Raw genomic sequence first — 144,179 nt, forward strand, 5'->3', positions numbered from 1 at the left:
ATAGGTTCTGCCTAGGTTGTCCAAGCTGGAATGCAGTGGCTATTCATAGGCACAATCCCACTACTGGTCAGCAGTGGAGTTTTGACCTGTTCTCTTTCCAACCTGGGCCAGTTCACCGCTCCCTAGGCAATCTGGTAGCTCTGGTCTTCCTGGAGGACCAGATTGATGCCGAACTTGGTGCAGACACCTGATCGGCAGAGCGCGCTACAGTCCAGAACTCCTGGACTCCAGTGATCCACCTGCCTTAGCCTCCCAAGTAGCTGGTACTACAGCTGCATCTGGCTGTTATTAGCACTTTAATGTCATCATTACCACAGGACATTTTCCCTGATAATTTAGCCAGGTCACGGGTCGACCCACTTGGAACTTGATTTCCTATCTATTGTTACTGCTGCTGTTAAGGACAGGTACTATGTTTTACTCGGTCTGTGTATGCCAGATGCTTAACACAACAGGTACTTAATAAATGCTCATTAAGCAGGACAAAATGTCTAAGGAATAATTCTGCCCCATTCTCAATAGTCTCTCAAACCCCATTAGGAGTTATTTTCTTCTTGAAAATATCTGTGCCTATGTTGCTTCTTGTGTGTATTTACTTGTATGTCGGTTCTCAGCCGGGACATATTCCAGAAGTCTGGAGACCAGTGTGTCTTGTTGCCTCTGTATCCTGGCTGACCAGAGCTGTGCCTACGGTAGGCATGAAAGAAACACTATGGGATGAATTGGTTGGCCAGTTAGCTAACCACATGGATTAGATTTCGTGCACTAATGTCTTCCAGGTATACACAAAACAAAATAATGTGGGAGGGTAAAATCAAAGAAAAGAAGGAGTCAGAATTGACAAATAAACATATTACTGCTATCTCCCTTTAGAACTACAAATGCAAACATTTCCCAAAGCCATACTAGTTACACATTTGCTTTCATTTGAATAAAAATTCAGTGAACCAGGTAAGATGGCATGTGCCTGTAGCCCCAGCTACTCAGGAGGCCGAGGCAGGAGAATTGCTTAAGCCCAGAAGGTCCAGGCCAGCCTGGGCAGCATAATGAGAGCTTATCTCAAAAAACAAAAATTCAATGAGAGAACAACCATATTAGGATTCATAAACCAGTCTCATGTGCTCCTATGGTCTGTGAAAGGCAAACAACAACCGTATCCATGTGATCTACCAGCAGCCATTATTTTCGTCCTAAGTCTATAGACTCTTCCCCAGCTGGCACCTCTCCTTGACTACCTGGCCCATCGGGTCAGGACTAACCAACCGAGCCCTCATCTCTTAAAAATTAGCGCTAAAACTTGCTTTTCAAAGGGGATAAATCTGGTGCCAGAAGTTCCAGCATGACTAGCCTTCTATTGAAATATAAGGAAGGAAAGGTTAACACTTCTACAGTGTATACCTCTGTGTGCGTATATGTATATGTATATGTATATGTATATGTATATGGAATCACGCAGCATGTATGCTGTTTCTGGCCGTGCAGCACAGCATAGTGAGCTTGGACTCAGGAGCCACCACCTGGGTTCTGATCCCAGCTCCACCACCTATTGTGTGACATGTGACAAGTTCTTGAACTTTTCTATATATCAATTTCCTCGTCTGTAAAATGAGGATAATAATAGTATTTATGGCCAAGTGCAGTGGCTCATGCCTGTAATCCCAGCACTTTGGGAGGCCAAGGCGGGTGGATCACCTGAGGTCAGGAGTTCGAGACCAGCCTGGCCAACATGGTAAAACCCCATCTCTACTAAAAATACAAAAATTAGCTGGGAGTGGTGGCATGCGCCTGTAATCCCAGCTACTTAGGAGGCTGAGGCAGGAGAATCACTTGAACCCAAAAGGCAGAGGTTGCAGTGAGCTGAGATTGTACCACTGCACTCCAGCCTGGGCAATAGAACAAGATTCTGTCTCAAAAAAAAAAAAAGAAAAAAGAAAAAATACTATTTGCCTCAGGGAGTTTTGCAAAGATTAAACAAATTAATATACCAAAGTACTCAGACGGTTCCTGTCTCAGAGCGCTTCATAGGTGTTGGCTAACACGTCTTCTGTGTGCAGTCTCTCCACTGGGCTGCCACAGGATTTTCTTTTTTTCTCTTCTGCCAGCAGAGTCACATCCTCTTTTCCTTGTCTAGGCATGCTTTGCCACAGACATAGTCCAACAGCCCAGTATCTGTTTGTTCTCTTTTTCCCTCTGCTGCCACCTCCAGCCTCAGTTAATTTGCGGGCTGGCCTGTGGGACCAGGGAAGGTAGAGTCTGTGTCAGGGCCCCTACCACTGCTCTGCCCAGGCCTCCAGTCACATAGGTGTCCCTCATCCCAGGGGTCATGGTGAGTGGGAGGGGAAGGCAGAGCAGTGCTGAGGATGAAGAGACCCTGGGCCGCTGCTCTTTGACTTCTGAAAGCTCACCCCCCATGCATGAACCACCCTTCCACTTCCTCCACACACTGAGGATCTCCGGGGCCGTGAGAGCTCCTGCCTGCACCTTGGGGCTGGGGGGCTTAGATCATCTGCAGCAGGAGAGAGACATCTGAATTTGTGAGATGAAACACCTTTGGCTCAGGGACATGCTGGCACAAGCAGTGGGAAGGGCTACACCCCTGACGCTACTCCACCAGACCGGACACCTAACCTCCTCTTACTTTGTTATATCTATCACAAAATAATAGAATTCCAAATGATTCACTAACATAGAAAGTTTTAAGACACAAAAGGGTACAAAATTAAATAGTCATGGATTTAGAAGCAACATTGACAAAAACCAAACAACTACATTATTAATGTGGAATTTGACAGTCCATGTCACAAACGTACTCTGGGCTTAACTTTTCCTGTTTGATTCTCATCAGCCAAATCGATCAAAGAAATGTAAGGTGGTCAGAAAGTATAGCAATTTTCATCCAAGCAAAAGGCTAATTTATTAAATTGTACATTATAATTTAGTATACAATTGTATGCTATGTAAATTATATATCAATAAAGCTGTTTTTTAAGCTAAATTATATACTGATGTAGCCTCATAAATTTTGTTTAACCACACAATATATGATTCTTACATTCTGGTTGCTGAATATGTTTGACCTTATTATACTTTTGTTAAGAGACTGTTTTAGCAGCACATAGAGAAAGTTCTTAAGTAGGTAAAATCAAATTTTTATTTCATTTTTTAGTTGAAACATTTCAGGCTGGACATGGTGGTTACATCTGTAATATCAGCATTTTTATAGGCTGAGGTGAGAGGATGGCTTGGGCCCAGGAATTCAAGCTTACAGTGAGTTACGATCGTACTACTGCACTCCAGCGTGGGTAAGTGGGTAACAGAACAAGAATAAGACCCTGCTTTAAAAAAAAAAATGCTGGGAGCCGTGGCTCATGCCTGTAATCCCAGCACTTTGGGAGACCAAGGAGGGTAGATCATCTGAGGTCAGCAATTTGAGACCAGCCTGGCCAACATGGCGAAACCCCATCTCTGCTAAAAATACAAAAATTAGCCAGGCGTGGTGGTGGGCACCTGTCGTCCCAGCTACTTGGGAGGCTGAGGCACGAGAATCACTTGAACCCGGGAGGCAGAGGTTGCAGTGAGCCGAGATCGCGCCACTGCACTCCAGCCTGGGCGACAGAGTGAAACTCCATCTAAAAAAAAAAAAAAAAAAAAAAAAAAAAAACCAACCAAACAAACAAACAAACAAAACACCACATATACACAAACAAACAACATGTGGCCAGGTGTGGTGGTTCATGCCTGTAATCCCAGCACTTTGAAGTGGGAGGACTGCTTGAGCCCAGGAGTTTGAGACCAGCCTGGGCAACATGGAGAGACTCCATCTCTATTAAAAAATAATAATAATTTAAAAATTAGCCAGATGTGGTGGCTGAGGCAGGAAGATTGCCTGAGCCCAGGAGGTCAACGCTGCAGTGCATCAGGATCGCACCACCTGACGCCAGGCAACAGATTGAAACCCCCATCCCATCTCAAAAAAACAAAACAGAACATTTCATACATCTGTATCTGTTCTCCTCAACTATAGCCATTCACTATTCATGATTGGAGCTTATGTAGAAATAGTTTTTGGATAAGATACAAGAAAGACAAATCACTTCCAGGTATATATATCTTCAGTTTGAGGCAAATTAGAAATTGGAACTCATTTGTTCTGCTATTACCAGACCCCTTCACTGGCCGGGTGACTGAGCCAAGCAAGATGAAGTACAGGTGGGAGGGGCCCCGAAGGGCTGCCACATCGTGTGACCACCAGGAGCTGGGCAGGCATGGGCTCCAGGTCATGCCCGGCAGGTACTGGCTCCATGTACAAGTGATTTAACCTCCTTAAGCCTTGGTTTCACCATCTGTTAAACTGCTACAGAGCAAGTTCCTACCTCATGATTTGTTAAATGGGACAATCTGTATGAGGCCTTTAGCACAGAGTATGTTATCAATAAAAGAATTCATCAAAGCAAACCTGGAGGACATTATGCCAGGTGAAATAAGCCAGTCACAAAAAGACAAATACTGCATGATTCCACTTACAAGAGGTGCCTAGAGTAGTCAGATTCAGAGAGACAGTGGGTGGCGGTGGTGAGGGGCTCGGGGGAGGAGGAAGTGGGGAGGGGTTTAATGGGCACATAGTTTTAGTTTTCCAAGATGAAAAAGTTCTGGAGCGGGATACTGATGATGGTTGCACAACAACGTGAATGTCCTTAATACCACCGAACTATGCACTGAAAAGTGGTTAAGATGGTGAATTTTATGTTATGTTTATTTTGCCACAAAAAATTCACCAAAGCCTTTTTGTCCCTCATTAAGATAATTTGGAATTTAATACATGTTGGACCCCCTAGGAGCTAAAAAAAAGATATGTATTTTTTAGGTGGTAACTCCTCCCACTTTTTATTTCTGTTGCTGATGGTGACTGTAGCATGGACAGAATCAAATGTAAACAATGATAGATTCTATTTTTTTTTTTTTTTTGGAGATGGAGTCTTGCTCTTGTCACCCAGGCTGGAGTGCAATGGTGTGATCTTGGCTCACTGCAACCTCCGCCTCCCAGGTTCAAGCGATTCTTGTGCCTCAGCCTCCCAAGTAGCTAGGATTACAGGCACGCACCACCACACCCGGCTAAATTGTGTATTTTTAGTAGAGACAGGGTTTCACCATGTTGACCAGACCAAACTTCTGACCTCAAGTGATCCGCCCGCCTCCACTTCCCAATGTGCTGGGATTACAGGAGTGAGCCACCGCATCCAGCCGATCATTTCTTTTTGACAAAAAAATATAAAGGGAGTGGCAGAGGAGTTCAGCTAAGTCTGTTACTGTGGAAGTCTTTCATGAGAAGCTGAAGAGAATGAAAGAAGAGAAAATGAAGGGCCAGGCACAAGTGGCTCATGCCTGTAATCCCAGCACCTTGGGAGGCCGAGGTGGGTGGATCATTTGAGGTCAGGAGTTCAAGACTAGCCTGGCCAACATGGCGAAACCCCGCCTTTACTAAAATTACAAAAATTAGCTGTGCATGGTGGCACGTGCCTGTAATCCCAGCTACTCAGGAGGCTGAGGCAGGAGAATTGCTTGAACCCAGGAGGCAGAGGTTGCAGTGAGCTGAGATGGTGCCACTACACTTCAGCCTGGGAGACAGAGCAAGACTCTGTCTCAAAAAAAAAAAGGGGGGGGGGAGGGTGCTAAGGGTTTGAATAGACATGTCTCAAAAGAAAACATACAGATGACCAACAGATACATGAAAAAATGTTCAACATCACTAATTATAAGAGAAATGCAGTTCAAGCCAGCAACAGCGTATTAAAAAGAGAGAGAGAGAGAGGGAGAAATGCAGGCTGGGCATGGTGGCTCACACCTGTAATCCCAGCACTTTGGGAGGCCAAGGCAGGCAAATTGCTTGAGTCCAGGAGTTCAAGACCAGCCTGGGGAACATGTGAAACCCCATCTCTAATAAAAATACACACACACAAAATTAGCCAGGTATGGTGACACATGCCTGTAGTTCCAGGTACTTGGGAGGCTGAGGTGGGAGAATCACCTGAGCCCAGGAGTTTGAGGCTGCAGTAAGCCAAGATCTCACCACTGTGCTCCAGCCTGGGCAACAGAGTAAGACCCTGTCTCAAAAAAATAAAAATTAAAAAAAAGAGAGATGATGACCAGGTGTGGTGGCTCATGCCTGTAATCCCAGCACTTTGGGAGGCCGAGGTGGATGGATCCCTGAGGTCAGGAGTTTGAGACCAGCCTGGCTAACATGGTGAAACCCTGTTTCTACTAAAAACACAAAAAATTAGCCAGGCGTGGTGGTGCTCGCCTGTAATCCCAGCTACTCAGGGGGCTGAGGCAGGAGAATCGGTTGAACCCGGGAGGCAGAGGTTGCAGTGAGCCGAGATCGTGCCATTGCACTCCAGCTTGGGCAACAAGAGCAAAATTTCGCTTAAAAAAAAAAATAGAAAGAAGACAGAGAGAGACATGCAAATTAAAACCATAATGAAATACCACCTCACTCCTGTTAGATCGGCTATTATAAAAAGATGACAGGAACCGTTATGCACTGTTGATGAGAATGTAAATTAATACAGTCATTTTGGAAGACAGTATGGAGGATCCTCAAAAAACTAATAGACTCACCATATGATCCAGTAATCCACTGCGTATATATCCAAAAGAATTGGAATCAGTATGTGAAAGAGATGTCTGCACAACCATGCTCATTGCAGCACTATTCACAATAGCCAAGATATAAAAACAATCTGTGTCCAGCAACAGATGAATGGATTTTTTAAATATAGTATGTATACACAATAGAAACTACTTAGGCTTTTTTTTTTTTTTTTCTGAGACAGAGTCTCGCTCTTGTTGCACAGGCTAGAGTGCAGTGGCACGATCTCCTCTCACTGCAACCTCCATCTCCCGGATTCAAGTAATCCTCCTGCCTCAGCCTCCAGAGTAGCTGGGATTACTGGCACCCACCACTGTACCCAGCTAATTCTTGTATTTTTAGTAGAGATGGGGTTTCGCCACGTTGGCCTGGCTAGTCTCGAACTCCTGACTTTAGGTGATCCACCCACTTTGGCCTCCCAAAGTGCTGGGATTACAGGCATGAGCCACTAGGCTCGGTCTACTCAGCCTTTCAAAAACAGGAAATTCTGTCCTTTATGATAACATGGGTGAATTTAGAGGACATTGTGTTCATTGGAATAAGGCAGACACAGACAGGCAAATATTGTGTGATCTCACTTAGGTGTGGAATCTGAAACAGTCAAACCACGGAAGCAGAGTCAAATGTTGTTTACCAGAGGCTGGGGAGGGCAAGATGTTGGGGAGAGGTGAGGGGAGAAGTTTGTCAAAGGGTCCAAAGTTTCCGTTAGACAGCAGGCATAAGCTCTGGTGTTCTATTGTACAACACAATGACTATAGTTAATAGGAATGTATTGTATACTCCAAAATGGCGAAAACAGAGGGTTTTAAATGTTCTCACCACAAATAAATAATAAATATTTGAGGCCAGGCGTGGTGGCTCACACCTGTAATCCTAGCCCTTTGGAAGGCTGAGGCAATTGGATCACCTGAGGTCAGGAGTTCAAGGGCAGCCTGGCCAACATGGTGAAACCTCGTCTCTACTAAAAATACAAAAATTAGCTGGGTGTGGTGGCACGCACCTGTGATCCCAGCTACTCGGGAGACTGGGGCCATGAGAATCACTTGAACCCGGGAGGCAGAGGTTGCAGTGAAGAGAGATCACACCACTGCACTCCAGCCTGGGCGAAAGAGCAAGACTCCATCTCAAAAAATGATAATAATCATAAATAAATAAATATTTGAGGCGATGGATATGCTAATTACCCTGACTTCATCATCCAACAATGTTTACATGTATTGAAACATCACATTGTACCCCATAAGTAGATACAATTATTATTTGTCAGTTCAAAATAAAACTTTAAAAACCCAACTGAATACTGAGGAAATGAATTGAAGCTATCCGCATAGAGGGTTGTTTTCCTTTGAATCAGCGGATTGGCTTTTTCTTTCATTCTGCTACTTAAAATCTGCCTTTCCAGGGGCAGGCAGGGCATAGTCCTGAAGTCAGGCCTGGGGGCCTGAGATCAATTTTTTAAAGTAGTGCTAGGGCGCCAGCTGCTGGCAAGATTACTACAAAGGCCTGGTGGAAAGGGCTGCCCTCGTGCAGCAACAGCCTGTGTAGGAATAGCAAGTTGTATTCCTCCTCAGTGTTAAAAATAGGTAGTTATGTCAGGAACAAAACTTGACCCAAACTGAAATAGAATCTGTGGTAAGGATTTGGTTTAATAAGAGTTGATTTTCATTTCTCCTTAAGAGGTTGTACATTTTATGTGGGTTTTTTTTTACCACAATAAAAAAAAAAGACAGATATGAGAAAAAGAGACAAAATGAAAATTACAAAAAGCTAAGAAATAAAAGTAAAGAAATACAGAAAATCACATAATAGTAGAACCCAACAGTCATCTCAAGGTAAGTGTTAACAGGGGATTGGAGACGGCAAGTTATTAGCTCAAGTTTCAATTTCCTCAGAAAAAATTGGTATAAGTTTAGAACCTGCTTCATAAGGTAGTTAGGAAGATTAAATGAGATAACACACATCTAGTTCCCTGCACATAACAAGGGCTTCACAGATATGCATATTGGGCAAATACTGACACATTGTAAAGAATAAAAGGCATGTCTGACAATATAGCCAGTGTGATTTCATTTACATAAAAAACAAAGATGTGTGTGTATGTAACTATGTGTGTGCAGTTATATATATATATTTTTATATACATATAAAATATATATTTATATATATATATAATATACATATATATATATTTTTTTTGAGATGGAGTTTTGCTCTTGTTGCCCAGGCTGGAGTACAATGGCTCCATCTCAGCTCACCACAACCTCCACCTTCCGGATTCAAGTGATTCTCCTGCCTCAGCCTCCCAAGTAGCTGGGATTTACAGGCATGCGCCACCATGCCCGGCTAATTTTGTATTTTTAGTAGAGACGGGGTTTCTCCATGTTGGTCAGGCTGGTCTCCAACTCCCGACCTCAGGTGATCCGCCTGCCTTGGCTTCCCAAAGTGCTGGGATTACAGGTGTGAGCCACCGTGCCCAGCCGTGTAAATATATTTAACAAGAAGATGAGGGAAATATACTTCAAACTTTTTTATTTTTTCAGAGACAGGGTCTCACTCTGTAGCCCAGGCTGGAGTGCAATGGTGTGATCATGGCTCACCACAGCCTTGAACTCCTTTGAGCAATCTTCCCACCATAGCTTCCCAAGTAACTGGGACTAGGGATACACACCACCACTCCCAGCTAGTTTTTACATTTTTTTTATTTTTGTAGAGATGGGGTCTCTCACCACATTGCCCAGGCTGGTCTTGAACTCTTGGCCTCAAGTGATCCTCCCATCTCAGCCTCCTAAAGTGCTGAGATTACAGGCATGAACTACTGCATCCAGCCAATACCTCAAACTTTATCAGTGGTTTTCCTAAAGAAGTATTTTGGGATTTGGGTTGTGCAAATAAAAGGTCCCACTTTTTATTATAGGTAAAAATAAAAAATAGTTTGATTATTATTATTATTTTTTTTTTTTTGAGACAGAGTCTCCCTCTGTCGCTCAGGCTGGAATGCAGTGGCGCGATCTCGGCTCACTGCAACCTCCGTCTCCCAGGTTCAAACAATTCTCCACCTCAGGCTCCCGAGTAGCTGGGATTACAGGCACCCGCCACCATGCCTGGCTAATTTTTGTATTTTTTAGTAGAGAGGGGGTTTCACCATCTTGGCCAGGCTGGTCTTGAACTCCTGACCTCGTGATCCACCTGCCTCGGCCTCCCAAAGTGCTGGGATTACAGGCGTGAGCCACTGTGCCAGGTCAAAATGATTTGATTTTTAACATCAAGCATATTTTATGTTTTTACTTGAGTAGGTAAAAAAGTGATTGACTATGTATACTTATTGTATCTTGACTGTATACCCAAATCAGAGTTAAGCATACAACTTGGCATAAATCATAACTGCTTTCAAACTTCTTAAAATCCTGTTGAGAAGACAGGACATTTACTTAAGAAGATAAATAACAGCATAAGGTAGGCAGGCTCTACATTAAGATACAGACCAGAAGCCCTTACATTTCAGTGCAGGAAGCCATCACTCATGGGCGCGGAAACCGGCGAAGACCTGAAGGAGAAGAAAGAGCTGAAGTCTGGTCAGGAAGCAAGGACGTAACTAGGAAGAGCAGAAGTTGACATTCTAAGGAGAGGAAAACCAGAGGTGGGAATGTTCAAGACACACTCGCTAGAGGGACGACAGGCTAAGCAGCCAGTGCTGAGCAATGCTGAGGCCAGGCTGTGGGCGCATGGAGTGCTAGGAAGAGAGCATGGCTTTTGCTGCTAGACCCTGGGAACTAGCTGCTAGACCCCAGGAAGCCTGCAGGCAGCGACATATGCAAATCAGTACTTTAGGAAGATGAACCTGGCAGTGGCTTAGAGAAAACACTGAATGGTGGCGAGATTGGAGGAAGAGTTAGGTGAGGAAGGAGTCACAGGATCCTTGGGGTGTTGCTTTGCCAGCTGGAAACCTTTGTGGCTCGCGATGCCTTCTGCCTGAGTATTGCTCGCAGCCTCTGGGCTTATTCCACCCACTCAGCCCAGCAGCCTGGCTCAGCTTGCAGTATGGGCCCAGATCCCACACCTGCCAAGGGCAAGCCAGGCGCAGAGCCAGGAGGGGTGCGTGGGTTAGTGACCAAGGGTCCGACCACTGTGTGCAGCCAGGCATGCTGGCTGCTGCAGCAGGGTGGGCAGCTTCAGGCACTGGCACAGGTGCCGGCTCAGGGTGAGGCTACAGCTGGGTTAGATATACCACATGGCGTTTCCGCTGCAGGCACCCATGTCTGGACAAGGGGAACACGGTGGCCTGGCAACTTGGAGATGCCAGGAACCACAGAGCCCCAAAGAGGCTGTCACAGCCCTGGCTTGGGGAGCTCCTAGGTCTGGGCCCTCTGAAGGGCCACATGTCTTCTCCCCTTGTCACCAGGTTGTTACAGTTCTTTCAGTCCCATCATTCAGTGGGTCCGAAGTTCTTGTCCAGTGTCCAGGAAGAATGAGGTACTCACACACGTGGAGGGTGAACAAGGCAGAGAGGAGCTTCACTGAGCAACAGAACAGCTCTCAGGAGACCTGAAGTGGGTAGCTCCTTTCCACAGGCAAGTTGTCCTGAGGTCTCTGCAAGTCTGGCTGAGTTGTGGGGGTTGGGGAGGGGGGTGTGGGGAGCAGGGAGGTTAATGGGCTTCAGAAAGGAGAAAGTGCATGCTGATTGTTCTTGCGTGGGCCAGCGAAAAAGCACCAGAATTTCTCACTCCCTGCTGGGGACCCTGCCCGGAACTGACAGCTTGGCCCCCATGCTTCAGGCAGTCCCTGGCTTGAAGGTGGGGCTTCACTGGGGACCTGACCCCTTCTGCCCAGGAGCCTATCTGCCTCCTGCTACCATCAATTATGTCGTCCATGGTGCCCCGACTGTTCCTGCTGAGGGGCACCTGCAGGCCCACGCCCAGCCACCTTCAGCCCTGGCTTGGCCTCCCTCCTGTGCTGGTCGGTGTCCAAAGTCCAGAGCGGGCCCAGGCAGCAGGGGGCTGGCATGTCAGCGCCACCCTAAGTGCGCACATACCTGGCAGGGTGGCGACAGTGCGGGGCTCAGCCTCAACTTTGCTCCAAAATCTGAGTGCCACCAGGAGTGGGAAGAGGCCAGGCAGCAAGAGCAGACACTTGTGAGCAGTGGGGGCAGGAAGGGCTTCCCCGGCTGGGAGCCCAGGGACGCCTGAGTCTGCAGCCACCGCTAGTCTGGTGGCAGCTGATCCCAGGAGGGTGGGGCTCCCGCCCTGCCATCTCAAAAGGGGGCGGGGCTCCCACTAGCTCCATGGAGCGCACAGCCCCTTTGGCTCCCACACTGCAGCCGGCATCTTTGCAGTGGCCACTCCAGATGGGCCACTGCTGCCATTAAAAGGACTGGTAATCTAAGGGAGTTTATGGTGACCTGGTACTAGGCAAAGGATTAAAACTATAAAGGAAAGCACAAATGATGCTATTAGGTCACACTGAGGTGCCAGTCATTGATTTACATGATATATATGTTTATGTTCTATATTTCTAAGCTACGTATATATTTAATTCATCTAATTATTCCAGCAACTCTATAAAAGAGATGCCATTAGTGGTCCCATTTTTCAGAAAAGGAAACTGAGGCTAGAGAAGTTGAGTTACTTGCCCCTGATGACACAGCTAAGACCAGGTGAAAAGAGAATTCCAACCTGGGCTGACCGGTTCCAGATCCCTTGTCCCTCACCACTACATGCAACAGGAGGTCGAGGAGAAAGAAGAGGCAGAATTTGGTGGCACCTGTCGTGTAAGCGGAGGTGGGCAGGGCGGGGGCACAAACCAAGTTCATAAGCCTACGGGATGGAGGGTGCTAAGCTTCAAAGGACAAAGAGGGCTGGTCGCCATGGCCCACACCTGTAATCCCAGCACTTTAGGAGGCTGAGGCAAGAGGACTGTTTGAGGCCAAGAATTTGTGACCAGCCTGCACAACACAGCAAGACACTATCTCCACAAAAAATTTTAAAAATTAGCTGGGCGCGGTGGCCTGTGCTTGTAGTCCCAGCCACTCAGGAGGCTGAGGTGGGAGGATCGCTTGAGGCCAGGAGTTTCAGGCTGCAGTGAGCTGTGATCTCACCACTCCACTCCAGCCTGGGAGACAGGGTGAGACCCTGTCACTAAAACATTAAACAAACAAACAAATAAATAAAAATAAAACGAAGGGGACTGTGGGGACAAGAGTAACTTTACTGAAAATACTAATCCTCCATGCTACTTCTGACTGGCCCTGAGTCTGGGAAGGCCGCCAAAGTGTCTAGGTGATGTATTACTCTTCATGGTAGAACACCTATTCATTATAAACTTCCCCCAATACAACCCCTGTTGTTGCAGAAATCTTAGGCTGTGACAACCATAGCCGCCTATACATTCCTTATATCTTGGGGTAAAAGCACACGTGCTCTGGAAGGAATGTGTAGGTGGCTATGGGTGCACAATTTCAGGGGGTTCATGAACTCCAGTTAAGACCTGCCCTAATTATACCATGTAAATAATTCAATAACGGGCAATTCTGTAGTAGAAATTTTATTCCCATCCATAAAATATATCACTAAATAGCTGAAAAAGTTACATATTATTTTAAAACATAGACTTAAAAAATCATATTAGCTTCTCCTTAGCAAAATGCTTTTGTTTTATGTATTTACAAGAATATACTGTACTTCAGGTACACAATTCACTCAAGCCAGCCTGAGAAGGCCTTGGATGCAGATCGATACTCCAATAAAGTTCATTATCAGCTCCTCCTGCCTTGTGACAGGATGATTTGATTTTACAAAAGTCCCTTTGAAAACAAGAGTAAACGCAGACAGCTTCTAGAGAAAAGTCTGGCGAAGCAGCAGTTGATAATAGATTTTCTTTTAGTGATGAAATTAATCTTGTTTTGGTAATCTACAGCCTGTTAGGGATAGGTGGAGGGATGAAGTCCTTAAAACTAAATTGTTCCTCTAGGAATCTTCGACCTGAGCCTGCGGAGAGAGTGGCCCCGACTCCATCTCTCTGCTGAAAGGTCGCCTGTTTTGGTAGGTGTGAGGACGTTCCGAAACACGACCATCCACATTCTGATACATCTGAATGTGGGAAAGAGACAGAACACTGATTACCATCTGATGTAGATGTACATGTTATGCGCCCATATTACAAGTTATTTAAATAAAAACAGTTGTCCTATATAGACAATTACTTTTTTATTTGTTTGTTTGTTGTTTGTTTATTTATTTTTTGAGACAGAGTCTCGCTCTGTTGCCCAGACTGGAGTGCAGTGGTACAACCATAGCTCACCGTGGCCTTGATGTTCTGGGTTTGAGCAATCCTCCCACCTTAACCTCCTGAGTAGCTGGGACCACAAGCAGGCTCCACCACACCCCGCTAATTTTTTTATTTTTTGTAAAGACGAGGTCTCACTATGTTGTCCAGGCTGGTCTCAAACTCCTGGGCTCAAGTGATCCCCCACCACCTCGGCCTCCCAAAGTGCTGCGATTACGGGTGTGATCCACTACACCCGGCCTAGACATCACTTTTAAAATGTTTGAACTGATATATAATGGATGTACTTATTTTCAGGAAATGTGTAGACAAGTACTTTTATTATGCATAAGTCTCAGAGGATATTCTATATAACTAAAAAAGCAATTTTGGTCCTTTTATTAATGGAGAAATCAAGTCATAGTCAAATATTTTATTTCATTATTAAGTCTACTCTTAGATATAAAATGTCGCTCTAGAAATCCTAAAACCATGCAGAAAAATCATAAAAGAGAAAGGCCACAAAAGGAAATCTGTTCATTATGGAGTTAAGACAAGGGACTGATTCTTGAGTTTTCCCTTGGGAGTTTCACGATTTTTAAATTTTTTTTCTGAAATGAAGAGATTTACTTTCCTTCCCCAAATATGAAGTTAACATGCATTCATATAGATAATTTGAGAAATACAGAGAGACATAGAAGGTCGGGTGCAGTGGCTCACGCCTGTAATCCCAGCACTTTGGGATGCCGAGGAGGGCGGATCACCTGAGGTCAGGAGTTCAGGACTAGCCTAGCCAACATGGAGAAACTCTGTCTCTACTAAAAATACAAAACTAGCTGGGCATGGTGGCGCGTGCCTGCAGTCCCAGCTACTTGGGAAGCTAAGGCAGGAGAATTGCTTGAACCTGGGAGGTGGAGGCTGCAGTGAGCCTAGATTGTGCCACTGCACTCCAGCCTGGGTGACAGAGCAAGACTCCATTTCAAAAAAAAAAGAAAAAGAAAAAGAAAAAAGGCTACAAGTCATGATAAGTACCCACCATTACAGACAGCTTGCTATGCACACACAATTTTGTGTCTGTGGGCTCAGGCTGTATATTCTATTTTAGAACCTTATTTTTGAATTATCAATATATTGTTATTATACTGCTCATATGTTGCCTGTGTCACATATTTACATTATTCACTAAGGATGGCCACATATTTTTTTTTCATGGCAGCCTAGAGTTCCATAGTACTGATGCATCATAATTAACCTTTTGACCAACTGGTTATACAAAAAAGACTGAAAAGTGCGCACTCGATCTAGTCTGACATTGGGATAAGCAGGAGAAGTGGAATTGCTGGATCAAAAAAGATGCACACTTGAACTGTGATACACAAGGCCAGGCTGCCCTGCAGAAAGGTTGTATTTATTTCTACTCCTATCAACGGTGCCTGGGAACTCTACATTTTCCAGAGCCTTCTGAACAATGGGTATGTCAGCCTCTCACATTTCTTCTCTTTCGCTGAGCAAGAAGTTCTATCTCCTTAACTGTATATGTTTCACTATCTGCAAAGTTGGGCCTTTTTCCTATACTTTATGTCCATTTGATTTTCATTTTGAATAGCCTGCCTATTTCCTTTGCCTTTTATACACGTAAAAGACTATATAGGCTGGGCGTGGCGGCTCACTTCTGTAATCCTAGCACTTTGGGAGGCCAGGGCGGGAGGATCGCTTGAGGCCAAGAGTTCAAGACCAACCTCGCCAACATAGTGAGACCCTGTCTCTAAAAGAAAGAACTTTTTAAAAGGTGATACCTTTTTATTATTATTTGTTTATAAGAACTTTATGATTTAGGAATCATGCATTCTATTTAAATTTTATAGATTTGCTCCGTTCCCACAGCCCTTGTTACTGTCTACTTTTCTTTGTTTTTGACAGTTTTAGTGTGAACTGTCCAGACTGCCTCCTACACTTCACTTTTCTTTCTAGAAAATTGTGTGTGTGTGTGTGTGTGTGTGTGTGTATCCTTTGACCCAAAATATATCCATTGTGAACCAGGTGTTGCACAATGACAGCTTTGCTTGTACCCTGAAGGATGGACGGTAACTACTCATGCATGCCTTTTGTGAAGTAGGCATAGCAGTTAGTTAGCATTTGTTGAACCTGTTGAATCCAAATGTACATCTCTACCACTGAATTTCTAACCATCTCATGAAGCTTGTGTAGCACAAATACCAATAACACTTCCAATCTTCCACCTGAATTAACTAACATATGCTCTTCATCCTGTCTCACTGTCTAGAAGTTTCTAGAACCATCTCTGACACCTCAATCTCTCTCCACTCCCACAGCTAGTTACTGGGTATAGTTGTAATACATCACTCTTTTCCATTTCTTTAAGTGACCTTTCTTTCTTTTTTTTTTTTTTTTTTTTTGTTATTGTTGTTGTTGTTGCTGTTGTGACAGTCTCACTCTGTCACCCAAGCTGGAGTGTTGTGGCATGATCTCAGTTCACAGCAACCTCTGCCTCTCGGGTTCAAGCGATTCTTGTGCTTCAAGTAGCTGGGACTACAGGTGTGTACCACCACACCTGGCTAATTTTTATATTTTTTTAGTAGAGACAGGGTTTCACCATGTTGACCAGGCTGGTCTTGCACTCCTGGCCTCAAGTGATCCACCCACCTAGGCCTCCCAAAGTGCTGGGATTACAGGCCTGAGCCACCACACTCAGCCACTGTTGTTTTTAACAAGCCCACAGATAACATCATAAAAGTGACCTTTAAATGACTTTTTAAATACATTCTCCTTATGAAATTGTGAAACAAATCCTAGGTTTTCAAATGTATCATTATAAAGAAGTACATAAATTTTCTTACACTTTAAAAAATCGTTCTTTTTTCTTAGTTATCTTTTCCTTTTCATCTGAATGTTATTTATTTGTGCTTTTTTCTTTTTCGAGACAGGGTCTTGCTCTGTCACTCAGGCTGGAGTACAGTGGTGCAATCACGGCTCACTGCAGCCTCAACCTCCTAGTCTGAAGTGATTCTCTTGTCTCAGCCTCCTGAGTAACTGAGACTACTGGTGTGCACCACTACACCTGGTTAATTTTTAAATTTTTGGTAGAGATGGGGTCCCATTATGTTGCCCAGTCTGGTCTCAAACCTCTGAGCCCAAGCGATCCTCCCGCCTAGACCTCCCAATGTGCTGGGATTACAGGCGTGAGCCACCATACCCGACTTCTTTTCTTCTTAATTGTTCACTTCAAAGATAGTAGCTTTAGTAGTATATTTGTATACTTTGTGGATATACAATATTAATATACAGTATAGACTACAGTCAGACTGCTGTATTCAAATCCTAAGTCTGACATTTACCATGTTACCTTAGGCAAATTACTTAACCTCTCTGTGCCTCAATTTACTAGTCTGCTAAAGGGGTAATAATAGAACCTACTTCAGGAGATTGAGGTGAGGATTAAGACTTATTAATTTTGTGGCTAATACATTAGTAAACTCTATGATTAAATACTCAAAAAATGTTAGCAATTACATTATTAGTTCAAAAAACAACTTTTGGTTGTCCTGATCATCGCTATTATTTTGCTGTTGCTACTTCCTCTGTTTCATTAAATCTGGCTATATCTCTATTAATTCCTTCTTTCTGCTTTGTTCATTCTCCTCCTCCTCTCTCTCCACCTTCTTCTTTATTGTTGTTTGTTTTTTCCCTAGCTTCTTAAATTGAAAGGCTAGTCAGGCTAGGTGCGGTGGCTCACACCAGTAATCCCAGCACTTTGGGAGGCTGAGGCAGGAGGACTGCTTGAGGCCAGCAGTTTGAGACTAGCCTGCACAATATAGCAAGATCCCCATCTCTGCAAAAGAGAATTTTTTAAAAGCTACTCAGGAAGCTGAGGTGGGAGGATCGCTTGATTCCAGGAGTTTGAGGCTGCAGTGAGCTATATAATCATGTCACTGCCTTCCAGCCAGGGTGACAAAGCAAGAACCTGTCTCAAAAAAAAAAGGAAAAAAAGGTTAGTTATAGATTTTCATTTTTCTTTGTTTTCTAATAAATGAATTTATAATTATGAATTTGGGTAACTCTCACAGGTTTTAATAGGCAATATCCATTTTTACTCCTTTTCCCTCTTTCCCCTTCTTCTTCTTAAGCAAAGACTTCCTTAAGAAGCATGATTTTTATTTTATTTATTTATTTTTTGAGACAGAGTTTCATTCTGTTTGCACTCCCAGGCTGGAGTGCAATGGCGCAGTGTAGGCTCACTGCAAACTCCGCCTCCCGGTTTCAAGCGCTTCTCATACCTCAGCCTCCCAAGTAGCTGGGATTATAGCTATCCGCCACCATGCCTGGCTAATTTTTGTCTTTTTAGTAGAGACGGGGTTTCACCAGGTTGGCCAGGCTGGTGTCGAACTCCTGACCTCAGGTGATCCACCCGCCTCAGCCTCCCAAAGTGCTGGGATTACAGGCGTAAGCTACCATGTCCGGCATATTTTTAATTTTGGTATATAAATTTGGGGGCTTTTTTGGTTGGGTGATTTTGTATTACATTATATTGAGATTAGTGAATGTGGCATTCACTGACAACGTATGTTAACAACTTTATTTATTCTGAGATTCTCTTTCCTAAGTAGGCTTACTGATTGTTGCCATTTTGTCTTTTATTTTTGTATTTTCAATTTTTATTTATTTATTTATTTTATTCTTTAGAGATGGAGTCTCTCTCCTTTGCTCACATTGGAGTGCAGCAGCCCAGTTATAGCTCACTGCAGCCTCGACTTCCTGGGCTCAGGGGATCCTCCCAGCTCAGCCTCCTGAGTAGCTAGAACTACAAGCGTGCACCACCACACCCAGCTAATTTTGTGTTTTCTATTTCCACGAATTCTCTTTATTTTTCTCTTCCCCACTTTGTTGGACTGATTATGTTTTCTATGGTCATTTTTTTCCCGTTTACTGAACCAGAAGTTATATGTTACATTTCTATCTCACCCATATTGTTCTTACATTTTTAACACCCACATGAAATCTTATGTTGATTTCACCATGTGGTTGCTCCCACTTCAGAATTTCTGCAGGGTCCCAGGACTTCTTGCTGCCTTTTGTGTTAGCCTTGTCCTTGTTTTTCCCAGGCATCCTCTGTGGTGGGTTTTCCCTCTGCAGTGCAAGTTTAACTGCTTTCATTGTCTCAGGAATTTTCCACAGTTTCTGGTCCACAAAAAGATCTCTTTCTTACTGTCAAAGCCAATTATGGCCTCAATTTTATTTAAGTTTAGTTTAGTTTTGTTGAGACAGAGTCTTGCTCTGTCACCCAGGTTAGAGTACAGTGGCATGATCATGGCTCACTGCAGCCATGACCACCCCCCAGACTCAAGCGATCCTCCCACCTCAGCCTCCCTAGCAGCTGGGACCACAGGAATGCGCCACCACGCCTGGCTAATTTTTAAATTATTTTGTAGAGATAGGGTTTTACCATGTTGCCCAGACTGGCCTTGAATTCCTGAGCTCAATCTATGTTTGTGCCTCAGCCTCCCAAAGTGCTGGGATTATAAGTGTCAGCCACCAGGCTTGGCCTCCCTTCTCTTTAAAAACAAACAAACAAACAAACAAAAACACATATTTCCTATAATTTATGCGGCCGAGTAGGAGAGGGGAGGTGATGTTAGTTCAGACCCCTTTTCTGAAACAGGGGACAAGCATGTGCCCCCTTTCATCAGCCCACGGCCCCTGCCTAGTGTGCTCCCTCAGCGTGCCCATCCCTGCTGCTGCCACCCTTCTCAACTGATGTCCTGACATCTCATCTTCTGCCTCGCTTTTCCAAACTTCCTTTTACGCTCTCTTTTTCTTTCTCATTCCAGAAATGTTTGTTGAGCACCTTCTACATGCTAAGCATCATGCTAGCAGCGGGGTCTATAATGATGAACCAAACAGACGTGGTCTCCAACTTGCTTTCATGCTGACTTCACTCATTTACTTAATATCACATGGCAAGCACTACCCCATGGGGTGTAAAGATGAACAGGAAACAGTACTCACCCTCACTAATGAAGTCTAGTGATGACAGAGAGAGACCCATAATATAAAGTCATCCTACACTAGGATTTGAGTCTCACATGGAGTTATAGCTGGAAGTGTTATGAGAATTCAGAAGAAGGAGACTGAAATCTGACTAGGGAAATTGGGGGAGGCTTTGCAGAGCACAGAATATTTGATCTGGTTCTTAAAGATTGAAGCATGTTCGTCTATCCTAAAAATCTTCATCGGTTCACCACTGTCTAAATGCCTAGACATGTAATCATGTTATCAGTGACCTTCCTGATCTAATCCCATTGGTGCTGAAGTTAGACATAAAAGCCTTAACCTATGTTTTCTCCATGTATTTCCCACTCTTTCTCTCTGGTTCTCTGAGGGCCCTTTTCCTTCCCTAGTCCTTGATGCAGAAACAAAGATTCTGGCCGGGCATGGTGGTTCATGCCTGTAATCCCAGCACCTTGGGAGGCCGAGGCAGGCGAATCGCTTGACCTCAGGAGTTTGAGACTAGCCTGGCCAACATGGTAAATAAAACCCCGTCTCTACTAAAGATACATTAGCCAGGCGTGGTGGCAGGTGCCTGTAATCCCAGCTACTCAGGAGGCTGAGGCAAGATAATTGCTTGAACCCAGGAGGTGGAGGTTGCAGTGAGCGGAGATCATGCCACTGCACTCCAGCCTGGGTGATGGAGTGAGACTCTGTCTAAAAAAAAATAAATTAAAAAGAAAAGAAAATAGGGCCAGGTGGGGTGGCTCACGCCTGTAATCTCAGCACTTTGGAAGGCCGAGGCGGGCAGATCATGAGGTCAGGAGTTTGAGACCAGCCCGTTCAATATGGTGAAACTCCGTCTCTGCTAAAAACACAAAAATGAGCTGGGCGTGGTGGCGCATGCCTGTAGTCTCAGCTACTCAGGAGGCTGAGGCATAAGAATTGCTTGAACCCAGGAGGCGGAGGTTGCAGTGAGCTGAGATCACGCCACTGCACTCCAGCCTGGGTGACAGAGTGAGACCCTGTCTCAAAAAAAAAGAAAAGAGGAGAGGGGAGGGGAGGGGAGGAGAGAAGATTCTACAAAACCATTCACAGATGTAACAGGGAAGATCACCCTGGAGAAGATGACAAGGCCAGTTTTCCAACCAAAGGACTAGATAGGATTCTGCAGAGTGGTCAGGGCTGCTTGCGCAGCTGTGTGGGTTGTGCCTTGCACCAACAAAAGTGCCCAGCAGAGCGGGCGAGATGGCTGAGACCCACTCCTAGCTCTCCTCCTTCAGACTGGCTTAGACTGGGGCAGGCTGCATGAGCCCTAAGTAAGGGGTTCCTCTGGATTCCTCCCACCCGGGGAAGGGGGCATTTCCTTCCTTCCTTCCTTCCTTCCCTCCTCCTTCCTTCCTTTCTCTTTCTTTCTTTCTTCTTTCTTTCTCTTTCTTTCTCTCTCTTTCTTCTTTCTTTTTTCTTTCTCTCTTTCTTTCCTTCCTTCCTTCTCTCTTTCTTTCTCTTTTTCTTTCTTTTTCTTTTTGAGACAGAGTCTCACTGTGTCACCCAGGCTGGAGTGCAGTGGTGCCATCTCAGCTCACTGCAACATCCACCTCCCAGGTTCAGGCGATTCTCCTGCCTCAGCCTCCCGAGTAGCTGGGACTACAGGCATGTGCCACCACGCCTGGCTAATTTTTTGTTTTTAGTAGAGATGGGGTTTCGCCATGTTGGCCTGTCTGGTCTGGAACTCATGACCTCAAGCGATCCGCCCACCTCAGCCTCCCAAAGTGCTGGGATTACATGTGTGACCCACCGCAATGGGCCATGGGGGCCTGTTTTCTAACCTGCTTAAAGGAGCTACCATTTTCTCTGGATGCTTCTGACACTGGTTACAGAGGGTCAGGGAACAGAGTGGAAGGAATTGGGAGAAAAAGCTTGTGAACCGTCTGTCCCTAAGCATGGATTCCCTCAGCTGATTAATCATGCATGGATATGTTGCCATTCAATGGTCCCTGATACCTGACAGGCCCCCTGAACAGAGGGAAGGGGATCTGGACATCCTGTGAGTATGGGGACACGAAAGGAGAAGCTCAAACCAAGACCCAAGTGGTCCTGAAGACTCCATCCTGGCGACACGAACTTTGCACTTTTTTTTTCCTCTCTACTCCCCCATTCTCCCTGTATATTAGGCACAGCCATCTACTTGTCACTCTACTTTTTCAACTTTGGGCTTTTATTTATATGATTCATTCATCCTGGAATATCCTACTCACCCTCTACTCTCCAGCAGCCAAGATGCTACTCAGTCCTCACATCCAGCTCACGAGTTCCCCACACATCCACACCCAACTATGCAATGAGTAACATCAATCAGTCCTCTCTTAGCCAGGCATGGTGGCTCATGCCTGTAATCCTAGCACTTTGGGAGGCTGAGGCAGGTGGACCACTTGAGCTCAGAAGTTTGAGAACAGCCTGGGCAACATAGTGAGAGCCCGTGTCTACCAAAAATACAAAAAAAAATAGCTGGGCCTGGTGGTGTGTGCCTGTGTTCCCAGCTACTTGGGAGGCTGAGGTGGGAGGGTTGCTTGAGCCCACAGTGCGGAGGCTGCAGTGAGCTGAGATCATGCCACTGCACTCCAGCCTGGATGACAGAGCAAGACCCTGTCTCAAAAAAAAAAAAGTGTATAGCTAGACAGCTATACATGCACATATATATTCTTTCTTTACCAGCTCACTTCCTGTTTCATTCTATAACTCTTCTTTCAGTTTACCTTATGGTGTCATGAACAGTTTATAGGTATCTGTGCAATAGGCTACAAGTCTGCTGGGGGCTTTCCATTTCCTCCGGCCTTTTGACCTAATTCTCTGACAATAACCTAGTTTCTATGTCATTTTCAAAAAAATCACAGCAGTAGGAAAGTACACACTATCTACCCAGGTCTATATAGAGACCTGAAAACTGACTCTTAACAATTTAGAAAGGAGGACAGACAATCCACTTAAAAATCAGATTTATATTTAACTAACATTTTATGGAGTAAATGCCAAGTGCCCAGTATGTGCTAACTCTTTTCACATACATCACCTGATTTACTCCTTCTTACAACTCCATGAGGTGAGATTTGTTAATCACATATTTCAGGTAAAGAAACTGAGACGGAGACTCCCCAAAAGATTAAGTGACTTATCAAGTAAATGATGGAGCCAAGATCTGAACCTCAGTATTAGGAGCCCAAGGTTCTCTCCTTTATTTATTTCATCTAGAGATGGCTCTTTTCACTACACCAGGTGGTGGTGTTGACGGGGGAAGCGTTAGCAAAGAAATTCCAAGTCCCCAAAGCTCAAAAGATAATCTAACTTAACAACCCATTTTACAGGTGAGAAAACTGATGCTTAGAGAAGTAAAGTGATTTGCTATAATGGACACAATTGGGAGACAGAGTGGTAGAGCTGGTGTTCAACCCTCCGAACTCCAGGTCAATGCTCTTTCCGTGCTACCATATAGCATGATTGAGTCATGTGATTTTTCCACACTCATGCTTCATAAGAAAGAGCTAGTGGCTTCTGGAGTCCAGGGATTATTTTTATTTAGTTTTATTTAGTTGTCTACTTCACTGCACTGAACACTTAAGAGCTTTTAATTTATTAATCATTTGGCTGAAATCAGGAAAGGTGTTTTTTTTTTCCCCTAAAAACATTTTTATCAATAAATATGTCTTAGGGCAGGCACAGTAGCTCATGCCCCGTGATCCCAGCACTTTGGGAGGCTGAGGTGGGGGAATCGCTTGAGCCCAGGAGTTCAAGACCAGCCTGGGCAATACAGTGATACCCTATTTCTACAAAAAATAAAAAAATTAGCCTGGTGTGGTGGTGCCCTCCCGTGGTCCTAGCTACTTGGAAGGCTGTGGCTGGAGGATTGCTTGAGCTTGGGAGGTCGAGGCTGCAGTGAGTCATGATCACGCCACACACTGCAGCCTGGGCCACAGAGCGAGACCCTGTCTCAATAAGTAAATAAACAAATAAATAAAGTCTTACCCCACACAACTTTGAAAGGGCAACCCAGAAAAACTGCAATGAGAATGACAACTTGGTACCTTTGGTTCACAGGAAGACAGCAACAAGTGTTTTAATTTACCAATTTCCTTTATAAAGCTTTATAAAGTCCTGGCTGCTACATACCGCTTCTTCTGCATCTGCCAGCTGACATCCTAAAAATGAAGTCAAATTAGGGAAGGATGGCCGCTTCCTTGAGTCAAAAGCCCAGCAGGATTGCATTATAATGTATCTGTAAAAGCAATAGAACAAGGAACAAGATGAAGAAGTCTGAATGAAGCAAAATGGATCATTTTCCATATAATGAAGCACTATTTATTCCTCTGGAGCTGCTTATTTACAGCATGTTTGTTCTGTAGCAAGTCCTCTACCAGATTTTGAATTCATATCCGAAAGGAGAAATCAGATGATGGGCAGAAACGCATTTAAAGAAATGTGACGTAGTGGATAGAATCGAATCACCTTCATGGAGCCCTCAAGCAAAGGAATTAAAACCGGGAAGCAGGTGCGTCTGAGGACAGGAAAGGTTCAGCTTTGTTCAGAAACTCCCAAAACAAAGAGTTTTCTTTTCTTTTTAAAATGGAATCGGACAGCTGGGTGTGGTGGCTTACACCTGTAATCCCAGCACTTTGAGAGGCTGAGCCAGGAGGATTGCTTGAAGCCAGGAGTTTGAGACCAGCCTGGCCAACACAGCAAGACCTCACTTCTATTTTAAAAAAAGAATCCTATACACTTCGCACTAAGGAGTTTGACTTTTTATTGGTCATGCATTTGGAAGCAGACGGACTGTACATTTCTGATTTCAACCAAATTACAGTCTGACTTGAACTTACATTTCTTCTGTAGCATAAAATGGCTGATCCATTTTAAATCCATTTTGAATCAGTTTGTAGAAGTTAGCATCAACCGGAATGCCAGGGTAAGGATTCACACCTGAGGAAAACATTAGACAATTGCAGCCATTCATCCACTTCTTCATTTGTTTATTGATTCATTCAATTAACAAACATGTATTGAGACCTGCCATGTGCCAGACACTGTTGCAGGCACATGGGCTGCAGCTGGGAAAAAGAAGTCATGGTTCACGCTCTCAAGCAGGTTATAGACCAGTGAGGAAGACAGGCTAAAGGACACCAGCAAATAAACATAAAGTCATGGGCTGCAATACAAGTAAGACCCATCAGTGTTGTGGGGAGGGGCGGGGGGCACTGAGAGAGCAGAGCATGCAAAGCCCAGAGCCAAGGGAGGCCAGCAGCTGCCCAACTTACCAAGTGAGAATATTTCCCATAGTAATATTCCGTATGACCAGACATCACTCTTAATGGTGTAGATGCCTTCAAACAGGCTTTCAGGGGCCATCCATTTTACAGGCAGACGGGCCTGTGGAAAACCCAGAGGAGATAAGATGGTGAATTTTCCACATACAGACATGACTTCTTGTCTTTTGTATTAAGATGAAATGCATCATCTTCCTAAGACCACTCTTAATGCCTTATTGAGAAAATCACATTCCTCACGTGAAAGGTTTTCACTTTCAAATTAACATTCTAATAATACTAGCCTAAAACACAAGGCATATTTCTTTACAGCTCCTCTTGAACAAAGGCTTGTGCTTGGAACGGGTAAGTTTAACTTGCCATCTTTCCACTGGAAAGAGGTACTTTCCATTAAGGAATAGCCAGTCAGTTGCCTAGGGGTAAGTGGGTACTAGTGAATTAGTGAGATCTTCTGTTAAAGCATTTCTGGGAAGACCTTTAGTGGAAATGTCATCCACAAGAATGTCGGGAGGGGAGCCCCCATCATTACTCCCAGAAATGATACCAGTCTGGCTTCTGTGGCTTTAATAATTTCCACTAGCATGAAAGGGGGTTTTGACTTAGTATAGTCTCAGATTAGAATCAAGACACAAGATGCATAGGTTACTGCGGCAGAGCTTTGTACTGATTTTCTTTCTCTTTTCTTTTTGAGATGGAGTTTCGCTCTTGTTGCCCAGGCTGGAGTGCAATGGCGCTATCTCAGCTCACTGCAACCTCAGACTCCCTGGTTTAAGCGATTCTCCTGACTCAGCCTCCTGAGTAGCTGGGATTACAGGCACGCACCACCATGCCCAGCTAATTTTTGTATTTTTTGTAGAGACGGGATTTCACCATGTTGGCCAGCTGGTCTTGAACTCCTGACCTCGTGATCCACCCTCCTCAGCCTCCCAAAGTGCTGGGATTACAGGTGTGAGCCACCGCGCCCGGCTGTACTGATTTTCTTTTACATGGGTTGAGGAGTCCTTCACAGCACATGTTTAATCAGCACATGCTTAATCAGCCAAGTAAACCCTCTTTTAAATGTATGCAAACTGATGAGCTATTGATTCATGCAGGCAAGTCTGGTTAATTTGATTAATTAAAGAAACTAATTGTGGTTCCAAATGGAATTCACTTTCCCACATAAGACAAAACCAGCTGGTGGGGTAGAAACTGAATGACTACATATGAGCAGTCTATGATGAGTAGGAGTAGATCGTAAATCAGCTAAGATGATTATTTGTTTCTAGTGGGAATACAGTTTAATTTCACTTTTCACATTTAGTGGATGTTCACCCTGGACAAGGTGCTTTCATGTTGGTTTTATCGGTTTTTTCCCACATCAACGCTATGAGGTCAGTGCGTAACCCTCATGGGAAACACTACAACATAGTGGTTAGCACAGACTCGGGGCTCAGACTATTCCTGTTCAAGTCCACATGCTGTGTAACCATGGGCGAGTTACTTTTCTGTGCCTCAGTTTCCAAGTGGGTACTCTGAGGAATAAATGAATTAATATGCATAAAGCACTTAGATGCTTAGCACATAGTAAGCACTATATCAGCATTTAATATTATTATTATTATTTCACAAGTAGGGAATTCTGTTTTGAGACAGGGTCTCAAAAAAAAGGGTCTCATTCTGTTGCCCAGGCTGGAGTGCAGTGGCATGATCACAGCTCACTGCAGTCTCGACCTCCTGGGCTCAAGTGATCCTCCCACTTCAGCCTCCCAAGTAGCTGAGACCACAGGCGTGGGCCACCACACCCAGCTAGTTTTTTATTTTTTATAGAGACAGTTGAGTGTCTCACCATGTTCCATAGGCTGGTCCTGAACCCGGGCTCAAGCGACTCTCCCACCTTGGCCTCTCAAAGTGCCTTGGATTAAAGGCACGAGCCGCCAGCACCCAGCCAGGTGTTTTAATTCTTTAAAAACACACATTTTCAACTACACAATTTTGTCATCTATTACTTCTAATAGTTCTTTTTGTAAACACATCTGTCCTTAGTTTTTTATCACCAAGTCAATTCACACTTTTTTTTTTTTTTTTTTTGAGACAGAGTTTCGCTCTTGTTGCCCAGGCTGGAGTGCAGTGGCGTGATCTCAGCTCACTGCAACCTTCCACCTCCTGGATTCAAGCAATTCTCCTGCCTCAGCCTCCTGAATAGTTGGGATTACAGGCACACGCCACCACGCCCAGCTAATTTTTTGTATTTTTAGTAGAGACGGAGTTTCACCATATTAGTCAGGCTGGTATCGAACTCCTGACCTCATGATCTGCCCTCCTCGGCCTGCTGGGATTACAGGCGTGAGCCACTGCACCTGGCCAATTCACTCATGTTTTAGGTCTTCCTGTGTTAACAGTAAAAGGATGATAAATATTCATTAATTCATATTAAGTATTTAGCTTTAACATTTTGTATGTATTTATGTGTTATATATGTTTTAAACTGCTTTATTGTGGCTATTAGCTTTTCACATAATTGGAAACATAACTCAATAGTCACTTTATAGCTAGGATAACTGAACTAAGTGCAAGTATTGAGATTCTGGGTTTTTTAAAGTGAGGATTGCACTCAAAGGCCCCTAACTGATCTACTCTGACTAGCTAGCCCAAGGACAGATGTGATGCTATTTTGCTCAGCTTTTATTATAGATGGAAGATTCCCTGAAGCTGCAGAAAAACCTTTTAAGCATAAGTAAGCAGACTGCTGTGAGGGTTTTTTGATGTTACCATAAATCAAAAATGCACCACAGTGAGTGCAGATGTTTACCATGATAACGACACAACACAAAATAGCAGTATAAAAATAAGTAGGAAATAGCAGCCTCACATTGCCCCTGACAACATAGTTGGAATCACTCATGATATCTCGAGCCAATCCAAAGTCACATATCTTCACCACTTTCCCGTGGGTGACGAGCACGTTCCTGGCGGCCAGGTCTCTGTGAACACACTTGTCAAGAATGACACCAGAGTGTTATTTACTGTGATGTATATTATCCTGGAGTGCAATCTTTCTTCTAGACTCAAGTTCAGTAGGAGGTACCGATGATGGAAGGCCTCTTATCTTTACTGGGCCGTGCCGTGAGCAGCCATGATGATGTGTAACAAACAAAGGGAACATAGGAGACCTAATTTCTGCAGCTATGGTGGCTGCAGTTATTTGTGCGGCTTCTGAAGCATCCCCAGAGGCCAAAGAGGAGCGGATCTTTTGCAGATTCTGAGCAAAAGTGAGAGGTTCCCCAACAGGGGCCCTCCCCTGAGTCTCCAGAGGGAGTCTCAGAGCTGTCCTCCAGTACTCTTATTGTGGGTGTGAGAAATAGCATCTCTTTTCTTTTTTTTTTTTTTTGAGATGGAGTTTCACTCTTGTTGCCCAGGCTGGAGTGCAATGGCGTGATCTCGGCTCACTGCAACCTCTGCGTCCCGGGTTCAAGCGATTCTCCTGCCTCAGCCTCCCGAGTAGCTGGGATTATAGGCATGCGCCACCACGCCCAGCTAATTTTGTGTTTGTAGTAGAGACGGGGCTTCGCCATGTTGGTCAGGTTGGTCTTGAACTCCCGACCTCAGGTGATCCACCCACCTTGGCCTCCCAAAATGCTGGGATTGCAGGCGTGAGCCACTGCGCCTGGCCAGCCTCTCTTTTCTGATTGGAAAATAGCTTTAGGAATAAATGGAGTAATATCGAGGGAAATAATCGGAAAAACAAAAAGCTAAAAATGAGTTTGGAGAGGTTTACTGAACTGGAATTAGAAGGAGTCCCTGAGCTGAGAGATGTCGTGATGTTAATCAAAAGGGTCTGACAAGAAAATGAACTTTACAAAGGAAGATCTGAAGGGGAACAGGGCACTAGTAGCAAAGGTCCAATGTACACTCTTTCATCTTTAAAAAATAAAAAGAAGCACCATGAACACTAGCAGCCCTGTGCCACAGCCCCTCTAGAGCTCCCTCCTCCATACCCAGTTTTTTCAGTGCCATCTACCTGCACTTTGCCCACTTTACCCCCAGGTCTGCAACCTGCCTCCTCCTTCTCCTGCCTGTCTGCCCAAGCTGCTCTGGCCAAGGCCCGCACTGACTGGCTTGGCACCCACCCAGTCTCGATCTGACGGGACCTCCCTGTGGTGTCTGCTGCTGGTGGCCAGCCCCTCCCGCTTCTGGTCCTTCCTCTGGGAAGCCTGTGCATGGTTCTCCCCACTGCTCTGCCGGCTCCTGTCTCCCTCAGGGGCTTTGTGTATGAGCCTACTCTCACTCCTGAGGGCTGCATCCTCACATCCCACACCCTCACCCAAGCCATTTCATCCAAACCTAGCGATGCAACCACCATTGCCCACATCCCTATTTCCAACCCAAACATTTCTCTTGAGCTTCAGACAGGAGAAGTGTCCAAGTGTCTTGCTAGACCATGGTCTACTTGGTTGCCCAAGGCACCTCACATTCAGTATGTCCAACTCATTAACTTTATCCAAAAAAAACTCCTCCTGATTCCATGCTCCCTATCCTATCCCACATTCCCTGCTGGTTTTCCTTTTCCTTCAAAAATCTCCATCAGTCCAAGCATGAAGCATGCGCTCCTTCAGAAAGCCTCTTCCACTGCATCTCCCCCTCCCCCAACCAGGTCTGCTGTGCAGATCCCTCCCCTGGGTTCCCAGAACTTACTTCAATCACAACACTTATCACACTACAGTGTTGTCTTTTTTAAACTTTTTTAATTTTTTTTTTTTAATTTTTTGAGACAGTCTCACTCTGTCACCCAGGCTGGAGTGCAGTGGTGCAATCTATGCTCACTGCAACCTCTGCCTCCCATTTCAAGCGATTCTCATGCCTCAGCCTCCTAAGTAGCTGGGATTATAGGTATGCACCACCGTGCCCGGCTATTTTTCTATTCTTAGTAGAAATGGGGTTTCGCCATGTTGGCCAGGCTGGTCTTGAACTCTTGGCCTCAAGCAATCCACGGTCTCAACCTCCCAAAGTGCTGGGACTACAGGCCTGAGCCACCCACCCCCGGCCTCAGTGTCATCTTTGACTTGCATGTCTGCTTGTCTCTGTCTCCCCCATCATTCATAAGATCTTCGAGCCCAGGAGTCATATCATAACTGACTCTGTATCTCCAGCATCTAGTACAGTACTTGGCAGGTAACTGGGGCTCAACAAATGTTTGATGAAGTCAAGGGCCTATAGAGGAAACTGAGGGGTAACCCAGAGGAATATCAGGGAGGGGGTGAGAGACAAGAAGGGGACAGTGACATGCATGATTCAAAGGCGAGGCCTGATGTGAAGATAAAAGGATAGAAGGCCTAAGAAACTGGATGTTCTTCAAAAATTCATATTATTACAAGCCTGGGGTTGAAGAGGAAGCAGTGCCCCTTGACCGCCAGTTGGGAGTAGTTTGAGTATTTACTTAACTATGGGCAGCAAACCAGGCCAGACAATCTAAGTAGGTGCTCTCCCACATCTATAAAGATGTTCGTGGGCCAGGTACAGTGGCTCACGCCTGTAATCCCAGCACTTTGGGAAGCTGAGGTGGGCAAATCACTTGAGGTCAGGAGTTCGAGACCAGTCTGGCCAACACAGCGAAACCTTGTCCCTACAAAAATACAAAAAATTAGCCAGGTGTGGTGGTGCGCACCTGTAACCCCAGCTATTTGGGAGGCCAAGACAGGAGGATCGCTTGAACCTGGGAGGCAGAGGTTGCCGTGAGCTGAGATCGCACCACTGCACTCCAGCCTGGGCAACAGAGCAAGACATTGTCTCAAAAAAAAAAAAAAAAACGCTTGTGAAAGCAGGATTGTAGTTGTATAAGCGAAATAGAGAAAGACTCAGGTGGGCAAGATGCGTGAGAAAGAAGAATCCAAACAGCAGGTGGGGAAAATGAAAAGAAGAATGTGCCTTGCAGTTCAGAGGTGGGGAAATATTACTGTGACAGTAATTTTTTAAAACTTGTATTATTATTGCTTTTAAGCTTATTTCATTATTATTTTGAATAGACAGACTGGAGGGCGGTGGTATAGTCATAGCTCATTGCAGCCTGGAACTCCTGGGCTTCCCTCCAAAAGCACTGGGATTACAGACGTACACCACTGTGCCCAGCCTATTTATTTATTTATTTTTAATTTTTTTTTTTTTTTTTTTGAGACGGAGTCTCACTCTTTCGCCCAGGCTGGAGTGCAGTGGCACCATCTCGGCTCACTGCAAGCTCTGCCTCCCAGGTTCATGCCATTCTCCTGCCTCAGCCTCCCAAGTAGCTGGGACTACAGGCGCCCGCCACCACACCCAGATAATTTTTTTTGTATAGAGACGGGGTTTCACCGTGTTAGCCAGGATGGTCTCGATCTCCTGACCTCGTGATCCGCCCGCCTCGGCCTCCCAAAGTGTTGGGATTACAGGCGTGAGCTACCGTGCCCGGCTGCCTATTTTTTATTTGTTAGAGAAAGAGTCTTGCTCTGTCACCCAGGATGGAGTGCAGTGGTGTGATCCTAGCTCACTGCAGTTTCCAACTTCTGGGCTCAAGCAATCCTCCCACCTTGGCCTCCCAAGTAGCTGGAACTACAGACACGCACCATGAACGTCTGGCTGAGGCAGTAATTTTTTAAAGAAAAAACGCCGGGTGCGGTGGCTCATGCCTGTAATCCCAGCACTCTGGGAGGCTGAGGCAGGTGGATTGCTTGAGCTCAGGATTTCAAGACCAGCCTGGGCAACAGGGTGAATTCCCATCTCTACTAAAATACAAAAAATTAGCCAGGCATGCTGGTATGCACCCATAGTCCCAGCTACACGGAAGGCTGAGGCATGAGAATTGCTTGAACCCAGGAGGCAGAGGTTGTAGTGAGCCGAGATCGCGCCACTGCACTCCAGCCTGGGCAACAGAGCGAGACTCTGTCTCCAAAAAAAAAAAAAAAAAGAAAGAAAAGAAAAAACAAAATACAATTGAAAGTAGTCTTTCCAAATTCAGAGAGAAAAGAGGAGAGAAGAGGCAAGGGGAAGGAAGTGGAGGAGAAGAGGAGGAGGAGATTAGAAGACTGCAAGAAAAATGAGGGGGAAGAATTTTGGGAAATAAAGAGAAGGTAATGAAAGGCAAGCAAATGAGGAAGGAAGGTAGCCAGACAGCGGGCTTTGATCTGCTTATAGGCAGGAGATGTTTGAAATCACAGAGAACAGCTGGTGGAAAGGCAGTTCAAAAAGAATGCAAAATTGGGGTAGAGACCATGGTTCACGGCAGGCTCCAGGGCCTTACCAACGAATGGATCTGGGGTTAGCAACAGAGGAGGCAGTGAGCCTGCAGGGCTGCTGCCAGCCCACAGCACGTAGGGTGAGAATTAGACAAAGACACTCAGGGTGGCTGGCTCAGTTTCAGCCTCCACTCATCCCCTGGGTGAATGCCCACATGCAGGGCACAACCTGAACAGCCATTCAGAAAGGGACTGACAATGCTACGCTTTGTTTTGAGGAAGGATTTCTGAGGACTTCCTATCTCGACTTTCAGCCCTGGAAGTTTCAGGAGACTTTGTGCAGCCTGGGAGGGCTGTGCTAGCCATGACCTCACAAGGGATCCCAAGCCTTTATGCTACTACAATTAGCCAAGAGCCAAAGTAACATGCTAAGTGACTCCAACAGCGAACAGGGGAGAAAAGGCAGACTTTAAGAGATACAAGTTAAAATAAACAGGAAAAAATATATAAGCACATCTTTTCAAATCTTTTTTTGGTTTGTTTTTTCTTTAAAAGGAGCTTACCGACTTAAATTCCAGAAATTCCATTCCTTTGGCAACTTGATATGCAAAGCAAAGAAGATCTTCAAATGTAAGCACATTCAAGTCTTCCTCTTCTTCCAGCCTTTTTTGGTTTTCATAATCAATTTCATCTGTAAAACAGAGCCAGTCTTCACTTTTGCCAAAACTCTAAGAAGTTGCCTTATTAAATCTCTATGGGAAGGTTATTCAAGCCAGAGTTAGGTGAGGTGCTAAGACGTACACATGAAGCTATCGCATTATCTTCCCGGCAGCATTAGAGCTGACCTGTTTATGCTGCCTATGAAGGGTCACTGGAGACTTGTTTTGGTTAGAGATAAACTTTGGAACTGCTTTGATGACCGATGACTTCCTGATTGATTAGTCAGGAGTTTTAGATACTTCTCTTTTGCACTAGGTAGGGCTGTCACAGTGGGAAAGGAATTAATATTAATTGTCTATCCCTTTTTTTTTTTTTTTGAGAAGGAGTCTTGCTCTGTTGCCCAGGCTGGAGTGCAGTGGCACAATCTTGGCATGCTGCAACTGGATTCTCCTGCCTCAGCCTCCCGAGTAGCTGGGACTACAGGCTCACGCTAATTTTTTGTATTTTTAGTAGAGAAGGGTTTCACCGTGTTAGCCAGGATAGTCTTGATCTCCTGACCTCGTGATCCACCCACCTCAGCCTCCCAAAGTGGTGGGATTTACAGGCGTGAGCCGCTGTGCCCGGCCCATCTGTCCCATTTTATAAACTGTACTGTGCATTTTATATTCTTCCATTTACTCCTTCCTTTTTTTTTCTTTTTTCTTTTTTTTTGAGTTGAAGTCTCACTCTGTTGCCCAGGTTGGAATGCAGTGGTACAATCTCAGCTCACTGCAACCTCCGCCTGCTGGGTTCAAGCAATCCTCCTGCCTCAGCCTCCCAAGTAGCTGGGATTGCAGGCGTGCACCACCATACCCAGCTAATTTTTGTATTTTTAGTAGAGACAAGGTTTCTCCACGTTGGCCAGGCTGGTCTTGAACTCCTGACCTCAGGTGACCTGCCTGCCTTGGCCTCCCAAGGCATGATTACAGGCATGGGCCACCACGCCCAGCCCCTCATTTACTCCTACTAACAGTCCTGTGAGGAAGGTAGTATTAGGCCTATTTTATAAACAAGAAAATTGTGAGTCTGGTGGTCACATAACTGGTCCAAAGTCATCCAGTCATAAAGCAAAGTAAGCAGAAGTTAATCCAAATTCTATGTAACTTCGGAACTCATTATCTCTTCCACTTATCAGGTAATAAGATGGCTGTAATTAATATATGACTTTAAATGAATAATCTGACCAAATAAAATAGTCCTCAGTGTTTATTAGTTGAATGTTGACATAAAATCTACAGTATACAAACTGGCTTTTAGCTATCATCTGACAATTAGCAAATTTTAAAATGCTTTTGTGTTTACACACTTTTAAAAAATAGCTAACATAAAACTTTTGCATTCATTTCCATTTTAAAGTGCTACTACTTAGAATAAAATATTACCTTCAGAGTGAAATGAATTCCCATGAAGCCCTGAGATTTGATCCGAGTCCGGGTGTATCTGAACTTCTCTTGAACCAGGCATGCTATTAAAAAATTTTGTTTTTTCATTATTTACATTATTCTTCTCAGCAGACATTTTATTTTAAAAATATAATTCATCAAATAAATGGATTCCAGTTATAAACTGACTTTTAAATTAAAAGCACACCATCCATTTGTCCATTTTTTGTGTACATTAAAAACATCTGTGTAACTGGGCTTGCCAGTCTAAGATAAAAGTAATCCCTGTTTTCCATATAGAATCTTACAGTTCAAAAAGGACCTCACTCAATCCTTGCCACAACCTACAAGATGGGTGGCATTTTATAAAAGAGAAATTAGGCACAGTGAGATAAATATGATTCGAGTGGAACCAGGACTCACATCGATCTCATTCTTTGGTTTCTGAACTCAGCCCACTTTCCCTCACATAATACAGATCTTCCCGAGAGTCCCGTAAGCGTTTCACCATCCTTCTTTTTTCCAGTTTGCCTTTGTAAAGCTCATTTCTTTTACTGTGAAATTAATAAATAGCAATAATACAAATCTCTTTTAAGGTATATAAAAATTCTTCCCTGAGGAGCTCTGTAGGAATTATAAATAGATCGTGATTCAATTTATTCCAATATATGAGTTTAACCCAACTTACAATATACATATCTTTAGGAAATGGCTTCATGCTTTCACAAATATTCCAAAAAGAATAATTTCAGTGTAGTTAATATTCCAGTGAACGGAATGAATCAAAGGGGCTAAATGCTGACCAGTGGATGCTGGTTACACACATCGGACTCAGTAGGATAGCCCCTCTGTTCCAGAATGTGAGTGGCTTTATAGAGTTCTCATTTCTAGATGATGAGCTGGGAAATGAGTGTAAAGGGGAGGACTGGTGTGACAGGCATGCACAGGTTAAGGGCAGCTGCACACGGACGCGCATGGGGATCTCCGTGCGGCCTGGTGGCTTTAAGACACTGGGTCTGTGTCTCAGACCTGGAAGGCCAGAGGCCTGCACTTAAAACTTACATTCTAAGAAAACAAAGCCGGGACTCTCAAATGTATCCCTAAAAAGCCCCTGGTAAAGAAAAAAGTCTCCAATAAACAAATACCCTTCAGAATAAGGGAGAACTTCCATACAGAGAGGGAAATAAGAACGCGCCAAGGCTTGGCCAGGCGTGGTGGCTCATGCCTATAATTCCAGCACTTTGCGGGGCCTAGGTGGGTGGATCAACTGAGGTCAGGAGTTTGACACCAGCCTGACCAACATGGTGAAACCCTGTCTCCACTAAAAATACAAAATTAGCTGGGCGTGGTGGCACATGCCTGTAATCTCAGCTACTCAGGAGGCTGAGGCAAGAGAATCACTTGAACCTGGGATGTGGAGGTTGCAGTGAGCTGAGATCACACCATTGCACTCCAGCCTAGGCAACAGAGTGAAACTCAGGAAAAAAAAAAAAAAAGAATGCTCCAAGGCTCAAGGAATGCCTCCATCAGAATGCCTGGGAATCCATTCAGAGAAAGGTGCTACAAAGCCATGATGCTCAAGTAATTAGCAAGAAAGTTCAAGGATGAGGAGGAGATCCCAACAAACTCCTACAGCCCTCATTTATGCCCGCTAAAGCAATAAATCCCTGCAGGACCAAGCATCTCTCAGGATCCCCACAGATGCGGAGGATAAACGCAGAGCAGAGACAAAGTTACCGCTACTTTACTGTGTCCCCATCATGTGTCAATCGATCCATCCTAATATTTTAGAATCCAATTTGAGTTCAGCGTTCTTTTGAGCAATAGTCCCAGGACCTGAGCTGTTCTCTTTTAATATGTTAAGGACTTTGGAAAAAGTCTTCATTCTTTCTACTAACACCTATGAGGCAACCAGGTGTCCTGAAAGACTGAATAATGCACCTTTCCCCAAACCAAATAGGCGTCTACGGTGTGATGCAGGCATGGGTGGAGAGAGACTAGCTCAGCTATAGTACCTGTACTGAAGGAAAGGGACAGGACTCGTTCCATGTCAACAGGGAAACTATAGCAAAGATTCAGGAAATCTCTAGGTTGCAGGACCCACAGACCTCAGGATGCCTTTGGAAACTGGTCAACGAAGTGTGTTTGAACAGCACACTTTGTCTACGTTCTATGATATGTAATTATGAAACCCTGACCCAGCCTCTTACCTGGAATTTGGATGTGATTGGAAAGTGGGGTAAAAACTGAAATTGTGTTCCTTGAAAATCTCTGTCCAAGTCCTGTGAAATTTTTCTCTTTTACTTCTTAGATAGTTGAGAAGATCACCATAGCAACAGTATTCAAAAATCAAGTAAATTGGTCCTGAAATAGTTACAGTTTCAATTATAGGCATACACAAAGCAAACTGTTATTTCAGAAGTCTATGTAGCAGACAACATACTCTTAGGAGGGCTCAGTTCTCTGCTGACTTGGGGACAGTACAACTTTTTCTGAGCCTATCTCTTCTTATACTTTAAATTCAGTTTCAGCTTTTGCTCAAATTCCTTTGGAAAGCAGCATCTTCTTGACATTCTCTGTAGCCCTTGTTTGTATGTGTGGCCCCACCAATACCACTGGCCTCCTGGATTCTCCAGTTGGCAACTGAAAGTAATGTTCTAGCTGTGTATTATAGGCGAACACTTGGTAACTATATGCTGATTTGCCGTTTGCTTGAGGAGGGAGAAATATATTCCCAGTCCTCTCTCAGATTCACTTTCCTCTTTTTCCTTTCTTTTAGTACCAGCCCCAGGCCTGCTGCTGCAGAAAGAATGAACCTTGGGCACATCATTTGGGTATTTCTAGGCAGAAGAGAGAGGATCAGAGGGCATGCCCCAGAGAATTCTGGGAAAGTAAAGTCTGATATCTTAGCTGGGCTGTGCCGTATTTGAAGGCAGCCCAACTGGGGCAGTGGCCAGGCTCTGTAACCACTCTCACCATGCCTGTGCACCAGCTTCCAAGCTGGGGGAGAAGCACAGACACCACCAAATGTACTTGCAATGTTGTTGTTGTTGTTGTTTTTAAGCAGGTGAGAATTATGCAATATATCCCGAGAAAGCAGATGAATGAGGCATTCTTTATTTTGACCCCTCTGATTTATAGAGTGCTCAGTGTCTAATTCCACTTGGGTTTGAGAGTTCACACTGTGACTGAGAAAAGACAAAGAATTAAAAAGAGAGAGAGAGAGAGAACAAACATCCTCTTTGTCATCAGGCTACAGTCTTTTTGATGAGGTGATTTTCGTGGAAGTGGGTTACCTGACAGCGTGCACGCCCCCAGCAGATTCACAATATTCTCGTGGCTTCCCAGCTGGGTCATCATCTTGAGTTCTGACATGAGTGCCTCTCTTTCAGAGCTGTCTGCTTTTTCTGTCAAAGAAAGGAGCATTAAAAACGTAAAACTCAAGTAAAATATGAATTTTATGTCATTAAATAAATTAAAATTTTTCTCAGCTCAAAGTCAACCTGCATTATTTATTTAAATTCAAAATTATGAGAGAAGCCAGGCATGGTGGGTCATGCCTGTAATCCCAGCACTTTGGGAGGCCAAGGTGGGTGGATCACTTGAGGTCAGGAGTTCAAGATCGGCCTGGCCAATATGGTGAAACCTCGTCTCTACTAAAAATACAAAAATTAGCCAGGCATGATGGCAGGCACCTGTAATCCCAGCTACTTGGGAGGCTGAGGCAGGAGAATCGCTTGAATGTGGGAGGCAGAGGTTGCAATTAGCTGAGATTGCACCATTGCACTCCAGCCTGGGCAACAAGAGTGAAACTCCATCTTAAAATAAATAAATAAATAAACAAACAAACAATATCCTATGTTTTAAGACAGAATTTCTCCTTTTTCTTTTTTTTCCTTTTCGTTCGTTCTTTTTTTTTTTTTCTTTCTTTTTTTTTTTTTTGACACAGTATCTCACTCTGTCACCCAGGCTGGAGTGTAGTGACGTGATCTCAGCTCACTGTAGCCTCTGTCTCCTGGGCTCAAGTGATCCTCCTACCTCAGCCCTCCAAGTTACTGGTACTACAAGCGCAGGCCATCATGCCCAGCTAATTTTTATATTTTTTGTAGAGATGGGGTCTCACCATGTTGCCCAGGCTGGTCTTGAACCCCTAGATTCAAGCAATCCTCCCAACTCCGCCTCCCAAAGTGCTGGGAATACAGGTATGAGCCACCATGCCTAGCCTAAGGCAGAATTCAGACTGTAGTATAGGGCCGGGCGCAGTGGCTCACACCTGTAATCCCAAGACTTTGGGAGGCCAAGGCGGGTGGATCACTTAAGGTCAGGAGTTGAAGACCAACCTGGCCAACATGGTGAAACCCTGTCTCTACTAAACATACACAAAATTAGCCGGGCATGCCAGTGCGCACCTGTAATTCCAGCTACTCAGGAGGATGAGGCAAAAGAATCCCTTGAACTGGGGAGGCGGAGGTTGCAGTGAGCCGAGATCGAGCCCCTGCACAACTCCAGCCTGGGTGACAGAGCGAGACTCTGTCTCAAAAAAAACAAAACAAAACAAAACAAAGACTATAGTATAAACATTGAATCTGGTAATGCACCTTTCAACAGGATTTTCCTCTACCTACCAAAATAAAAATCCTTACAGCTGGCCCTCAAAACAAACAAACAAAATAATAACACACGCTTTTCCTCCTCAGTACAAGTTAACAGAAGGGAGAAACGTCCTTTTTGTTTGTTTGTTTGAACTCTTGGATTTGTTGTAGTCAGAGAGAGATAAGATAGCAGTGTCGTGAGCATGGTTGACTCTAGCCTGTGGCCCTCAGGTCTAGAACATTAGATTTGCCAGCAAGTCCAATGGGAGAAGGTCAAAGAGGACTAATTCCCACTACCAAGTGCTCAAGAGACCCATTAATTGACACTGAGAAATAAAACTGCCAAGCAGGCTAGAACATATTGGTTGGCCAATGCATTCTCTCTCTAGGGAAAATTCTAGATAGCTCAGCAAACTGTACTCATAACCTGACTTAGAAGCACAGCGTGAGGAAAGTCACTATGGAATCCAAGGGCTCCTGTCACTGTGGCTGATGTGCAGTTGGTCAGGGCAGCCCGGGCAGCCAAAGGGGCAAGGGCAGAATCTCTGGATTTCCCTCTCCAGGCTCCAGGCACCACCCCTCTGTGAACAGATTTTTTCTTCCTTATATAGTAACTCCTCTTTACATTCAGTGAAGATTTGGTTCGATTTCCAGGTTCCATTACTTTGTCCAGGAAGAGATCCTAACCTTTGCAGTGGCTTCTCCAGTGCTGACATCCTCTATTTTGGCTTGGGAAAGCTCTCAGGGATATCCTTGTTTCCAAGATTTTGGCTTGGGGTTGGGATTTCCTGTGGGCAGTGGGACCCCCTAATACATCATGTCTTCAGCTTCACGCTGGACAGGGATTCGGGGCTTTACTTGTTCACGTCCTATTCCTCATGGCTAAAATAATGTCATATTTTTCAGCATGCTTTTATTCTTCTAAGTATTTTCATATACCATTACCTCTTTCCTTCAGTCATTCAACAAGTATTTATTGAGTGCCTACTGTGTAAAAGCCAATGTTCTAGACACTGGGGAATGAAGGATAAACAAGACACAACCCTTGTCTTCCTGGAGCTTAGAGTCTCCTGGAGAAGGCAGGGAAGTAAATAAGCCTTTACAATACAGTGCCATACATGCAATATGGCAGGCAAGGCGTGGGTCCTCACGCCGGTAATCCCAACATCTTGGGAGGCTGAGACAAGCGGGAGAATTGCTGGTGCCCAGGACTTCGAGACCAGCCTGGGCAAAATAGTGAGAGCTTGTCTCTACTTAAAAATAAAATAAAATAAAAATTAGCTGGGCATGGTGGTGCATGTGTGTAGTTCCAGCTACTGGAAAGGCTGTGGACAGACCATCACTTGAGCCCAGGACTTCAAGCTTGCAGTGAGCTGTGATGACTTCACTGCACTCCAGCCTGGGTGACAGAGTGAGACCCTATTAAAAAAAAAAAAAAAGAAAGAAAGAAAAAAATGCAATGTTGGGTCGGGCCCGGTGGCTCACACCTGTGATACCAGCACTTTGGGAGGCTGAGACGGGCGGATCAGGAGGTCAGGAGATTGAGACCATCCTGGCTAACACGGTGAAACCCCGTCTCTACTAAAAATACAAAAAAATTAGCCGGGCGTGGTGGTAGGCGCCTGTAGTCCCAGCTGCTCGGGAGGCTGAGGCAGGAGAATGGCGTGAACCCAGGAGGCAGAGCTTGCAGTGAGCTTGAGATGGTGCCACTGCACTCCAGCCTGGGCGACAGAGCGAGACTCCGTCTCAAAAAAAAAAAAAAAAAAGAAAGAAAGAAAAATGCAATGTGGCAAAGGAATGCAGGGGTACTGTAGGGTCAAAAGGGATAGCTACCTTAGCCTTGGAGGTGTGGGGAAAGGAGCATTCAAAGCCTAAACTGAGTCCTGAAGAAAAATAGGAGCTGGCCAGGTGACTCATGGTGGAAGGTGAGGAGAACAGTGCCGAGGGTTGTGAAAGAGTGGGCAAAGGTCGAGAAAGGAGAGAGCACAGCACCACAGACACAGACCCTGCCCTCATGAGGCACACGGGCCACTGGACAGATGGGACAGCAATTGGATGTTAAAAAATGTCATGACAAAGGTGATGGATTCTACGGGGGAAAGCCTGCAGAGAGCTAATGTTGCACATTGCAAGGGCCTCAATATTGTCTGTGGTGTGAGACAGAGGAAGTGGTGTTTAAGCTGAGATCTGAGGGGGCAGTGGGAGATACCTACATGAAAGGGGAAGGGGAAGCAGAAGGATCCACTTGTGCAAAGGCCCCACAGTGGGTGGGAGGACAGTGCTGGGGGAACTGAAAGAAGGCCAGCGCTCTGGGGTGCCGAGAGCAAGAGGTGGGGAGGTGGTGGCAGCCCAGCCATGCGGCTGGTGGAGGAAATGCGAAGTAGGAAAGCCATTTGATCTGCTTAGCCTTTCGTCACTGTCACTTGGACCTCAGCATGGAGAAGCCAAAGGGAGGCAAGAGTGGATACAGGAACCTGCTTTGGAAGCTTTTGTCCAGGAGAGAGCCTTGAACTAGAGTAGTGGTAATAGAGACGGAGGGACGAGGATGGAATCAAGAGACACTAAGTGGAAACCTGATAGGATTAGCTCACAGGGTGTTAGAAAGAGGAAGGTGTCAAGGAAAAGTCATGGGTTTCTAGTGTGCCCAACTATATAGAATGTGGTTATTTATTCACTGGCATTCATTACCAGTCACAGAGAGGACTGCTGGTGCAGGGCCAGGGTTAGGGGAATTCACCTTGCATACACTGTGTTAAAGGGAACTTTGAGACATCCAAACATTTAACATATGAACCTGAAACTCCGAAGGGAGACGCAAGCATGAGGGCCCTTGGTGTATGGGAGGACCTGACGGGCATAGTGGGGATGGACTGTGTTGAGTGGGTGGAGCGAAAACGCAAGGCGGTCCAGGAGCAAGCCTACAGGGATGCCCCATAAAAAGCTGGATGGAGCCTGGGCAACATGGCGAAGCCCCATCTCTACCAAAAATACAAAAATTAGCCAGGCGTGGTGGCGCATGCCTGTAGTCCCCCCTACTCAGGAGCCTGAAGTGGGAGGATGGCTTGAGCCTGGGAAGTGGAGGTTGCAGTGAGCTGAGATCACACCACTGCACTCCAGCCTGGGCAACAGAGCAAGGCTGTGTTTCGAAATCAGCCACAGCAAAAGCTGGATGGAAGAAGATGAGCCCACAAAGGACTGAGAAGGGCAGAGGTGTGGGAGGAAAACCGGAATATGGTGACACAAAACCCAAAGAAAGAAAGCTTCTAGATGGAGAGAAGAATCAACAGCATCAATTCATGCTGAACAATCAAGTAATGAGGACTGAAAAATATCCATTAGGCTTGGTTTGGTTTGAGGTCACTATTGACCTTAGGAAGAGAGCCAGCTGGAGGTGCTTTTGCTGGGTCAGCGGTGGTAATGGTGAGGCCAGCAATGGCGCTGGACGCCAGATCGGAATGGATGGAGCAATGAAATAAGGATACAAAGGGCCCCAATTTACTCTCCTACCCAGAGTCTGTTTCAACCCACACCTGTAATCCCAGCACTTTAGGAGGCCAAGGCAGCCTCACTTGAGCCAGGAGTTTGCAACCATCCTGGGCAATATGGTGAGACACCATCTCTACAAAAAAAAAAAAAAATTAGCCAGTTGTCTTGGCACACTCCTGTGAGGCTGAGGTGAGAGGATCGCTAGAGCCAAGGAGGTTGAGGCTGCAGTGAGCTATGATCACAGCACTCTAGCCTGGGCAACAGAGCAAGATCCTGTCTCTAAAAATAAAACAACACAAATGTAAGAAAGAACTTCTGCCTGTGGCAACTGTATCCCTAAATATCAAAGCCTATAAAAACTAAATAGGCCTGGCACAGGGGCTCACGCCTGTAATCCCAACACTTTGGGAGGCCGAGGCGGGCAGATAGTTTGAGCTCAGGGGTCCCAGATCAGCCTAGGCAACATGGTGAAACCCCGTCTCTACCAAAAATAAAAAACTTAGCTGAGCGTGGTGGTGCGCGCCTGTAGCCCCAGCTGCTGAGGAGCCTGAGCCCAGGGGGTGGAGGCTGCAGTGAGCCACGATCACACTACTGTACTCCAGCCTAGGTGACAGAGTGAGACCCTGTCTCGAAAAAATAAAATAAAATAAAAATAAACAAAGAGAGAAGTGGAAGAAGAGGTGGAGTTTTGTATTTATGACTTGAATTTTGTGTTCATGACTGGGTTGACACCCCAATCCACTCCATTTTTAGCCTTGAAACATGGCAAATAGTAACCATTAAAAGGATGGAAAAGAGAAGAAGGCATGGGTGGGAAACTGTGCCTCCCATTTTTGTGCATCTTTGTTGCTGTCCTTCCACTATACTGTACCTTTCAGCATTTTGACGGCAACCTGGATTGAGACTCCTGTTTTGCTAATTCCATAAGCTGTTGCGTTCATCACTTTTCCAAAAGCACCTGATCCTAGTACCTTCCCTGCAAAGACAAATGGTGAGTATGTGCATTTTAAAGATTTTCCAGTGGAAAAGAAATGCTGCAGAAACATTTGGCACATTCCATTCTTACCAAACTCTAAATTTTCTCTTGGAAACTCCCATTTGAGATCATATTCATATTCTCTGAAATCAACGTAGAAGTACTCATTATCTGAGGAGCCGGTCACCTGTACCATCTGTAGCTGGCTTTCATACCTAAATTGCTTCAGAGATGAAATGATGAGTTAGTTAGGAATAGGCAGTTCTGCAGATAGAGGAAAGAATAATGAGTGTTTACCTTTGCTTTTACCTTTTTGTACTTGTGACAAATTAGCAGGGTTAAAACGACAATGAAGAGGAGACAAACACCAATTGTTGCATAGAATGAGATGTTGTCTTGGATGAAAGGGAAGGGGCCTGCAACAAAAGAGTGTCACTCAGCTATGATACAGAATTCCTGTGTGACATTATAAATAGTGGACAACTCATTATAATCTCTCACATCCTGTTTCAGTAATAATCATTTTCAGTCCTCACAACCACTCTACATATACGCTACTCCCCACAGACAATCAGGCAATGTCCCTGTAAAGGACATATTTCCTCCCTAGAAAATTGCAGATTATTCTCAATCCATTCTTTAAAACCATTTACTAGGGTAAATTTACAAGAATTACATCTGGGCCAGGCACGATGGCTCACGCCTGTAGTCCCAGCACTTTGGGAGGCCAAGGTGGGAGGATCACTTGAGTCCAAGAATTAGAAACCAGCCCAGGCAACACAGTGAAACCCTGTCTCTAAAAAAATTCAAAAATTAACTGGGCGTGGTGGCAGGTGCCTGTAATCCCAGCTGCCCAGGAGGCTGAGGCAGGAGAATCGCTTGAACCCTGGAGGCAGAGGTGAGCCAAGATCACGCCACTGCACTGCAGCCTGGGTGACAGAGCGAGACTCCATCTCAAAAAAAAAAAAAAAAAAAAAAATGCATGGATTTAAACCTACATGATGTACAAGTCAGAGAAAAAAAGAAGTTCATATCCCTTTTATGAAGGTCGCACATGAAAGTGGAGAAGTCAGTTTTGTGAGGTTGGTGATCCTAATTACTAGGGTGGGCGGCCAGGTTTCAGAATTGTTTAACTTAGGAGGGCTCTAAAAAGCAAACCAAAAATTATAAAACAGCAGGCTGAGGGCAAATAAGGAGGCTAATCAAAAGGGAAAATGACAGAGACTCCAAGTGACAAAATCTGTTTCTCTAGAGTTAGATCTTTCCACAGAGATTCACCACACCGGGAGTTTCTGCTTCTCCCGGTCACTGTGACACATGAGTCACAAGGGCACAGGCAGGACTCCACCCCAACCTGTGAAACAGTCTCTCTGGGGATTCTTGCCTGACTCAAGAAACCTTTTCTCACACACTGACCCTATACTCTCCTGTAAAATTCCCCAAGTAAAAGTCAGCGATGGGGACTAACTTCTAGTGGGGAATTCCTGGTGGTGGAATATCACAAGAGCAACTGTTGTACCTGGAGAGTTTAAAAGGATCGTCTCACAAGATGTGCCAAGGGAATTGTATGCACAGCACTTGACCAGGAACCCTTTTATGGCTTCACTCATATTTAGAGTACTGCTCGACACCCACTGTCCAAACACTTTTCTGTTAGCCTTTCTATTCCAGACTCCTTGTGTGATCTCTTCTGTGCAGCTGAAAAAAAAAAAAAACGGCAAAGAATTTAGACAGGTGAGCTGTCATCAGATTGGAAGTAAGGATTTCTGCAGCGAGTTCTAGGAGAGATTCATCCAGTATAAGTTATCAGAAACAATCTATGACCATTGAGAGTTATGGTTGATTGAGAAGGTTGGCATTTTAAATATTTCATCATTTCCTCTTAAATTGTATTCATGAAAGAATCAATAGGTCAGAGAGTTTTATGTTCTTCCATTATAAGAGGCATCAATGTCCTTATTACTTGGGAGACTTGTCTGAACACTTCTTCCAGGTCCAAGATGGTAATGGGTATCCATCCGAGAAACAGGACGCCTGACTTGCTGATGCTTCTGCGAGCACTTGAGGTTTCCCTACAGAAAAGAATGTGTGAAATAAGCTCACTGGCTGGGCATAGTGGTTCACTCCTATAATACCAACACTTTGTGAAGACAAGGTGGGAGGATCAATTGGGCTGAGGAGTTCAAGACCAGCCTGGGCAATACAGCAAGACCCTGTCTCTGAAAATAATAAAATAAAATAAGCTCATGGAGTATAGTAATTTCTGGAAATAGTTTCAAAGTTGCCTACAGTACAGGCTACCCATTTACTCCAGGGCAGTTTGTGCTTCTGGGAGGATGTCTCATTTAGGATGCCTCCAGACCTCTGGTAATTTCTTCTTTCCTCCTTGCCATGCAACCTCCTTGCCATGCAACCTCTCTGCTACACACCATTTTTTCATTGCCAGCCTCCCCCTGGAGAGAGCTGAGGTACAGACCTCCACCTGCTTGCATGCCTTAAAATGATTCTTAGCTTCAGGAGAAGTTGGACTTCTCATGGTTTTATAAGCCAAAGAAATGAAAATTATTAAAAACAAATAAATGAGAGATAAAATGATTTTCAGCCTTTCCTTAACACGACCTTTCAAAATACTAAAATCAATAAAGTCACAACACTAATTCATATTCAGAGACAATGTGAAATAAGTCTTTCAGCTTCTGATGATACACACAGAAAGAGATATATGGCCAGGTGCAGTGACTCTCACCTGTAAGCCTAGCACTTTGGGAGGCCAAGGTATGAGGATCCCTTAAGGCCAGGAGTTTGAGACCAATCTGGGCAACAAAGGGAGGCCCCCTCTCCACAAAAATGGTTTTAAAATTAGCTGAGCACGGTGGCGTGTGCCTGTAGTCCCAGCTACTCGGGAGGCTTAGGAGGATCACTTAAGCCCAGGAGTTTGAAGCTACAGGGATCTATGATTGTGCCATGGCATCCCAGACTGTGTGATAGAGTGAGACCCGGTCTTAAAAATGAAACAGAACAAAATAACATAAAAAATAAAGAGATACATGATCAATGCCAGTAGATATGAGAGTAAAGTTTCAAAACACTTCAGTGTACAAAAACAGTTTTGTAGTAGCCCTTCTAAGCCATTACTTAACTTTTCCTAGTTAAAACTAATAAAAAATTAAGGAATTAAAAAATAAAAATTAAATTCTCGGCAATTTAACTTACTTCTTATATTCAGCGTGAACATTTTGGTCAATTGGGCATCATCATTTTCTGCATGGAATATATATTCTCCTGGCTGGTGCTTATGATTGCAAAACTTGGATATGCTGTTTGAAAAAGAATTAAAGACAAATTTAGCCCGATTGCTACAGGAGATACTGCAACTAATGACAGTGTGCATGGAAGGAGTCTTCCTTGAAATGCTCCTCACTTGCTAAAGTTCACTGGAAAAGGAGATGTCCATATTCTAGACCCTTGCTACTCAAAGTGTGGTCCACAGACAGGCAGCATCAACACTGCCATTGGTATCATCTGGAAGCTTGTTACAATTGCAAGATTTCAGGTCCCATCTCAAATCACTGACTCAGATTCTGCATTTTAAGATGATCACCATGTGAGTCATATGCCCATTGAGAGTTGGGATTGGCCGAAGACTCTCAGTGAGACAAGGAAGTTCCTGCCCCTCTTGCTCTGGATAGTCTGACTTCTCAGAACTTGTGCAGGTGGAGAAGCCTGTAGTTCAGAGGTCCCCAACCCCCCAGCCGCAGACTGGTACCTGTCCATGGCCTGTTAGGAAAGGGGCCACACAGCAGGAAGTGAGCAGCAGGCAAGAGAGCTTTACCGCCTCCTGTCAGATCAGCAGAGGGATTACATTCTCACAGGAGCGCAAACCCCACTGTGAATTGCGCACGCCAGGGATCTAGGTTGTGCACTCCTTAAGAGAATCTAATCTCCAATAATCTGAGATGGAACAGTTTCATCCCAAAACTATCCCCCTACCCCCAATCTATGGAAAAATTGTCTTCCACAAAATGGATCCTTGGTGCCAAAAACGTTGGGGACTGCTGCTGTAGCTGCCCTGCTTCCTGAAATGACAGTCCAAGGCAGGACCTATGACCAACCCTTGACTTACATAGCAATGAACAACGATGAGGGCTCAAATCCACTGAGCTTGTGCAGAAACCTCTGAGTGCTCTCAGCAGGCTCTAGTGCCTACTTGGAGCACTCATCAGCCACTCAATATTTTGACACGGATAACCTGATCTTGGGGACTGTCCACCACGCCCAGCAGGCCTGTGGGTTGCTGGATACTGCAGTGAGATGTTGGATGGTGCAGGAGAGGCAGGGGAGCAATGAGCTGTTGAATATGCCTTCATGCACTCACAGTAACAAAATTGGAGAAAAAGAAAAAAAATTCCCTTAAAACAGAAAAAGAAATCTAAGGCTTGTTCCGAAGATATCTAACTCGACCTCCACATAGCCTACTTAAAGTTTTTTTGTTTTGTTTTGTTTTGTTTTGTTTTCTTGAGACGGAGTCTCGCTCTGTCTCCCAGGCTGGAGTGCAGTGGCGCGATCTCGGCTCATTGCAAGCTCCGCCTCCCGGGTTCATGCCACTCTCCTGCCTCAGCCTCCGGAGTAGCTGGGACTACAGGCGCCCGCCACCACGCCCGGCTAATTTTTCATATTTTTTAGTAGAGACGGGGGTTCACCATGTTAGCCAGGATGGTCTCGATCTCCTGACCTCGTGATCCGTCTGCCTCAGACTCCCAAAGTGCTGGGATTACAGGCGTGAGCCACTGTGCCCGGCCTAGCCTACTTAAAGTTTAAAAAACAAAAAGACCCTGCCTGGCAGGTTAGGAAGGTGAGTCAGAGTGGACGCAGCTTTAGATGAGGAGTGTGGAGGATGCAAAAGACCTAAAAAGTAGGTAGCTCCTATCTTCAAAGATATCTAAACTGGGTGGGTAGACAGGACCCATACAAGTGGAATCGTTAAAGCATTAAACTGAAGTCCAGCAGATGATCAAAGAAGGCAGAGGTCTGTGTCCGTGGGAAAGGTTCGGGGGCTTCATAGAGGAGGTAGAGCTCAAGCTGGAGCCTCACGGATGAGTTGGTTTTGATGAGAGGACAAAAGAAAAGGCATCCAAGGAGGAGACAAAGCAGCGATTGAAGGCGCCAGACAGGAAGTCATAGGGCCACAGTGAGGAGGAACAGCGAGCCTCTCATGGGAGCAGAATATCATGAACAGTATTTTATTTATTTATTTATTGATAAGGAGTCTCACTCTGTCACCCAGGTTGGAGTGCAGTGGCACGATCTCGGCTTATTGCAACCTCTGCCTCCTGGGTTCAAGCGATTCTCCTGCCTCAGCCTCCTGAGTAGCTGGGATTACAGGTGCCCGCCACCACGCCCAGCTAATTTTTTGTGTTTTTAGTAGAGACGGGGTTTCACCATGCTGGCCAGGATAATCTTGATCTCTTGACCTAGTGATCCACCCACCTCAGCCTCCCAAAGTGCCAGGATGAATTACACATTTTAAAAATACAAATTACTTATTTTCTACAATGCTTACTGCCCTGAGCATTGCAATAAAACTTTTTTTGTTTTTTGAGATGGAGTCTCACTCTGTCGCCCAGGCTGGAGTTCAGTGGTGTGATCTTGGCTCACTGCAACCTCTGCCTCCTGGGTTCAAGCAATTCTCCTGCCTCAGCCTCCCAAGTAGCTGGGATTACAGGCACATGCCACCACAGCCGGCTAATTTTTATATTTTTCATAGAGACAGGGTTCACCATGTTGGCCAGGCTCATCTTGAATTCTTGACCTCCTGTGATCCTCTCTCCTTGGCCTCCAAAAGTGCTGGGATTACAGGCATGAGCCACTGCACCTAGCCTTAATTTTATTTTATGTAATTTTTCTGTACAGATGGAGTCTCACTATGTTGCCCAGGCTAGTCTCAAACTCCTGGCCTTAAGCCATCCTCCCACCTCGGCCTCCCAAAGTGCTGGGATAACAGGTATGAGTCACGGTGCCTTGGCCTATGAAGAGTGTTTTATATTCACCTGCTGATGGCAGCAAAAGTTTACTGGAAGTTTAAAGGCAGTTGTAGCAATCCAAGAACTCATTCATTCGTTCCTTCATTCAACTGTCAATGTTAGAACCTGTTTGTGACGGAAATTGAGGACACAACAGCAAATTCAAAAAATTGGGTTTCTGTTCTCACAGAATTTACAATTTGGTGGTGAAGGTACAGGGGTAATAAGCAGTTAGAGTGTGGGAAGTTTCTGTGATAGGAGAAGTAAAAGTTCAGGTTTGAGGTTTCGGAGCATGACAAGAGGAGCGTTGTTTAATGGAGGAGAATGGGAAAGGAGAGAAAAGAGCAAACCCAAGAGGCACCAGAAAAAAAGAAATGGCAGGGGCTAGATTGGATACAGAAGATAAAGGGGAGAAGAGAATCCCAGTTGGTCCCCAAGACTCAAAACACGCCTGTAATCCCAACACTTTGGGAGGCTGAGATGGGTGGACTGCTTGAGGCCAAAAGTTTGAGACCAGCCTTGGCAACCTACTGAGATCCCATATCTACAAAAAAAATCCACAAAACGCCACTGCGTAATTGCAGCTTTTGAGCCCACGTTTGTGTGACACCAATGTTCTGTGCCCTGAACTGGTAAGCCAAGGTAATTCTGACTGTGTATTGTGAACGAGAGAATTCATCTCTCTGACCTATCAAAAGTTTCAGGCAGTTAAAAGTTGACCTTTGGGGGGGTGCAGGGGTTCATATCTGTAATCCCAGCACTCTGAGAGGCCGAGGAGGGTGCAATACTTGAGCCCAGGAGTTCGAGATCAGCCTGGGCAACATGGCAAGACCTTGTCTCTACAGAATTTTTTTTTTTAATTAGCTGGGTGCGATGGCACACACCTGTGGTCCCAGCTACTTGGAAGGCCGAGGTAGGGGAATTGCTGGAGCCACTGTACTCCAGCCTAGGCAAGAGAGCAAGACCCGGACTCAAAAAAAAAAAAAAAAAAAAAGGCTGAGCATTGAATAAGGTGTTTAACCTTGTTTTGCTTTGTTAACAAGAAGCCTGAAGAAGTCAAAAAGGGGAATTTGTTATCCTGACCTATTTCTGGACAACAAGGAGGAAATCACTGGTGAAGTGGAAACAATAGAAAGATTGGGGGAAAGCCAGATTACAACCCTAAGGAGGAGAAGAGGAAACAGAGCTCCATGCCAGTGCCCGACCTCAGGAAGGCAGTGTGGAAGAGGCTGGAATGGAAGTGGCCCAAGAGAAGAAAGGCGTGAGCTTCTAAGAGGGAAAGTGTAATTCTCTCGGGACAATGGCCAAAGACCCTGAAAAAGGAGAAGAGAGGAGGTAACAAAGCCAGTGCGGCTCACCAGGGAGCACATCAGAGACACCAGTCAATTCAGTGGAAAAAGAAATGACCAGTACAATTACTTATCATGAGGCAGACCAAAGCAAAATGTTTTGTAAACGTTTTTCTCCGTTAGTCTTCTGTGCTGTCTTAATAGAGTGTGGTTTGCCACCGTTTAGAAGAGATAGCACCTGAAATATTTTTCATTCTTCTGAACAAACTCCAGGTAGGAAATTGGTCACATAAATAGCAGGAACACAAAATTGAATATCCAAATGGCTTTAAACTGCCTTTCTTCATGCTTATGACAGTTAACCCTGGAAACAATGACAACTAAAATGACAACCGCGTCCTGACCCCATGGGAATTCCAAGGGCACTAACCAATTAGGCTGATTGGGAGATGCAAAGCTTCCTCTTTCGCCTAGGGGTTTTCTACAAATGGCCAGCCGGCAGGAGACAGAGGTCAGGACATTTGAGTTTACAGTAAAACAATACCTCGGTGTCTAAGAAGATGCGTTCTCATTACAACTAAGAAAAGGGGTTTCTTGGCTGGGAACGATAGCTCACACCTGCAATCTCAGCACTTTGGGAGGCCAAAGGAGGAGGATCACTTGAGGTCAGGAGTTCGAGACCAGCCTGGCCAACATGGTGAAACTCCGTCTCTACTAAAGATACAAAAAATTAGCCGGGCACGGTGGCACGTGCCTGTAAACCCAGCTACTCAGGAGGCTGAGGCAGGAGAATCGCTTGAAGTGGAGGTTGCAGTGAGCCGAGATGGTGCCATTGCACTCCAGCCTGGGTGACAGGGTGAGCCTCCATCCAAAATAATAATAATAATAATAAATAAAAATTAAAAATAAAAAAATAAAAATGTCAAAGAAAGAGAAAGGAAAAAAAAGTAAAGTTGTGCCCATCAACAGGAGTTAGTTAAAATAAAAATTTCTAAAAAGCGGAATACTATGCAGCCATTAAAACAATAAGGTAGATATAAAAACATATTAATATAGAAAGATACTCATGATATATTTTAAGTGAAAAATCAGATTACTAATGGTACCTTATTTCATGTTTATACAAAGACCCATATTGTATGTTTCTATCATGGTGGTTACATAGAAAAAGTCTGCAATGTCATCTCTGGAGGTGGAATTATGGTGTTTTTTTTTAAGGCAATTTCAGAAAAAAAGAATGAATAAAGGGTATTGGCTTTGCCTTCTGTGACTGGGCAAGTAATTTAGCCTCAATTTCCACATTTCATAAAATGGGATTATGAGGGTTAAATAAGGTAATACACCTATAGGGTTTTGCACACGGTAAGAGCTCAAAGGATCTTTTATTCTCACAGAATGGCTTCATAAGATGTGGTTAATAACTTACAACTAAGTGGGGTCTTGGGAAGACCTGCAGCCAGGAATGTTGTCTCAAACTGCAGAAGTGAATGGGAACGGGATTTAGATAGGAGCTGCTGGTATTTCTCTAGACTCAAACTTTTCCCTCATTTTCCCTCCTTTCTGTCTATGCTCAAGGCTCAACTCCTTCAGAAAATAGGAAAAAAAAAACAAAAAAAAACTCCTCTCCCAGGCTCCATAATCTTCTGTAATTGTGTGTCACTCATTGTATGTGACAGCCTGCTTTTCAGTTTGTGGTTCTTCTGAGCAGGACCCTGGCTCACCACCCAGAACCCAAACGACTACCACACAGCTGTTTACCCCGTAAGCACTCGGTTAGTGCCTACTGTGGGCAAAACTTAGATTCACAGAGTTGGAAAAATAAATATTTCAGGAAAAAGGAAAACATCAGGCTTAGGCAAGGCTAAGGAGAAGGTTTCAGAAGAGGTTACTAAATAATTACAACAGTCCCATTCCTTTTTTTTTCCCATAAAAGTGGAAAAAGCTAAGGTAGATTTGGAATTCGTAATTAAGTCTGTAGAGATAGGAAATTATACAAACTAATGGGTGAAATATCCTGGAAACCTTTATCAGGACCAGGACACCAGGACGGCTAGAAAGTTATAATTTAATAAAATGTAAACATATAAAGGCAAGCCCTAGTAAACTTTGGCGTAATATTTGAGGAAGTAAATTGGAGAAATGAAGCTGTGAAAGTGGGGAAGCCGAGAGATTTCTGGTGCACATACCGTGACCACACCAAAGTTTTTTCAGGGGTAGTGTTATTACAGGGGCCTTTCAGTAACAGATTTTTAAAAAATTGTATCACTTCGCCTATAAAATCTTGATACATGACTAAAATACTGTACTTCACAAACCAAATTTGGTTCAATTAAATTGTTGAATCTAGGTGGTAGGTAAAGAATGCTCATGCACTATTATTTCAACTTGTTAGTAAATTTGAAACTTTCTGTAATAAAAAGTCAAAAGGAAAGACGGGTGCAGTGGCACACGCCAAGCTGCAGCTACTCAGGAGGCTGAGGCGGGAGGATCACTTGAGCCCAGGGGTTAGAATCCAACCTGGGCAACATAGCGAGACCCTGACTCTAAAAAATAAAAAGAAGCCAGGAAAGGTGGCTCACGGCTGTAGTCCCAGCACTTTGGGAGGCCGAGGCGGGTGGATCACAAAGTCAGGAGTTTGAGAACAGCCTGGCCAAGATGGTGAAACCCCGTCTCTACTAAAAATACAAAAATTAGCCGGGTGTGGTGGTGCATGCCTGTAATCCCAGCTACTCGAGAGGCTGAGGCAGGAGAATCACTTAATCACCTCCACCGGGAGGAGAATCACTTAATCACCTCCGTTGGGAGGAGGAGGTGGCAGTAAGCCAAGACTGCGCCACTGCACTCTAGCCTGGGTGACAGAGCGAGACTCCGTCTCAAAAAAAAAGCAAAAAGAAGGGCCAGGCGCGGTGGTTCATGCCTGTAATCCCAGCACTTTGGGAGGCCAAGGTGGGCGTATCATTTGAGGTCAGGAGTTCAAGACCAGCCTGGCCAACATGGCAAAACCCCGTCTCTACTAAAAATACAAAAAAAATAGCTGGGCACGGTGGCGCATGCCTGTAATCTCAGCTACTAGGGAGGCTGAGGCAGGAGAATCACTTGAACCCAGGAGACAGAGGTTGCAGTGAGCCAAGATCACGCCACTGCACTCCAGCCTGGGCAACAGAGTGAGACTCCGTCTCAAAAAAAAAGCAAACAGAAAGAAAAGTGGAAATGACCCCTGACTATAATCTAGTCTTCCATCCCCATCTCAATATAGAGCCTCATGTGGAGAGAAAAAGACATTTAGAGCACTCAGAGATGTGTTCAAATTTTGTGTTCTTCGTTTCTTGTTCAGTATTTTGAGCATGTCTTTTCATGAAGAAGGAGGGCCCATCTCTCCTTTGCTGTGTGTCGTCAGTGGCCCGTAACACCTGGTACATTATCAGTACCAACAATGCACATTATTAGCACAAACACTGTAGCTCTTCAAGAACTTTTAAATACAATAAACACTGAGTATTGGGTGTTGTGCTAAGAACCATGTGCGTGGTCCTTGTAGTGAAAAGGATGCTGTTGACTCATCTTTGGCCCAGACTGCACTGTGAGTTGCATTCCAGATATGATGATGAATTCATTCATTTATTAAACACACACTTACTGAACAAGGCATTGTACAAAGAGAGAGAAATATGGCAGCACACCTATTCTTAGAGTTTATAAACTCCCTGGTGAGATGCGACATACAAGGAGGTAACTCTGTTACCAGATAAGTAGGAATAAGTGAGGTACAAAACGCTGTAGGACTCAGGATCTCCCCTAATTCATTCATTTGGCTACCTCTATAGGATGACAACTTGGGGTCGTAGGTACAGATTGTGGTCATGGAATGAAACTACACGAAGCAGCCCACTACATTGGTTCATGACCCATATATCAGTGACATGGTCCCCAATTGGTGATTCTGTAAAATCCAGATATCACCAGCACAGTAGCAATCTGTGTACATTCTGGGGGGGAGAGGGAAGGCAACATTATCTTATTCACTCTTGCAGCCCTTCACAGCATCACACCCATCAAGAGGATATTAAAGTAATATTTATTGAACTAAATTGAATTGACCCCTTATCTCTTTGAATCAGGTTCAGAAGAGATTCCCATAATGCTAAGAGCTTATCTAACATGGGGATAGGATACAAAGGAGAGAGGGGACAGTGATATGCTGATTTCCTTCTGAATACAGGCCAAGTGGTAATCAAGTCAACTAGGGTAAAGAGGGGCTGACTCCCCAACCTTCTACATTTAAAAGCTTGATGGGCCAGGCGCAGTGGCTCACGTCTGTAATCCCAGCACTTTGGGAGGTTGAGGCAGTTGGATCACTTGAGGTCAGGAGTTCGAGACCAGCCTGGCCAACGTGAAGAAACCCCGTCTCTATTAAAAACACAAAAAATTAGCTGGGCATGGTGGTGTGCACCTATAATCCCAGCTACTTAGGAGGCTGAGGCAGGAGAATTGCTTGAACCCAGGAGCTTGCAGTGAGCTAAGATCGTGCCACTGCACTTCAGTTTGGGCAACAGAATGAGACTCTGTCTCAAAAAAAAAAAAAAAAGCTTGATGTTTCTGAATAACATCTTATGACAACTGTGGGGTGATGCCTCTAAGGCAATGGTTCTCAAAAAAAAATGCCAGGGGTTATTTTTCTCAATTTGGCAGTGTCTGGAGATATTTTTGGTTGTCACACTGGGAAAAGGGAATGTGCTCCTGGCATCCAGTGGGAGGAGGCCGAGGATGCTGAAAAGTATCCTATAATGCACGGGATGGTCCTTCACAACAAAGAATTATCCTGCTCAACATGTCAGCAGCGCCACTGTTGACAAACCCTGAGTTTGGGGGAGTGTGTTTCAGTCAGCTCCCAGACCAGTCTGCTTTCTTAATTACCTTAAAAATGAATGCTCTGAACATTGGGGGGGGTTTCAGTAAGAGATGGTAGACAACTCCATGCAAACCCTGCACTGAGATTCTAAAAGTCCCAACAAGGGACTTTTAGTACAATTCCTTTTAGGTATAAAGAGTAACACAATAATCATGAAACAAACACTTAGCAGAATCAAGGTGAAAAGAACTCCTACTCTTCATCTAGAACAGGGCTATCCAATGAAATAGAATGTGAGTCACAACTGCAAGCCTTGTGCATCATTTACAAATTCTGTTGGATGTATAAAGTAAAAGGAAGCAGGTGAAATTAAGTTTAATAACAGATTTCACTGAATGCGATATATCCAAAATACTATCATTTTAATATATAATCAATATAAAAATTGTTTTAATTTTATTATTATTTTTTCTTTTTGAGGCAGGGTCTTGCTCTGTCATCCAGGCTGAAGTGCGGTGGCGTGATCATGGCTACTGCAGCCTCGACCACCTGGGTTCAATCAATCCTCCAACCTCTGCCTCCCAAATAGCTGGGACTAAAGATGTACACCACCACACTCAACTCATTTTTGTATTTTTTGTAGAGATGGGATTTTGCCATGTTATCCAGGCTGGTCTCAAACTCCTAGGATCAAGCGATCCACCCGCCTTGGCTTCATAAAGTGCTGGGATTATAGGTGTGACCCACCGAGCCTAGCCAATATAAAAATTATTAATAATATATTTTACATCATTTTTTCCATACTAAGTCTTCAAAATCTAGTGTGTATTTTACAATTAGAGTACCTCTCAATTTGGACCAGACACATTTCAAGCTCTCAATAGCCACATGTGGCTGGTGGCTACTGTACTGGACAGCACAGATCTAGACCTGTGATAGGAATCACCAAAGGTTCTCATTAAAAAAGCAGAGTCTGAGCGTTGTGCCCCAGTTTTGAGTCAGCATGTCTGGAATGGGAGCCAGGAATCCACATTTTAAACATTTGCTCAGATGATTCTTACACAGTTGTTCAACAGACCACATGCTGAGAAAGGATGATTTATTCTAGTCCATTGACTTGTTTGAAAGATAACATGTGTGTCTCAGTGTCTTATAGGCTAGTCCAAAACCATGTTCCATAGCATTGGTTGAAAGAGACAGGAGACATCATAACTATAGAAGATATAGGGGAAAGTTGTTTTTTGTTTTCCAAAGAAGGAATGGAGAATTCCTCCCACAAGAGAATCTTTCGGCTGGGTGCAGTGGCTCACGCCTGTAATCCCAGCACTTTGGGAGGCCCAGGTAGGGTGAATCTCCTGAGCTCAAGAGTCCGAGACTAGCCTGTGCAACATGGCAAAACCCTGTCTCTACCAAAAATACAAAAAATTAGTCAGGTGTGGTGGTGTCCCAGCTACTTGGGAGGCTGAGGTGGAAGGATCACTTGAGCCTGGGAGGTGGAGGTTGCAGTGAGCCAGTATTGCACCACTGCACTATAGCCTAGGTGACAGAGTGAGACCTCATCTCAAAAAAAAAAAAAAAAAAGAAAAAGAAAAAGAAAAAGAAAAGAAAAATTGTTTTTCTTAAAAAAAAGAATCTTGCATAGTTTCTCATACAAATCCCGAGGAAAACAACATTTTCCTTCAGCACTTACTATCGGGCTATTTCTGCATGTATTTTTTGAAAATTTAAATCAATACACCTATGAGTAATGTTTTTCTGTTTTTAAGGAGTTTTACTTCCTCAATCATCTGCAAATGTTTTAAGGGAGACTCAGTGTATTATACACCGCACTCTCAAACAGGAAGTAAAAACTACCTTGTGACTCAGAAAATGCCAGAGAACCAGACTCAAACTAGACCAGACTAATACGGTTCTTTCTGTTTTCATGCAGCAGGTTATATTATCTAAAGTAATGGTAAAACTGCTACTGTATCCTCACATCTGCTTATTGTTTTCTTATCTCCAATTTCAACTCAATAATAGTTAAACTCATAATAAGTGAATTTGCTTCCATAAGTATAAAACTGTCCTTCTCAAGGGCAACAAGCAAGGAGAATTATGCTAAAAATGATATCTTAGAGTCCTTTGTGGTCTCACCTGTATCCGTCATCGAGACCCTTTTGCTCACAAGGAAATGATTTTCGAGAGAAGGTCCACGTACATCTGATTTGTGGGTAGGCTTTAAACCTGACAGAAAAACAAAACTCTTCATATTGGTCAATTTCATAATCTTCACTTGAATTGGTAGCATTTATAAATCCCTTTTCTGTAAGAAAAAATAGGCATTTATGAGTTAATTAATAATATTCATATGGAAACGTATTGAGAAGATAAAATAAACTTGTATTCATCAGTTTAACACAGGAAAACTCAGGTGTTGGCATGCTGCAGGTCAGGTTGGATAATCCAAGTGAAAACCCAGGAGTCCTATCCCTAGTTCTAAGCCTGAGCTCATCATCTTTCGAAGTTAAGAAATGTTTAAAAAAAGAAAGAAGGAAAGAAAAAGAATGGGATGTAGATAATTGACTGTCTGGCACCTGTTCTCAGCCAGCACCACTCTTTGATGAAAGAGAGTAAAATAAACTCAAGGCACAAATAAAAGAGCAATCTGGCTAGCAATATTCATGAGGTTGCCTTACAGAACACTTCCTTATTAATCTGCTAAGAGCATCACTGTATTTCTTAGCATTTTCATTATGGCTGAACGCTGTACCCTAATCTGAGATTACTGAATTGTGGTTATTTTCAGATCCTACATACCCCACCAAAATTTCAGTGCATCTAAGGGCTTGTACTGTCTCTCAGTGCTTACTGCCCTAACAGTGCAGTTAGTTGGTTCTCAGAACTAGTATTTGTTGTCTATTTTGTATCAGGCTCTGTGTCAGTTTCTGGAACTACAAGGATAGAATGAGTTGTCCTTGTCCTTAAGAAACTTACAGTCTACTGGAGGATAAAAGTACACAAACAGATGGTCATATTTACAATGTGTTATATGCAAAGACAGTGGCATTCAAGCGGGCCTGGTTTAACGGGAAAAGGAAGAGGGTGGGCAGATTATCTTTGCAAAGCTATTCTAAATCCGTTTCTTTCTTAGTGTTTGATAGTAGCATTATACTGAAATCAGAATTTGTACCACATACCTCACATTCCACACTAAAGCAACTAAAAATAGGAATAAAGATTGTGTGAGCAGCCTGCATTACCTACGATGGTAACCAAAGCTGATTGACTGGGATGCTTTGAAGAGGAACAAGTGTAGTATCCGGTGTCGTTTCTTGCCACTGATGATACAAAAGCAAACAGAATCCGTATCATAGTTCTGTTTGTTGAATAGGTACTCATCTCAAAGTAGTTGCCCTAGGTTTTAATAAAACAGAGTTTGCATTTAATGTTTTCAATCCGGACTATTAGTTAATTGTTCCTGCATTTTCAGAATACAAACTTGTCCTATTACCTCCTCGAGTGCTTTGTTTTCTAATTCCCAGGTGAGCCCGAATCCATGGTTCACATGAACAGCTTTGCACCTTATCCATAAGGGTTCCCCTACTTTAAGAAATAATTGTGGCAATGTGGTCTGAGGAGTTTGATTTAGATCTAGGAGATGAAAACATCCCAAGTGAGAAAAAAAAAAGTGATTTTTGCCTCATCACAAAAGATATCCTGAACATTCTGAACAAAGACTTTAGCATCATCTCAAATATTACTAACCACATTAATAAAAGAAGCTTTTAGAGACTGACTCCTCTTTTATGAAGAAATCAGCATTTACAGAATCCATAATACTGCATTTACTGTGGCCTGAAGGAATGACAGGATTTCTGAAGCTGAATGATCACCTACGCAGTTACCGTTAGTCCCTGATAGTTGCTAAGAACTGGTCACTGAAAATGAAAGTGCGTGACATTATAGTGTTACCTATTGTGAAGAGCCTGGTGCATTCCCTGCCCAGTTCATTTCTGGCACAGCACCTTATGTCCGTCCCAAATAATTCATGAAGCACTTTTTCCTCCTTTTTAACAACAGCTGGACTTTCTTCTTTACAGCTGCAATTAGAAAAGAAGTACCATTTGGCTAAACAAGTTTTTAAATTACAAATGAATGCTCAAGAGGAGAACAAAGTTCTAGAGCCAGTTTTAAGGGTCAAATGGTAAACAAAAGGTCAAAAGGTAAACAAGCCCATATCTATGGTTTCAGCTAAGAGCTCAGAAGGGAGCTAGCTAGTTACTCATTATCTCAATGAATTAGAATAACACTAAGGAGAATTACATAATAAAACAGTTTAAAATTGTTCATGTTTGGTGATCTCTTTGTTGCCGTTGTTTAAAGACAGGGAAAGAAAGGGAAAAAAATGAGAAAGAAGATGAAGGAAAAAAAGAGAAGAAAGAGAGAAGAGAAAAAGCATGATTTGATTGGACTTTCATGAAGTTTAGCAAGGTAAGCATCCTTTTGGGACGCAGTAAGGGAGGGGGAAGCTAAAGTTTCAAAAGTCACCCGAGTTCCCATAGGAACAGAGGAGGGCCAAGGTGTCACCCACAAGGGAAGTCAGTCAAGACTCCCAAGTATTCAACAGAGCAAAACCCCTCTCCCTGCCTCAGCAGAAAGCGAACTTTTGTACCACTTTGGAACAAAGTATTTGGTACTTTTTCTCCTTCTATTTGGTCCTATTTAAAAAAAAAAAAAAAGTTGTTTAGTAAATTTTAATTAGTTCAAACTGCATGAATTTTTACTTTGTGAGAACTTAGCTTTGGCATATATGAAAAACTATGTAAACATTTATACCATACTTCCTATCGTCTAGGCACTGTTCTATGTGCTTTACATATACCAATTCATTTAATCAGCATAGCAATCCTATAAGTATTTGTTGTCATCCGTATTCTTCTGATGAGGCACAGAGAGTAAGTAACTTGTCCAAGGCCACATAGCTGCTAAGCAAACTAGGGTTCAAACCCAGGCTATCTGGCTCTAGATTCTATATCTTTAAACAATCACATTAGACTGCTTTTCCAGAACAAATAGGATAATCAGAAATTAAACATTTAGTCACAAGGAATTTCTTTCTTCCTTTCTTTTCTTTTTTCTTTTTTTTTTTTTTAAGATGGAGTGTTGCTCTGTCACCCAGGCTGGAGTGCAATGGCGCGATCTCGGGTCACTGCAACCTCCACCTCCTGGGTTCAAGCGATTCTCCTTCCTCAGCCTCCTGAGTAGCTGGGATTACAGATGCCTGCCACCACACCTGGCTAATTTTTGTATTTTTAGTAGAGACGGGGTTTGACCATGTTGGTCAGGCTGGTCTCGAACCCCCAACCTTAGGTGATCCGCCTGCCTTGGCCTCCCAAAGTGCTGGGATTACAGGTGTGAGCCACTGCGCCCGGCCTATAATTTCCTTTTTTTTTTTTTTTTTTGAGAAGGAGTCTCACTCTGTCACCCAGGCTGGAGTGCAGTGGCGCAATCTCGGCTCACTGCAAGCTCTGCCTCCCGGGTTCACGCCATTCTCCTGCCTCAGCCTCCTGAGTAGCTGGGACTACAGCGCCCGCCACCACGCCCGGCTAATTTTGTTTGTATTTTTAGTAGAGATGGGGTTTCACCATGTTAGCCAGGATGGTCTCGATCTCCTGACCTCGTGATCCGCCGGTCTCGGCCTCCCAAAGTGCTGGGATTACAGGCGTGAGCCACCACGCCCAGTCTAGAATTTCTTACTAATAAGAGAATTTTACTTTAAAATCAGTATCTTTCTTTTTGCACCAACCAGATGCCCAGGGAGCCAACGATCCTGGAACGTAGAGGGACTTTTTACTTGTGTAGCATGATGCCCAGGAAGGGCTCTGCAGTTGATTTGAGGGGTTCCAAAAACGCCCTTACCAAAAAAATCCTTGTCCTCCCTGTGAAGCCCACATTGGCCATTCTGTATTATTTATTTATTTATTTATTTTATTTTATTTATTTATTTATTTATTTTGAGACGGAGTTTCGCTCTTGTTGCCCAGGCTGGAGTGCAATGGCGTGATCTCGGCTCACCACAACCTCTGCCTCCCAGGTTCAAGAGATTCTCCTGCCTCAGCCTCCAGAGTAGCTGGTATTATAGGTGCCCGCCACCACACCCAGTTAATTTTTTGTATTTTTAGTAGAGATGGGGTTTCACCATGTTGGCCAGGCTGGTCTCAAACTCCTGACCTCAAGTGATCTGTCCACCTTGGCCTCCCGAAATGCTGGGATTACAGGCGTTAGCCACTTCACCCAGCCCTATACTGGCCATTTTTTAACTTTAAGAAGCCAAAGTTTCCTGTTTAAATGAGCATAAATTAAATTTTACATACAGCTAGATGTCAACTACATTAGAAAAAGGCCAAAAGGAAATTATGAGAATAGCAGCTACCATGGATGTGTCATACCTTTCCCCCTGTGAATCGCAAAGCACCCATTCCACGATCGGCTCTGGAACGCTCTCAGATATGCAGACCAGGGCGTCCTGGTTTTCCATTTTTCTAAAGTAAGGTCTTCTTAATGTGTAAAGCAGGGTATCTAAAGCATCATAAGTTATTAACATTTTACTATTTTAAAAATAATTCTCTTAGCAGCCCCTCAAAAAAGGATTCTATGTCATTATGAAAAGTTCGCAACCATTACATATACATATTTTTTTGTATAATAAAGGCATCAAAAGCAAACCAACCATTATATTGAATTTAGCTCTGGCTGCAGTGTCAACTTTAACATTTCTCCTCTTGGCCAATTTCTTTGGGTATTTCACAAATCCACAGCTAACTAAAGTAGTCGAGTGAAGCCATGTGAAAATACAAATATTGATAGGCACAGGAAAAAGGAAATTAGCAATAACATATGGCTTAAACTCTTGTTTAACACATAGTTTAGACCTCAACTTTCTTCCTATAATTTGATCTGCAACTAGGCAGAAATATACCAAAATTTAGAAAGACAGAAGAAACATGGTAGGGTGGAGTTCGAATTGCAACAGAACTTGGAGGTTTAGTTGAGCCTCCCACTCACACTGGACCATCACACACACACACACACACACACACATACACACATACACAGACACACACCATCCTTCACTCCCAGCTATTTCTAACATAAACTTTCTACTTCTACTTTGACTCTTCTAGAGACTGGAGTTCATGACCTCCCAGGGCAGGTCATTCTAATTTCTGACAAACTTTTTTTTTTTTAAGGAAAGTTTCGCTATACTGAATTTCAGCCTCTCTCCTTACAATAAATTTTGTTTGAAAATATTATGTATTGTTTGATATATATATATATATGAAAGAATATATGGAGTGTAAATTTCAAAGCATAATAACAACAAATACCCACGGAGCCACTATCCATCTAACAACTAGAATATTAATAAATACCTTTTGATCTACTTTTGTGCTTCTCCCCATCTCTCAACTGTACGTATCCTTTATTCTGAATTTTGTTTATTATTCGGGGACTCTTCAAAGTAGTTATACCACATAAATATGTGGCACTAAACAATATATTGATTTACTTCATTCTTGAGCTTCAAAATAGTGTTATCAATCAATACGTAGCTTCCACAACTTCATTTTTTCATCCAACCTTATGTTTTTAAGATTCATCCATGGTTTTACATGTAACTATACTTTATTCATTTTTTTTTACTGCTACATAATATTCTATTGGTAAATATATCATTATTTTTTCATTTTCTTGCCGTAGACATTTGGGTTGTTTTCTTTTGTGTGTGTATGTGAGACAGGGTCTCTGTCACCCAGGCTGGAGTGCAGTGGTGCAATCTCAGCTCACTACAGCTTCAACCTCCCAGGCTCAAGTAATCTCCCTGCCTCGGCCTCCCAAAGTGCTTGGATTACAGGTATGAGCCACCACACCCGGCCACAGTTTTTTGTATGATCAACCATGTGCTCTGAACATTCCACACATTTGTACTGAGGCATGTGTATAACAGTTTCCTTAATAACATTCTTAAGAGTGGAACTGCTGGTCTACATGGTATGAGCACATTCAGCCTTACACATAACGATCATTTGTTTTCCAAAGTGGTTATACTAATTTATGTTACACAGCAGGATATGAGAGCACCTATTGCTTTATAGACTTGCCAAGACTTCTTAATTTTCAGCAATCTAGCAAGTATAAAATGGTATTTCATTGTGGTCTTAATTTAATTTCTCCATTATTAATTTAACATGTGTTAAAATAATTAATTGGGAGCCCATTAGGCTGAGACAGCTCTAACAGCTTGAGTTCCTAGGTAAACAAATCAAAACCCAACTCAAAAAAAAAAAAAAAAAGGAAAAGAATGAAGGCCGGGCATGGTGGCTCACGCCTGTAATCCCAGCACTTAGGGAGGGTGAGGCGGGAGGATCGCTTGAGCCCAGGAGGTCGAGACCAGCCTAGGTAACATGCCGAAACTCCATCTCTACAACAACAACAACAACAAAAAGCAAAAAACAAACCCAATTCAATATGAGCAGCAAAATGCAACTTAGCTTAATCAATGAGGAACTGCAAACTGACCAATCGAGGGACTGTCCTTCTTTAAACAATCAAATCTTTTCTTTGTCTTGCTTCCAGGAACACCTTATAGAAAGAAGTCTTACCCTTGAATCCCCTCACTGGAGCCCACCTGCTTGCCATCTGGTACTGCCTGACTCATGAATTGCTTTCTGCTCAAATATACTCTTTACAACTTTAACGTGCCTAAGTTTATCTTTTAACATGTTTCTTGACCATTTAGGTTTCATGTTCCAAAAATGAAATGCCTACTCATGTCCTTTGCTCATTTCTCTAATAGGTTTTCATTTTGTTTTGTTTTTCTTATTGACTTATTGACTTATATAGATTGTTCATCTTATTGATTTTACATATTATGACTATTAATCCTTTGTTGATTGTGAACTGCAAGTATTTTTTCCCATCTTGTGGTGATTTTTACTTTTTCTCCCTGTAATTTCTAACAACTGGTTCTTATCCTACCCTCTAGAGCAACTTTTTTAAAGTCTAGCTTTGATTCCATATGAAAATCCTTCAAATATTTAAAATCAGAAACTGAGCTCAAGGGAGATAATTACCATACAAGGTACTTCAACTAGTTAGGTCAGGTTTCCTGACTCAAATCCCAAAAGAATTTCCTCTGCATTACACTGCAATCAATCTTATCGTCTCCTCAAAATATTTCCTTCTATATACTACACATTCCCAATTCCTTCAACTGCTCCTAATTTAAAGAATTCCAAGTTTTCCACTATCCTGGTTGCTCCATTTTGTCAGTATTCATCTTTAAAAAAGTAGAACTGAAATGAATAATCTTCTATTAATTTCCTTAATTTAGACGTTATATTTTCATGAACACTGCCAAGGTTCAAATTTACTTTTTTGGCAACCATGCCATGCTGGTGGTTAATACTGAGCTTGTGGTTGACTAAACCCTTTCCTCTTTTTCACACTGACTGTTGCCACGTCTCTCCCACCTATTTTTTGGACCCCACCACCTTGAAGGACGCTAAAAATAAGTTACAGAATAATTGTTGTTACATTTTTACATTGTAAATCTTAAGTGAAAGGAACATGCCCTAAGTATAACAGAGACACAGCAGATGCCCACTTACCTTATACAACTATTTATACTTGGCAAGAAAATTTAAAAAGGAGAGAAAAAAGGAGAAAGAGGAAGAGAGGGAGAGAGCAAGAAATGTCCTAGCTTCATCCAACCCGGGGCACGTATTTACTGTCCCACAGACACGGTAAGGGACTAGAAAGGGGACAGGGAACACGACCCACATTAAAGAGCAACCAAAGGTGATTCTTGGCTTTGGAGCTTGTAGGGCTCTGGTCCTATCATTTTCAGAGTAATTAAAGGACTTTCCAGAATAACTTTTGAGTAATTTTGACTTTAGCTAATGTATACCTTACAGGCTGACTTTAGAACCTTACTCCACCCCCAACCCCGGTAAGATGACACTTCTGGGACTCTTGCGTGCTCTCTTCTGTTAGTAGCTTTGACAGCAAGACCCACACATTCTCACACTAGACCCACGGCAGTGTGGTGCAGAAAGCCTCCAGCTGTGCCCACCACCACACCTCTCAGAGGGTCTGTTTTCTCATCTACATGCATGCAGGATCGCTGTGAGCATCTGAGATGAAACAGGCAGAAGATCTTCAGCAAAGGGCAGTTGTGGTTATTCCTGACCCAGGGCACCTCTGTGGGCCGGACATTTGAATCACTGACAAGGAAGAGGGGAGCCTGGCAAGTTGTGTCAATGTGTTGGGCGGGACCTAATTTTAAGTGATATTAACCCAGGGTTTTTGGAGCACTGCATTGGCCCCTAAAGGCACGAGGACCTAAGTGAATGCAGCCACCTTTAGTCCTTCTTGGTCATGGAAGGTGAAGCAGCAAGTTCAGTGTGCGTAGCACTGAGTCTGTGCATGATGGGGACGAAATAAGGAGAAGCCAGAAAGCACATGCAGGTCGTGCCTCTGCCAACTGCACAGCTGCCTCCCTTGGTAAGAACATCTGGACTGTTCCTTACAGTTTGCATATGGTCTGGCATGCGTGTGGGCCTGCGCTGTCCAACACAGTAGCCCCTAGCTGCATGGGGCTATTTACATTCCAATTTTAACGAATTAAAATTAAATAAAATTAAAACTTTAGTTCCTCAGTCACCTTAGCCACATTTCAAGTGTTCAACAGCCCCATGTGGCCAGTGGCTACTGTATTGGAAAGAGAAGAGAAAGATCATTTTCATCATCTCAGAAAGTTCTATTGGATCACGCTGAGACCTTCCAATCCTGTGAGGTATGTATTTTTATCCCCATTTTACCAATAAGGAAATTGGGGCTTAGAGAAACTGTGACCTGCCATAAGTGGTAGTAACAGAACCAGAATTAGAACAGAGGTCTTCTGATTCCAAGGTCAAAATGTTTTCCATTTCTTCCCTGTCAGTCATCTGCTACTGAACAGAGGATGTCCCAGGTGTTTTTAGCAGCAGTCGCATTCTGAGAGCCCACGGCACACATCAGTGATTCATCAGTGATTCTCAGTTCTCTATACGTTCTACAGAGGGTTGACGGGAATCTAATCAATCCAACTACGTATCAAGGGAAATCTGAATATGTCTAGAGGAGCTGGTAAAGCTAACGGGTTCTAAACCACTCCTTTGAAATACTGTGGTATTCCAGGCTGGAATACTAGTAGCAGGCTGGACTTACTTCTTATACTCACTGTAAACAATATTGTGTAATTGGTAGCTTCACTCTGAATAAAAAGTAGGTATTCTCCAGCTTGGGTTTCTGTCATTTTCAAAATGACCATGGAAACAACTCCTCTGCAAAACAGGAAAGAGAACTAGTTATTTTGGAAAATGTGTGAAACTAAAAACAAAATTTCATAGTGACTAAAAAGGCAGTTTGGTACTCCAGCGTTCCCCGACTGGCACGGAAGCCGCTCTGTGGAGAACACAGCTTCTGTCATGTGCCCAGCACTCAGACTGGGAGTTGCTCGTTGGACCCTGACTTTTAACGAGTCCTCCCCTTGAGGGTGGGAGAGCTCCATTCCGGTGCCATCATCTCACCTTCTCCGAGCTTCTAGGATTGAAAACTCCCATCTAAAAACACATAGGAGGCCGGGTGCGGTGGCTCACACCTGTAATCCCAGAACTTGGGGAGGCCAAGGCAGGCAGATCACCTGAGGTCAGTAGTTCGAGACCAGCCTGGCCAACATGGTGAAACCCTGTCTCTGCTAAAAATACAAAAATTAGCTGAGAATGGCAGCAGGCACCTGTAATCCCAGCTACTCAGGAGGCTGAGGCAGGAGAATTGCTTGAACCCAGGAGGTGAAGGCTGCAGGGAGCTCAGGTCGCACCACTGCACTCCAGCCTGGACCACAACAGTGAAACTCCGTCTCAAAAAAAACCTGAAAAAACAACCACAAAAGCACAGTAAGCTGGGTGCAGTGGCTCACACATGTAATCCCAGAACTTTGGAAGGCCAAGGCTGGCAGATCACTTGAGCCCAGGAGTTCAAGACCAGCCTGGGCCACATAGTGAGACCCTACCTCTATTTTTTAAAAATTAAAAAAAAAAAAAGACGGCCGGATGCAGTGGCTCACGCCTGTAATCCCAGCACTTTGGGAGGCCGAGATGGGTGGATCACCTGAGGTCAGGAGTTCAAGACCAGCCTGGCTAACATGGTGAAACCTGTTTCTACTAAAAATACAAAAAATTAGCCGGGCGTGGTGGCGCCCACCTGTCATCCCAGTTACTCAGGAGACTGAGGCAGGAGAATCGCTTGAACCTGGGAGGCGGAGGTTGCAGTGAGCCAAGATTGCACCATTGCACTCCAGCTTGGGCAACAAGAGCGAAACTCCGTCTCGAAAAAAAAAAATTAAAAAAAAAACCTCCCACACACAGTGTTGGTGATACAGTCCCTTTAGCAGTGGCATGCCATTTCCTTCCATAACAAAGCACCCTCTGTGATCACATGTGCCCAGTCACCTGGTCACCAGCCTCAGCCTCAGTTTCCCATTCACAGAACACTGAGATTAAAAAAAAAAACAGTTCTCCTAGTTTGTGCCTTTCTCTGTCTAACTGAAAGAACTCAAGCAAAATCTGACAAAAGGCATGTTCCTATGAAGTAATAATTACACTGAATATCACTCAGATGTAAAGAGAAAGATGTCTCAGTGTCAGTATTTTTAACTTCTCAGATAATCAGTAAACATAAATTGGGTTAGGGGCATTTTCTTCCGAGAGATAACTGTGATGTGTATTTGGTGCTATCCTCTCTCTTTAAAGCTGACAGTCCTCCTAGCACTTTGTTGAGTGATGCTGGATTTAAATTCACACTTTCTGGCCAAGCACAGTGGCTCATGCCTGTAGTCCCAGCACTCTGGGAGGCCGAAGCAGGTGGATCACCTGAGGTCGGGAGTTCGAGACCAGCCGACCAACATGGAGAAACCCTGTTCTACTAAAAATACAAAATTAGCTGCGTGGGGTGGCGCATGCCTGTAATCCCAGCTACTCAGGAGGCTGAGGCAGGAGAATTGCTTGAACCCAGGAGGCGGAGGTTGCGGTGAGCCAAGATCGTGCCATTGCACTCCAGCCTGGGCAACAAGAGTGAAACTCCATCTCAAAAAATAAAATAATAAAATAAAATAATAAAATAAAGGTCACACTTTCTGACCTTTAGACCCTTAACTGTGCAAAGTGTAGTCTTTCTCTAACAGTGTTAGCATCAGCTGGGAGTTGACAAAGATGCAGAATCTCAGGTCCCACTGAGACCTACTCATCAGAATCTGCATTGTAAACAAGATCTCCAGGCAATCCAAATACAGGTGATATTCCAGAAGCCCTGCTTTAAAGCAGCAAGCAGGTTCAATAGTACATGGGCCTGCATTCTTAAACACAGTCAATTAGTAGAATATATACTTGATTTGCTTCTGCAGATCTATTTTGATGATATGCTTTTTTTCTCTGAACCATTCGCCTGGCGTGAGCCACCACGTCTGCAGTCGCAGCAGTTTGGGAGGCAAGGTAGGAGGATCGCTTGAGGCCACGAGTTCAAGACTAACCTGGGCAACATATTGAGATGCCTTCCCAATAAAAAGAAAAAATGTGGCTGGCACGGTGGCTCACGCCTGTAATCCAAGCACATTTGCAGCCAAAAAACAAGAAGTGAGTAATACAATCTCAAAAGAGGAAAGGAAAATGAATGTGTTCCAAGATTTAGAACTCAACTTCAGAACTATACTCATTGTCCTGCAAATCACTTAAGAGAAGAATGTATTTGACCTTAAAAACAAATACAAATAACTGGTACAGGTTGATCACAGAGACGTTCTCCAAGACCCTATCAAGGGGCCTGATACCCCTTGCAGGCCATTTGGGTACTGTTTACTACATAGTTCCTGGAAAGCGCGTGCCTTCTCTACACCTATGGGACAACAGGACAGCCACAAGAATGTAAAAGAAAGGCTGCGTTAAGAGGGCATTTAATTGACGTATGTCCTCTGCCCCATCTCATTTCAGCAAGAGGACAAGGACAGCAGGGGGCAGCAATCAGCATAGAGCTATACAGGGTTAGGACATTACCCACACATCTTGGCTAAGACATTTTTCTGGATGAGACCGACGTTCCTCACAGACAGATCAATGTCTTACTAAATAATCTGTAGATAGCACATAACATTGCAATTCTGCTTATCATATTGTGAAACAAAATAGATAAGATCTAATGTTCTTTTCCCAAGCATTTCCCAACAATAAATTTCCTTTAAAAAAATTTTTTTTTTAAGAATTTCTTGGCTGGGTGCTGTGGCTCATGCCTGTAATCGCAGCACTTTGGGAGGCCAAGGTGGGCAGATCAAGAGGTCAAGAGACGGAGACCATCCTGTCCAACATGGTGAAACCCCACCTCTATTAAAAATACAAAAATTAGCTGGGCGTGGTGGTAGCTGCCTGTAATCCCAGCTACTTGGTGGGCTGAGGCAGGAGAATTGCTTGAACCCAGAAGGAGGAGGTTGCAGTGAGCCGAGATCACGCCACTGCACTCCAGCCTGGCAACAGAGCAAGACTCCGCCTAAATAAATAAATTTAAAAAAGAAATTTCTTGCTACACTAACAAGAATGAAATGAAAACTTTCTAAATTTTATCTTTAACATGATATCCAACTATAAAACAAGACACTTAAAAAATCCCAAATAGACCCAGTGCGGTGGCTCACGCCTGTAATCCCAGCACTTTGGGAGGCTGAGGCGGGTGGATCACCTGAGGTCAGGAGTTTGAGACCAGACTGGCCAACATGATGAAACCCTGTCTCTACTAAAAATACAAAAAAATAAATGAAAACAAAAAACATTAGCCAGGAATGGTGGTAGGTGCCTGTAATCCCAGCTACTCAGGAGGCTGAGGCACAAGAATTGCTTGAACCTGGGAGGCAGAGGTTGCAGCGAGCTGAGATCGTGCCACTGCACTCCAGCCTGGGAGACAGAGCAAAACTCTGCCTCAAAAAAAAAAAAAATTCTTAATTGTAAATAAGGTAAAAATATTTAAAAAAAAAAAAAAAGAAAAAGAAAAAAAACCTAGATATTCTTTTCACTATTTGTTTTACATTTTGCCAGCCACTTACTGCTTTCTATATATTTATATATGTGTCTGTGTATATAGGTTTAACTTAATAGACTTAACTTTTTTCTTTTTTTCTTTTTTTTTTTTTTTGAGACGGAGTCTCACTCTTGTCTCTCAGGTTGGAGTGCAGTGGCGTGACATTGGCTCACCGAACCTCCCCCTCCGGGCTTCAAGCTATTCTTCCGCCTCAGCCTCCCAAGTAGCTGTGATTACAGGCCCGTACCACTACGCCTGGCTAATTTTTTTATTTTTAGTAGAGATGGCGTTTCACCATGTTGTCCAGGCTGGTCTCGAACTCCTGACCTCAGGTGATCCTCCCACCTCGGCCTCCCAAAGTGCTGGGATTACAGGCATGAGCCACTGCACCTAACCAACTTTACTTTTTAGAGAGTTTTAGACTTACAGGAAAATTGAGCAGAAGACACAGAAAGATGCCATATATGCCCTTCCCTCCGCACACAGTTTCCCTTAATATTAACATCTTGCATAGGTGTGATATGTTTGTTACAATTGATGAACCAATTTTAAAGTTCATAGTTTGGGCCGGGCACGGTGGCTCACGCCTATAATCCCAGTACTTTGGGAGGCCGAGGTGGGAGGATCATCTGTGGTCAGGAGTTCGAGGCCAGCCTGGCCAACATGGTGAAACCCCATGTCTACTAAAAATACAAAAATTAGCTGGCGTGGTGGTGTGCACCTGTGATCCCCGCTATTCAGGAGGCTAAGACAGGAGAATTACTTGAACCTGGGAAACAGAAGTTTCAGTGAGCCAAGATCAGGCCACTGCACTCCAGCCTGGATGACAGAGAGAGATAGTTCGCATTAGGGTTCATTTTTTGTGTTATACATCCTATGAGATTTGACAGATATATAATGTCATGTATTGATGCCCTAACTATAATTTTAGTTCATTATTTCACTGAAGAGTTACAAAAAACAGGCCGAGGCCAGGTGCAGTGGCTCACACCTGTAATCCCGGTACTTTCGAAGGCTGAGGTGGGTGGATCGCTTAAACCCAGGAGCTCAAGACCAGCCTTGGCAACGTGGTGAAAAACCATCGTGCCTAGAAAAATTTAAAAAATTAGCTGGGTGTGGTGGCACGCGCCTGTAGTCCCAGCTACTTGGGAGGACTGGGGTGGGGGGATTACTTGAGCTTGGAAGGTCGAGGCTACAGTGAGCCAAGACTGTGCCACCGTACTCTGGCCTGGGTGACAGAGAGAGACCCTGACTCACAAAAAAAAAAAAAAGGTTTACAATAAACATGAACAGAAACTTGAAACAAAATTCCAAATGAACCACATTTTATGTCAAGAAGGTATTCCTCCACTTACCTGTTTTGTAAATCAAAATGTGGCTGGCAATTCAGGGAGCTGTGCTTAAAGACCCAGAGACAGGAAATGTTCCCTGGGGCGTCGACCAGCACTTGCAATGTGATGGAAGCAGATACATCCACTTCCACAGCGGCAGCTTCGTACACTGTCCCTGCGCTCTGGGGTCTCAACGCACACCCGAGGTCTTCTGGGGATTCTGACACCTACGTTGCAGATAGAACAAAGTGAATTCATGAAAACTGCAGGTCTAAGGCCTCCTCTTCTTCACGTCAAAACTTTATCAAGCACATGCATGTTGACACACTGCACACAACACCCACACAAGCTGGAACCCACTGAGAACACGTTGCCGACTGAAGGTTCTATTAATTATAATTCTCTAAAGAAAAGATAAATAACTTTGGGCTGCATTTCTAAAATGTCGTACAGACTGTCACGGCGTGTGTCCCCCTACCTCTGCAAATTCACATGTTGAAGTCCTAACCCTCAGTATCTCAGAATGCAACTTTATTTGGAGATGGTCTTTACAGCAGTAATCAAGTTAAAATGGGTCATTAGGGTGGGCCTAAATCCAGTATGACTGGTGTCCTTATAAGAAGAGGAGGCAGGGCATGGTGGCTCACACCTGCAATCCTAGCACTTTGGGATGCCAAGGCAGGCAGATCACTTGAAGTCAGGAATTTGAGACCAGCCTGGCCAACATGGTGAAACCCTATGTCTACTAAAAATACAAAAAATTAGCTGGAAGTGGTGGTTGGCACCTGTAATCCCAGCTCCTCGGGAGGCTGAGGCAGGAGAATGGCTTGAACATGGGAGGCGGAGGTTGCAGCGAGCTGAGATCACGCCACTGCACTCCAGACTGGGCAACAGAGTGAGACTCTGTCTCAAAAAAAAAAAAAAAAAAAAGAGGAGATTTGAAGGCAGATACACAGACAGTAAGAACATCATGTGAACAGAAAGACAACCATCTTCAAACCAAGGAGAGAGGCCTGGAGCAGATTCTTGCTCACTGCCCTTACAAGGAACCAACCCTGCTGCCACCTTAATTTTGGACTTCTAGCCTCCAGAATTGTGAGATAATAAATTTCTGTTAGTTTAAGTTGCCCAGTCTGTGGTAGTTTGTTGTATCACCCCTAGCAAACTAATGTTCAGACCGTAATTATAAAATCTATAATATATAGGTAAATATTTTTGTGATTGTTGGTATATAGATAAAAATTTATAAAGCAATGGTAAATTGGTATCTGTGTTAGAGGAAATTTAAAAACCAAATTTTCTGGGCAGATGTCCCCATAGCCACACTGCCACCACCACACTTCTTGCCTGCTTTAAATAATTGAGATATATTAGGCCAGGCGCCATGGCTTACGCCTGTAATTCCAGCACTTTGGGAGGCTGAAGTGGGCGGATCACTTGAGGTCAGGAGTTCAAGACTAGCCTGGCCAACATGGTGAAACCCCGTCTCTACTGAAAATACAAAAAATTAGCTGGGTGTGGTGGCAGGCGCCTGTAATCCCAGCTACTCAGGAGGCTGAGGCAGGAGAATCATTTGAACCTGGGAGGTGGAGGTTGCAATGAGCCTAGATCCCACCAATGCACCAATGTACTCCAGCCTGGGGGATGGAGTGAGACTCTGTCTCAAAAAATTAATTAATTAATTAATTAAGATATATTGAGAGCAGGGGTTGGAGCAGCTTCTGCTGTGGAGTCCCCCACCTCCTATCTCCTTTACATGGCTGAACACAGCATGCACACACGCATACACATGAGCACACACATATTTCTTCAGGTGAAGAGCAGGGTAGCTCTTCTGCTACTGGTCAAAAACCATATTTCTGGTCTTACTTGTTCACTTAGTAAGTATCTGATAAGTGCAAGACCATCTGCTGAGTACTATGAGACTAGAAAAAAAAAAACAAAAAACTAATCTTGTCCTTAAAGAGTTTGAGTCTCCTAGGAATAAATAAGTAAAACATAGGAGAAATACAATGTGTCCCATAAAAAGATACCAACTACTTTGAAATGTAAATTGTAAGTGCCCTGGAACTTCAAAGGAGGGAGAAGAGATTTCTTCAAAGGAGGGAGAAGCCAAGATGTTTAAGTTCTTCACCCAAGTCCAGTAATTGAGCTGGATCATAAAAGATGGGCACAAGATAAAGTAAAAAATAATAGACAAGTCAAGCATGGTGGTACATGCCTGTAGTTCCAGCTACTCAGGAGGCTGAGGTGGAAGGATCACTTGAGCCCAGGAGTTCAAGTCCAGCCTAGAGAACATAGCAAGACCCCATCCCAAAACAAAACAAAAAAAAACCCAGCTGACATACTAGAAGAAAATATTCCAATATATATTACAAGTAAAGGGCGAATACCCCTAATATAAAAAGAACCTTTGAAAATTGAGGGACACAGAACCAAAACACAGTAGAAAAATGGGAAAAAGAATTGAATACACAATTCAAGAAAAAAGATATAAAGAATGGCCCTCGGCCAGGCGTGGTGGCTCACGCCTGAAATCCCAGCACTTTGGGAGGCCAAGGTGGGTGGATCACAAGGTCAGGAGTTCGAGACCAGCCTGGCCAAGATGGTGAGACCCTGTCTCTACTAAAAATACAAAAATTTGCCGGGTGTGGTGGCAGCCGCCTGTAATCCCAGCTACTTGGGAGGCTGAGGCAGAGAACTGCTTGAACCTGGGAGGCAGAGGCTGCAGTGAGCCAAGATGGCACTACTGTACTCCAGCCTGGGTGACAGAGTGAGACTTCATCTCAAAAAAAGAAAAAAAAGAATGGCCCTCAAACATATGAGAAAATATTAAACCTACTTATAATTAGAAATCCGTAAGTTAAAACAAGACTAATATATCACTTCTCCTCTATCAGACTGGCAAAAAATTAAAAAATATGACAACACATTTTGTTGGTGAGGCCATGGGGAAACAGTTTTCTCCTGCATTGCTGGGGGAACACACCCTGCACAACCCTTCTGGAGAATTTGGCAATACCTAATAAAACTTGCTATTCACTCACCATTTGAGCCAGCAATCTCACTTCTGGGAATAAGCATACCTCTAGCAATTAATTGCAGCACAATTTGTAATTGCAAAATACTGAAAACAACCTAAATGCTCGTACATAGGAGAGTGGTTGAACAAATTATGGTACATCCACACCAGGGAGTACTATGTAGCTATAAAAAAGAATGAAGACAACCTCTAAGAACTGATTTGCAACGATTTCCTGGATGTACTTTTAAGTGAAGAAAGCTAGGTGCAAACAGTATCTACCTTCAAGAATGCTATGCTATGTAAGAAAGAGGAGAATATAAGGAAATATATATGTATCTGGTCACTTGTGCACAATAAATACAGGAATAATAGCAAGACACCTAAAGGGATTGGTTAATTACAGGGATATGTAGAAAGAGGGTGGAAACTTGTCAGTAGGAATGAGGAGAGAGTGATACTTCTCTGAGTATACCGTTTCACATAGTTTTGACTTTTAGGACAAGAGTCATGTCATGTCTCAAAAAACAAGTAATTAAACCAATGAGGAGGGTCAGGCACAGTGGCTCATGCCTGTAATCTCAGGACTTTGTGAGGCCAAGGCAAGAGGATCACTTGAGCCCAGGAGTTCAAGATCAGCCTGGGCAACAAAGTGAGACCCCATCTCTACAGAAAATTAAAAAATTAGCCAGGCATGGTGGCCCATGCCTGTGGTCCTTGCTACCCGGGAGGCTGAAGCAGGAGGATCGCTTGAGCCTAGGAGGTTGAGGCTGAAGGGAGCTATGTTTGTGTCACCGCACTCCAGCCTGGACAACGGAGCGAGATCTTGTCTCAAAGTAATAATAATAATAATAATAATAATAATAATAATAATCCAAGCGTGGTGGCTCACGCCTGTAATCCCAGCACTTCGGGAGGCCAAGGCAGGCAGATTGCTTGAGTCCAGGAGTTTGAGACCAGCCTTGGCAACATGGTGTAACCCTGTCTCTAGTAAAAGAATATATAATAAATAAAATAAAATAAATAAACCAACTAGAATATGTGAAATGAGGGGGCTGGAAGAAATATCAAAATGGAATACGAACCAAATTAATTCAATTGTATCACAAATAAATAATAAAACCATAGTGAAGGGGATGGGAAAGAAAGGAACTAACCTAAGTAACTTCAGAAAATAATACTTTGGATCCCTTAAGGCTAAAGACAAAAAGCACTGTACACAAATACTGTCCTTTAGTTAGTAAATCTATTTCTCACCAGGGTATGGGTTAGTAATTCTAAAATTAGATTATCTATATATTGTATTTCCAGGCTCTGCCTGCCGAGAGGGCCTAGAAGCAATGATATCCCAGCAGCAATGGGCACACCCAATTCTCAGATCTTGGTTTCTAAATACTACCCCTCAAAGAAGCCAGTGCTCTTTGGAGAAGTGCTTAATTCCAGGGCTAAGGCAAGAAAAGAAAAATACAAGATGAATCTGAACTATCTGGTAGTGTGTCAAAAATTAAGGAAGGGCTTGGAAAAAGATGAGGAGATGTTGAAAGGACACAGGAGCAAAACTGAAGTAGCTCCCAATGGCCAAAGCTGGAACAATTTGAGCAACAAAATAAATAATGATTGTATTGGGTTACAACCCAGAGGATAAAATAAATATTCATGGGCCTATACTGATATAAATAAAAAATTGAATAAATAAATAAATAAATAAATAAAATGAAGGGAAAGGGACAGTGCTTCCTTACAAAACATTCCAATTAACATAGAGGGAATGTAGGAAAAAGAAAAGCACCATTAGGCAAATACCACCATAATAATCGTAGGCAAGATCCACTAATGGGTGCTAAAATCAGTAGGTGAAAATTAAAGAAGGAACAGGATATTTGCATCCCCTCCAAGACACTTATTAATTATAAGTGAAGAAAATAGTAACTTTGCAGTGCGGACACCTGGCATGCACCGTCTAAATCTAATGATCAAGGTTCACATCTTCATAATGACACCAAATGACTTCCTGTCACTCTGAATATGATGCTCTGGGAAGGACACACTCCTGGGAAATTCTCGCCAGAAATCCATAATCTCGCTCTTGTTGCCAGGCTGGAGTGCAATGGTATGATTTCAGCTCACCGCAACCTCCGCCTCCCGGGTTCAAGCGATTCTCCTGCCTCAGCCTCTTGAGTAGCTGGGATTACAGGCATGCGCCACCACGCCCAGTTTATTTTGTATTTTTAGCATAGACAGAGTTTGTCCATGTTGGCCAGGCTGGTCTCGAATTCCCGACCTCAGGTGATCTGCCTGCCTGGGCCTCCCAAAATGCTGGGATTACAGGCGTGAGCCACCGCGCCCAGCCCCTGTAAAAAGTTTTTAAAAATTAAAGCTGGGTACAATCCAGATAGATAAATCTGCGGGCTTCAGAGGAGAGAGAATAGCATGACAAATGCACAGTACAGAGGTGGTGGGCTCCACCGCCGGCAGTCCGGGAATAGCTTGAGCCAGGCTGACCAGGAGCCAAGGGATGTTCTTGAAGGCCAGGCCACGTTCTTCACCACCTGGCAGAGCTGAGTCCCACGGAGCCATGAAGGCACTGGAATTTAAGAGACTGTGATATCTAAAACTCACAATGTTAAAAAAATATATACAACTTTGGTAATAACAGTGAAGTTCAGTCTGTTGATCTTCTTATAACAAGTATAGCTAACTAATGAGGACATGAAATCGCTAACACAGTTGTTGTCTGCTTACGTAAGTAAAACAGCTGCACAAGCTGTGAAAAGTCCAGAGAAAGCACGTAAAATGATCCATCACACAAAGTCCACCATTCTTTCCCAAATCCTTGTTACAGAAAACCAACCAACAAACAAACAAATCAACAACTTATTCTCTAGAAGTACAGGGTGGGACATGGCAAATAAAGAAAATGAGCTGGCTTGTGCAGGCCACCTGCCTGAAATATGAGGTCATGATTGTCAAACACATTTGGTCAACTCCAGTGACTTCAGTTCTTCACAAACAGAAAACCTGTCATTAAATCATAGTGGAGACTTTTTGTTTTTATTGTTTTTGTTTTTATTATGTTTTGTTTTGTTTAGACTGTGCCGTAACGGCACAAGATCTGTTCAGGAGGAATGTGACATTAAATGCAGCTTTGACTTTCTGGAGGAAGGGAGGTATAAATGAACCTATTTAGTAAGGAGAGATAATTTTAGAGTTATGGTGGATTGCCTGCCTATGCTCTCTAATCATTGACAGGAAAAAAAAAAACAGTGCATCTCACTCAGCTGCTGTGAATACTTGGTGCCTTAGTACAGTCATTTCTTAAAAGCAAATTTGAAGAATATGGAATAGTTGGTGATATGGTTTGGATGTGTGTCCCCTCCAAAGCTCATGTTGAAACGCAATTCCCAGCCGGGTGCAGTGAGTGGCTCATGCCTGTAATCCCAGCACTTTGGGAGGCCAAGGTGGGCGGATCACCTGAGGTTAGGAGTTCGAGACCCGACTGGCTAACATGGCAAAACCCCGTCTCTACAAAAAAAAAAATCTATGATATATATCATATATATATGAGATATATATCAGCCAGTAGCAGTGGCTCATGCCTGTAATCCCAACACTTTGGGAGGCCAAGGCAGGCTGGAGTGCAGTGGCACAATCTTGGCTCACTGCAACCTCTGCCTCCCTGGCTCAGATGATCCTCCGGCCTCAGCCTCACAAGCAGCTGGGGCCACAGGCGCACACCACCATGGCTGGTTAATTTTTTTGTTGTTGTATTTTTGATAGACACAGGGTTTCACCACGTTCCTCAGGCTGGTCTCAAACTCCTGAGCTCAAGCGATCCACCCACCTTGGCCTCCCAAAGTGTTGGGATTACAGGTGTGAGTCACTGTACCTGGCTGATTTCTACTATTTTGAGTTCTCCATCACTTAAGCTTCCCTTGAGTAAATTTACGCAGAGCCAGGCAGTGAAGGATGTGCCTGCTACAGGGAGGCTAGCCCAGCAGCTATCTCTGAGATGAACTGTACCAGGAAGAGGCCACTTAGGATATCACTGTGATTATGAGGGAGTTAACAAGGGCTTGAATTAGGGAAGTGGCAATGAGACTAGAGAATATGAGATGATTATACGAGAACTCCTAAAGGGAATTGACAACACTTGGTAACTGACCAAATGTGAAAGTAATAGAAAGAAAGTAGTCCAAAATGATGCTGAGCTTTCAAGCTTGGGAACTAGACAGGGGTATAAACAGAAATCAGTTAATACAAGAATAAGAGCAGGCTTGGGGAAATAGAAATGAAATAAAATAAATGATGTAGGTGGATTTTGATGTGCAAATGGAAAATCTACCTATATACTGGGGGCAGCTGCAAGTCAGGGATTCAGGCTTGGAAGAAAAGCCTGGATTCTCTTTAAGGAGAAAAGGAAATACAGTCGGCCCTCTGTAACCATGGGTTCCGCATCCATGGATACAACCAACTACAGATTGAAAATATTCCGAAAAAAATGGGGTTGCATCTGTACTGAACATGTACCGACTTTTTTCCCTTGTCATCATTATTCCCTAAACAATAGGGTATAATAACTATTCACATAGTTGTTTAGGTATTATAAAGCATTTGCATCGTATTAGGTATTATAAGTAATCTAGAGATAATTTTAAAAGTGTACGGGAGGGTCAAGTATGGTGGCCCAGGACTGTAATCCCAGCACTTTGGGACGCTTAGGTGGGAGGATCAGTTGAGCCCAGGGGTTCAAGATCAGCCTGGGCAACAGAGTGGGACCCCATCTTTGCAAAAAATAAAAAAAAATTAGCCAGGTGTGGTGGCGTGTGTCTTTAGTCCCAGCTAGTTGGGAGGTTGAAGTGGGGGGATTGATTGAGCCCGGGAGGGCGAGGCTGCAGTGAGCTATGATCATGCCACTATACTCCAGCCTGGTCAACAGAATGAGACTGTATCAAAAATATATAAAATCTGCATAGGTTACATGCAAATACCAAGCCATTTTATATCAGGGACTTGAGTATCCATGGATTTTGGTATTAGTGAGAGTCTTGGAACCAATCCCCCCTGTACACCAAGGAACGACTCTACTCATTACTTCATGTTAGTTATCCATCAGTGTCCTTCCTAAATCCTCATATGAAGAATACAGTTCTTGAAGGAATGGAGCGCCAGGGAGCTAGAGTATAGATACTCTGTTGGTACCAGATGTGAGGACATAATATACTTAAACACATAAAGAGAAGCCCATTTAGCCACGGTAGGCTTCAATAACTTACAAATTACGTTCTCTAGAGAAAAACAGTTAAAGGTATAATTTTAATGTTACTTTACCATGGGATATGATGATGACTTCCCCACTGATGAATCATTGTTCTTATGATTGATTAAAACACACTTGATCACAGGCAGATCTTGATTTGTAATAGTCCCAAATATGATTGCAGACAAAACAACTGTAAAACAAAATAAAAATGATAATGTTGATACATGCACACCTTAAAAAGAAAACATGCATTTATCTTGCAACCAAACAACAAAACAAAGTGTAATCAGAGGAAATTGGCCACTACGAAAGTATGTAGGAAATTCGATTTTATGCAAGTTTAGTCTAGTTTAAATCAGGAGCAGAGATACTTAGAGCAGGGCTGTCCAATAAAACAGTCTGCAGTGATGGACATGTTCTATGCCTGTGCTGTCTAATATGGTAGCCACTAGCTACATGTGGCTCTTAAGCTTTTGAAATGAGGCTAGTTTGACTGAGGAAATGATTATTTGTATACATGATTTGTGTGTGTGTGTGTGTGTGCACTTTTTATTGTATATAGATTTCTACCTTTTTTTTTTTTTTTTTTTTGAGGTGGAGTCTAGCTCTGTCGCCCAGGCTGGAGTGCACTGGCGCGTTCTTGGCTCACTGCAAGCTCTGCCTCCCGGGCTCAAGTAATTCTCCTGCCTCAGCCTCCTAAGTAGCTGGGATTACAGGTGCCCATCACCGTGCTTGGCTAATTTTTTTTTTTTTCTTTTTTTTGTATTTTTAGTAGAGACGGGGTTTCACCACGTTAGCCAGGCTGGTCTTGGACTCCTGACCTCAGGTGATCCGCCCGCCTCTGCCTCCCAAAGTGCTGGCATTACAGGTGTGAGCCACCGTGCCCGGCCTGGTATATTCTTTTTTCTTTATGGGTGCTTATAGAATCTTTTCTTTGAAACCAGAGCACTAAAATTTTCAAAATTATGTGCCATCCTGAGAGTCTATTTTCATCCATTGTGCTGGGTACTCAGTGGACCTTTTCAATCTAGAAATTCATATCCCTCTGTTTGGCGTTTTCTTGAATTATTTCTTTGATTCCTTCTCTCCTCTTCACTTTCTGTTTGCCCATGATTTAGATATTTTCCCCAAATGACTGACAATCTTTGACAGTCTCTTCTCATATAAGAATGAAGCGCTGGGTGTCTGTCCTAAGCTCTATGATGTGGCCTGTGGCCCAATCTCTGTAGGTGTATATTTAGGTCTTTTCTCACCAGCTGGTCCGATTCCCCAGAGAAGATTATCTCTCTTGCCTGCTGCCTGTGTCCTGCGAGCTGGTCTTGGCAAGTTATACTATTGTGGGGTCCTGCAATGAAAAGCAGGCTGCTTCTCAGCTTTCTCAACCCCCAACTATAATTCAGCTTTCATCATCTGCTTCTTCTTTTCAATTTTTGTTTTTTAAGAGACAGGATCTCACTGTGTTGCACACACTGACTTCAAACTCCTGGACTCAAGTGATCCTCCTGCCTTGGCCTCCCAAGTTGCTGGATGATAGATGTGAGCCACTGCACCCAGCCTTATCTGCTTTTAAGCTCTCAAAGTTTTACTTTCTCCTTCTCCACCCTCTTTGTCTTTATATGTTTATATCTTTGTTTCTTTGGGGGTATTAGGTATAATTGGCAAATAAAAATTGCAGTGTACATCATATATTCACAGGGTACATCATGTAATTTTGATATATATATATAAATACGTGTATTTATATATAATGTGTGTATGTATATGTATATATTAAGTATATACACATATATATGGGCTTCTCTTTATGTATTTAAGTATATATGTACATATAAGTATATACACATATACATACACACATTGTGAAATGAATACCCCAATCAAGCTAACTAACCTATCCATCAGCTTGTATACTTATCTTTTTCTTTTTCTTTTTTGGTGATGAGAACATTTAAGATCTACTCTCTCTCTCTCTCTTTTTTAATTGAGACGGAGTCTTGATCTGTTGCCGAGGCTGGAGTGCAGTGGCACGATCACTGCTCACTGCAACCTCTGTCTCCAGGGTTTGAGTGATTCTCCTGCCTCAGCCTCCCTAGTAGCTGGGATTACGGTTGTGCGCCATCATGCCCAGCTAATTTTTGTGTTTTTAGTAGAGACAGCGTTCACCATGTTGGCCAGGCTAGTCTCAAACTCCTGGCCTCAAGTGATTCAGCTGCCTTGGCCTCCCAAAGTGCTGTGATTACAGTCATGAACCACTGTGCCTGGCCAAGATCTACTCTCTTAACAAATATGCTTATCTCTTTAAAAGCATTTTTTTGGCTGAGCCTGGTGGCTCATGTCTGTAATCCCAGCACTTTGGGAGGCTGAGGTGGGTGGATTGCTTGAGGCCAGGAGTTTGAGACCAGCCTGGGCAACCCAGCAAAATCATGTCTCTAAAAATTTTTTTTTAATTAACTGGGTATAGTGGTGAGATGAGGTGGGAGAGGCTGAGGTGGGAGAGGATCGCTCAGGCATGGGATATTGAGGCTGCAGTGAGATGTCATTGCACCATTGCACTCCAGCCTCTGGGTGACACAGTGAGACCTCATCTCTGGAAAAAAAAAAAAAGGCATTTTTTACTGTCACTTGAGTGGTCTGTAGATAGCGACAGGAGGTAATAGATGTGTTCAGCCATCTTTGTAATCTCATAATCTGAGACAGTCTCAGAAAGTAAGAACTTTTCCTGCTCCACTCTGTAATGTTTTCTCTCGTCTTTAAAAAAATAGTAATTTAAAAAATATTTTATAAGTATAATTAACTTATAATAAATAGTGCACATTAAAAGTATACAATTTAGTAAATTCATACATATCTACAAAACCATCACCACAATCAAAATAGTGAAATTAAGGCTGGGCATGGTGCTTACTTACACCTGTATGTAATCCCAGCACTTTGGGAGGCCAAGGTGGGAGGATCACTTCAGACCAGGAGTTAGAGACCAGGCTGAGAGACAAAGTGAAACCCCATCTCTAAAAAATTTCTTTTTAAAACATTAGCCAACTGTGGTGGCACGAGCCTGAAGTCTCAGCTACTTGGGAGGCTGAAGTGGGAGGATAGCTTGAGGCCAGGAGTTTGAAGCTGCAGTGAGCTATGATCACGCCTCTGCACTCCAGCCTGGGCAAAAGAGCCAGATCCTGCCTCTAAAAAAAAAAAAAAAAACAAAACAAAGAAAACAATTTTTTTTAAAAGATAGTAAAGTTACCTATCACTCCCAAAAGTTTCCTTATGAAGCTTTGATATCATGCCCTGCTACCAACCCCATTCCCCCACACCCAAGCCACCTCTGATCTATTTTCTGTCACTATAGACTAGTTTGAATTTTCTAAAATTTCATACATATGGAATCACACAGTATGACTGTTTTTTTATAGGGTGGGTGGTCTGGCCTCTTTCACTCTGCATTTTTTTGATATTTGTCCATACTGTAGTAGATATCAGTAGATCATTCCTTTTAATTACTGCGTAGTAATCTGTTGTATAGATATATAACACAATTTGTTTTAATCTATTCATCTGTGGACACACATTTGGGCTGTTTCCACTTTTGCTGTTACTAATAAAGCTGCTATTTATATAAAAGTCTTAATATGGATATACACTTTCATTTCTCTTGTGTAAATACTAAGGAATTGAATGCCTAGGTTATATGATCAGTATATTTGCAACTTTTTAAGAAAGTGCCCAATTGTCTTCCAAAGAGGTTAGAGCTTTTATGTTCCCACTCACAGTATATGGAATTCCAGTTGCGTCACATCCTCGCTAACATTTGGTATGATGAGACTTCAAAATTTTGGCCTTTCTAATAAGTGTGTTGTATCTCATTGTGTTCTTATTTATTTTTATTTTTTATTTTTTGAGACAGGGTCTCACTCCGTCACTCAGGTTGGCGTATAGTGGCATCATCACAGCTCACTACAGCCTTGACCTCCTGGGCTCAAGCCATCCCCCCACCTTAGCTTCCCAAGTAGCTGGGACAACCGGTGCGCACCACCATACCTGGCTAATTTCTGTATTTTTGTAATTTTTGTATTTTTTGCCCAGGTTGGTCTCAAACTCCTAGGCTCAAGTCATCTACCTGCCTTGGGCTCCTCAAGTGCTGGGATTACAGGTGTGAGCCACTGTGCTCAGCCCTCATTGTGGTTTTATTTGCATTTTCCTCCTGACTAATGAACACTGAACATCCATTTAGATGATGCTATTACATTCCATAACTTCTTTGGTGGTGTGTCTGTTCACATCTTTTGCCCACATCTAATCTTTTTTAATGTGATTGCTCATTTTAAAAATTATTGAGTATTTTATAATTGACAAAAATATATACTCACGGAGTATAATGTGATGTTTTAATATACGTATACATTGTGGAATGATTAAATCAAGCTAATTAACATACACATCATTGTGGTTTTGATTTGCATTTCCCTGATGATTAGTGATGTTGAACATTTTTTCATATATTTCATATATTTCTTGGACTTGAAATGTTCCCAACACATAGAAATGATAAATATTCAAAGTGATTATTACCTCAAATACTCTGAGTTGGTCATTACACATTCTATGGATGTCAAAAAATATCATATGTACCCCATAAATATGTAAAGTATTATGTATCAATAAAAAATAGATGCATCACAAGGCCGGGCATGGTGGCTCACATCTGTAATTCCAGCACTTTGGGAGGCCGAGGTGGGCAGATCACTTGAGGTCAGGAGTTCAAGACCAGCCTGGTCAACATGGTGAAACCCTGTCTCTACTAAAAATACAAAAATTAGCCGGGTGAAGTGGCGCATGCCTGTAGTCCCAGCTACTCAGGAGGCTGAGGCAGAAGAATCACTTCAACCCGGGAGGTAGAGGTTGCAGTGAGCAGAGATTACGCCATTGCACTCTAGCCTGGGCAACAGAGTGAGGCTCTGTCTAAAAAAAAAAAATGGATGCATCACTTCATGTATTTATTTTTTCATGTTGAGACATCTAAAACCTACTCTCTTAGCAGTTTTTTTTTTTTTGACACAGAGTCTGACTCTGTCACCCAAGCTGGAGTACAGTGGCACCATCTCAGCTCACTGCAAACTCCACCTCCCAGGTTCCGGTGATCCTCCTGCCTCAGCCTCCCAAGTAGCTGTGATTACAGGCATGCACCACCACACCTGGCTAATTTTTTGTATTTTTAGTAGAAGTGAGGGTCCACCATGTTGGCCAGGCTGGTCTGGAACTCCTGACCTCAAGTGATCTGCCCGCCTCGGCCTCCCGAAGTGCTGGGATTATAGGCATGAGCCACTGCACATGGCCTTTCATAACAATTTTCTCATATACAATGCAAAAATATGAGCATTTTGACATTTATTTATTCATCCATCCATGCAATTAACAAATATTAAGTACCTACAATGGCCCCAAAAAGAGAAAATATATTACAAAATATAATCAAATGCTGACATTTATTTTATTTCATTTTACACAATACATTTGTAGTAGCCTTCTCCAGAGCGACAAAACCAATAGGATATATATACATATATTTCATATATTTATATATGAAAGGGAATTTTTTAGAGAGAATTGGCTCATGTGATTACAAAGGCAAAATTCCAGGACAAGCTGTCTGCAAGCCAGAAAATGAGAAAACCAGTAACGTGTCTCAGTCCAAGACCAAAAGCCTCAAAACCAAGGAAGCCAACAATGCAACCCCAGTCTGAGGCCAAAGGCCTGAGAGCCCCCAGAAGGCTGCTGGTGCAAGTGTCAGAGTCCAAGAGCCAAAGAACCTGGAGTCTGATGTCCAAAGGCAGGAGGAGAAAAGGTGTTCTGCTCCAGAAGGGAGAGAGAAGGCAGTGTTTGTAGCATGAGTGAGGGCTGTAATCTCAGCACTTTGGGAGGCCAAGGTGGGAGGATTGCTTGAGCCCAGGAATTCGAGACCAGCCTGGGCAACACAGTGAAACTCTGTCTCTACAAAAAATACAAAATTAGCCAGGTGTGGTAGCATGTATCTGTAGTCCCAACTACTCAGGAAACTGAGGCAGGAAGATCACCTCAATCCAGGGAGGTCAAGGCTGCAGTGAGCTGTGATCATGCCACTGCACTTCAGCTTGGATGACAGAGTGAGACCCTGTCTCTGGGTGACAGAGCAAGAGGAAGGAAGGAAGGAAGGAAAGAAGGAAGGAAGGGAGGGAGGGAGGGAGGGAGGGAGGAAGGGAAAAGAGAGAGAGAAAGGAAGGAAGGAAGGAAGGAAAAGAGAGAGAGAGGAAGGAAGGGAAAGAAGAAAGAAAGAAAGAAAGAAAGAGAGAGAAAAGAAAGAAAGGAAAGAAAAAGAAAGAGAAAGAAAACAAAAGAAAAGAGAGTTTTATTTGGCTCACAGTTACATAGTGTGTGTGAGAAGCATGATGCTAGCATCTGCTTCTGGTGAGGAACTCAGGAAGCTTCATATATTAGTCCGTTTTCACACTGCTGATAAAAATATACCCAAGACTGGGAAGAAAAAGAGGTTTAATTGGATTTACAGCTCCACATGGCTGGGGAGGTCTCAGAATCATGGCAGGAGGCAAAAGGCACTTCTTACATGGTGGCAGCAAGAGAAAAATGAGGAAGAAGCAAAAGCGGAACCCCCTGATAGACCCATCAGATTTCGTGAGACTTATTCACTATCATGAGCATAGCATGGGAAAGTCTGGCACCCATGATTCAATTACCTCCCCCTGGGTCCTTCCCACAACACGTGGGAATTCTGCGAGATACAATTCAAGTTGAGATTTGGGTGGTGACACAGTCAAATCATATCATTCTGCCCCTGGCCCCTCCAAATCTCATGTCCTCACATTCCAAAATCAATCACGCCTTCCCAACAGTCCCCCGAAGTCTTAACTCATTTCAGCCTTAACCCAAATGTCCACAGTCCAAAGTCTCATCTGAGGCAAGGCAAGTCCCTTCCGCCTATGAGCCTGTAAAATCAAAAGCAATCTAGTTACTTCCTAGATACAATGGGGGTACAGGCATTGGGTAAATACAGCTGTTCCAAATGGGAGAAATTGGCCAAAACAAACGGGTTACAGGGCCTATGCAAGTCTGAAATCCAGCGAAGCAGTCAAATTTTAAAGCTCCAAAATGATCTCTTTTGACTCCAGGTCTCACATCCAGGTCACGCTGATGCAAGAGGTGGATTCCCATGGTCTTGGGAAGCTCCGCCCCTGTGGCTTTGCAGGGTACAGCCTCCCTCCTGGCTGCTTTCATGGGCTGGCGTTGTGTCTGCAGCTTTTCCAGGTACATGATGCAAGCTGTCAATGGATCTACCATTCTGGGGTCTGGAGGGCAGTGGCCCTCTTCTCACAGCTCCAGTACGCAGTGCTTCAGCAGGGACTCTGTGTGGGGGCTCCGACCCCACATTTCCCTTCCGCACTGCCCTAGCGGAGGTTCTCCATGAGGACCCTGCCCTGCAGCAAACTTTCCTCAGGGCATCCAGGCTTTTCCATACATCTTCTGAAATCTAGGCAGAGGTTCCCAAACCTCAATTCTTGACTTCTGTGCACCTGCACGCTCAACACCACGTGGAAGCTGCCAAGGCTTGTAGCTTCCACCCTCTGAAGCCACAGCCTGAGCTGTACATTTGTCCCTTTCAGCCATGGATGGAGCTGCTGGGACACAGGGCACCAAGTCCTTGGCTGCACACAGCATGGGGATCCTGGGCTCAGCCCATGAAACCACTTTTTTCTCCTGGGCCTCTGGGCCTGTGATGGGATGGGCTGCCATGAAGGTCTCCAACATGGCCTGGAGACATTTTCCCCATGGTCTTGGGGATTAACATTAGGCTCCTTGCAACTTATGCAATTCTGCAGCAGCTAGAATTTCTCCCCAGAAAATGGGTTTTTCTTTTCTTTTCTTCTTTTTTTTTTTTTTTGAGATGGAGTCTCACTCTGTCGCCCAGGCTGGAGTACAGTGGCACCACTTTGGCTCACCACAACCTCCGCCTCCCAGGTTCAAGCAATTCTCCTGCCTCAGCCTCCCAAATAGCTGGGACTACAGGTGCACGCCACCATGCCCAGATAATTTTTTGTATTTTTAGTAGAGACAGGGTTTCACTGTGTTTGCTAGGCTGGTCTCGAACTCCCGACCTCGTGATCTGCCTGTCTCGGCCTCCCAAAGTTCTGAGGTTACAGGTGTGAGCCCCCATGCCCGGCCTGGGTTTTTCTTTTCTATTGCATAATCCCGCTGCAAATTTTCCCAACTTTTATGCTCTGCTTCCCTTACAAAACTGAATGCCTTTACAAGTACTCAAGTCATCTCTTGAATGTGTTGCTGCTTAGAAATTTCTTCAGCTAGATACCCTAAATCATCTTTCTCAAGTTCAAAGTTCCACAAATCTCTAGGACAAGGGCAAAATGCCTCCAGTCTCTTTGCTAAAACATAACAAGAGTCGTCACCTTTGCTCCAGTTCCCAACAAGTTCCTCATCTCCATCAGATAGACTACCTCGGCTTGGACCTTATTGTTCGTATCACTATCAGGATTTTTGTCAAAGCCATTCAACAAGTCTTTAGGAGGTTCTAAGCTTTCCCACATTTTCCTGACTTCTTCTGAGCCCTCCAAACTGTTCCAACTTCTGCCTGTTACCCAGTTCCAAAGTCACTTCCACATTTTCAGGTATCTTTTCAGCAGCACCCCACTCTACTGGTATCAATTTACTGTATTAGTCTGTTTTCACGCTGCTGATAAAAACATACCTGAGACTGGGAAGAAAAAGGGGTTTAATTGGGCTTACAGTTCCACATGGCTGGGAGGCTTCAGAATCATGGTGGGAGGTGAAAGGCACTTCTTACATGGTGGCAGCAAGAGAAAAATGAGGAAGAAGCAAAAGCAAAAACCCCTGATAAACCCATCAGATCTTGTGAGACTTATTCACTAGCACAAGAATAGCACGGGAAAGACCAGCACCCATGATTCAATTACCTCCCCCTGGGTCCTTCCCACAACATGTGGGAATTCTGGGAGATACAATTCAAGTTGAGATTTGGGTGGAGACACAGCCAAACCATATCACTTCTACTCATGACAGAAGGCGAAGGGGAGTGGCCATCACATAGTGAGAAAGGGAGGAAGAGAGAGGAGGGGGATGCCAGGCTCTTTTTCACAATCGTGTCTTGTAGGAACTAGTAAAATGAGAACTCACTCATTCCCACAGGATGACATCAAGCCACTCATGAGGTATCCACCCCCAGGGCCCAAACACCTCCCACTAGGCTCCATCTAAAACACTGGGGATCTGGCCAGGCACAGTGGCTCACGCCTGTAATCCCAGCACTTTGGGAGGCCAAGGTGGGCGGATCACCTGAGGTCAGGAGTTCGAGACCAGCCTGGCCAACATGGTGAAACTCTGTCTCTACTAAAAATACAAAAATTAGCTGGATGTCGTGGGGCATGCCTGTAATCCCAGCTACTCGGGAGGCTGAGGCACCAGAATTGCTTGAACCCAGGAGGTGGAGATTGTAGTTAGTGGAGATCGCACCACTGCACTCCAGCCTTGGTGACAGAGAGAGACTCCATCTCAAAAATAAATAAATAAATAAAACATTAGGGATCAAATTTCAACATGAGATTTAGAGCAAAAAATATCCAAACTATATCAACATTATTATCAGCTATAGTCATCATGTTGTACAATAGATATCCAGAACTTATCCCTCCTAACTGAAACTTTGTATTATTGAGTTTTGAGAGTTTAAAATTATATATATTCTGGATACAAGTCCTTTATCACTTATGTAATTGGCAAATATTTTCTGCCAGTCTGTGGCTTGTTTTTAGAAGATCAGAAATTTTTAATCTTGAAGATGTCCAATTTATCAATTTTTCTTTTATGGATCATGCTTTTGGCTTTGTATCTAAAAAATCTTCACCTAATCTTGAATCAGAAAGGCTTTCTCCTAGAAGTCATATTTACATTTAGTTTTATATTTGGGTCTATGATCCATTTTCAACCAACTTTTCATACATTATGACATATGGATCAAAGTTTTGCATATGAATATGCCATTGTTCCGGTACCATTTGTTGAAAGACTGATTTCTCCACTGAATTACCTTCACACCTTTATCAAAAATAAATTGACCATATATTTTTGGTCCGTTTCTAGGTCGCGAATCACTATACTGTTCCATTAATCTGTTTGTCTATCTGGATGCCAATTCCACATTGTCTTGGTTACTACTGCTTTATAATAAGCCTTGGAATCTACTACAAATTCTCTAACTTTGTTCTTTAGAGTTGTTTTGGATATTCTAGTTCTCTTGCATTTCCATATGAATTTTAGAATCAGCTTGTCAATTTCTGCAAAAAGATCTACAGGGATTTTAAAAGGAATTTCATTGAATCACTAGATCAATTTGGGCAAAACTGACAATATAACAATATTGAGTTTTCTAATACATAAATATGGCATATCACTCCTTTTAATTAGATCTTATTCAATTTCTCTTATCAACGTTTTATAGTTTTCATTATGGGTCTTCCCCATCTTTCTCCCTGTTTCATATTTTTGGATACTATTTTGGTATTCTTCCCTTCAATTTCTGATTGTTAGTTGCTAGGATATAGAAAGACAATTAATTTTTTTCCACACTGATAGTACATCCTGCAAACTTACAGAACTCACTTATTAGTTATAGTCACTTTTTGTAGGTTCTATAGAATTTTCTACATAGGTTATCATGTTGTCTGTAAATAAAGAGTTTTACATCTTCCTTTTCAATCTGGATGCTTTTCATTTCTTTTTCGTGTCTTAATACATTGGCTAAAATCTCCAGTATAAAGTTGAATAAAAGAAGTGAGAGTGGATATCCTTGCCTTGTTTCTGATCTTAGGGAAAATATTTATTAATTTACTATGAAGTATAATGTTAGCTATTGGTTTTTCATAGATACCCTTAATTAGTTTGAGGAAGATAAATTATTTTCTCTTTTATAATTTTTTATTATAATTTTTACTTTGATTTACTTTGATTTTTTTACTTTGATTCTTTTTTTTTTTTTTTTTTGTGAGACACAGTCTCACTCTGTCATGCAGGCTGGAGTACAGCGGTGCGATCTTGGCTCACTGCAACCTCCATCTCCCAGGTTCAAGCAATTTTTGTCCCTTAGCTTCTGAGTAACTGTGATTACAGGTGCCCGCCATCATGCCTGGCTAATTTTTATATTTTTAGTAGAGAGAGGGTTTCGCCATGTTGCCCAGGTTGGTCTCGAATTCCTGACCTCAGGTGATCTGCCTGCCTCACCCTCCCAGTGCTGGGATTATAGGCGTGAGCCACTGCACCAGCCTACTTTGATTCTTATAGGCAGGATCTTGCTCTGTCGCCCAGGCTGGAGTGCAGAGGCATTATCATAGCTCACTCCAACACTGAACTCCTGGGCTCAGTTTTCCCACCTCAGCTGCCCAAGTACCTAGGACTACAGGCACATACCACCACACTCAGCTAATTTTTTAAAAAATGTTTAAATTTTTGTAGAGATGGGGTCTTGCTATGTTGCCAAGGCTGGTCTCAAACTCCTAGCCTCAAGCAATCCCCCTTGCCTCATCCTGCCAAATCACTGGGATTACAGGCATGAGCCACTGTGCCTAGTCTTTTATTTTTTGTTTTTTCTGCTGCCCGCTCCAGGAGGAATTTTTTTTTTTTTTTTTTTTTGAGACATGGTCTCACTGTGTCACCTAGGATGGAGTCCAGTGGTGCAATCTCAGCTCACTGCAACCTCCACCTCCCATGCTCAAGGGATCCTCCAACCTCACCCTTCCAAGTAGCTGGGACTACAGTCAGGAGCCATGATGCCCAGCTAATTTTTTTTTTTTTTTTTTTTTTTTTTTTTGAGACAGAGTCTTGCTCCGTCACCCAGGCTGGAGTGCACTGGCGTGATCTCAGCTCACTGCAAGCTTCGCCTCCTGGGTTCACGCCATTCTCCTGCCTCAGCCTCCCGAGTAGTGGGGACTACAGGCACCCACCACCATGCCCGGCTACTTTTTTTTGTATTTTTAGTAGAGATGGGGTTTCACCGTGTTAGCCAGGATGGTCTCGATCTCCTGACTTCATGATCTGTTCACTTCGGCCTCCCAAAGTGCTGGGATTACAGGCATGAGCCACCGTGCCTGGCCAATTTTTGTATTTTTTGTAGAGATGAAGTTTCACCATGTTGCCCAGTCTGGTGTTGGTCTCTTGAGCTCAGGCAATCCTTACACCTTGTCCTCCCAAAGTGCTGGGATTACAGGCATGATCCACCACGTGCCCAGCCGAATCACTTCTATGCCTAGTTTGCTAAGAGGTTTTTGTCAGTAATGGATATTGAACTTTGTCAAATGCTTTGTCTGTATCTACTGAGATGATCAGATAGACTTGGTTTTGTTCTTTTTTTTTAGTAATAATTTTCTTTTTAGTCTAAATATAGTGATTGATTTTCAAATATTAACCAACCTTGCATTCCTGGAATAAATATCAGTGGGACATCATCTGTTATCTTTTTTATATATCATTGAATTCAATTTGTTAAAATATTACTAAGGATTGTTACATTTACATTCATGGAAGTTATTGATCTATACTCTTCTTTTAACCTTTGTCTGGTTTTGGTATTAGAGTAATGCTGGCTTCACAGAATGAGTTGAGAAGTGTCACCTTCTCTTAAATTTTCTGGAGGAGTCTGTATAGAATTGGTTTTATTTCCTCTTTAAATGTTTGGTGGATTTCCCAGTGAGAGCCATCTGCTCTAATAATTTTCATTGTGGTAATATTTTTAACTACAGATTAAATTCTTGAGTAGAGCATTACTTAGGTTATCAATTTTTCTTGAACAAGCATTGGTAGTATGTGTCCTTTATTTTTTTTCTGTTAATCAAAGTTGTCAAAGTATAGGTATAAAGTTGTTAGTAATATTTCCATATTAACCTTTTAATATCTGTAGATTATGTAGTCATACTACTTCTGTCATTCCTGATATTGGCAATTCACGTCTTCACCCTTTTTTTCTAATCAGTTTGGCTAGAGGTTTACTGATTTTATTGATCTTTTATTGTTCTTAGTTTTATTGTTTTAATCTCTAATTTTTTTTTCTTTTTCTTTGATTTTTCACTCTGATGATTATTATTGTGTTTCCTTTCTTTTGCTTACTTTTTTTCTTTTTTTAAAAGAAATAGTGTTTTGCTGTGTTGCTTTGGTTGAACTTGAACTCTTAGGCTCAAATGATCATCCCACATCAGCCTCCCAACTAGTGAGGACTACAGACATAGGCCACCACGTCTCTCTAATTTTTTTTTATTTTTTGGGAGACAAGGTCTTGCTATGTTACCCAGGCTGCTCTTGAACTCCTGACCTCAAGTGATCTTGCCACCTCGGCCTCCAAAAATGCTGGGATTACAGGCGCAAGCCACTGTACTGGCCTCTTTCTGTTATTAATTTTAATTAATTAATTTTTTATTTTTTTACAAAAATGTCCTGCAGGTATTAATTTTGTTTGTTTGTTTTTTGTTTTGCATCTCACTCGTCACCCAGGGTGGACTGCAGTGGTGTGATCATGGTGTACTGCAGCCTTAACTTCCCTGGGCTCAGGTGATTCTCCCACCTCAGCCTCCTGCCTAGCTGGGAGTACAGGCAAATGCCACCAACCTGGCTAATTATTTTTTTCTAATTTTTGTAGAGATAGGGCTTTGCCATCTTGCCCAGGCTGAAATTTTAATTTAATGCCATTGTAGTCAGAAGATATACTTTGCATGTATTGAATCCTTTAAAATTTACAGCCGGGCGCAGTGGCTCACGCCTGTAATCCCAACACTTTGGGAGGCCAAGGAGGGCGGATCACGAGGTCAGGAGATTGAGACCATCCCGGCTAACATCGTGAAACTCCGTCTCTACTAAAAATACAAAAAATTAGCCAGGCGTGGTGGCGGGCGCCTGTAGTCCCAGCTACTCGGGAGGCTGAGGCAGGAGAATGGCGTGAACCTGGGAGGCGGAGCTTGCAGTGAGTCGAGATCGCGCCACTGCACTCCAGCCTGGGCGACAGAGCGAGCCTCCCTCTAAAAAAAAAAAAATTCACTGACAGTTGTTTTATGGTTCAGAATATGCTCTATCTACCTTGGTAAGTGTGCACTTGAAAAGATGTGCAAGCCGGGGCGGTGGCTCACACCTGTGACACCTCACTTTGGGAGGCCGACGCGAGCGCATCACCTGAGAAAGGAGTTCAAGACCAGCCTGGCCAACATGGTGAAATCCTGTTTCTACTAAAAATACAAAAAATTAGCTGGGCGTGGTGGCGCACGCCTATAGTCCCAGCTACTTGGGAGGCTGAGGCAGGAGAATTACTTGAGCCCGGGAGGCAGAGGTTGTAGTGAGCCAAGATTGTGCCACTGCACTCCAGCCTGGGCAACAGAGCGACACTCCATCTCAAAAAAAAAAAAAGAAAAGAAAAAAGATGTGCATTTGACTATTGTGACTATTGTTAGGTGGAATGTTCCATAATTGTGATGTGGTCAAGTTACTTGACAATGCTGTTCAACTCTTCTATATCCTACTTATTTATTTGTCCTTGCTCTATTAATTATTGAAGGAGAAGGAGTGTCATACACTTTGAATATAATTGTGTATTTGTTTATTTCTCCTTGCAGTTCAATCAGATTTTGCCCCATGTATTTTCAAGTTCTGTTATTAGGTGCATACATTTAGGATTGTTATGTCCTTTTGATGAATCAAGCCTTATAACATTATGAAATAGCTCTTTGTTTCTAGCAATATTCTTTTCTCTGAAATGTACTTTGTCTAATATTATTATTACCTCTCTGGCTCTCTTTTGATTAGTGTTAGAATGGGATTTTTCTTCCCCATCCATTTACTTTTAACCTATTTGTGTCTTCATATTCAGGACTAGGGCTGGGCACGGTGGCTCACACCTGTAATCCCAGCACCTCGGGAGGCCAATGTGGGCAGATCACTTGAGCCCAGGAGTTTGAGACCAGCCTGGGTAACATGACAAGACCCCTTTTTTAAATAAAAAATTACATTAAAAAAATATCCAGGACTGGTTTCATTTATGATGCATATAGTTGGGTCTTACTTTTCTTTAGCCAAATCTGAAACTTCCGCTTTTTAATTATGATATTTAGATCATTTTAATTTACAGAAAGTATTGACATGATCAGATTTAAATCTACTATATTGTTCTTTGTTTTCCATTTGTCCCTTCTGTTTTTTATTCCCTTCTTCTCTTTTTTCTGCCTCCTTTGGGAATAACTGAGCTTTTAAAAAAATGATTCCACTTTATTTCCTTTTGTGGACTATTAGCTATAATGCTTTGTTTTGTTTTAGTAGTCAATTTAAGATTCATAGTATTACATGTTTACCATAACACAGTCTACCTTTAGGTGATGTTACATTACTTCATATCTAATACTAGGACCTTACACTGGCATATTTCCGTTTCATTTCTTTCAGGCTTTGTGGTATTGCTGACATACACTGTACTTCTACATAAGCTATAAACCCCACAAGACATTATTATTATTATTGCTTTAAACAGTGAATTGTCTTTTAAAGAGATTTAAACAATAAGAAAAAAAGGCTATACTTACTCAAATAGTTTCCATTCCCACTATTTTGTATTCCTTTGTGTAAATCCAGATTTTCATTTTGTATTATTTTTCCTTCTGTCTGAAGAACTCGTGTGTGTGTGTGTGTGTGTGTGTGTTTGAGATGGAGTTTGCTCTGTCACTCACACTGGAGTGCAGTGGTGAAATCTCTGCTCACTTCAACCTCCACCTCCCAGGTTCAAGCAATACTTCTGCCTCAGCCTCCCGAGTAGCTGGAATTACAAACTTGCACAATCAAACCCAGCTAATTTTTGTATTTTTAGTAGAGATGGGGTTCCACCATGCTGGCCAGGCTGGTCTTGAACTCCTGACCTCAAGGGATCCGCCCACCTTGGCCTCCCAAAGTGCTGGGACTGCAGGCATGAACCACCATGCCCAGCTGTCTGAAGAACTTTCTTTAACAGTTCCTATTGTGCCAGTCTGGTAGTGATTGTTTCTTTCAGTTTTTGTACATCTGAAAAACTATTTGTTTCTCTTCATTTTTGAAAGTGTTTTATTTTTGGATATAGAACTACACATTTTTATTATTAGTTTTGCTCTGTTGTCCAGGATGAAGTGCAGTGGCATGATCATAGCTCACTGCAGCCTTGAACTCCTGGGCTCTAGCAATCCTCCCCCCCTCAGCCTCTGAAGTAGCTTTGACTACAAGGACACACCATCATGCCTGGCTAATTCTTTTATTTTTCATAGAGACAGCCAATTGCTATGTTGCCCAGGCTGGTCTTGAACTCCTTGCTTCAAGCAATCCTCCTGCCTCAGCCTCCCAAAGCGTCCTTCAGTTCTTCAAAGATGTTGCAATGTTTCTTCGCTGTCTTTTGACTTACATAGTTCATGACAAGAAGTCTGCCAAATGAATGTATCTTTTTTTCTCTGGATGCTTTTAAGATTTTCTCTTAGTCTCTGGCTTTAACCAATTTGATGATAATTAGCCTTTTGTAGTTGTCATGAGTCATGTGCTTGAGTTTCACTGGGCTTCTTGAACCCATAGGTTTATCATTTTTATCCGATTTTGACAATTTTCCTCCATTATTTTTGAAATATCTTTACTGTCATCTTCCTTTCCTCCATTCTCTCCTTTAGGGACTCTAATTACATGTATATCTGACCACCTGAAGTTCTGTACCTCCCTAATTCTCTGTTCATGTTATTTGGTCTTTTTTGCTCTGTTCATTTTGGATAGTTTCTGTTGCTATGCCTCCAAGTCCACTAATCTTTTCTCCTACAATGTTTAATCTGGTACTAATCCTCTCCAGTGTAATTGAGTTTTCATCCTTAGCAGTTCAATTTGAGTAATTTGTTATATTTACTATGTCTCTTCTTAACATGTACAATCTTTCCTCATTCAGAAAGATATGGAATATTGTTATAATAATCGTTTTAATTTTCTTGCCCACTAATTCCACATTTGATGTCATTTCTGGGTCCCTTTGGGGTGACTGATTTTTCTCCTTAAGTTAAATATTTCTTGTTCCTTGTTTGTCTAGTAAATTTATAACTGGGTGTCAGACATTGTGAATTTTACCTGGTGCCAGATGTTTTCGTCTTCTGTTAAATATTCTTGAACTTTTTTCTGGGATGCAATTAAATTTATGGTGAGCACTTTGTTCTTTCACGTCTTGCATTAAGATGGGTTAGGTGGGATCAGAGCAGTGTTCAGTCTAGAGTTAATTTTTTTTCACTAGTGGACTTCACCAAAATGAAAAACTTTTGCTCCTCAGAAAACATCCTTTTTTTTTTTTTTTTTTTTTTTTTTTGAGATGGAGTCTCACTCTGTTACCCACGCTGGAGTGCAGTGGCACAATCTCAGCTCACTGCAACCTCCCTGCAACCTCCACCTCCCAGGTTCAGGTGATTCTCACACCTCAGCCTCCCGAGTAGCTGGAATTACAGGTGCACACCACCATGCCTGGCTGATTTTTGTATTTTTAGTAGAGACGGGGTTTTGCCATGTTGGCCAGGCTGGTCTTGAACTCCTGACCTCAGGTGATCCACCTGTCTTGGCCTCCCAAAGTGCTGGGATTACAGGTGTGAGCCATCAGAAAACCTTTTTTTTTTGAGACAGAGTCACACTGTCACCTGGGCTGGAGTGCAATGGTGCGATCTTGGCTCACTGCAACCTCCACCCCCCAGGTTCAAGCAATTCTCCTGCCTCAGCCTCCCGAGTAGCTGGGATTTCAGGTGCCCACCATCACGCCCAGGTAATTTTTTTGTTTTTTAGTAGAGACAGGGTTTCACTATGTTGGCCAGGCTGGTCTCAAACTCCTGAACTGGTGATCCGCCTGCCTTGGCCTCCCAAAGTGCTGGGATTACAGGCGTGAGCCAGCGCACCCAACCCAGAAAACATTCTTAAAAAATGAAGACAAGCCACAGACTGGAGAAAATATTTTGATGATATACATGTGAAAAAGGATTTGTATCCATAATACGCAAAGAACCCTTAAAACCCAATAATAATAAAACGAACACTCCAATTTTAAAAATGGGCAAAAGATTTTGGGAGACACTTCACCAAACAAAATATAGGATGACAATTAAACACATGAAAAGATGCTTAACATCATTAGTCATTAGGGAAATGCAAATTTAAGCCACAGTACACATTGCTACACCGCTATTAGAATGGTTAAAAACCTAAACCAAAAAACTGACAATACCACATGCTGACGATGACCTTGAGCAAATGCAATTCTCACACATTGTTGGGGAAAATGACAAATGGTACAATCACTTTGAAAAACAGTTTGGCAGTTTCTCATGAGGTTAAACATTCACTTAGCATCCAGTGCGGCAATACAATACCACTCTGAGGTATTTACCCAAAAGAAATGAAAACCTATGTTTACACAAAAACCTGTATTCAAATATTTATAGCTGTTTTATTCATCATCGCCAAAAACTGGAAGCAAACAAATGACCAGTCGCTGGTTAATGGATAAACAAACTGAGGCCTATCCATACAATAGGGTACTACTCAGCACCAGAAAGAAAAAATTACTGATATACGTAACAATCATCCAATCAGATAAATCTGATAATTCTGCTGTGTGAAATAAACACACTCAAAGGCTACATATCATAAGATTCCACTTACATGACATTCTATAACGGGAATGAAAACAGGAAAGAGAGTACTGGTTGTGAGGGGCTTGGGGTAGGGATCAGGGTTGACTACAAAAGGGTATGAGGGAACTTTTTTTTTTTTTTTGAGATGGAGTCTTGCTGTGTTGCCCAGGCTGGAGTGCAGTGGCGTGATCTTGGCTCATTGCAACCTCGACCTCCTGGGTTCAAGCAATTATCCTGCCTCAGCCTCCCGAGTAACTGGGATTAAAGGCGCCTGCCACCATGCCTGGCTAAGTTTTATATATTTTTTTTTAGTAGAGATGAGGTTTCACCATGTTGGCCAGGCTGGTCTCAAACTCCTGACTTCAAATGATCCGCCCACCTCGGCCTCCCCAAATGCTGAGATTACAGATGTGAGCTACTGCGCCTCGCCATGAGGGAACTTTTCTTTTTTTTTTTTTTTTTTAGATGGAGTCTCTCTCTGTCACCCAGGCTGAAGTGTGGTGGCACAATCTCAGCTCACTGCAACCCCCGCCTCCCAGGTTCAAATGATTATCCTGCCTCTGCCTCCCGAGTAGCTGGGATTACAGGTGCACACCACCATGCCCAATTTTTTGTATTTTTAGTAGAGACAGGGTTTCACCATGATGGCCAAGCTGGTCTTGAACTCCTGACCTCGTGATCTGCCTGCCTCAGCCTCCCAAAGTGCTGGGATTACAGGCACGAGCCACTGTGCACCGCCATGAGGGAACTTTTAAGGGGAGTAGAAATGTCTATATCTTGATAGTGGTGGCAGTTCCATGACTGTATTTGTTTCTTAAGCTCACAAAACTGCATACTAAAGAGGATGAAATTTACTGTATGAAAATTGTACCTCAATAAACCTGACTTTTTGAAAAGCTGGCCAGACGCGGTGGCTCACACTTGTAATCCCAGCACTTTGGGAGGCCAAGGCAGAAGGATCACTTGAGCTCAGGAGTTCAAGACCAGCCTGGCCAACATGGCAAAGCCCCATCTCTACCAAAAATACAAAAATTAGCCTAGTGTGGTGGTGCACACCTGTGGTCTCAACTACTCAGGAGGCTGAGGTGGGAGGATCACTGAAGTCTGTGAAGTGAAGCCTGCAGTGAGCCAAGATCATGCCACTGCACTCCAGCCTGGGTGACAGAGTGAGACCTGTCCGCCCCTGCCCCCCCGCAAAAGAACAAAGCCAAAGGAAATTTGCCACCATCGATATTAAGGTTCTTTCCAAAAATTCATTCTAAAACCTTAATGGAAATTCCCAGAATCCAGTTCCAAACACATTCTGAGCAGTGAGGACAACTTTGGAACTGAAAAAGAGCTCTCAAAGTGGTACACTTTGAAGGGACAGTACTGGGATGGGGGTGGGGGTAACTAAAACAAAAGTTGACATTAATCTAAAACTTTAAAGAGTTGTGGCTTTATTTTACACATTATGAAACAAACCAGAGGATGTCAAGACACTTCATTTTCAAGCTGTCTTCTGTGAGGCATAGTTGGAGACCAGAGTTCCAAGTCCCTTTTCTGAAAGTTATCAGCTTTGAAAACTGAATTTGAGCAACTCATTTATCCTCTTTGGGCCCCATTTTCTTCTTGTGGTAAATGAGGGCAGTAGACTGGGTAACTCTAAGGTTTCGTTCTCTGAACTCATTCATTCAATGTTCTTTCTCTATAAACTTTCATAATTTTAACTACTGTCCATTTGCTGGTGAGGCTGGGTGCAGTGGCTCACGCCTGTAATCTCAGCACTTTGGGAGGCCAAGGTGGGAGGATCGCTTGAACTCAGGCATTCAAGACCAGCCTGGGTAACACAGCAAGACCTCATCTCTATAAAAATAAAAATAGGCCAGGCGTGGAGGCTCACGCCTGTAATCCCAGCACTTTAGGAGGCCGAGGCAGGTGGATCGCTTGACGTCAAGAGTTCGAAACCAGCCTGGCCAACATGGTGAAACCCCGTCTTTACTAAAAATACAAAAATTAGCCAGGCGTGACGGCACCTGTAGTCCCAGCTACTCAGGAGGCTGAGGCAGGAGAATCACCCGAACCCGGGAGGCAGAGGGTGCAGTGAGCCAAGATCGCGCCATTGCACTCCAGCCTGGGCGACAGAGCAAGACTCTGTCTCAAAAAATAAAAATAAAATAAAAAAGAATATATCTGCTCACAAGTTCCTAATTCATACCTTGTGTCTTTAACTACACATCTGGGTAGTCCCCCCCAGGAACCTTAAACTCAAATGGAAATTTAACTCACCTTTCTCCTCCCTAAGCCCCACCTCTTCCTATCTCCCTCTCTCCTCTCTCTCCCTCAATCCTCCTCAGTAGCAAAACCTCCAGTGTAACAGGATCCAGAAACCCAGAAGCCATTTTTGACTCCTCCCTCTCCCTCATTTCCCATTACCCAGGCAATTGCCAACCCTTACATTTTGACTTTTTTTTTAGATAGGGTCTCGCTCTACCACCCAGGCTGGAGTGCAGTGGCAGGATCATAGCTCACTGCAGCCTCAATCTCCTGGGCTCAAGCGATCCTCCTGCCTCAGCCTCCAGAGTGGCTGGGCTTACAGGTGCACACTACCATGCTCAGCTAACATTTTGACTACTTGATAATTCTCAAAGCAATTCTCAGCTCCACATCTCTATCACCATTGCCCTAATTCAAGCCCTTGTTATCATCTCTGGCCTGGACTACTGCCAACAACTTCCCCGCCATCGTCCTGTTGGCCCCATATTCATCCTCCACACAGACACCAGAATAAAATACAAATCAGAGCATGTCACACCTCTGCTTGAAGCCCTCCAGAACCAACAGCAATGATTACCCTTTCTTGAGTCACAGACCCATTTGAAAATCTGAAGGTAGCAATTAACTCACTTTCCAAAAAAAAAAAAAAAGCATGCTTACACACACATACACCCACAGAGGGAAGATATAACAAACCCCCTGAAATCCATCCAGAGACTACTTTTTTTTTGAGACAGGGTCTCGCTCTGTCACCCAGGCTGGAGTGCAGTGGTGTGATCTCGGCTCGCTGCAACTTCCACATCCCAGACTCAAGCAATTCTCTTGCCTCAGCCTCCCTAATAGCTGGGACTACAGACACATGCCAGCACATCTGCCTAACTTTTTTTTGTATTTTTTGTAGAAATGGGGTTTTGCCATGTTGCCCAGGCTGGCCTCAAACTCCTGGGCTCAAGTGATCCACTCGCCTTGGCCTCCCAAAGTGCTGGGATTACAGGTGTGAGCCACCACACCTGGCCTCTTTTTTTTTTTTAATTAGAGATGAGATCTTGCTATGTTGGCCAGGCTGGACTTGAACTCTTGGGCTCAAGCGAGCCTCCCATGTAGCTGGGACTATAGGCATGGCCCCCATGTCAGACCAACCATCCAGAGACTCTTGGTCTACATGATAAAGTCCAACCACTTAACACATCACCAAAGTATCCTTACACATTACACATTATGCTCAGGCAACCCTGAATTTTCTTTTTTTAAAAGCTATTCATTAGAAATCTTCACATAATTTGCTGAATTACAACTTTATAAATGATAGTTACTCTAATCCTGGCGACCTTATACATTGTGTCACAACAACTCGGAATGAAATCATAGTTTTCCATCTGTGGAAAACTCCATTTGCTGTGCTATTTACCTGGAACATCCTCACCCTCTTCTTTCTCTGACAAGTCTTACTTCTCTTCCAGTATGACTCCAGCATCACCTTCTCTTGGAAGCTTTGCTTTACCTTCTCAGTCCGGGTTAGAGGTTCAGCCACTGTGCATATTTCTAAAACTCCACTGCAGTTTTCTTTCTATATGTCTGACCTTCTCCCACCGACACCCCTAACATTATACTTTGAGGGCAGGAAAGAGTACTGTGTAGCATTTAACACAGGTCCTAGACATAGACGGCGCTCAAAAACATCTATGGAAGGAGGAAGGGTGGGAAAGAGGGAGGGAATTAAAAAAGAAGGGAGGGAAGGAGAGAAGGAGGCAAATCTTGTGACTCCAAATCTTAATGTCTTCAGACTTTATATATTTTTCTTTCTGCAAAACACATGCCTAACAAGGAGTGCAGCTGTGCTTTACAAGTAGTATCTGATGAAGGAGTAAGATACTGCTTATCTCCTTTTTACAAATGAGGAACTTAAGTGCAGAGACATTCTCTGCCACAGAAAACAGCACGTTTCCTAAATGTGTTTTTAGTCCTAATATATCTATGGGCATTACCTCCAAGAACATAATATCAAACATTAGGAAAAGCATAACTCAAATAACAAAATATTCAAAGACCGAATTCAGTGACTATCTTACACACTGTCTTATACACTAAAGCCTGCTTTAGCATAGACTGTAAATAATTCTATGGAAGATTCTTGGCTACCAATTGACCTTATAATGACAGCAGTAAAAAATATATATATTTTTACTGTTTAACCTAAAAAAAAAAATGGTTCCTCTTTTAGGATCTTATGCAATTTCTGTGGCCACAAAAGAACACTGTGTGCACTTTATATATTTTTTTCCTTTCTTTTTTTCTTTTTTTAGAGATAACATCTTGCTCTGTCACCCAGGTTAGAGTACAGTGGCATGGTCGTAGCTCACTGCAGCCTCAAATTTCTGGGCTCAAGCTATCCTCTTATCTCAGCCTCCTGAGTAGCTGAGGCTACAGGCATGTGCCTCTATGCTCAGTTAATTTTTAAAATTTTTTGTAGAGACTGGGTCTCGCTGTATTGTCCAGGCTGGTCTTGAACTCCTGGGCTCCAGTGATCCTCCCACCTAGGCCTCCCAAAGTGCTGGGGATACAGGTGTGAACCACCACACTCTGCCTACTTTTATATTATTTTAAAATTTCCTTCACGTGTGTTGGTACTTATAGAACAGAATTGCGTGAGTCAAATTAGTGACCAGTAGTAACTTCTACAAAAGCTTTCATTACTTCAAAACCACTGATAATGCAGCTATAGAAAGTATCAACCAAGAATAACTAAATAACTTAGGTATAAAACTCGCAGATTCCCCAAAGACAGAAAAATCTTCGACCCCATAACTATGACTACCTGAGAAGTGGATACAGCTTTTCTGGAAGTCATAGAAAAACATCTTAAGATCACAAAGTCTCCTGATAAAAACCAAAAAGCTTGCAGGTGAGCAGTCTGGGTATATAAGAAAAAACAAAAAACCAAAAAGCTCTACTCAGACAAACCACCTACTGTGAAGTTCACAAGAAATTGCTATTTCAGAGGGAATAAAGGATACAGCACAGTGGCAAGACCAAGCTAAGCCAATTTCCAGCCCTTCAGTTTCCCCTCTTTTTTTTGAGAAGGAGTCTCGCTCTGTCTCTAGGCTGGAATGCAGTGGCATGATCTCGGCTACTGCAACCTCTGCCTCCCAGGTTCAAGTGATTCTCCTGCCTCAGCCTCCTGAGTAGCTGGGACTACAGGCGTGCGCCACCACACCCAGCTATTTTTTGTATTTTTAGTAGAGACAGGGTTTTATCATGTTGGCAAGGATGGTCTTGATCTCTTGATCTCGTGATCCACCCACCTTGGCCTCCCAAACTGCTGGGATTACAGGCATGAGCCACCTTGCCCGGCCCCCTCTCCAAATTCTTATTCCTATTATCTACAAGATCCCTTTCGAAGTTAAGAAAAATGATAAAATACAATACTCTTGAGAGTATTTGCTTTTTGTCAAATCAAAATCTTTGCCCAAAGATTAAGGCAATGTCTGGTAGGTATGTGGGGAGGCAGCAAGATTGTAATCTTGAACTTGAATGATAGGGGTTAGTTACGGTCACCCTGCTTGCCGAGTGTCATGCAAGGATGAGATGAGAGGAACACAAAGAACCGTGGATATGTTGCTGAAGCCGAGGCATTTTGTGGGCTTCTCAAATGAGCAGGAATACCCTCCCAGAGTAAAATGTAGTCAATATCTTTGCTTAAAGAATGATTTGGAAAAGTGCTTCTTCCCAAGACCTAAAAGATGACCATATTTAGCTTTGGAACAGTTTGTTCCTTTTACTTTAAATGGAAGAGCATTTTCTTTTCCATAAGCATTAAATACAGTACTATATCTCCATTTTTAAGTAGTTTTAGGCCGGGGTGCACTGGCTCACATGTGTAATCCCAGCACTTTGGGAGGCTGAGGCAAGAGGATTGCTTGAGCTCAGGAGTTCAAGACCAGCCTAGGCAACACAGTGAAACCCCATCTCTACAAAAAATACTAAAATTAGCCGGGTATCATGGTGCATGCCTGTAGTCCCACAACTCAGGAGGTTGAGGTGGGAGGCTTGCTTGAGCCCGTAAGGCAGAGGTTGCAGTGAGCCGAGACCATACCACTGTACTCCAGCCTGGGTGATAGGGCCAGGTCTTGTCTCAAAAAAAATTTAAAAAGTAGTTTTAGGGGGCAAAAAACTGGGATCCCTTTTCTGACCAGGCTAAAGCTTCCTTCATTGACGCATGTAATTTTTTTTTTTTTTTTTTTTTTTTTGAGATGGAGTCGCACTCTGTCACCGAGTGTATAGTGCAATGGCGCAATCTTGGCTCACTGCAACCTCTGCCTCCCGGGCTCAAGTGATTCTCCTGCTTCAGCCTCCCAAGTAGCTGGGATTACAGGCGTCCGCCACCACGCCTGGCTAACTTTGGTATTTTTAGTAGAAACAGGGTTTCACCATGTTGGCCAGGCTGGTCTCAAACTCCTCAAGTGATCTGCCTGCCTCAGCCTCCCAAAGTGCTGGGATTACAGGCATGAGCCATCGCGCCCAGCCAGACTCGTGCAATTTTTAATGTACATTTAGTAATCATAATAACTGTGTTGGAAGGTTTAACTAAAAGAAAGCATACTGAAATACTTTTCCTGGGGAAAGGCAATGACCACACATTTCTTAAAAAAAAAATATTGGTTATTTATACACAAGTTCCCCTACCTCCATCTCTTTAATCTTTGTACCGCTTGTGCCTAGCAAGAAATAGTAGAAATAGGTATTCTGTCAGGCACGGTAGCTCACACCTGTAATCCTTGCACTTTGGGAGGATCACTTGAGCCCAGGAGTTGAAGATTAGCCTGAGCAATACAGTGAGATCTCATCTTTACCAAAAAATTTTTCAAAAAATTAACCAGGTGTGGTGGCACGTGCCTGTGGTCCCAGGTACTCAGGAGGCTGAGGTAGGAGGCTTGCTTGAGCCCAGGAGGTTGAAGCTGCAGTGAGCTGTGATCACACCACTGCACTCCAGCCTCAATGACAACGGGAGACTGTCAAAAGAAAGAAAGAGAGAGAGAGAGAGGAAGGAAGGAAGGAAGGAAGGAAGGAAGGAAGGAAGGAAGGAAGGAAGGAAAAAAATGGGTATTCAATTAAAATTTGTTAAATAAAAACAGATTTTTTCTTCCTAATGCATGTTTTCTCTTCATTTTTCTTATCTGAAGTCTTTCCTTGGAATATAAGTAAGTCTTCCTCCTTCACATTTAATATCTCATTGCCTGATTGTTTTTCAGTTTAAGCAACAGGAGAATCCAATAACAAATATTTACCAATAGCTAAGAGTTACTGAAAGTGCCTTTTTAGTTATAAAAAGTTAATCCATTTTTAATGTAAGGCAAGAAGTTCACAATTAAACCTAAGAGGATAATTTACTATAGACAGACATGAAGTACCTAAAAAGAAATGAATATCCAATCTACACCTATATAATGGCAAAAATTAGAACTAGAGTTTCAGAGTCAGAGGGGACCTTAATGTCAGGTTGGCAGGTCTGGGCTCACATCCAATCCAAACCAAGCTTTGCTGAGTGTCTCTTCCCTCCACTTTCTCCTGAATCATTCCCCCTTGGGCTAGGAGTTTCCAAGAAGGCAAATAAAGTAAGATAAGCAACAAGGGCAAAGAATGGCAACTCAAATGTGCAGTTCAAGGCTTTGAATATGATTTTTTTTTAACACTAATGAAAAAGGTAGTATCATAGCTCTTAAAATATTGAAATATTTCTCTCTGTCCAGTATCAGCAGATAATACAGAAAAGCCCATTAGGAACATGTTCCTCTCCTTTAAATGCCACTTAGAAAGCTTCATCATTATTCATAAATGATGAATAAAAGTCCGGGCATGGCCGGGTGTGGTGGTTCATGCCTGTAATCCCAGCGCTTTGGGAAGCTGAGGTGGGTGGATCGCTTGAGGTCAGGAGTTCGAGACCAGCCTGGCCAACATGGTGAAACCTCGTCTCTACTAAAAACACAAAAATTAGCTGGGTGTGGTGGCACGCACCTGTAATCCCAGCTACTCAGGAGGCTGAGGCAGGAGAATCGCTTGAACCTGGGAGGCGGAGGTTGAAGTGAGCTGAGATCACGCCACTGCACTCTAGCCTGGGTGACAGAGCGAGACTCCGTCTCAAAAAAAAAAAAAAAAAAAAAAAAAGTAGTGTTTACAATATATATATATATAAGGGAAATTGGAAATTGGGATCTCATGTCCTAATTCAAGGAATTTAAGGCTATTAACCATTTTAAAGTTCTCATGTTTAAGCTTCTCACTTTATCCTTCTTTATTCAAGAAAATCCATAATACAAAGTGTTGGCAAAGATGTGAGGAACTGGAAATGCCATACACTGCTAGTGGGAGTGGAAATTGGTATAACCACTGTGGAAAACTGTTTGACAGTATCTACCAAAACTGAACATGTCCCTTCCCTATGATCCAGGAATTCTACTTGTGGGCATAATCCCTTATATACGGTGTTTATGTCCACCATATATAAAAGAATGTTCACAGCAGTGCTATGCATAATTAAACAAAATTGGAACAACTTCCATGTGCTTCAAGAACATAATGGATAAAATAAATTATAACATCTATTCATACCACGGAATGGTACCAGCAATTAAAAAAAAAACTGTACAGAGAACAAGGTTGAATCTTATTATTATAATGTTGAGTAAAAGAAGCTGGACATAAAAGAGCACACGATGATGGTTTGGTTTACATGAAGTTCAAACATAGGCAAAAGTAATCTATGGCATCAGAAGTCAGAATAGTGGCTACCTGGGGAGGGGGTACTGACAGAGAGGGTGGAGCTAGAATTGCTCTATATCTCAGTCTGATCGTGGTTATTTGGGCACATACATATGTGAAAACTAATGAAATTGTACTCTTAAGATTTGTGCATATTTACTGTGTGCCAATTATACTTCATTTAGAAACATCTGGAGAGAGAGATATAGAAATTTCTGAATTCTTTCCTAAATATAAAAGAATTCAATGCAGCTTAAACATCGTTGCAAGTATTGATGCTTATACCTTTAGAAAGCCCATTATACTTCTGAAAAATGCACTTACTACTTAATATCATACATAATAGAAAGCTAACATTTTGTATTAATGGAATCTGGAAAACGTATTGACTACACATTTGAAATTACAGATTTACTAACTAGTAAAGATAAATATTTAAGAACTAAAATGGCTTTGTTTTTCCACTCTTTCCCCCGATTTCCATTTTTTACTTTTTATATTTCAGAATTATTTGTAACAACAGCTATTGGATATAATTCCTGCACTTCTATATTGCAAGCATTTTCTCTATTTACCACAGAGACTTCAAATCCTAGCATTTCAAAGCTGAAGGGGACACGGACGGACTCCCTCACTGCACAGATGAGGACGCGGAGGCCAGGGGAGGTGAGTGTCAGTCCCAAGGTTGCAGACCTAGGACAGGGACCGGAGCTCCCGGGCTCCCAGAACTCTGTCGCCTTCAACCCAAATTCGATTCAGTCCTCTCATCTTTCCAAATAGAAAGCTGACGCGAACCGATCGGAAGATTTTTTTTTTTTTTTCAATAACAACTATGCTACCCAGCAGATTCTTTGGGGACAGTCCTCGGAGTCCTTGAAAACCCCTTTGGGGTTTAATGCCAGGATAAGAAGAGACTAGAAGAAAGGGACAGCTAGTATTTTAATATGTAAATCTGTTTGCATAATATTTCCTAGGTAAACTATTCGTTGATCCAACCAAAATTCGGCGGGGCTAGGGGGTATCGTTATTGAAGATGACTCGCTCTAGGGGAGAACGCGGACGCATTTTCCCATCAGAGTTCCCTCCATAAATCAAAACCTCAAAAGAAGAGTTAAAGACGACACCCAGGTGTCTACAGTATCCAAGGGCCGGTCCAGGAGCGGTCCCTGGCCACCTGGCGCCGAGTTCGCGGCCGCAGACTCCCACGGACGGCCCAGCACCCGAACGCAAGGGCCGAGCTGCCCCAGACCCGGCGCAGCGCCTCGGCGAGGCCGTCTGCGAAGTCCGGGCCGCCACTCGGGACCGCGGCCCGAGCCAGAAGAGAGACTTCGGAGAAGAGGGACGAGGACGCGGGGTGGGAAAAGCCGGGGCCGCAGGCAAGTAGTGGGCGAGTCCGGAGGGCGCGAAAGAGGGGAGGGGCGCGGGAGGCAATGGAAGGAGCGAGCGCGGGGAGGAGCGAGGCGGCTGGGCCGGAGGAGGCGCGCGCCCGGGTCCACACTGCGGGGTGGGGGCTGAGGGACCGCGAGGGGCTGCGAGCGGGCGAGCGGGGCCTTACCGAGCAGCGGCAGCCGGCCGCCGCCGCGCGCCAACGCCGGCATGGCCTCCGGAGCCCGGGGTCCCCAGGCCGCGCCGGCCCAGCCCTGCGATGCCGCCTGGAGCGGCGCGCCCCGCGCTGCAGGTGGCTCTCTTAAGGATGCGCGTCACCGACCGCAAATTCCCTCGGACTGGTGCAAAGTGGAAGGGGGGAGGAACCCTCTCCCCAGAGGCAGGGGCCGAGGCGGGAGCGGAGAGGTTGGGCCGAGCCGAGCGGCCGGTGCCTGGCGCAGCGCTGCAGCCGAGCCCACGTGCCCGCCGCGGTCCGCAGCCTGCGCTCGGCGGCCCCCGGGGCTCCCCGACTGCGGCGGGGAAGATTGGGCGCGGTCCCGCCGGAGAAGTTGCACAGGCTCCGCGGCTCTGCCGCCTTGCTGCCCCTGTGAGTCCCCGAACTCTGTCTTTTGGATCCGGGGCGTGGGGACTGCAGGGAGCCACATACTACCCTCCTAGCGCGCTGGGATCTTTGAGGCCCTGAGAAAGCCGCTGAATCCGCTCGGCACGCTGGCAACTCCGGCCAGCGCACAGGCGAGCATGGGGTCTCATTCCATTCTTAATTGTGGACTGATTTCCTTTGTCTCTGCCTCCATCTCCTAGGATGCTCAGGACCCAGTCAGCGGCGGGATCAAGAAAAACAGGCAGGGTTTCAATGTCAACCAAGGCAATTAGGGAGGTTAACAAACAGCCCTCAAAACAAAACACACAGAAAATACATCCCAGAGGATGTTGCGAATCATCCGCTCAATAGTTCTTGTTCTTCATCGCATAATTTTTCGAGTTGAAAATTATTATTATTTTCCTTGCAGTATGTTGAGGATTGGAAAGCTCTGGATGCCAATTCTGGTTCTTCCCTTACTTAACTGGCCGTTTGACCTCCACAAACCTCTGTTTACTCATCGTAAAGGAAAGGGGTGGACCAAATGGTTTATGTCTCTCCCAATTCTAGGAATTCTACGCTCTTAATTATTTTAATTATTTTCTAATAAAGCATGAAAATTGACTGTTTACTCTTGGCCATACAGTTCTTTTCCTTAGATGTTGTCTACAGTACAATAATTCTTTCCCCTAGGGTATGGCAGAAACTTTAGAAGTGTCTACCATGGTGCAGCCACTATGGAAAACACTATAGAGGTTTCTCGAAAAAATTTTTAAAAATACGGTCCAGCAATTCCATTTCTGGCCAGGTAGCCAAAAGAATTGAAAGCAGGGTCTTAAGAGATGTCTGTACACCCATGTTCAAAGCAGCATTATTCACAGTAGTCAAAAGGTAGAAGTAACCCATGTCCACAACAGATGAATGATAAACAAAAATGCAGTATATACATACGACTGAGTATTTTTCAGCTTTAAAGAGGAGGGAAATTCTGATACAGCTAAAATATGGATGAATCTTGACATTATGCTAAGTGAAATAAGCTAGTCCCCAAAAATACAATACTGTATCCCATTACAAATTCATAAAGACAGAAAGTAGAATGGTGGTTACCATGGGCTGGGAGCAGGGGGAAATGGGGAGCCAGTGTTTAATGGATACAGAGTTTCAGTTTTGCAAGTTGAACAGAGCTCTGGAGACTGGTTGCACAACAATGTGAATGTACTTAACGCTACTAAACTGTACACTTAAAAATGGCTAAGGCCGGGTGCGGTGTCTCATACCTGTAATCCTAGCACTTTGGGAGGCCAAGGTGGGCAGATCACCAGAGGTCAGCAGTTCGAGACCAGCCTAGCCAACATGGTGAAACCCCATCTCTACAAAAATGCAACAATTAGCCAGGCGTAGTGGCGCATGCCTGTAATCCCAGCTACCTGGGAGGTTGAGGCAGGAGAATCGCTGGAACCCGGGAGGCAGAGGCTGCAGTGAGCTGAGATCACACCACTGCACTCCAGCCTGGGTGACAGAGTGAGACTCTGTCTCAAAAACAAAAACAAAAAGTTAAGATGGTAAATTTTATGTACGTGTATTTTACCTCAATTTTAAATTTTTTAAGTTTTTGTGTAGCTGCTGAGGGTTTAAAATTTTTTTAAAAGAGTGTTGTGTCTACCTTAGGTCAGAAACAGAAGTGAAGGAAGATGGCCTGAAATAAGTGAAACATGAGGAGATAAAGCAATGAAACAGGCTGGTTATGGGGAGAAAAGCAAGCTTCCAATGGCCAAGACCTAACACACTACCTAGTATTTAAAGCTCGATTACTGTCTTAAAGGAAACTGATTGGCTGGGCGCTGTGGCTCATGCCTGTAATCCCAGCGATTTGGGAGGCCAAAGCGGGTGGATCATTTGAGGTCAGGAGTTGGAGACCAGCCTGACCAATATGGTGAAACCCCATCTCTACCAAAAATACAAAAATTAGCTGGGCGTGGTGGCACTATAGTCCTAGCTACTCAGGAGGCTGAGGCAGGGGAATTGCTTGAACCCAGGAAGCAGATGTTGCAGTGAACTGAGATCATGCCACTGCACTCCAGCCTGGGCAACAGAGCAAGACTTGGTCTTGGCCGGGTGTGGTGGCTCCCGCCTGTAATCCCAGCACTTTGGGAAGCCAAGGCAGGTGGATCACGAGGTCAGGAGTTCAAGACCAGCCTGGCAAAGATGGTGAAACCCGTCTCTACTAAAAATACAAAAAATTAGCCAGGCGTGGTAGCACGCGCCTGTAATCCCAGCTACTCAGGAGGCTGAGGCAGAGAATTGCTTAAACTTGGGGAGCGGAGGTTGCAGTGAGCCGAGATCACGCCACTACACTCCAGCCTGGGCGACAGAGGGAGACTCCGTCTCAAAAAAATAAGTAAATAAAATAAAAAACTAAAAAAAAATGAAACTGATTATTACAAATTTGCAGAACATCAGCTTGAGTGCAGCAGTATTCAGGATACAAAATCATAAAGATACTGCTGCTTTGTCCAAGAATCTTGGACACAAGGCAGAGATCTCCATGAAAAGGGGGTTGGTGAGAGAGGAGAAGTTAGAAATGGTTTCTTTTTTTTTGAGACAGAGTCTTGCTCTGTCGGCCAGGCTGGAGTGCAGTGGCGTGATCTAGGCTCACTACAACCTCCGCCTCCCGGGTTCAAGCGATTCTCCAGCCTCAGCCACCTGAGTAGCTGGGATTACAGGCACCCGCCACTGCGCCCAGCTAATTTTGTATTTTTAGTAGAGAAGGGTTTCACCATCTTGGCCAGGCTGGTCTCAAACTCCTGACCTCGTGATCCATCCACCTTGGACTCCCAAAGTGCTGGGATTACAGGTGTGAGTCGCCGCAGCCAACCAGGAATGGTTTCTATGAACACTTGATTTTCCATGGAAATTGGTGGAAAAAATAATTCTAGAAGGAGCAAATCTTATAGACTGAAATATTTTGGAGTATGAAGTATAGGCTAACAGAAGGTGAAGTAATGCCCATGGTTTTTTGAGATGTGCCAAGAGTCATATCTAATATGAGAACTAATTTCTTCCTCACAGCAACACTAAGGAAACTAGCCTGAAATTGTCTAGAGTCCTGGATTACACGCCCAGATATGCATGCCCAAGTATGAAATTTTGGTGTCAGAGTTCATGATAGGAATTCCGTAATAAAGAAACTCTTAAAGGATCAAAAGCAACTAGAAGAAATGAGCTGAAACAGGAGAAATCAGAAAAGAGAAGAGTACGTTTGTTTCTGGGTTGGATGGAGTGTCCAGTGCTAACTCTACAAAAGGATGTATTTTATCTAGATTCTTAGCACCATGATGCTTAGCCGTAAGTGGTCATCTGTCTAACCAGCATCTTGATACCATGTTTCCACCCCTTAAGTCACACAAATATCTCCTCTCCCTTTCTTCTCTTGCTCCAAAAATTGTGACATAGTTTCGTAGCAGCTCACAGGTGAAATACGTTAATGTCATTTTTAACATACAAAGCCTTATGTTTTCCTGAAAATCAGAGACAAACAAAAGGAATATTTGAATAGGGTTCATGTGAATTCAGTTGAGATATCAACTTTATAGTATAATTTTACACATCTTTTATTAATAGGGGCTTTGAACTCACCAGTTGGCAAAATCTGACAATGTAAAGTGTTGGCAAGAATTCAGAGCACTGGAGAACACCCACACACTGTTGGTGGGCATCCGAATGGGTGTGAGCACTTTGAAAAATAATCTGGCATCTCTTACTAAAGTTGAACATATCCTCCAGCCAGCAGTTTCACCCCTAGATATAAACCTCAAAGAAACACACATATGTGCCAAGAGACATGTATAAGAATGTTCTTAGCATTATTGTTTATAATACCAAAAAATTGGGAACAATCTAAATGCCCACCAACAAAAGGATAAATTGCAGTACAGTCATAATAAAATACTTATATATTAAATAACAGTGTAAATGAATGAGCTACAGTTACCTGACACACCATGAATGAATCTCAAAAACATAATGTTGAGGGGGAAAAGCAAGTCATGGAATAATAGACATAAAGGCAGAAGCAAACAATATTCTCCTTAGGAATACATTCATAGGGGTATAAGGAAAGTAAAGGAATAATTATCACAAAAGTCAGGATTGTGGTTACCTCTGGTATGGGGTGGGAAGAGGAGGTTTAATTAGAGAAGACAAACTGGGGATTTCTGAGGTGCTAACATACCCTATTGTTGTTTTGTGATAGGGTCTTGCTACATTGCCCAAGCTGGAGTGTAATGGCTATTCACAGGCACAACCATAGCTCACTGCAGCCTTGAACTCCTGGGCTCAAGCCTCTGGGTAGCTGGGACTACGGGTGTGGACCACCATGTCCAACCACACCCTATGGTTTTTTTTAACCTCTGTGGTGGGCACTGGATGTTCATTTTATTGTTATTCTTTAAACTATGTAATTATTTTTACACACTGCTGTGAGTATGATGTATTTCACAACAAAAGAAAATTAAAGGCCGGGTGCGGTGGCTCATGCCTGTAATCACAGTATTTTGGGAGGCCGAGGCGGGAGGATCACAGGTCAGGAGTTCGAGACCAGCCTGGCCAACATGGTGAAACCCTGTCTCTACTAAAAGTACAAAAATTAGCTGGGCACAGTGGCACGCACCTGTAATCCCAGCTACTTGGGAGGCTAAGCCGGAGAATCACTTGAACCCAGGAGGTGGAGGTTGTAGTGAGCTGAGATGGTGCCATTGCACTCCAGCCTGGGCGACGGAGCAAGACTCCATCTCAAAGAAAAAAAAAAGGAAAATTAAAGAAGTTTGAGGCCAGTCACAGTGGCTCACACCTATAATCCCAGCACTTCGGAAGGCTGAGATAAGAGGATCACTGAGCCTAGGAGTTAGAGACCACCCTGGGCAATAAAGTGAGACCCCACTTCTAGAAAAAAAAATTAAAATTAGCCAGGTATGTGGCTTACACCTGTAGTCCCAGCTATTCAGGAGGCTGAGTCAGAAGGATTGTTTGAACCCAGAAAGTCAAGGCTGCAGTGAGCTGCGATTGTGTCACTGCACTTCAGCTTGGGCAACAGAGCAAGATCTTGTCTCTAAAAAATAATAATTAAAAATAAATAAATAAGTTTGACACATTTTCACCTACAAGGTATTCTTATACAAACAAATGATATTTGAATCTGATTACGATTCCAGGGCCTGGTGGTGCACACCTGAAGATCCCAGATCCAACTACCAATTTATAGGAAATACATGGGATAGTGGAATATGGGACAACACAGGGACACAATTTTAAAATTCCAAAGGCCAGGTGCAGTGGCTCACACCTGTAATCCCAGCACTTTCGGAGGCTGAGACGGGCGGATCGGTTGAGGTCAGGAGTTCAAGACCAGCCTGGCCAACATAGTGAAACCCCGTCTCTACTAAAAATACAAAAATTGTCTGGGCATGGTGGCAGCCGCCTGTAATCCCAGCTACTCAGGAGGCTGTGACAGGAGAATCGCTTGAACCCAGAAGGCGGAGGTTTGCAGTGAGCCCAGATGGTACCATTGTACTCCAGCCTGGGTGACACAACAAGACTCCATCTCAAAAAAATATAAATAAATAAAAAAAATAAAATTCCAGACCCTAGGAAACTGTATAGAACAAATAACTTGGTTTCTTCAACCAAAATTTGTAAGAAAATAAAAAAAGAGATGGAACCTATAAATTAAAAGAAACCTAAGATATATTAAGGACATTACAATATCAAGCAATTGTAATGTGCAATGTAAAGATGTTATTTGGATGCTGATTCAAGTAACCCGAAAAATATACATAAAATAATTGGGAAAATGTGATCACTGGTTTTAATTTTGATATTATTTTATAAAAAATTATATGTGTGTGGGAGGCTGAGGTAGGAGAATTGCTTGAACCCCAGGAGGCGGAGGTTGCAGTGAGCCGAGATTGCGCCACTGCACTCCAGCCTGGGGGACAGAGAGAGACTCTGTCTCCATTAAAAAAAAAAAAAAAATTATGTGTGATGATAGCATTGTTATATATTTTAAAAATCGTTCCTATCTTTGCGGAGGTACACATGAAATAGTTACAGATAAAATGATATGAAATCGGAAGGTTGAGGGGGAATAGGGAGTGACAGTTAATGGGAACAGGGTTTCTTTTTTTGGGATGATGAAACTATTCTAAAATTAGATTATGGTGATGGTTGCTTAACTCTGTAAATACACTAAAAACCACTGAATTGTAAGCTAAAAAGGTAAACTATAGACATGTAAATTGGATCTCAGTGAAGCTGTAAAAAATGACATAAAGTCAGAGATTTTCTTCAAAATCATCTGATGTGGAGGGTTTGAGTCGAGGAATCAAAATTAACCATGTGTCACCAGTGGTTGCACCTGAGCCACAGCCATATAAGTTCATTATACTTTTTAGTAGACATTTTCTATAATAAAAGGTTTTGAATAAAAAAGATTTGAAGAAAAGGCCGAGCCGTCGCGTACCTAGGATGCCGTGTGGAAGCCGAAGCTGCACCTCCCGCATGACCCCTCCAGCCAACCGGGCCCCTCAGTTGAGAGTTGCACCCAGGCCAGCACCAGCCGCTCAGCCACCAGCAGCGGCACCCCCATCTGCAGTTGGCTCTCCTGCTGCTGCGCCCCGTCTGATGGCCCAGATGGCAACCACTGCAGCTGGCGTAGCTGTGGGCTCTGCCGTGGGGCACACACTGGGTCACGCCATTACTGGGGGGTTTAGTGGAGGAAGTAATGCTGAGCCTGCGAGGCCTGACATCACTTACCAGGAGCCTCAGGGAACCCAGCTGGCCCAGCAGCAGCAGCGTTGCTTCTATGAGATCAAACAGTTTTTGGAGTGTGCCCAGAACCATGGTGACATCAAGCTGTGTGAGGGTTTCAATGAGGTGCTGAAACAGTGCCGACTTGCAAAACGATTGGCCTAATCAAGAAGTTCAACCCGGAGAAATGGAAAATCAGCTCTATAGCCAAGTTAATTTAGTATAAAAATAGAATTGATAGTGAAGGTATAAAGTGTAACCATCAGTTAAACCTCTCATATCATTCCTAGCTTCCTTGCTTCTGAATTGAAATGGAAGGGGGTGTTCCTACTCTGTGGAATTTGGGGCTGGGCAAATGTTTGTGTGGCCTCTTTAAAAGAGTTGTTATGATTTTATTCTTTGTGAGTTAATTAGAATAAAGTCATTTTCTTCCAAGGGAAAAAAAATTGAAATATTGGACAAGTTAACTTATCCTGATTGTGTGGAAGATGACTACCCCTGCTTAGAACTCATGAGCTGCTCTTTACTGTGTTTTTATTAACCCATCTAAATGGGAGGAACAATAACAGGACCCTGGAATCTGTTTCCATTATGCAATTGGTGGCACATAGGTAAACTGCAAAATTCCAACTGCAGAATTTCATAATTGATAGTTCTTCCTTTATGTCTAAGATGATTTCAAAATAATCATCTCCTTAGAATTCGTGGCAACAGATAATGTATTAGTTTGCTGGAGCTGCCATAACAAAGTACCACAGACACAGTTCTGGAGGCCAGAAGTCTAAGATCAAGGTGTTGGCAGGGTTGGTTCTAAGGGCTGTCATGGAGAATCTGTTCCAAGCCTTGTACTGGCTTCTGGTGGTTTGCAGGCAATATTTGGTGCTCCTTGGCTTCTGCTACATCACCCCGACCTCTGCCTTCATGTTCACGTGGCAGTCTCCCTGTGTGCGTGTCTGTCTAGTGCTGCATTTGAATTTCCCCTTTTCATAAGGATACTGGTCATATTGGATTAGGACCCACCCAATGACCTATTGTAATTTGATTACCTCTGTAAAAAGCCTATCTCCAAATAAGGTCACATTCTGAGGAATATGGGGTTAGGACCTCAAAAATATGTTTTTTAGGACCACAAAAAAATTATGCCCTATTAAGGGACACAATTCAGCCCTTAACGGATAGATTTCAAAATCAATAGAAATTAATTCATTTGCTTCACCTATAGATTGGTTGTTAATTGATATATTAAGCAGATTTCAATTTGATATTTCACTTTTATAAAAAATATTGACCATGGGTAACTTTTAGAAGTTAACACAAAAATGGAAGCTGTTGAAAATTATGCTTTCAAAGAGTTTAAGGTTAAAAAAAGGGTACAAACTATATCACATGACAGTCATTAAATTTTCAGAAATTATGTATATGCCTACTCAAATAACTAGAAGACAATACACTAAAATGCAAACTGATTATCTCTGACTCATGGCCTTATTAGTGAGATGGAACTGATTTCTCCATCAGAAATCTAAGACTCAGAGCTGTTAGGTGACCTACCTAAAGTCTCACAGCCAGTAAGAGGCTGAATGTGATTAGAATTCAAACTGGCTCATATCCAAAACCCCTGCTTTCAGCCATTATGGCTTAGAATAATAATTGCCACCATTTGAGTTCCTAAAATGTGCCAAACATTATACTAATCACTTTACAATCTTTGCTTCACTTAATACTAATAACAATCCCATAGGTTAGGTATTTTTCCCATCCCAAAGAAGTCTAATAGCAGCCTAAACTGTGAAGCAGGAGAGATGGATGATCCAGAAAGCCAAAAGAGGGAGTTCATGGAAAGCAGACAAGTTATAAAGATGGAGGTATCTGTGGTAAGGCGAGTTGGCCCATTTTACACTGTCAAAAATAACTAAGGACATAAGGGGTTTGAACAAAGTAATTAACAAGGAAAGAGTGAACACATTTATGTAGAATTTGTATCCTACAAGCAGACAAAACATCTTCTTTTTGGACTTACATGGCATTTTATAAATATAGTTGTGTGTCACTTAATACGACAGGTTCTGAGAAATGGATTGCTAGGCAATTTCATTGTTGCGCAAACATCAGAGTGTACTTACACAAACCTAGATATTAGCCTACTGCATACCCAGGCTATGTGGTATAGCCTGTTGCTTCTAGGCTACAAACTTATATGGCATGTATTATACTGAATACTGTAGGCAGTTGTAACACAATAGTAAGTATTTGTATATCTGAACATATTGAAATATAGAAAAAGTACAGTAGAAAACCAGAACTATAATCCTTTGGATCACCGTCCATCTTGACCAAAATGTTGTTATGCAGCACATGACTGTACTACACTCTCTGATCACACTAGGCTTTTTCCGAATATGCTTTTTCCTTCCCTTGAGCTGGGACATGGATGTCACAGTAATTCCATTTTGACAATACTTACATGAACAACGGCCTAGGGTATGGTGGAACAACAATATAGAAGGCATTAGATTTGCATGAGCAACTCCAAAACCTGGACTACCTACATCCCTCTAGACTGCTGCTTAAGAGAAATAAACTTCGGTCTCATTTAATCCATGGTGCTTGGGGGCTCTCTGTAACAACAGCTTACTCTGTACCCTATTTGCATAGCCACCACTCCTCCACATAAACCCAAGTTAGAGTCATAGTGAACCAGAACTCCAAACTCATTATGTTCTTCTTGTTTCCATGTCTTGATACCTGTGTTGGTATGTGCAATGACCCATGCCCCTTTCTCGATATTTCCCTTGCCCCTTCCAGTCTATGTGACCAACTCTGATTCACCTTCTAGATTCATCCCTGACTACTCTATCGCTATCCCCCCAGCCACGTGTGACTCAGGTACATCCTCTTGTTTCTCTCTTCTGTCTGTCCCACTGTACTGCAGTTCTTAGCCTCTATGTTTGTCCGACTGTTACCTGCACCTCATCCCCCAACTATTACTCACACTTGCATTCCTAGACGTTAACACAACGACTAGTACCCAGCATGCTCTCATAAATCAATGAATACTCACTGCATGACTGGTGAATTTATTGATGAGTTTCTTCTTTTAATTTTATCTTATTTATTTTATTTTTGTTTTGTTGTTGTTGTTGTTGGTTTTTCCACCAGAGGATATTGACAAGTTTCTAAAAAAAAAATTTTGTTTTTTTGAGATAGGGTCTTGCATTATCCAACACGCTGAAGTGGAGAGGTATGATCATAGCTCACTGCAGCCTTGAACTCCCGGGCTCAAGCGATCCTCCTGCCTCAGCCTCCTGAGTAGCTGGGATGACAAACCCACACCACCACACTTGACTTATTTATTTATTTATTTTTATTTTTATTTTTTGGAGACAGAATTTCACTCTTATTGCCCAGGCTGGAATGCAATGGCATGATCTCGGTTAACGGCAACCTCCACCTCCCGGATTCAAGTGATTCTTCTGCCTCAGCCTCCCTAGTAGCTGGAACTAAAGGCAAGCACCACCACACCTGGCTAATTTTGTATTTTTAGTAGAGACAGGGTTTCTCCATCTTGGTCAGGCTAGTCTCCAACTGCTGACCTCAGGTGATCCTCCCACATAGGCCTCCCAAAGTGCTGGGATTACAGGCGTGAGCCACCGTGCCTGGTCCCTATTTATTTATGTGTTTTGTAGAGATGAATTCTCACTGTGTTGTCCAGGCTGATCTCAAACTCCCAGCTTCAGGAGGTCCTCCCAACTTGACCTCCCAAAGTGCAGAGATTACAGGCATGAGCCACTGTGCTTGACCAAAAAAAAAAAAAAAAACTATTTAATATGGAAATTTTCAAACATACACAAAAGTAGAAAGAATGGTATAATGATACATGTATCCATCACTCTGTTTCAACAATGACCATCATTTTGTCATTCCTGAGAATGAATAGAGCTCCAGAGTGCAGTTTTTGGAGATAACGTTTTAACTAAAAAGGACTACTTCAATTGGGAATTTTTTTTTTGAGACAGGGTCTTGCTCTGTTGCCCAGGCTGGAGTGCAGTGGTGTGATCTTGGCTCACTGCAAGCTCTGTCTCCTGGGTTCACGCCATTCTCCTGCCTCAGCCTCCCAAGCAGCTGGGACCACAGGCGCCCACCACCATGCCTGGCTAATTTTTTGTATCTTTAGTAGAGACGGGGTTTCATCACGCTAGCCAGGATGATCTTGATCTCCTGACCTCATGATCCGCCCCCCTCAGCCTCCCAAAGTGCTGGGATTACAGGCGTGAGCCACCGCGCCCAGCCTCAACTGGGGTATTTTTAATCACTGTGGCAATCTGGTAAGGAAGTATTTTCAGGATTTTTATTTTAGGGGATAAGGGTCTTCAAATCAGGATCTGCACTTTAAAAAAACAGTGTAGTCCGGGCGTGGTGACTCACAGCTGTAATCCCAGCACTTTGGGAGGCCGAGGCAGGCGGATCACAAGGTCAGGAGTTCAAGACTAGCCTGGCCAAAATGGTGAGACCTCATCTCTATTAAAAATACAAAAATTAGCTGGATGTGGCGGCATGTGCCTGTAACCCCAGCTACTTGGAGGGCTGAGGCAGGAGAATCACTTGAACCCGGGAGGCAGAGGTTGCAGTGAGCCGAGATAGCGCCATTGTACTCCAGCATGGGGACAGAGCGAGACTCCTTCTCTAAATAAATAAATAAAAAATAACAGTGTAGAGGCAATAAGAGAAATAGTTATTCTTTATTCCCAAAGGTATATAATATAATATTACTTGACAGTCACATAAACAAATATTTGCACCAAAGTGTTACAGAGGTTTTGATAAAAGCATGTGCCAGGCATACTAGGGTCACAGTGAAAAGTGTGCTCCATAAAACATTCCCTTCACTATGGCCCTTAGAAACCTTGCTTTAACTCAAGGAAACTGCTTCCTCTGTAGCTCTTTCAAATGCTACAGAGGAAGCAGTTGGGGAAAATTCTTGTTTCCCCCTGTTCCATATATGATGAAGCCTGGAATATTGGCATTCTTCTAGTTCTCCATTGCTACTTACAGATCATTACCTATTTTTTTTTCTATTAAAAATAATACTCTTGGCGGGGCATGGTGGCTCACGCCTATAATCCCAGCACTTTGGGAAGCCTAGGCGGGCAGATCACTTGAGGTCAGGAGTTCAAGACTAGCCTGGCCAACATAGTGAAACCCCCTCTCTATTACAAATACAAAAATGGGCCAGGCGCAGTGGCTCATGCCTGTAATCCCAGCACTTTGGGAGGCCGAGGCGGGCAGATCACCTGAGGTTGGGAGTTCGAGACCACCCTGACCAACAGCACTTTGGGAGGCCGAGGCGGGCAGATCACCTGAGGTTGGGAGTTCGAGACCACCCTGACCAACATAGTCAAACCCTGTCTCTACTAAAAATAGAAAATTAGCCAGGTGTGGTGTCAGGCACCCGTAATCCCAGCTACTTGGGAGGCTGAGGCAGGAGAATCGCTTGAACCCGGGAGGCGGAGGTTGCAGTGAGCTGAGATCACACGATTGCACTCCAGCCTGGCCGACAACAGTGAAACTCCGTCTCAAAAAAAAAAAAAAAAAAAGGTGGTGCACATCTGTAGTCCCAGCTACTTGGGAGGCTGAGGCATGGGAGTTGCTTCAACCTGGGAGCCCGAGGCTGCAGTGAGCCAAGATGGCGCCACTGCACTCCAGCCTGGGTGACAGAGTGAGACTCCATCTCAAAAAAAAAAAAAAAAAAGAAAAGAAAAGAAAAGAAAAAGAAAAGGGAATATTCTTTTTCTAGCATAAGTGTACATGTTAAATGCAAAAAAGGAAAAAAGTTGGAAAGTATCCATACGCACACTCACACTACCTGTACCAACTGATAACCATTTACACTTCGATGCCAGTCTATCTAGTTTTTTCTCTATACGTATATTTATACATAGATCTAAACATATATTTTATAAATAGGATTATCATATACATGCTCCTTCTTTGCTTACTTAAAAAAAAAAATCGGGCTGGGCGCAGTGGCTCACGCCTGTAATCCCAGCACTTTGGGAGGCCGAGGCAGGCGGATCACGAGGTCAGGAGATTGAGACCATCCTGGCTAGCACAGTGAAACCCCGTCACTACTAAAAATAGAAAAAAAAAAAATTAGCCGGGTATGGTGGCCGGCGCCTGTAGTCCCAGCTACTCCGGAGGCTGAGGCAGGAGAATGGCGTGAACCCGGGAGGCGGAGCTTGCAGTGAGCCAAGATTGCGCCACTGCACTCCAGCCTGGGGAACAGAGCGAGATTCCGTCTCAAAAAAATAAATAAATAAAATAAAGTTAAAATAAAATAAAATTGGCCGGACGTGATGGCTTACGTCTGTAATCCGAGCACTTTGGGAGGCCGAGGTGGACAGATCACTTGAGGTGAGGAGTTCGAGACCAGCCTGGCTAACATGGTGAAAACCCGTCTCTACAAAAAATACAAAAATTAGCCAGGCGTGCTAGTATGTGCCTGTAATCTCAGCTACTTGGGAGGTTGAGGCAGGAGAATTGCTGGAACCTGGGAGGCAGAGGTTGCAGTGAGCCGAGATCGTGCCATTGTGCTCCAGCCTGGCCAAAAAAATCAAGACTTCGTCTCAAAAAAAAAAATCAAATATTGTCCATGTTGATTACGCCACAACATTACTGTTAAGTTACTCATTCCATGATATGGATGAATCATAATTTACGGAACCAATACATGTTTTTGGACATTTTATAGGTATGTTTGGTTTTGTTTTTGGTTTTGTTTTTTGTGACAGAGTTGTTGCCCAGACTGGAGTGCAATGGCGCAATCTCAGCTCACCGCAACCTCCACCTCCCGGGTTCAAGAGATTCTCCTGTCTCAGCCTCCCAAGTAGCTGGGACTACGGGCATGTGCCACCACGTGTGGCTAATTCTGTATTTTTAGTACAGACGGGGTTTCTCCATGTTGGTAAGGCTGGTCTCGAACTCCCGACCTCAGGTGATGCACCCGCCTAGGCCTCCCAAAGCGCTGGGATTACAGGCACAAGCTACCGTACCTGGTGTTTTGTTTTTGAGACGGGGTCTTGCTCTGTAACCTAGGCTGGAGTGCAGTGGCATGATATCGGCTCACTGCAACCTCCGCCTCCTAGGTTCAAGCAATTCTCCTGCCTCAGCCTCCTGAGCAACTGGGACTATAGGCGCATGCTACCACGCCTGGCTAATTTTTGTATTTTTAGTAGAGACGGGGTTTCACCATATTGGCCAGGCTGGTCTCAAACTCCTGACCTCATGATCCACCTGTGTTGGCCTCCCAAAGTGCTGGGATTACAGGTGTGAGCCACGGTGCCTGGTCAGGTATCTTTGTTTTAATATTCCATTATTATGGCTACACATTTTGTTTATTTGTGTTTTTTATTTTTTATTTTTACGGGTTGAGTCTCGCTGTGTTGCCCAGGCTTGTTCAAACACCTGGGCTTAAGGAATCCTCATACCTCAGCCTCCCAAAGTACTGAGATTACAGGTGAGAGCCACTGCACCTGGCCAAGGGTGCACATTTTAGAACTTAGTTTTTTGAAGCTTTTGAGCTCAACTTACAAATATTGTCATTTAATTTATAAATCGAATATAGTTTTGAAATTTAAAATACTCATCTTACTTGTACCTTGATAATCATCTTATAAATTTAAATTATTGAATTGTATTAAATCTTCCTAAACATTCAACACCTTTATGAAATTCTCTTGGAAGTTTCAAACTAGTCACACATTTAGTAAATTTATTCCTCTGTAGTGCTTCAAACACTTAATAAAAGTCTAATCAAACTTTCTCAGCATTTAAGAAGCATTTACATGCATAATAATGCAAAATTTGCAGATTTACTAATTAGATTCCTTCACATGTTTACACAGTGATTACAAACTTAATTAGCTACATTTTTCTAAGGATTTCACCTAAAAGCATAAATCTGTCAGCTTCTCTTAAAACATATGAAACACCACCTCAAATCATGAACAAAACACAGAAACTATAACAGATTGCAAACTTATTACACCTGCACAAAAATATTAAGATTGTAATTTGCATCAATTTTTTTTTATAATTTAAAAACTTCCCAGAGTTGCAAGTTTACTTACCTGCCTAAGAGGAGCTCAGGATGGCTGTGATTTGTGCTTACGATTATAGGTTGTAGATCTGGCATCAGGAGTTGGAAGCTGGGTGCAACTTTCAGGATAATTCACACAGGCCAGTCTCTTTTGGCTAGTTCACATCGCGTTTTTCAAAATTAAAAAATCTGGCTTCTCATGTATTCCTCTTAGCCACTGCTACCATTTTTTTTTTTTTTTTGACGGGGTCTCATTCTGTCGCCCAGGCTGGAGTGCAATGGCGCAATCTTAGCTGACTGCAACCTCTGCCTCCCGGGCTCAAGAGATTCTCCCATGTCAGCCTCCCAACTAAATGGGACTACAGGCACGCACCACCATGCCTGGCTATTATTTGTATTTTTTGTAGACACTGGGTTTTGCCATGTTGCCAAGGCTGGTCTGGCACTCCTGAGCACAAGCGCTCTCTGCCCACCTCTGCCTCCTCCCAAAGTACTGGGATTACAGGTGTGAGCCGCTGTGTCTGGCTACCACCACCTTTTTGAACTGTAATCTCTTACACAACTTTTCACTTCCTGAAATGAGTGGAAGGAATGTTGCACTCCCAGCTAGTTACTCTCATTCATTTGCACCTCTCCACTCCAACACTTTTCATGATGACGAATATCCATCCAATCGTCTACCCTTAAAGAACATAGACGCCCTTGCTGCCAACAACTTTGACCACAATTTACCAGTCCATTTCTATTGTTACACCTTGAAATCTTCTACCTTTGAAATCTTAAATTTCAATATACCAATCTAATAGCAACTCCCAATCCCCTCCCTGGTCTGCATCTTAATTCAAGTCTAATTAGGTTTGCGTGATTAAAAATCTGCTAGAATTAGTCTGGAAGGTGACTTTTAAAAGAAGGAAAGGGAAAAACATGGCTTGATAGCGCCAATATAAAGAATCTATTATCAATTCGAGTGATTGCTAGGTGATGGACCTGCAGGGAGAGACCACTAGATGAGTTCAGGTGGTAAACAGAAAACTCCTGTTGGGGTGCAGTGAGAGATGAAGGTAGTGAAATGAAAGGATGGGGATCAATTTTATATGAGGGCTTTAATTTGAAATGGGAATTTGGTGATATTCTCAGAGCAGCACAAGTTTTCATGCCATGGAACAGCAGCGGGAAAAATGTAAACCTTGCCAATAACACGGGAAAGTCTCCAAGGGTGCCCAATGACTTACTTGCCTATAAACAAAGCCATTCCTGAGCACTTCTGGCTATGAAATTTCAAAATACATGTTTTAGAGAATTTTACTGACACTTTTATGATTTTAGAGGATAAACTAGATTTCATAAATTTTGTTTCCTTCCCTTTGCCCCCTAAAAATCATGAACATAATCCTGAAAATCTCAGCATTCCAACAAACAATAACCAAATGTCTTCAGTCAGTTAGGATTGCTATGAGTATATATACTAACAACATTTGAACATTTCTGGGTTTATGGTTAACAAAAAAGAATCATATTAACTAAAGACTTTCTCTGCTTGAATCGGTTTCAAGTATTCAAGGGATTATTAATGGATTTTAGTTAAAGTTAAAACGGCTCACAACTAGCAACCTTTACGCTGATCCTAAGAATTTCCACCTCCTGTCATTCATGCTTTTGGGTAATGCCCTCCCCTGAGTGTAAGAGCTAATGACTCCCTTGTGACACAAAGAACATGGCAAAATTGACAGGACATCATTTTCACAGTTTGGTTACAAAAAAAAACTGTGGCTTCCAGCCTGAGCAGCAAACTCCGACCTTGTCTCTACAAAAAAAATTTTAAATTAGCCAGACATGGTGGTGTGAGCCCAGCTGCTCAGGAGGCTGAGGCAGGAGGATCTCTTGAGCCCCAGGAATTCGAGGCTGCAGTGAGCCATAATTGCATCACTGCACTCCAGCCTGGGCAACAGTGAGACCTTGTCTTAAAGAAACAAAGCAGGTTCTTTCCTCTCAGAAGCCCCTCTCTCTTACTAGAGAGAGAGCTGTTCTCCTCTCTCTTTCTTCTATTAAACCTCTCCTCCTAAAAACACAAAAACAAAACAAAACAAAACAAAACCAAAGAAAAACAAAACAAAACCCTAAAAAACTAGCCTGGGCAACGTGGCAAAACCCTGTCTCTACAAAAAACACAAATAAACTAGCCAGGCCTGGTGGCATGTGCCTGTAGTCCCAGCTACTCCGGGAAGCTGAGGTGAGAGGTTTGCTTGAACCCGGGAAGTCCAGGCTGCAGTGAGCCGAGATGGCACCACTGCACTCTAGCCTCAGCGACAGAGTGAGACTCTGTCGAAAAAAATAAAAATAAGACTGTTGCTTCCATCTTGTTTGCCCTCTTTCCTTCTGAGATAAGTCAGCTACCATATCTTGAGCTTCCCCATAAAAGGTTCATGAGGCAATGAGCCAATGTCCCTGGCCAACAGCCAGGGAGGACATGAGGCCTGACAATAGGCACATATTGAGCTTAGAAGGCAATGCTCCCTCCCTCAGTCAAGCCTTGAGATGACTGCAGCCCTGGCTTTGATTACAGCTTGTGGGCGAACCTGGGACAGAGGAACCCACCTAAGCCACACCCAGATTCCTGACCCATAGAAACTGTGAGATAATAAATGTTCATTTTTTTGTTTGTTTGTGACAGAGTCTTACTCTCTTGCCCAGGCTGGAGTGCAGTGGCACAATCTTGGCTCACTGCAACCTCCACCTCCCGGGTTCAAGCGATTCTCCTGCCTCAGCCTCTCGACTAGCTGGGATTACAGACATCCGCCACCATGCCTAGCTAATTTTTGTATTTTTAGAAGAGACGGGGTTTCACCATGTTGGCCAGGCTGGTCTCAAACTCCTGACCTCAAGTGATCCACCCGCCTCGGCCTCCCAAAGTGCTGAGATTACAGGCATAAGCCACTGCACCTGGCCAAATGTTTGTTATTTTAAGATGCTAAGCTTTGAATTAATCTGTTAAGCTGCAACAGATAGCTATATGCTTTTTTTTAGCCCTTTCTTTCTCCCTCCCTCCCTCCCTCCCTCCCTCCCTTCCTTCCTTTCTTTTTTTTGACAGTCTCACTCTTTTGCCAGGCTGGGGTACAGTGGCGTGATCTCTGGGTTCAAGCTATTCCGCTGCCTCAGCCTCCCAAGTAGCTGGGACTACAGGTGTGCACCACCACGCCTGGCTAGTTTTCTGGATTTTAGTAGAGATGGGGTTTCACCATGTTGGCCAGGATGGTCTCGAACTCCTGACCTCAAGTGATCCACTTGCCTCGGCCTCCCAAAATGCTGGGATTACAGGCATAAGCCACCACACCTGGCCAAATGTTTGTTATTTTAAGACACTAAGCTTTGAATTAAACTGTTAAGCTGTAACAGATAACTATACGCTTTTTTTTTTTCAGCCTAATTTCTTTCTTTTTTTTTTTTTTTGAGACAGAGTCTCGCTCTGTTGCCAGGCTGGAGTTCAGTGGCACGATCTCTAGGTTCAAGCAATTCCCCTGCCTCAGCCTCCCAAGTAGCTGGGACTACGGGCACGTGCCACCACACCTGGCTAGTTTTTTGTATTTTAGTAGAGACAGGGTTTCAACATGTTGGCCAGGATGGTCTCAATCTCCTGACCTCGTGATCCACCCGCCTTGGCCTCCCAAAGTGCTGGGTAGCCTACTTTCAAACCTTAATAAATGAAACGAGAAATGTATAAAACTTTGGTCAGTGCAGGAAATCATTAAATTTGATGAAAGGAGAAAAAGTTAAAATGCATTGAAAAGAAAGAGGAGCAATGAGAATTTACTAGTAATCATATATAAAACTATATTTTTATTCTACCATTAATATAAATGTTTTGGCTGGGCGTGGTGGCTCACGGCTGTAATCCGGCACTTTGGGAGGCTGAGGCAGGCAGATCACAAGGTAAGGAGATGGAGACCATCCTGACCAAGATAGTGAAACCCTGTCTCTACTAAAATACAAAAAATTAGCTAGGTGTGGTGGCGCACACCTGCGGTCCCAGCTACTCGGGAGGCTGAGGCAGGAGAATCGCTTGAACCCAGGAGGCAGAGGTTGCAGTGAGCTGAGATCACACCACTGCACTCCAGCCTGGCAACAGAGCAAGACTCTGTCTCAAAAAAAAAAAACAAAGTTTCTTTGGGTTGACCTCCCAAGGTGCTGGGATTTAGGCGTAAGCCACCACGCCAAGGTCATATTTGTTTACTCATTCATTTAATAAATATTTGTGGAAATCTTTCTGTGCACCAAGTGCTGAGTTAAATAGAAACAGTCCTTGCTCTCATGGAGCCCACAGCTCAGGAGGACAGTCAAGTATGAAGCAAATAATCTGTAATTACAAATTGTGATAAATGCTACAAGGGGGAAGTTCGGGGTGCTGGGAGAGACTATATAACAGAGACCTAATTTAAATTGGATGATAAGGAAAAGGCTCTCTGAGGAGATTTAAACTGAGACCCATATCAGGATGTGTTCAAGTCAGTCAGGCAAAGTATATATGGTCGGGGAAAAGGGGCTGCATTCCAGGCAGAGGAAATGGTATGTATAAGGACCTTGAAGTAGAAAAGTTTCTTGTATGGAGGAACTGAAATAAGGCCTGAGGGCACCTACTGATAGGAGATGAGCTGGAGAGATATACCATATCACACAGGGCTCTGAAGGTCATGCTAAGTAGTCTGGATTTATATTGAATTCAATGGGAAATGAAGGTTGTAACTGGTGGCAAGGGTGTGATCATCTAGTTTACCTTGTAAAATGCTGATTGACTGCTCTGTAGAGAATAGATTATACAAGATAAAGTAGGAGGCTGATGCAACAGTATAGGAGAGAGATGATGATTTAAACAAGGCTCCGGGCAGTGGAAGGGAAGAGAAGACAATGGATGGACGTTGAAGGTGCTCAGGATGACTCTCAGGTTTCTTTTCTTTTTCTTATTATTTATTTATTTTATTTTGAGACAGGGTCTCACTCTGTGGCCCAGGCTAGAGTGCAGTGGCGCAATCATGGCTCACTGCAGTCTCAACTTCCCAGGCTCAGGTGATTCTCCCACCTCTGCCTCCCAAGTAGCTGGGACTACAGGCTCATGCCACTATGCCTGGCTAATTTTTTGTATTTTATTGGAGATGGGGTTTCACTGTGTTGCCCAGGCTGGCATTAAACTCCTGGGTTCAAGCGATCCATCTGCCTTGGCCTTCCAAAGTACTGGACTCTCAGGTGTCTGCCTTAAGACAAACTGGGTGTTCGGAAATGCCTTTTATTTTATTTACTTATTTATTTTTGAGACAGTTTTGCTCTGTCGCCCAGGCTGGAGTGCAGCCTGGCACGATCTCGGCTCACTGCAAGCTCCACCTCCCGGGTTCACGACGTTCTCCGGCCTCACCCTCCAGAGTAGCTGGGACTACAGGCGCCCGCCATCACCACCCAGCTAATTTTTTGTATTTTTAGTAGAGACAGGGTTTCACTGTGTTAGCCAGGATGGTCTCGATCTCATGACCTCGTGATCTGCCCGCCTAGGCCTCCCAAAGTGCTGGGATTCAGGCGAGAGCCACTGCGAGCCGCCGGAAATGCCCTTTATTAAGATGGGAATGACTGGCAGAGAAAGAAGCTTGGAGAAATAGTGCAATTTTGACAAGCTAAGGTTGAAAATTCAAACAATAATGTCAGGTAAGCATTTTGACATACAAGTCTGGAGTTCAGAAGAGATGTCTGAGGTAGGGATAGAAATTTGGGTGTCAACAGCCTATGGATAATATTTAAGCCATGAGACTGAAATCTGGGAAGAGGTGAGATCACCTCGGAAAATAGTTCAGAAGGAGGAGAGAAGAGCCCAGAAAACACAATATCCAAGTGAAAGTGTATATTCTGCAAGAAACTAGGCTTCTGAGTGTTGGGCTGCAGCAGCCAGCAGGTTTCCCTTTTCTTTTTTTTTTTTTTTTTTTTATTACAACATGTTTTATTTCACTGGAAAATTCTGTAAAGAACCAAATCTGGTTCCCTTGAAGAAAACATTTAGCACAGCTTAAATAAAAGTTGAGAAGGAGGGTAAGAGTGTATTGCCCCATGCTAGCTCTGTTGCTACCTTACCTCTGACTCTAAGGCCCTGTGGGATGAAAAGCAGGTATCCAAAAGAACTCTGCTTGGCCCTCTGATACGGCCTTGAGGTCAGCCCCGGTGCCTGCTTTCTGGCCCACAGACCGCTGAAATCCTAGGAGCTGCCATGGGAGTTACCAAAAATATGTGAATAAACTGAATGCAGAGGCTGAGGCAGGTGGATCAACTGAGGTCAGGAGTCTAAGACCAGCCTGGCCAACATGGTAAAACCCCATCTCTACTAAAAATACAAAAATTAGCTGAGCATGGTGGCGGGCACCTGTAATCCCAGCTACTCAGGAGACTGAGGCAGGAGAATCATTTGAACCCGGGACGCAGAGGTTGCCAGTGAGCTGAGATCACGCCATTGCACTCCAGCCTGGGCGACAAGAGCAAAACTCAAAAAAAAAAAACAAAAAAACCCGAAAAACAAAACCCAGAATGCAGAAACTGCATTGGTGTTTTGAGCTAGTTACAGGCAGTAACACTTCTACTAGGAAGGAAAATATATAATTTATCCAAAAATAGTTCTAAGATATAGAAAAACATTTCAATCCTCTAGGGCCAAGACCTGCCCCTTATTTACATTCACAAAGCCATTGAGTGAACCCAGAACTGACCAGCAGACAGTGAGGCAGGGCCTGCTCTGTGGCACATGCCAGTCACCTACTGCGTAAGTGGACAAAGAGAGCAGAAGGTAATGGAGAGAGTTTTCATTTGCTTATTTAGTGAAAAACAGAGGACAATCACTTGAGGCAAAAGAAACAGGACTGAGTCCTGGGTTAGTTCTGATTCCTCACAAGCCCTAAGACAGATTTTGAAAGATTGGACTAATGTCATGTGTCCTTAAGAACCAGGGTCAGCAAGTGGCTGATCTGAATGGTTTGTGGCCATGGAACCAATGTGACTTATTCTCTTTCATTTTTTTCCCTAAAAATCCAGGTGGATAAAGGACTGTGTGGGGAAAGTACCAAATAAATGAGGTAAAAAGGAAGGTTAATACAAAGAGGGCACTACACCAGCTTCTTGGCCTCAAAGAAGCTCTTGAGGTGACGCATCTGCCAAATGCCAGTGAGGATGAGGATGACAGTCTGAGCAATGGACCACCATAGGACCCTCTGGTTGGTGCTCTCACTCGTCAGTCGGAAGCGCTCTTCACGATACCTTTGGTAATCCTGCTCCTTCTGAATCTGTTCCACCTGATCAAGCAACTGGCGGGCGCGGAGCTGTAGCTCCGTCAGCTTATCTTTTGCAGCAATCTCAGGGTAGTTGTTGGCATGCTCCCCAACCTGGATGTCGAGATGCACACGCAGTTTGCCGCCAGCGAAGAGAGCCATCCTGGTAGAGTTGGAGTGTAGACAGATTTGATGGTCACCGGGCGTGTGGGAGGTGAACGTGAAGCGGCCCTCCGAGCCGTACTGCCGGGACAGCACCACCTTGCCGTCGGGGTCCTTCACTTCCACGTGCATGCCCAGGCCAGGGGTCGAGGGCAGAAAGACCTCCTTCTGCTTATCCCACATCTGGGTACGATAGTTGCCGATGACCATGGTCTCGTCGGGGATTTCCTCGATGAAACACCGCTTCTCGGTCTCGCCGATGTGGAAGTAGAGCCCCCAGGCGCCTGTGGCGCACAGCGCGAGAAGCAGCAGTGCCTGCCGCCCCATCGCCCGCAAAGGCCCCCAGGTTTCCCTTTTCATTGGGAAATGAAATTATTCTGTTCGTTGATCCATCCTGTTATGTATATCTATATCGACTTTCTAAGTGAATCCTCATCTAAAGGTCCTAGAGCATTTTTTTTCCCTTGCTATCAGAGCCAAAGGAAGGATCCAGGTTTTGGGGATACCTGAATCATACAATTTTGGGAACCTTATTAAGGAAAAAGAATACAAAATTCTAAGTATAAAATTAGGCGCAAAAGTAAATATTTATTTAGAATTGAATCACAACAAATTACAGATTTTCAAAAGCTAACAAATATCACAGATTTCACAAAATCAAGACAAGTAACTTAATTTTTATTAAATTATTTTAATTAATGAATTATTCATTAATTAACCACATGACACAACTTTTCTCTTTTTCTTTTTCTTTTTTTTTTTTTTTTTTGAGACAGGGTCTCGCTCTGTCAGCCAGGCTGGAGAACAGTGGTGCCGTCTTGGCTCACTGCAGCCTGTTTCCTGGACTCAAACAATCCTCCCGCCTCAGCCTCTGGAGTAGCTGGGACTACAGGTGTGAACCACCATGCCCGGCTAATTTTTGTATTTTTAGTGGAGATGGGTTTCACCATGTTAGCCAGGATGGTCTTGATCTCCAGACCTCGTGATCCGCCCTCCTCGGCCTCCCAAAGTGCTGGGATTACAGGCGTGAGCCACCGCACCCAGCAACAGCAGTGTTAACTACCCACAACTAGATCCCTTTTTCATTCCCTCTTTGACAGAGAACTGTTATTTCACTCTCATCATAAACTCTTGTGAGTTAGTCCTGGGGAAATCTCAAAGTGATGATTTAAGGACTGCTCTGGAAATCCCAATGGCTAGTATTTGTTTCAGTTTTGCAAGATGAAAAGAGTTGTGGAGATTGGTTGCACAACAAAGTGAATATACTTAACACTACTGAAATGTACACTTAAAAATGGTTAAGGCAGTCCGGGCACAGTGGCTCACACCTGTGATCCCAGCACTTTGGGAGGCTGAGGCAGGTGGATCATGAGGTCAGGAGATCAAGACCATCCTGGCCAGCATGCTGAAACCCCATCTCTACTAAAAATACACAACACACACACACACACACACACACACACACAAATTAGCTAGGCGTGGTGGTATGTGCCTGTATTCCAGCTACTTAGGAGGCTGAGGCAGGAGAATTGATTGAACCCGGGAGGCGGAGGTTGCAGTGGGCCAAGATCGTGCCACTGCATTCCAGCCTGGCAACAAAGTGAGACTCTGTCTCAAAAAAAAAAAAAAAAAAAAAAAAAAAAAGTTTAAGGCAGGGGCTGGGTGGGGTGGCTTATGCCTGTAATCCCAGCACTTTGGGAGGCTGAGGCAGGTGGATCACCTGAGGTCAGGAGTTTGAGACCAGCTGGCCAACATGGTGAAACCCCGTCTCTACCAAAAATACACAAATTATCTAGGTGTGGTGACAGGTGCCTGTAATCCCAGCTACTTAGGAGGCTGAGGCAGGAGAATCGCTTGAACCCAGGAGATGGAGGTTGCAGTGAGCCGAGATTGAGCCACTGCACTCCAGCCTAGGCGACAAGAGTGAAACTCCATCTCAAAAAAAAAAAAATGGTTAGGCATTATAAAGGTACATGCATGCATATGTTCATTGCAACACTATTGACAATAGCAAAGATATGGAATCAACTTAATGTCCATGAATAATAGACTGAATAAAGAAAATGTGGTACATAGGCTGGGCGCAGTGGCTCATGCCTGTAATCCCAGCACTTTGGGAGGCCAAGGCGGGCAGATCATGAGGTCAGGAGACAGAGACCATCCTGGCTAACATGGTGAAACCCCATCTCTACTAAAAATACAAAAATTAGCCGGGCATGGTAGTGTGAGTGCCTATAATCCCAGCTACTTGGGAGGCTGAGGCACGAGAATCACTTGAACCCAGGAGGCAGAGGTTGTGGTGAGCCAAGATTGCGCCACTGCACTCCAGCCTGGGCAATAGAGTGACACTCCATACAAAAAAGAAAGAAAGAAAGAAAGAAAGAAAATGTGGTACATATACACCATGGAATACCATGCAGCCATAAAAAGGAATGAGATCATGTCTTTTGCAGGGACATGGATGGACCTGGAAGCCATTATCCTCAGCAAACTAACGCAGGAACAGAAAACCAAACACCACATGTTCTCATTTATAAGTGGGAGCTGCCGGCGCGGTGGCTCACACCTGTAATCCCAGCACTTTGGGAGGCCGAAGCGGGTGGGATCACCTGAGGTTGGGAGTTTGAGACCACCCTGACCAACATGGAGAAACCCCGTCTCTACTAAAAATACAAAATTAGCCGGGTGTGGTGGCACATGTCTGTAATCCCAGCTGCTCGGGAGGCTGAGGCAGGAGAATTGCTTGAACCCAGGAGGCGGAGGTTGCGGTGAGCCGGTGATCACGCCATGGCACTCCAGCCTGGGCAACAAGAGCGAAACTCCGTCTCAAAAAAAAAATAAGTGGGAGCTGAATGATGAGAACACATGGTCACGAAGAAGGGAACAACACATGCTGGGGCCTGTGGGGTGGGAGCTGGGGGAGGGAAAGCATCAGGAAGAATAGCTAATGGATGCTGGGCTTAATATCCAGATGATGGGTTGATCTGTGCAGCAAACCAGCAGGGCACATGTTTACCTGTGTAACAAACCTGCACATCCTGCACATGCACCCCTGGAATAAAAGTTGAAAAAATAAATAAATAATACAAAAAAAAAAAAGAGGAGTGCTAAGGCCGGGCGCAGTGGCTCGCACCTGTAATCCCAGCACTCTGGAAGGCAGAGACGGGTGGATCATGAGGTCAGGAGATAGAGACCATCCTGGCTAACACGGTGAAACCCCGTCTCTACTAAAAATACAAAAAAAAAAAAAAAAAAAAAAAAAATTAGCCGGGCGTGGTGGTGGGTGCCTGTAGTCCCAGCTACTCGGGAGGCTGAGGAAGGAGAATGGCGTGAACCCGGGAGGCGGAGCCTGCAGTGAGCCGAGATCGCGCCACTGCACTCCAGCCTGGGCGACAGAGCGAGACTCGGTCTCAGAAACAAACAAACAAACAAACAAAAAGGTTAAGGCAGTCATTAAAAAAAAAACAAACAAAAAAAACAAAGTCAGCTGAGCACAGTGGCTCACGCTTGTAATCCCAGCACTTTGGGAGGCTTTGCGGATTGCCTGAGCTCAGGAGTTCGAGAACAGCCTGGGCAACACGGTGAAACCCCGTCTCCAATAAAATACAAAAAAATGGCCGGGCGCGGTGGCTGACGCCTGTAATCCCAGCACTTTGGCAAGCCAAGGCTGGTGGATCACGAAGTCAGAAATTCAAGACCAGCCTAGCTAAGATGGTGAAACCCCATCTCTACTAAAAATACAAAAATTAGCTGGGCGTGGTGGCACGCGCCTGTAATCCCAGCTACTCCGGAGGCCACGGCAGAGAACTGCTTGAACCCGGGAGGCGGAGGTTGCAGTGAGCCGAGATCGCGCCACTGCACTCCAGCCTGGGTTACAGAGCAAGACTCTGTCTCAAAAAAAAAAAAACAAAAAACAAACAAAAAAAAAACCCAAAAAACAAAGTCATGTCCTTTGCAGCAACCTGGATGTAGCTGGAGGCCACTACCCTAGGTGAATTAATGCAGAGACGGAAAACCCAGTATCTCACGTTCTCCCTTAAAAGTGGATGCTAGGCCAGGCATAGTGGCTCATGCCTGTAATTCCAGCACTTTGGGAGCCCGAGGTGGGTGGATCCCCTGAGGTCGGGAGTTCGAGACCAGCCTGACCAACATGGAGAAACCCCGTCTCTACTAAAAATACAAAATTAGCCGGGCGTGGTGGCACATGCCTGTAATCCCAGCTACTCGGGAGGCTGAGGCAGGAGAATTGCTGGAACCTGGGAGGCAGAGGTTGCAGTGTGCTGAGATGGCGCCACTGCATTCCAGCCTGGGCAGCAGAGCTAGACTCTCAAAAAAAAAAAAAAAAAAAAAATCAATACATAAAAGGCAGATTGGAGAAAGGCATACAAATTTATATAATGTACACATGGGGAGAATCACGGAGTGATTATCCACTCCCAAAGGAGTTCAGAAGCTTATACATCATCCTGGTGAAACAGGTTATGGGGGATGAGAAGAGGAATTGTGTTGAGGGGATTCCTAGGTAGAATAAATGGATCAGGAAACAGAGATTAATCTGTACATAAGCTTGTGAAAGGGTCTGTTCAGGTGTACATTCTTGGCCTTAAAGGGTGTGAAAGAAAAAAACAATTGTTCTCCTTGGTGGGTCTGGATCTTAGGCAGATAAAGGAACTTCAGAAAATTTCTTACTTGGAAAAGTCTAGGGGAGGGTGGAGGGTGGAGGGTGAGAATGTCAGAGGGACCTTGAGGTATTGGTTTCTGAGTCCCAATGGTAGTATTCATTTTTGTTTTAATTTTCATTCCCTTGATTATTAATGATATTGAATACCTTTTCATATGCTTATAGGCTATTTGTGTATCTTTTTTTTTGGAGATAGGGTCTTGCTGTTGCCCAGGTTGGAGTACAGTGGCACAATCATGGGGCTCACTGCAGCCTTGACTTCCGGGGCTCAGGTGATCCTCCCACCTCAGCCTTCAGGGTAGCTGAGACTACAGGTGCACATCACCATATCCAGATAATTTTTTTTATATTTTGTAGAGATAGGGTCTCACAATGTTGCCTGGTCTGGTCTCAAGGGATCCTCCTGCCTCAGCTTCCCAAAGTGCTGTATTGCAGACATGAGCCACCATACCCAGTCCTTTCATATCATCTTTTGAGAAATGCTTTTTCAAATCTCTTGCTAATTTTTATTGGGGTGCTTATTATTTTCTTATTGATTTGTAGGAGTTCTTTACAAATTTGTTGTCTGGTTATATGCGTTGTTCATAACCCACTCCCACTCTTCACTATTTTAGAAGTGGCTTTAAAGATTAAATTCTTTATTGCACAACTGCAATCAAGCCTGGGTGACAGAGTGAGACTCTGTCTCACACACACACACACACACACACACACACACACACCACGCAAGAAAGAAAGAAAAGAAAAAGAAAAAAAAGGCCAGGCACGGTGGCTCATGCCTGTAATCCCAGCACTTTGGGAGGCTGAGGCCAGCAGATCACCTGAGGTTGGGAGTTCGAGACCAGCCTGGCCAACATGGCGAAACCCCGTTTCTACTAAAAATACAAAAATTAGCCGGGCGTGGTAGAGGGTGCCTGTAATCCCAGCTACCCAGGAGGCTGAGGCAGAAGAATCACTGGAACCTGAGAGGCAGAGGCTGTACTGAGCCGAGATCATGCCACTGCACTCCAGCCTGGGTAACAGAGCAAGACTCTGTCTCAGGAAAAAAAAAAAGATTAAATTCATAGCAAGATCTCCTCTCTGCTGAAAAAAAAATAGTTGGGTGTGGTAGCGTGTGCCTGTAGTCTCAGCTACTCGGGAAGTTGAGGTGGGAGGATCATTTGAGCCTGGGAGATGAAGGCTGCAGTGAGTTATTATCTTGCTACTGTATTGCAGCCTGGGCAACTGGGGAAAATCCTGTCTCAAAATAAATAAGCAAATATGAACTTTTTTTTTTTTTTCCTTGAGACCAGGTCTCATTCTGTCGCCCAGGCTGGAATGCAGTGGCACAATCATGGCTCACTGCAACTTCAGCCTCCTGGGCTCAATCAATCAGCCCACCTCAGCCTCCTGAGTAGCTGGGACTACAGGTGCACACCACCATGCCTGGCTAATATTTGTATTTTTGTAGACAGGGTTTTGTCATGTTGTCCAGGCTGGTCTCCAACTCCTGGGCTCAAGCAATCCTTCTGCCTTGGCCTCCTAAAGTGCTGGGATTACAGTCATGAGCCACCATGCCTGGCCTGGAACTGTTAAAATCTTATTGGTCAATTTAACTTATCAATATAAAATGTCCCTCTTGGCCAGGCGCAGTGGCTCACAGGCCTCACACTTTGGGAGGCCAAGGTGGGCGGATCACGAGATCAAGAGATCAATACCACCCTGGACAACATGGTAAAACCCTATCTCTACTAAAAATACAAAAATTAGCTGGGTGTGGTGGCACGTGCCTGTAGTCCTAGCTACGTGGGAGGCTAAGGCACAACAATCACTTGAACCAAGGAGGCAGAGATTGCAGTGAGCTGAGATCGCGCCACTGCACTCCAGCCTGGCGACAGAGCGAGACTCCGTCTCAAAAAAAAAGAAAACAAAAGTCCCTCTTTATTTCTAGGAGTATTTCTTGCTGTTAGTGCTCATTTATACATTTTTACCAACTTTTTCCTTTGTTTTCTTGATTCCTTATTTTTAAGGTAGCACATTGTGGTAGATTTTATTTTCCAAAGGTGGCCTCAACAGTATGTCCCCATCCCACATGCTCTTCTAGAAACTACATCTTCATCAAAAGATAGAGTTAAACTCCCTATTCCTTGAGTCTGGGTGGGTAGGTGCCTGCTTCCATGAATAACCTATAGTGGAGTTGACACAGTGTAACTTCTCAGGCTCAGTTAGAAAAGGCCATGCAGTTTCTGCCTGATTCTCTTCAGACACTCTTGGAACCCAGCCACAATGCTGTGAGGGAGCACAAGCAGTCCATATTGAAGACCAGGTGGAGCAGAATTGAGGCCTTGGCCCACAGCCCTGGGTGATCTACCATATGACAAGTAGCACCAACTTGTCAGCCATATGCCTGAGATATCTTGAAAGTGGCTTCCCATTCAGGTGAGGTGTGGCAAAAGAAAAAAGAAAAAAAAAAGAAAGAAAGTGGATTCTCAGCTCTCAGACAAGCTCAGCTCCCAGACAAGCTGCCCTGGGTGACACTGCATGGGGCAGATATAAGTCATTGCTGCCAAATACTACCAAAATTGAAGACTTGTAAGCAGAAATAAATAACCTGTAAGCAGAAATAAATGATTGTTTTCAGCCACTATGTTTCGAGGTGGGTTGTTATTCAGCAGTGGATAGCCAGAAGTGGAATAGAACCTTATAGATGGATTGTCTGTATTATTTCTGGATTTTCTAGAATTAGTTGTCTAATCTAGTTAGGTTTAAAGGTATTGATTACCTTGCTTCCACTAGTAAAGGGGGCACATGTTAATTGAGCCACTGAATTAGGAGTTAAACTGCACTTAGCCATATTTAGCTTTCTGAAACCGTAAATCAAAGAAGGAAATTATTGTAGTAGCTGGGGTGACTAATCCTATCAGGAAGAAACTGGACAGTCTGGACAACATAGTGAGACCCTGTCTTTACAAAAAAAAAAAAAAATCAGCCAGGTGAGGTGGTACACACCTGTAGTTCCAGATGTTTGGGAGGCTGAGGCAGGAAGATCACTTGGGCCCAGGAGGTCAAGGCTGTAGTGAGCCATGATTTGTGCCACTTCACTGCAGCCTGGGTGACAGACTGAGACCCTGTCTCAAAAAAGAAGAAGCAATCAGATCACTATTACACAATTAGGTAAGCAGTATGTCTGGAATGCATGAGGTGCCCTGGGGCATCTCATAGTTCTCCCTTGCCCAGTGATTAAAGTCAAACTATAACTATCTCCTACAGACAGGACTGCTAACAACCCAGACCCTTCAAAAATGAAGATGTGGGTCACCTCACCAGATAGGAATCATGAAAGCCTGGGTGCCTGCTGAAGGCAAAGGAAACATGGCATAGATAGTGGAAGAAGGAAGTACAGTAAGTCCTAACTTAAGGTTTTCAACAGGTTCTTGGAAACTAGTCCTTTCAGTGAAATGATGCATGAAGAAAACAATTTTACCAGAGGCTGATATAAACAAGAGTTAAGTCCCTTAACCAGACTATATTTATGGTCATGAAAACATCAACAAAGTTCTAAATAAAGACAAAAGCACTTCTAATATTAAACATTGAAAAAAAAGTGGGCTATACATACACTTAAGAAATATTAATAAAAATAAGTAAGATAATTATTTACCCAAATATTCTAGCTCAGGGTCATGGGTGGCTGAAGCCCATCCCAGTAGTTCAGAGCTCTAGGCAGGAATTGCCTAGACAGGTGGCCATTCTATGATAGGGCACGCTCACATGACACCTATATTCACTCAGACTGGGAAAATGTAGCTGCAACAATTCTCTTCCTGTACATAGCTTTGGGATGTGGGAGGAAACTGGAGTACCTGGAGAAAACCCACATAAACACGGGGAGAACATGAAAACTCCACATCGACAGTGGCACCAGCTGAAAAGAGAATTTTTCTCATTAATGTTATAACTAAACATTATTGAAGGACCTGTTGTAATAAACAGCTTTGAACATGTGAGTAAGGGGCAGAGATGAGGGTTGGAATAGTTATTTCTTCTTTTGAATATGTTTTTGTATATTAAACATCTTTTTTATCTCCCTCCCCACTCATCTACCATCGAATATACTTTGTGCCAATGGTAATTAACCTTATAGGATTTACATTACAGGGCATCACTATAGTGTGATTCAGCTAGGAGTGACTTTATATCCTCCTGTCCTGCAAGGGTTGCTTAAGTTTATGAAGGAAACTGATCATCTTAGCTGGAAACATGACTTCGTTATTGTCAGTTAAGAATGTTTACAGAGAAAGTGTGTATAGATGCCAAGATGTAGACTGTGGTGGCTTTGTACTATGTGAAATTAGCTAAACTGTAACTGTATTTACCAGAATTTCTTTCCTAGTACAGTTCTTCATCAGTGCTGAAGACAAGAAGACTTTGTATGCAATTTGGAAGGCAGAAGTGAAGCAGTAGCCAGTGCAGCGTACCAGGCACTATTGCAACTTGCACAGATTGTCACTGATCTGATAGTGGAGCGAGGAGGCAACGGGCCTGAGGATCTTTCCTTCAGTTTTTATAATTCATGGGCCAAGAGTATGTGCAATGCCAAGGCAACTGCTGATGTCACTGAGAAATAGACGTGTGTTCTAATTTGTCCTCAGGAATTCCAGTTGTCATTTTAGATTCCCCTTTGCCCATGTTCTTGTTCATATCCAGTACTCCTTCCACACTACTGGTTAGGCTGACCCATAGCAGCTTCAGCTCTGCACTAGATACTAACAATAACACAGCACAGACTCCTTCACCAGTTACTATTATGGTGTCAAATCTAATTCTACAATAAACCCCTCATTCTCTGTTTTTCATAGTGGTTGTGCTTCTCCGATTGAACCCTAATACACAGTTTTCTTATTCTATTACTCCAACCTGAAAGTCTTTGCCTTTTAATTGAAGCTTGATTGTTTACATTTAGTGTATTCAGACTTAAATCTAATTGTTTTCTATTTGTTCCACCTGTTCTGTTTTCTGTCCTCTCTTATTTTCGATTAAGTACTTCATTGTTCCATTCCCTTTTATGAGGTTGTTATTTATTATTTTACTTTGCTATTATATTAGTAGCCCTGGAAATTATAACATGTATCTCTGATTTACTTTAGTCTAAGATAAATAACCATTTTTATTACTTTTTAAAATACAAAGATTTTGCGGTCCTTCATTTATACCTGATGGTTTATATGTTGATGTTTTTGTGTGCTTTAATTGTACATCTATTTAAAACTCCACAAGACACTGTTGTCTTATAGTCAATATTAATTTAGTTTTACCCACATATTTCACTCAATTGCTCTTAATTCCTTCCATCTGGAATAGTGTACATCTGCTAGTGACAAATTATCTCGCTTTCTCTGAAAGTCCTTATTTCATCTTCCATTTTATTTTTATTTATTTTTATTTTCTTGGGGGGAACGGAGTCTCGCTCTGTTGCCCAGGCTGGAGTGCAGCGGTGTAATCTTGGCTCACTGCAACCTCTGCCCCCCTGGGTTCAAGTGATTTTCCCACCTCAGCCTCCTGGTAGCTGGGATTACAGGTGTGTGCCACCATGTCCAGCTAAGTTTTTTGTGTGTTTTTAATAGAGACGGAGTTTCACCATGTTGTCCAGGCTGGTCTTGAACTCGCCTCAAGTGATCCACACGCCTTAGCCTCCCAAAGTGCTGGGATTACAGGCGTGAGCCACTGTGCCTGGCCTTCCATTTTATTTTTAATATTAATCACTTTATTTTAGAGACAGGGTCTCACTCTGTCGCCCCCACTAAAGTGCAATGGCATAATCGTAGTTCACTATAGCCTCGAACTCCTGAGCTCAAGTGATCTTCCAGCTTCAGCCTCTCCAGTAGCTGGGACTATAAGTGAACATCATCAGGCCCAGCTAATTTTTCTTTTTTTAGACAGAGCCTCCCTCTGTTGCCCAGGCTGGAATGCAGTGGTGCCATCTCGGTTCACTGCAACCTCCGCCCCGAGTTCAAGTGATTCACCTGCCTCAGCCTACAGAGTAGCTGGGACTACAGGCGCGTGCCACCATGCCCAGATAATTTTTTGTAGTTTTAGTTGAGATGGTGGTCTCGCTGTGTTGGCCAGGCTGGTCTTGAACTCCTGATCTCAGGTGATCCACCCACCTTGGCCTCCCGAAGTGCTAGGATTATAGGCGTGAGCCACTATGCCCAGCCTATTTTTTCATTTTTTTGTAAAGATGGGGTCACACTTTGCTGTCCAGGCTGATCTGAAACTCTTGGCTTCAAGTGATCATCCCATCTCACCCTCCCAAAGTGCTGGGATGATAGGCGTGAGCTACCACTCCTGGCCTCATCTTCCATTTTAAAGGATATTTTCATTAGACATTGAATGCTCGACTGGCAGTTATTTTCTGTAAGTGTACTGAAGATACTAATGATGTGTATTTTTCTTTCTTTTTACCATTCTTAGACTTGTCAAGAGTGTGTCTATTTTTATTGTTATTTAAAAATAATGAAAGTTTGGTCTAAGATTTTTAATGTTTTCCATTTTATTAATTTCAGCCTTTGCTTTATGACACATTCCCTTTTCCTCTTTGCTCTTGATTCATTTTTGTCCTTGTGTTAAAGTCTGTTATTATTAATTCCTTTTTAATAATAAAAATAGTTAAGACTGTAGTCTGGCTATTTAAGTGCCTGTAGTCCCAACTACCTGGGAGGCTGAGGCAGGAGGATCCTTTAAGCCCAGGAGTTTGAGGCCAGCATGGACAACATATTAAGACCCTGTCTCTTAAATAAATATAAATATAAATAAAAAATAAGGCCGGGTGCGATGGCTCACACTCGTAATCCCAGCTTTTGGGAGGCTGAGGTGGGAGGATTGCTTGAGCTCAGGAGTTCAAGACCAGCCTGGGCAACACAGTGAGACCCTGTCTTTTCAAGAAATAAAAAATTTGCCAGGACTGGTGGCACATGCCTGTAGTCTCAGCTACTTGGGAGGTTGAGGTGGGAGGATCACTTGAGCCTGAGAGGT

The 144,179-nt window shown here is 43.5% G+C and overlaps 3 protein-coding genes across 4 annotated transcripts; 1 reads left to right on the forward strand and 2 right to left on the reverse strand.

Moving 5' to 3' along the window:
• Positions 1-12,827: 12,827 nt before the first annotated feature.
• FLT3 (fms related receptor tyrosine kinase 3) lies at positions 12,828-109,835 on the reverse strand. Of its 2 annotated transcripts, XM_054446513.2 has the most exons (24): positions 109,727-109,835; positions 80,524-80,645; positions 72,198-72,400; positions 66,952-67,067; positions 62,130-62,259; positions 59,653-59,780; positions 59,192-59,331; positions 58,941-59,094; positions 57,835-58,003; positions 46,754-46,857; positions 45,504-45,612; positions 45,060-45,238; positions 43,850-43,956; positions 43,631-43,763; positions 43,436-43,540; positions 37,783-37,893; positions 36,697-36,850; positions 34,487-34,569; positions 32,969-33,096; positions 28,073-28,195; positions 25,213-25,324; positions 24,778-24,877; positions 24,071-24,176; positions 12,828-13,728 (listed from the first exon to the last, which is right to left on the reverse strand). In XM_054446513.2, exons 1-24 carry the CDS (start codon positions 109,767-109,769, stop codon positions 13,606-13,608), a joined length of 2,982 nt encoding a protein of 993 aa, XP_054302488.1. In that variant the 5' UTR covers positions 109,770-109,835; the 3' UTR covers positions 12,828-13,605. The 2 variants fall into 2 exon arrangements, with proteins under 2 accessions (XP_054302488.1, XP_054302489.1); XM_054446514.2 differs by lacking the exons at positions 72,198-72,400; positions 80,524-80,645; positions 109,727-109,835 and having other exon boundaries at positions 13,187-13,728; positions 66,965-67,038.
• Positions 109,836-116,662: 6,827 nt separating this feature from the next.
• Positions 116,663-117,109, forward strand: LOC129011300 (coiled-coil-helix-coiled-coil-helix domain-containing protein 2-like). Its single transcript, XM_054446157.2, has one exon. It carries the CDS (start codon positions 116,663-116,665, stop codon positions 117,107-117,109), a length of 447 nt encoding a protein of 148 aa, XP_054302132.2.
• Positions 117,110-131,848: 14,739 nt separating this feature from the next.
• On the reverse strand, positions 131,849-132,826 carry LOC129011490 (transmembrane emp24 domain-containing protein 4-like). Its single transcript, XM_054446515.2, has one exon. It carries the CDS (start codon positions 132,812-132,814, stop codon positions 132,164-132,166), a length of 651 nt encoding a protein of 216 aa, XP_054302490.2. The 5' UTR covers positions 132,815-132,826; the 3' UTR covers positions 131,849-132,163.
• Positions 132,827-144,179: the final 11,353 nt, after the last annotated feature.

Source organism: Pongo pygmaeus, chromosome 14, assembly GCF_028885625.2.
Source record: "Pongo pygmaeus isolate AG05252 chromosome 14, NHGRI_mPonPyg2-v2.0_pri, whole genome shotgun sequence".
NCBI lineage: Eukaryota > Metazoa > Chordata > Mammalia > Primates > Hominidae > Pongo > Pongo pygmaeus.

Coding starts and splice junctions, on each gene's coding strand:
- FLT3 (XM_054446513.2), bottom strand. CDS start 109,769: ATGCCGGCGTTGGCGCGCGGCGGCGGCCGGCTGCCGCTGCTCG. Junction 59,332..59,652: donor CACCAGGCTCTTCACAATAG/GTAACACTATAA, acceptor TTCATCTCCTAG/ATCTAAATCAAACTCCTCAG. Junction 24,177..24,777: donor TTTTATGCTACAGAAGAAAT/GTAAGTTCAAGT, acceptor TTGCTTTTACAG/ATACATTATAATGCAATCCT.
- LOC129011300 (XM_054446157.2), top strand. CDS start 116,663: ATGCCGTGTGGAAGCCGAAGCTGCACCTCCCGCATGACCCCTCCAGCC.
- LOC129011490 (XM_054446515.2), bottom strand. CDS start 132,814: ATGGGGCGGCAGGCACTGCTGCTTCTCGCGCTGTGCGCCACAGGCGCC.